The sequence below is a fragment of the Canis lupus genome, chromosome 8 (assembly GCF_003254725.2).
Source record: "Canis lupus dingo isolate Sandy chromosome 8, ASM325472v2, whole genome shotgun sequence".
Taxonomy (NCBI): domain Eukaryota; kingdom Metazoa; phylum Chordata; class Mammalia; order Carnivora; family Canidae; genus Canis; species Canis lupus.
This window is the reverse complement of record NC_064250.1, coordinates 2,853,485-2,997,065: the sequence shown is the minus strand read 5'-3', so window position 1 is coordinate 2,997,065 and position 143,581 is coordinate 2,853,485. Positions and strand designations below refer to the sequence as shown.

Sequence of the window (143,581 nt, the reverse complement as noted above, 5' to 3'; positions counted from 1 at the left end):
TCATGTAGTAAGTGCTCAGTAAGTGTTAACTATTATTATTTAGCATGGTCATGTTGTATCTTCTTTGACAAGCTTCATGTTCCTCATTTTCCAACAACTCAGGTACCTTAAATGGACCCCGAGTTACCTCAGGGCTGAGAAGCAGCTACTCTTAAATTTTCCTGGTCATCCAACTGGAGGGGGTTCTCAGGAGCTTCTTGCCTTTCTAGCCTCATCAAAACATTAAATTCTAAGGTGAGAGGACTCTGAACCTTGCTTTTGGGTTCTGTGGGTGATGGAACAAGTGAACCATCCTATGGAAATGGCTTTGGAGTCTCTCCTCTTGAGCTAAAGATATAATTGTGGGTAGAGATTCATTCAGCTCAACTACAGGCAATCTCGGAGCCTACTGGATTATCCTTCACCTACATTCTGGAGTAACATCCTTGAGTATCCCAAGGACTTGCTATTCTGGGGAGACTTTGTGACTCTGTGTGCATCTAGCACAGGCCTTGTGTATGTGGATTGTTTCCCAGTTTCTATGGAATTTTGAAACTTGAAGTCCCAAACTGAGAGTTTTCCCCTCTCTGGAGAGAGGTTGTGGGGCTTCTCCAGAGACTCATTACAACACTGTGATAACAAGGCCCTAGCCACTTCAAATCCCCCGCCTGTTGATTGCTCTAATTTTAAAAATGAAAGTTTAGGGGCATCAGGGCAGCTCAGTGGGTGGGGCATGTGGCTCTTGATCTCAGCGTTGTGAGTTTGATCCCCACATTGGGTGCAGAAATTACTTTTAAAAAGCCTGAAGCAAAGTAAGTCAGTCAGAGGAAGACACATACCATATGATTACACTCATATGTGGAATTTAAGAAACAAAATAAAGAACATGGGGGTGGGGATAAACCAAGAAATAGACTCTTAACTACAGAGAACAGAGGATTATGGGAGGGGATTTGGAGGGGATGGGTTAAATGGGTGATGCAAATAAAGGAAGACACTTCTTATGATGAGCACTGAGTGTTGTATATAAGTGATGAATCACTAAATTCTACACCTGAAACTGATATTGCACTGTGTGTTAACTAGCTGGAATTTAAATAAAAACCTGGTAAAACCCTGGAAGTGCGCTCTTTTTCCCTCCATTTGCAAAGCATGGTAACTTTGGAAAAGCTTAATGAGCCTGGTTGAGGAAGTGAAGGGTAAAATAGCAGCTAAGCCCTTTCCTAAGGGCTTAACCAGTGAGTTATGACCATGGGCATTGTATGGCTGTAGTATGTGGGTGTGGACCATGCTCCAGGAGCTGCAGCATAATTCCTTCTCTGTCTCTTTTTTTATGAATCTCTGCCTGCCCCTTGACCTCCTCATCCCCCAGCTTCTATGATCTAGCTCTACCCATGGTGGCCTTCTTGTTCTTCAACCACACTCACACCTGTCTCAGGGCTTGGGTCTCAGCCCTTGTCGCATCTGCTCAGTGTCACCTCTTTAGATGGGCTTTTCCTGTCTAATGTAAAATAGATCCTTCCTTGTCATTCCTTGTCCCCTTACCCTAATTGCCCTAATTCATAACACTATCTGATATTTTATTTACATATTTACTTTTTTTGTTTACATACTTACATATTTCTGTTTTTCCTACTAGAAGGAAAACTATGAGGATAGGGACTGACCTGCTCATTGCTCTATCTGTTATGCTTAGAACAGTGCTTGACATAGAAAAGGTGCTGAATAAATACATTTTATGAAACTGAGAAAGCAACACACCTCTTGCCCCGAGGACTTTTTGCATGGAACAGAATAGCTGTGAGAGGAGTAATGAGCACTTTTTGTAGCATTTTGAAGGGTTTCAGGCTTAAGATGCTGGAGTGCCTTTTGAGAAGGGGACATGAGACATAAGAAGACCAAAGATGAATCACTTAGCTAATTTGTGTCCTCTTGGGATGATTGGTCTCTCTCTTAGAAGTAGCACCAGTTAACTCAAGATGTCTTCAGCACCTCTGATTGCTCCACTGAGACCACTTTAATATATTCTTATCTCCAGGCCTCAAGAAATGTGGAGGATGGATACTTAAGAATATAAACTTGCTTCCAGCCAGACCAGGTCCATTCCTTGTTTAAAGCATACCTTAGACTCTGGCATCTTCATGCTTTGGCTCCTGCCATTTCTCCTAACAGGAATTCTCTTCCTATTCCTCCCACTTTCCAGTTACTACCCCCTCTTCAAGACCTGGTTCAAATTCTTTTGTGGGGATCCCTGGGTGGCGCAGCGGTTTAGCGCCTGCCTTTGGCCCAGGGCGTGATCCTGGAGACCCGGGATTGAATCCCACGTCGGGCTCCCGGTGCATGGAGCCTGCTTCTCCCTCTGCCTATGTCTCTGCCTCTCTCTCTCTCTGTGTGACTATCAAAAATAAATAAAAATTAAAACAAACAAACAAACAAAAAACAAATTCTTTTGTGAAGCCTTCACAGTCATCATGGGCAAGAACTTTTCCTTCCTCTGAGCTCCTTTAAGTCTTATTGTTCACACATTCAGGACACTTAGGTATGAACAAGTGGGGCAACTCAAGAAACTAATTAACTCCGAAGTCTTTTTCTTCGGCTTCTCAAGTCTTCAGATATCACCCTTCCCTTTGGGGCTTAAAGTCACAGATGACCAAGCCCAGATCTTGATAAACAGCCTGAAAGTTCAGTAGATTACTGGATTCCCTCCCAAGTAATTCCCAGAGAATGCTTACATTTTCTGCCATCCCTGCTGGTTCTGCAGTTTGGCTGGTCTTCTGGCCATCTTATGACCACCTTGTCCAACTGCTATTCTTTTCCCAGACCTTCCCCTCCATGTGCAAACAAAGGTCCTTCTGTTATCTTTCCAAGTGCACCAGCTCTAGCAACTACCAAAACTTCACAAAAAGCCTTGGAATAAGAAGAGGGAATTGTAATGCAGAAAAGGGATGGGTTGGGGGGGGATCTCATAAAAGAACATGTAAAGAACAAGTGGAAGTTATTATTCTTAGAGTGCACTAACCATAAATCTTTACACTTTCCTCATCCCTCTTTCTACTGCCATATTGCTAAAAAATCTTGCCTTTAAGTCATGCAATGCCATCCCCATACCTCACTCTGCTCCATTCACCTCTGGATGCAAGATCCTGATCTCTGAGGCCTAGTGAGATGTGAAAACCCCATTTGAGCCCAACGACACATTCTATTCAACAGAGATGGATCTTTCCCCAATGTAAACCATTTCAATGTCTTGATGAGCCGTATAGCTCTGCATGGTCTTAAACCACAGAGGACATCATTTTGGCTTTACTGCCAATAAAGCAATTGAAATGTTTTCCCCAAACAAACTAGCAAATACAGTATAGTCTCCAAATTGAATCAGAAAATTGCAGGCAATTTTTAAATAACTTACCTTGGCTTCTAGACATTAGATATTTTTAAAAATATTGTGGTTCAAACTCCTCAGAACACTCTGGTATATATATATATATATATATATATATATATATATATATATGCTTTAAATGTGTTTTATTTCTTATAGAAGTCAGCAGAATAGTAAAGCATCTAGGAAGAGAATGGTGGTGGCATCCAAGTGAAGGCCTGGGGATCTGTCCCTCCCTTTTGAAAGCATAAGGTGTGTAGGGGCATGGGTGAGTCGTGTTGATGCAGTTTTGGAATGTCGGTGAGGTTTGGTGGGGTGGGGTGGGGGTGCGGAGCTGATGACCAAGAAAGAATTTTGAGATGTCTTTGGTGCAAAATGGTGGTTTTATTAAGGCATGGGAACAAGACTTGTGGGCAGAAAGAGTTGCCCTGGGGTTGTGAGAGGTGGCTGATTATATACCTAGGAGTTGGGGGAGGTAAGGAAAAGAGAGGTTTCAAAAGGATTTTCATATATTAAAGAAGACTCACAGGATGCCAGCCTCGCCATTGTCAAATTAAGGTTGTTTTTCCTTCTAACAAGGCATAAACATTAAGATAGTTGGGAGTTTCCCGGATGAACATTACCTCTGCCGCTTGAAGTATCTGTCAATGGGCTGCAGGTTATAAGGACATTTATTTGGAGGGGGTGCCTGGGTGGCTCAGTTGGTTAAGCGTCTGCCTTCAGTTCAGATCGGAGTGTCCTGGGTGTTGTGCCCAAGATTGCGAATCCGAGAAACCACCAAGGAGCCGACACCGATGCAAGCACAACGAGCGTTTTTTTACAAGCTCGAGCTTGCGTCCAAGTACACCCGACACAGCAGAGCAGGGACTTGGACCCCGAAGTGGGTTACAGCTGGGTTTTTTATGGGCTGTCTAGGGGATTTTCAGAAGGGGTGGAGGAATTTTTTTTTTTTTTCCAATATGGGGGAAAGGATGGGGGAGTTTCTTAAGATCTGATATGGGATTCTCTGCCGAGGGCAATTCTGAGCTCTGCTGTCTTTCTGATAGGGGATTCCCGGCCGAGGACATTCTGCAGTTTTTCCTGTAAAGTTCAGCTCTTATTCACAGGGGCCTAAGATGGCTGTACTTGTGCTAATGCTAAACTTGAGGTGGGATGGCCTTAATTTTCTCGGCCTCCACACTGGGATTGAGCTCCATGTCTGTTCCCTGCTCCCTGGGGAATCTGCTTCTCCTTCTCCCTTGCCACTCTCCCTGCTCATGCTCTCTTTCTCTCAAATAAATAAATAAAATCTTAAAAAAGAGAAGAAAAGAAAATGCCTTAAAGAAAGGCCATTTAATTGTATCTACATATTGATAAAAATGCTTTGTTCTTGTAAATTACTAAAACATTTGTAAACTGAGGGAGACTCCTGTCTTTCAGGATTGTGATCTCTATAACTTAATTATTTGTTTTTTCCTTTCCTTAGCTTTAGGGCAGCCAGGAGTGCCTGTGGAATGTCACACATATCCTACCTGGGATGGGGATGGAGGGTTGCAGGATGTCTGCTTCTGCTTTGTCCTCAGCTTTCCTTCTGTTCTCTCATCAATGTTTGAGAGGGAGTCACACTAACAAAAATATACTTGTATGATGAGCATTTCAGAAAAAAACATTTTATTAATCTCTGTGAGAAATAAGACTGCAAGGCCAGAATTGCTCTCCCCAGTACATTCACTCCCTTTGCCCTCTTCCTCATCTGAACCACTCCCTAAGATCTCTTTGACCCTTCATAACAGAGAAGGGTGTTCTTCCATCTTCAGTCAGTGTATGTTTAATCTGGAAAGTCTAAGCAAGCAGGCATTACTTTAGAAAGAGATACAAATTTTTCTCTGGTCATGCTGCAAGTCAGGGAGTAGACAGTGGTCTGCCTACTGCATGAGCCCAAAGTCATCCAAAATTTCAAGGGCAGTCACTCCCTGGGTAAAACTATCCTTCCTGGGGCTGAGCCCCTGGTAACCAGGAGACAATGGAAATCATGAGTTGTACTTCCTTCCTCTACCGCCAGGAGTCTGTCACAAGCTGGTGAGGAAGGCGGGTCAGGAACACAGTAAAAAGCTAGAGACACCCAAGAGGTGCTGTAAATACTTGAATACTTGCCAAAGAGCTTAGAAATGAAAAAAATGGATGGTTCCAAATCACTGTTTTTTAACCTTTTTTCGAGTCACAAAGCCATTTGAGAATTTGACTCTTCCCACTTCCCTCTCAATCTACATAGACATACTCGTTTGAATGTAGTTTAAGGGATTTCCTAGAACACCCTGAGGTTCATCTACGGACCTTCTGCTCTAGACTACTAACTTTTGGAGGGCAAAGATTGGGCTTGTTCTCTGATGTGTGTTCAGCACCTGTTAAAAGTGCCTGCCATATGAGCAGTGTCAATAAATGTTTGTGGAGTGGAAGAGAGCAGAAGCAAACCTGCATTTGCCTGGCAAAGGCCAGTCTGGGCTGAGTACATGCTAGTGGCATCAGTGCCTCAAGAGGCTTTGGTAGTGACTCCTTATCTTTATTCTTGATATGAAGGTTGGTTAAAGCATCTGACTCCTGATTTCAGCTTGGGTCATGATCTTAGGGTCCTGGGATTGAGCCCTGAGAGTTGAGAGAGTTGGGCTCCCCACTCAGTGGGGAGTCTGCTTGCCTCTCTGTCTGCCTCTCTCCACTCACACACACACACACACACATACTCTCTCTCTCTAAAATAAATGGATAAATTTTTTTAAAAAATCTTAAAAAATCACTTTCTGATGAGAAAAGTGATATTGCTTCCTCGGCCATCATACTTTGAATTTAAAAACAGAAGCCTATTAGAGCTAGATGACTAAAGGTGCATGTGTGTGCACAAGTGCACGCATGTATAGGGCAACGAAGAGAAGTCACAAATAATGTTGTTGATCTTTTCAAGTATAAGGTTGAGCAAATGATGTCAAATATAAAACAATGCATGCTATATGAATTTCAAAGACACGAAAAACTAACCCATGGTGTTAGAAATCAGGATAAAGTTCACCTTTGGGACAGGCAGCTTGAGAGGGACATCTAGGGGACTAGTGCCATTCTATCTCTTGACCTAGATGGAGAGTTTTTTTTTTTAATTTCTTTTTTTTTTTTTTTTTTATGATAGTCACACACACAGAGAGAGAGGCAGAGACACAGGCATAGGGAGAAGCAGGCTCCATGCACCTGGAGCCCGACGTGGGATTCGATCCTGGGTCTCTAGGATCGCGCCCTGGGCCAAAGGCAGGCGCTAAACCGCTGCGCCACCCAGGTATCCCTAGATGGAGGTTATATGAGAGTATTTACTTTATGGTAATTCACTGAGTGTATGCTCTGTGTGCATTTCTGTGTATATATATATTTAAATAAAAATTCAAATTCTCAAATTCTACACTGTGGATTCCTGATTCCAAGTGCAAGAAAAATATGTCTAAGAGGGACAACACACTTTAGGCTTAAGCAGGAAGGACATGAGCTGGCCTCTGGAAATTAGGTGTGTGAAGACTTTCCCAATGGTAGGACATATGGGGACACAGGGGCAGTATGGGGCAGGGTGAAGATAATGGCTAGATTGAAGTAAATGATGTATATGGACTATGTAAGGTATGAGCGGAGACTGGGAGGTAATTCTGAGAGAGACTAAGGGTAGGGCTCTCAAGTGCCAGGCTCAGCAGCTGGGGTTTTTCTTTCAGATAATGGAAAATCACTGATGATTTGGTATATTGATAGCAGTTAGGATGTTAGAGAGGATGGTATTGAGTAGCGTGCAGTGGTAGCATGTAGTAGGGCTGTGGATGGGGGTAGATGGAGGACGATGTACTGTGAGATTCTCTAAGATATGTCCGGTAGTACTGATTTTGGTTAGTGTTCCTACTCTAGTTCTTGCTAGTTTAGACATGTTTGGGTTTGTATTCTTTCCCAAGTGGGCTTCAGAGGCATCAGGCTCAGGCAGTGGCAATTCAGAGACTGCACTGTAAATTGTCCCCCTGAAGACTCCCTATGATTGGATCCTTCTCAGATAGTCCATGCTCTTACCTGAGCCAAACCTGCCCCATTTTCCCCCTGTGGGGTCCAGCATGGGACCCAAACAGGAGACCTTTGTATAGTATTGCCCCTTTTGGCCCTGAGAGTGCAGAGTCTGCTTGTGCAAGCTCCCAAGCCTGGGGCTGCTCTGTGGGCAGGACATGCTGAGGGCTGGCCAGCCTGCCTCATTTAGGCTAATGTGAGTATTGCTGAGTCCCGTGTATGACAGTTACTCTGAGTATGCTGACCCCTCTGTAGAATGCAGATGGTGGAGGACAGAGGGGGTTGATTCCTTCACTCTAGGAATTCTAGGCAAGTAGGGCTAAGCAAAATTCCCATGTACAGAAGTATCTTCCCTTTGTCTTTACTTTTGGTAGTCAACTAGGTATACTGTCCAAGGAGAAAACAACTGATTGAGGCAGAACTATGGCCTGACAAGATATATTAGTGGGTTGGGTGGGATGGTCAATATCTCAGTAGGGACAAGGAAAACAGAATTTGTTCTTTGCTAAAATTAGAGAATAGCAGAGCTTCTAGAAATAACGGCAACATCTTATGATTTCCTAAGGCACTGCATATGAATTATTTTCCATTTTGAATTTCTCAATCAGGCTATGAGAAAGATGAGGAAAATAGCATTATCCTTGATTATCATATGAGGATTCATGTACATATGTCCAGAAAGGGGAGGTGATTTGTCTAGTCTCAAGAATGGTAAGAGGTAGACCTTGACACCAGGTCTCTTGACTCCAAGTCTAGAGTTTTCTCTGTGTACTAGCTATATTGCCCCTTGGTAGGACTCTACCGTCCTGTAGTAAACAGAGAAGTTTAGACCTATGGACAATTTGGCCTTCCAGTCTCTGAAGAAATCAGATGGGAAGGTGGTACATGTTGGACTGAGTGGGCATGGAAGAGTAAACGAGAGAAGTAGAACAGTAATTGTTGTCTATCAGGTGAGTCAAGCAAGAAGCAATGAAGACTGGTAAGGGGGCAGGGAATATGGTAGGAGAAGGGATAAAGCACTATCCAGAGAGACTACTTTGCCTTCTGTCCCCCAGCCAGTTTAGACTGTGCACATAGCACGAGAGGCTCCAGTTGGCCAATGGGTGGCCCAGATAAACCAAAGACACTTCCTCACCTACTCAGAGGACTTGTAGACCTCTCAGTGCTAGAACCGGTGCTACAACCTATAATTTTTTTTAAGATTTTATTTATTTATTCATGAGAGACAGAGGGAGAGAGATAGAGAGGCAGAGACAGGCAGAGGAAGAAGCAGGCTCCATGCAGGGAGCCTGATGCAGGACTCACTCCTAGGACTCTGGAATCATGCCCTGAGCCAAAGGCAGATGCTCAACCACTGAGCCACCAGGCATCCCAACCTATAGCTTTCTAAGTGGCATAAACATCCAATAGACTAGACTGTCCAGCTGTCCATAACATGTGCATGCTCATCAATGAAGACTTCACAGCTAGAGGGGCAATCTAGAAGATTTGGGTGTGATTCATTTCACCGGCCAGACACTGCTGGTCTAATATGGAGCTCACTGTGGCTTTTGATCAAGATAATTATTATAGGGGCACCTGACTGGCTCACTTGATAGAGGATGTGACTCTTAACCTCAAGGTGGAGAGTTCAGGTCCCACATTGGACATAGAGCTTACTTAAAAAATAATAACAAAAAAATAAGATAATTACTGTAGAAGATCCTAGGTGGCAGTAAAGCCAAGGTGAGCAGACCTAAACTGTAGAGGTGAAATGAGAGGTCCCCAGCAGAGGTGAACACAGAACAAACATTCTGCTGTTCCGGGTTACTTAAAGAGCAGAGCTTCTGCTATAACCTAAGGCATGTATCTTCACTTTCATTAAATTTCTTGGTATTTCTAAAAAAAAAAAAAAATTCTTGGTATTTCTGATATGGGGGAGTTATTTTTCACTGGATATAGTGGCAGTTCCTCCAAAGATGTATTTTGAGAGTTGAATGGATTGTCTGGCTCCCTCATCTTATTTCCAGATTTGGTTACCAAGCTCAGCCCAGGCTCACCCCCTGTACAATTCTTCTTGATTTTATAGACTTTGAATATATCTGCTTTTAGTAGTTCCGTGTGTGGGTGTGTGTATGTGTGTGTATGAGCAGGTGTGTCTGCCATGCCTAGGGTGGGTCAGGGCTTCTCCCTGAGGCCTTTCCTTCTGCCACATTCCTTCTTCAGGATTCTTGGCAATGATCTGTGCTACAACATGGATGAAACTTGAAAACAATATTGTAAGTGAAGGAAGCCAGACTATGTATTATATGATCCATTTATATGAAATGTCCAGAGTAAACAAATCCCATAGACACAAAAAGATTAATAGTTGTCAGAGGTTGGAGAGGGTTGATAAAAATTTTCTTAAATGGATTGTCGTGATGAATGCACAACTGAATATACTAAAAGCTATTGATTTGCATACTTTAAGTAGATGCATGGTATGGTATATAAATTATATCTCAGTAAAGCTTTTAAAAAAGAAAAGATCCTTGTGCACAGTGAGTTAGCTGGTGAGACTGTCTATGTGACATGATTGCACTGAGATGGGGGCAGGTGTTGGGTACAGACTCCATGCAGGAGTGGCTGATACAGGGATCACTGGGTGGCGCAGCGGTTTGGCGCCTGTCTTTGGCCCAGGGCGCGGTCCTGGATATCCGGGATCGAATCCCACGTCGGGCTCCCGGAGCATGGAGCCTGCTTCTCCCTCTGCCTGTGTCTCTGCCTCTCTCTCTCTCACTGTGTGCCTATCATAAATAAATAAATAAATAAAAAGTTTAAAAAAAAAAAAAAAAAAGGAGTGGCTGATACAGAATTCTGGCTCAGTTGAGATAGGTAGAGGTTAATTCAGTCCTCAGGACTCTGCAGTCTTTCCTTTACAGATGTATTCTTCTGGTTTTTTTCTGTCTAGTTCATAGACCTTTGGTCACCAGCAAGCACATGGTCCCTTCTATCTGGTATCCAGCCCACCCCACATAGTTACCTGACCTATTTGACCTTATCCCTGGAATCTATCCATTTCCTTGGCATTTGGTTTGCTGTCTAGACTAATGGTCCAGGGCTAATAACCTATGAAAGAAATTTTGCTTTCCCTTAATTTTTCCTGTTTCTGTAACTTCCCTGAACTCAGGTTCCTCCACGTGTCTTTAGACCAAGAGCTGGGATGCCTGGGTGTCTCAGTGGTTGAGCGTCTGCTCGGGGCGTTATCCTGGGGTCCTGGGATCGGGTCCCACATCCAGCTCCTCGTGGGGAGCCTGCCTCTGCCTCTCCCTCTGCCTGTGTCTCTGCCTCTCTCTCCCTGCATCTCTCATGAATAAATAAATAAAATCTTAAAAAAAAAAAAAGACCAAGAGCTATTCAAGGGCAAATGTTTACCTGCTGTCTCCAAAGACTCACATCAATCGTAGACCCTGTGACATAGCCAGCTGTCACTATGTGCTTGCTCATAGACATTTCCCTCCTACCTTCAGAGCTACAATTAAATTATACATATATATTCTTTTAGGATAAATCTAACTTAGAGTCCTACCATTGTAATAACCCCTGTTGGGGTACCTAGGGTGGCTTAGTCCGTTAGGTGGCCAACTATTGATTTTGGCTAGGATCATGGTCTCAACGTCCTGAGATTGAGCCTGCATTGGGCTCCCTGCTCAGTGCAGCACCTGCTTTAGGATTCTCTCTCTCTTTCTGCTCCTCCTTCTGCTTGCCGACATGAGTGTGAGTTCTCTCTCTGTCTCTAGAATAAATAAATCTTAAAAAATAATTACCATTGTTAATAGTTTGGCAGAACATAGTATGTTCTTTACATACACGTTTTTATTATCTTTTAAAATATAAATTTTGGCATACATCAAAGAATATATTTAGCATGTTAAAAAGAAAACCACAAGGCCCTGGGACGCCTGGGTGGCTGAGTGGTTGAGCGTTTGCCTTTGGCTCAGGTCGTGATCCTGGGGTCCTGGGATCCCTGCAGGGAGCCTGCTTCTCCCTCTACCTCTTGTGTGTCTGTCTCTCTCTCTGTGTCTCTCATGAATAGATAAATAAAATCTTTAAAAAAAGAGTGTGCAGCTGCTTCCTGATTGGTGAAGTCCTCCTTCCTTCCTCAGCAGTATCTTTTAGGAGAAAACTACTAGAACTTCACATTTGAGAATTTGCTGTCCCTTTTGAGCCCCTTACATAATTTTCCTTGGAATATTTAAAGATCTGACTTCCTGAAAACATAAAAAATATGTCTGGCCATCTTCCTTCAACATTCTAGCAAGTCAAATTGTTAACGGGGTAAAAATTTACTATGTGCTCCGCTTCCAGCAGAAGGAGCTGATGTCCTGATGCCTGGGACTGCTGGCACAGCTGTATCCTGCCTTAGATCACTTTTTCGGTCTGAATTAAAAAACATCACCCATGTCCCCTCTTTATTTTAACATCTATTCTGTATTCCTACCAGGTTTTATTTCCTGTTTGCTTCTTCTTTTATCTGCATCCAAATGCTTCTTTTCCGAAGGTTTGTGATTTCTTTCTTGTCTTATACACTACTATTGAATACTGTAATTAGATCTAGTTCCTCTGAGCAGTGTTATCTTAAAGGGTCATCCACCAGTCATGAGCTCCTAATAATCTGTTTATTTTCTTGTGATAAAATTCAAGTTCCTTCCCCATTCTGGTCTTCTATAATACAGCACTTCCCAGACTTTAGGATTTTACTATAATTAAAATTTCAGGGGAAAAAGGGCCCAAGTTAATGTGTTTGGTAACAAAAAATGATATTTCCTCCCACCCCCCAACAGTCTTAGAATATCATCATCCTTTTTTTTTTTTAAGATTTTATTCATTTAACAGAGAGTGAGCACAAGCAGGGGCAGCAGGAGAGGGAGAAGCAGGCTCCCTGCTAAGCAGGGAGCCTGATGCAGGGCTCTATCCCTGGATCCTGGGATCATGACCTGGGCCAAAGGCAGATGCTTAACTGACTGAGCCATCCAGGTATCCCATCATCTTTTCATAGAAGAACAATAATTTAATTCTGTAAATATTAGAAAGGACATAATTTCAGAATTTAAAAATATTGAAAAAGCATTACTTTATTATAGACCTGAAAACCTTTGTCATAGACCAGCTCCAGTCCACAGACCCATGTGGGAAACACAGCTAGAATATATGGTTTTGCAGTGCTATTTGGACACTTTTCCCTTTCCTCTAAAATTTTAGGAAATCCATGATGCCCAGTTTTTGTGTTAGTTACCTTGTCATTCATCAGAGGCCCATAAATCTTCTGTCACAATCACAAGCCGTCCCCCAAATCCTAGTCTGTGACACTATCTTTGTTGTCAGATGTCCGGCCTTGTACTTGCTCTTTTCCAAAGTCACTCTTCAAATTGGGAAGATGAAAATATCATTGTAACCACAAGCCCTTCAGAGTCCTCTTCAGTAACTAGCATGCCTCAGATTTCTCTGCTTGTATAATTTGTTCTCATATGGATCAATTAAAATACGAGGTTGCCAAATTACAACAAACTCTACCTCAGGCCTCAGAATACACTTGAGGAAGGGACTAAATCATTACCAAGGCCAGGTCTGCAGTGGGCTCCTACCCTCTTACAGAGTTCCTAAGAGAATGGGGTCTCATCCTCCTGGGTTCAGGGGAGGGCTCGGTCATCTGTTGACATCAATGGATCCTCCTTGGTATACTGTGTAAGGATGCATTGTTCCTGTGCAAGTGTCAGGTTGGGATTGTCCTCTCTCTTCAACCATACTGAAGAGTGATATTTAGTAGGATAAAGACAAAAGACTTTTCTACCATGATAATGCTGAATTTATGCTATGAAAAAGTCGACATTAGCAAGAGAAAAGATGGTTTGAGTTATTTCATTCAGATGGGGTTGGGATGACCCTCCAAATCTCACGTCTGGTTTGCTATGAGAACGTTGGGGGCAGGACAGAGGGGGTGGATACCAGAGAAAAATGACCTTCCAGAGCCTATCCAAAGAGGACTCTGTATGAATCAAAAGGTCACATGATGGGAGAAGTGATGTTTTTCACTGTTTATTAAGCCTTGTGCTTATTATCAGCCAATAGGGTTATTTTCTATCTGGTCATGAACTGTAACCTGCACTCACAGGCTTATCGTGTGATAGGTCAGAAAGGAGAGAGGTATTCATCCAGATTTCACCATCTGTTTTGGCAATGAAACCAGACTGCATTTTTAGCACACATATTTTGGTGTCTATCCCAAGAAGGGAGTTAAATTTAGCACATTTCCTCCTAGCCACTGAATAGTGCAGCAGGACGCTCCAGTCTTGGGTTACTCACAGTCCTCTATGTCTGTGTGTGGAATCTCTCCTTGCAACTGCTATGCCTTTGAGGAACCCCAGTGTATAGGGTAAATTGGTACCTCAAATCCTTAGAACCCACCAGGAAAGGTGTAGACCATTGTATATTCATAGTGATTTCATGGTATATTCATAGTCTCAGCCCTGAGAATGTTAGGAATGACCCAGTTAGATGGAATGTGTGTGTGGTATGTATGTGTATGCCTGTGTGTGTGTGCATGCACACACACGCCAGCAAGCATCCATATATGTGGGCCTGGGAGTGTAACCAAGGTACTCTGGGGGGACTTTCCTCAGACTCTTCTTGCATGTGGTCTTGCATTGTGTTGGGTTTGAGAAAATTAGATCAGCACGTTATGCAGGTTCCCAAAGAGAAGTGGTTCTGGAGCAAGCAGAAAATGGGAACTCTCAGGCACCGTAAGCTCTCTCTCCACATAGGGCCTTCTGGACTTAGCGTCAGAGACATAGGTTCCCTTACATCAGTGCCTGCACGCAGGAGGCATCAGACTCTCTGAGCAGATGTGTTTGTTTAAATGAGGATGTCATGGCTAGACTCCATCCAGATACACTGAATCAACCTCTGGGGATTACGGCCCAGGAATCTATACCCAGGATTCCATCCATCCATCCATCCATCCATTCATTCATTCATTCATTTACTCATGCATTCCTCATGACATGGGCAGCTTATGTAGCATCATTCAGTGTTCACCTCAAGTCCTTTTGATTTTTCCTAAGCGTTTCTTGCAGCTTTTCTCCTCTTGTGTGTCCACTAGGCATATGCCAAGTGCAAGCTACCAGCCTCTCTGGCTTGGAGCACTGCAGTAGCCTTAAATTCTCCCACAGGGGCCACCCCTCTCCCATACTCCATAGAGCAGCCAGGGTGGCTGGCTCAAGTCACAAATTAGATTGTCACCCTTCCTACTCCACCCTGACCCTCACTCCAGTTCTTTCTGTTGCTCTTAGGATGAGCACAACATTCTTCTGGAGGCTGGAGGACCCAGATCCCTACCCATCCCAGCCTCACCTCAGGCATCATCCCTGCTAACTGGCCTCTGCTCTCTCCAGAGGCTCCTTCCTCCTCCCTACCTCACTGCCTTGCCTCCAGGCTCAGCAGGGCTCCTCACCTTCTAAGGCCTTCCTACCTCTCTGGGTGGCCCTTTTCAGTTGCAGTTTTGTATTGATTCACATAATAATCGTGTCTCTCCAAGTCCAAGTGTGATGTCCCACGAAGGCTGGCACCAGGCTTCTTCATTATTGCAGCCCTCGTGCTTGGCTTACCGTAAGCTCTACACACCTGCTTTGTCCTCCTCGTAGGTTCAAAGGGGGATGGCCAGGGGTTGGCCATCGAGCAATCTTCAGTCACAAAGACACCATGTGTGATTATAATCACATACCCAGGAGTTCCATTCATTCATTCACTCGTTGATTCGTTCATTCCCTCATGCATTCCTTATGATAAGAGTAGGATGATGTGCTGTTTGGAGCAAAGAATTCTGAGCCTGGCTGGAGTCAGCCAGCACACAGAAGGCACTGTTGGCAATGATTTGAACACATTTTTGAGCACTTGGCATATCTCACTTCTCTTGGCTCAGTCAAAACAAACATTTATTGAACATTAACTAGGTGCCAGATGTGCTCCTTTTCCTTAAGTGGCTTCTGGTCTAGGGAGGCAAGGCAGACATTAAACAAGTGACAAGCTCATCAATCTTACAAAGAAGCAGTTGGGTACACCACAGAAACAGAAGAGGGAGTCCAAGCCTAGTGTGGGAGGTCAGCGGGAAGCTTCCTCGCATAAGGAATATTTGAGCTGAGATCTAGAGGATGAGTAGGTGGTAGAACAGGCTGTTGAACAGTCCAGGTGTAGGCCCAGGTGGAGTACACTTTGGAAGACGGGGCTACTTAATGGCATTGGGGAGTACCTGGTGTTCCCTAGTTCTCCTCCTAGGATTTGGGGCTTGGCCCATCCACACTCCTTGTCCATCCTATGAGGGGCTTGGCTGACACAGCCTGTGCTGACTCAGGGAAATGCTACATTGAACAGGAGAGGGGTGGGGTGTAACCTCTCTGGCCCCCTTCTCTGACTCAGGCACCACCCGGCTCTATCAAACATCACTGCCACCAGTTTTTGCTCATTTCTTTATTAATATAGAAAAGGAGCCCAAGGCAGCTGGACCAGTAGTACAAAGCACCAGGAGTTAATACTATTCTGGTGAAAGGGTTGGCTTTACAAAACTCAAGGAGCAGACAGGAGCTGCCCTGCTTCTGGGGCCAGGCCCAGCCCACTGCCCAGAACCTCAGAGCAGCACCTGGAACCAGCCTGTAGGAGACATGACAGGTAAATTGGGGGCAGGATGAGCTGAAGACCATGGGACAGATGGCAGGGATAGAGGGCCAGGCAGTGAGAACCATCCTGTGGCTGATGAGGACAGGGAATTGCTGGCTTGAGGCTCTCCACTGGACCATGGGCAGGGGCTCATGGTGGGCCACAGCCTGGGGGACAGGTAGAAAAACCCTGATACTAGTAGGAACAGGGAATCCAGACAGTCTTTCCCTTATCTCTCCACCAGGGGCCACCTTTGCTCTCTACTACAGGTGGGGCTTTAGGGCCCAAGGCACAGAGAGAGGAAGGCCAAGAGGCCTCCCAACTGGGAGGATGAAAGGGCAGGGAAGGAAGCACTTGAGTGTCCCCAGCTTTGGCAGCCAGGGCTGAGACACAGGGCAGGGTAACAGCACCCCTGCACAATGGGGCTGGAATGTGGGATAGGGATGGGCTTACCCTTGGCCAGTGACCAGGACCAGCCTCATGGCAATGGTGCCTGGCATGAACTTTAGCAGAAGTGAGTACTGGGTGTCAGCAGACCTGGGTTCTAGGCTTAGTTTTCCCAGAGCAGAGCTCTATCACTGTGGGCTAGCTGTCTCCTGCCCTGGGCTGGTCCTCATCAATTAATGAGGCCTTTGGATAGGACTTCTTACTTAGGTCATGGGAGGGACTCCACAGCTCAAGGGTGCCCCTCAACCTGCTCTTGGTAGTTAAGAAGTTAGTAGTTAGTTGGTAGTTAGCTCCCAACCAGATTCTGGACAAAACTGGCATGGAATGGAGGCTAGGAGGTGATGGGGGAGGATGCTTTTGCTTGGAACCTACCCCCACAAACACTCCAGAGTTGGAAAAGACTGCCGGGAGTCCTTTGCCCAGGGGAAGAGGCTGCCCTCCCTTTGGCACAGGGAGGGAAGGTGGCTCGGTGCAATACCTTCACAACCACCATCTGGGTGACACTTGGCATGGAGAGAATGGGTGGCACTATGCAACCCTTTATGTTCTTCCCTGGGGTGGAGTGCTCAAGGCCTCATGTGGCTTCTGCCTCCAACCCTTAGCATGGGCTCAGGAGTGCTCCTTTTCACTGTGATCCTGGCCTGGGGACAGCCCAAGACTGCCTGGCTGGCACATGTTAGTTGGTGAGGAAAGGACACGGGGGCGAGTAAGCGGACAGGGAGGCGAGAGCAACTCTGGCTTTCTCCTCTTCCTCTAGGGACAGCAGCTCAGTCAACTGAGTCACAGATCTCTTCCACCACAGAATTGAAGATGTGTGGCTGGTCTGCATAGACATGATGTGAAGCACCTTCAATCTCCTGTGGAGAGAGGAGGAACCCACAGTGGGTGGGAAGGATCTTTATTCCCAGCCCTGGAAAGATGGCACACCATTTCTTCCCCCTTTAGACCTGCTTGGCCATCATCTATGAGCACTTATCAGAAACAACAGTCCACAGTATACCTGGGAGGCTCAGTCAGTTGAGCACCGGACTCTTGATTTCAGCTCAGGTCATGATCTCAGGGTCATGAGATCGAGCCCCGTATCAGGCTCCATGTTTAGCACAGAGTCTGCTTGAGTTTCTCTCCCTCCACCACCCCCCTCACCGCCCTCACACACACTCACACACACACTCTCTCTCCAAAAAATAAATTTTAAAAAAGAAAGAAAGAAAGAAAGAAAGAAAGAAAGAAAGAAAGAAAGAAACAAACAAACAAACAAACAATGGTCCACCTTCCTCCTAGAATTTTGGCACTTTCCTGTGTGTGGGGGTAATCAATGAATCCCAGAGTCCCATTCTTGTTCTCCTCTGGCTCTTCACTGTACCTCCTTCAATGCCAGCCCCACTGCCATCTACTCATTTCATCCCCAGGTCTGCTTAACCAGGGCCCATAGATGACACCCAGACTAATTAAGCACACTCATTAGCAAATGAGGAATGGGATAAGAAAAAGGGAAGGTAGTGGTGGGAAGACTTAATGGCAGCCTCTACTGTTTGCTCTACTGTTCATGGCGCTGGTTTTGGGTGGGATACGGGTTGGGAGTGGCAGCACCCGTATCTAGTTACTGAACAAGAACCTGTCATTTGGCTGACCTGGACTGTATGGAAATGAGAAACCCTTCATTACAGTATTGAAGAGTCATCTCTTTCAAATCCACTGCACTATCTGAATCTGTCCATTCCTCTTTCTCCTATTTGCTTACCCTTCTCCACCCCAAGGTTCATCTGCACCCAAAGTTCACTGTGTGCTCGCATTCAACACACAACACTTCTACCTCAGTCCTGCTCTCCTTGCTTGGCTGACATACCATGTCTCGGACGTAGGAATCCGGTCGCTGCATCTTTACTTTCTTCCCTGTGCTGGTATCTATCCAGGTGTTGGCCCCATAGATCATGGTGATGGGCACATCTTTTCGAATCAAGTGAATTCGCTCCAACATGGGGCGCCGTGCCCAGCCGAAGGACTCCATCATGGCTTTGAAAGCTGTCTCACCACTGGAGGAGCAAAACATGATGAGGCAGGCAGTGAGCAGAATAAACCCTGCAGCACCCAGTGTCAATACGACACGGCTGGAACGGTACACTTGACCATGTATGTATTCCTCTTAGAATCCTGGACCAGGCTCGTTAAATATTGGGAAGATGAGGAGACAGGTCTGAGGCTGTGGAGACCTCCCAGCACAGGAGATAGTCAGGGACATACTTGGATAAACCGCTGACGCCGACAACTGTCCAAGATGCAACAGGTTAACATTTATTTACTCAACAAATATTCACATGTCATGCCCTGGGCCATGTGTGGAGACATGAGAAAGACAGAGGTGGTGCCGGCCCTCATAAAGCTTACAATTATCTTACACTTTGAGGAAGTGGGCATTTAAGTAGCTAATTATCAATAAGTAAGTAAGTAAGTAAGTAAGTAAGTAAATAAATAAATAGGTGCCTGAGTGGCTCAGTCAGTTGGGCGTCCAACTTGTGGTTTCGGCTAGGTCATGATTTCAGGGTCCTGGGATCCAGCCCTGTGTCAGGCTCTGCGCTCAGTGTGAGTCTGTTTGAGACCCTCTCCCTCTGCCCTTTCCACTCATGCTCTTTCTCTAAAATAAATAAATCCTTTAATAAATAATTAATAGCAAATTATATGATTCATTATTTAACTTGGATTTCTCAAGAATTACAAAAAAGATAGTAAACAGACTAGGAGCTTGGCTTGCTGGGGGTGGAAGAGAGGGGTGAGGGGCTCATGTGAGGGGTGCCGTGAAGAGCAAATACGAGACAGCAGTGCCAGGAGCTTCCTGACAAGACTCTGGAATGAGACACCAGTCTTGTGAGGACCCAGGGGGAGCTGTACTTACTATGTGAGAAGCAAGGCCAATTTAATTTACTTTGCTCCCTGGCCATTTCCTTAGGCAGAGCTGAGAAGTAGTGTGAGGGATCTGCAAGGTTGGGATGGAAGCTGGCCTTCTGGGCTGCTCTGCAGCTTTTGCAGGAGGCAGGAAGGTTCAGGAGACTGCTGCCTACCAGGCCCAGCCTGTTTGGGTATTGTATCCCAGTCTCCTTTGTACCCCCAGCATGAAGACAAGCCTGAGTTCTGCACAGGCCACCAGAAACAGAGTTCTTCCCTGAGACATAACAGCATGGTGGAAAATTATGGACTCTGGAGTCAGAGAGACGGGAATTCAAATCCTGGCTGTTTTCTTAGTAAGTCATACAACCAGAATACACTTCCATTTTTTTTTTTTTTTTAAATTTACAAGTTGGAGAATTATATCCTCTTTATTTCTTCACTGGGGAAAATGAAAATATGGACAAGGCCCCTAAAATTAGGTAAAGCAAAGTATGTAACCCTCAACTATTTTTCCCTAGCCAGATTTCATGTTTTCCAAGGAACTGATAAGAGTTAAGGTGAGTATGTCAGGGCTACAACTCACAAACATCTGGGCAGTTATAAAATTAAGTGATGGTATTGCAGGGAGAGGGTAGATATCACTGATGTCACCTCTACTTCCCCCAGGACACGAAGGAGTTGCAGGATTATATATTCTGAGGCTGAGATTGGGAGGCCATTCATTACACACAACTAGGTCTGGGACTGGGTAAAGTTCTGAGCAGAGAGCTGGGGTTGGGCCTTGAGTGGGTATGGACTGGCACTGAGCCCAGTGGGGACTGAGAGGGGGGTCAAGAGCAGGAAGTCGGGGGCTACCTGATTTGACTGCTGAGCTGAGTCTCAATACGGCTGCTGAAGCAGGGCACTTCAAACAGCTGAGCTCATGCGGAATGTTGGACAGACAGTTCCCACACTGTCCCAAAGCCGGCTGGGTGTGGGCTAATACTCAGACAGCATTGCTGGAATGTAACCACTCCACCATCTTCACAGCTTTGGGCTCACCACGGGTGACCTGGGCAGGCCTGGAATGAGGTGGTGCAGTGCCTCTGCTCCAGTGACCCTGGCTTCCCCCAGATGCCTCACAGCAAGCTGGGTGAGGCTTCCACAGAGGCAGTGCCACCAACCTAGGCTCCTATATCAGTCATTCCTAGGGCGCTGCCTGGGAGGAAGATTACCTTCCTGACTGTGCCCTGGCTTTCAGTTGCCAAGACTGCAGCAGGTTTGTGGGGCCTGCTGTGTGAATAGTCATGGAAACTTCTCAAGATTCTGGGGACACCTCAAAATGTCCATAAGGTGTGGAAGAGATTCCTATCCCACCATTAAGTATTTCAAGGTGCACCTGGTGTGTCTTGGTGGCTCAGTAGGTTAAGCGTCTGTCTTTAGCTCAGGTCATGATCCCAGGGTCTTGGGATCAAGCCCCACATGCTCTCTGCTCAGTGGGGGGCCTGCTTCTTCTCCCTCTGCCTGCTGCTCTGCCTATCTGTGTACTCTCTTTCTCTATCAAATAAATAAATAAATAAATAAAAATTTAAAAAATAGTATTTCAAGGTACACATAATTAAATTTTAAAATGCATACTACAGCAGTTCTATTTGTAGTAAGGTATTGTATAGATAAAATTGTGTGTGTGTAAAGGAAGATGTGCAAAGAAGTTCTCTAAAGCAATGTCACATCATATCTTGGACTGGAAATAGCAAGGAAATTTGGGAACTACAGGCTGGGATGGGGAAGACTTTTTTTTTCCTGCCTTTTAAAAAATACCATATTCATATTACTTTTTCAGTTAAAAAAAAACTTTTAAAATGTTTTCCAGACTCTTGCCTGTCAGGCTAAGTACCTATCTCTAGGGAAGAGTAAGAGTCTTCCTCTAGAGATGGGCAGTATGTTGAAGCAATCTATTATCTTCTCCATCCTTTTGTGCCACTCCCTAGGGAGGTCTCTGGAAATAATTGAGGCTGCTAGTGCCTGTATTTCCCTAATTGAATGAGAGCTTTGTGCAAGAAGAAATACAGCAGAGAATGATCTTGGGACGGTTCTGGAGTTACATCTCCAAACCCTTCCACTCCAAGCTGGCTCCAGGAGCCACCCTCACCTGGGATTCTGTGCGTTGCAATGGTAGATATACTCAGATATAGTATCATCTTCAAAGAAGTCTGCAAACTTGCGCTTGAAGTCCGGCCGGAATCGCTGTACCAGGCCAGGCCCTGGGAGTGGAGAGAAAAACATGGGAGTGGCTAGTTTGGGGAGCAAGGTTGATGGCGGTGTGCTTATGTATGTTTGAACAACTTGAACCACATGTTATTTCTCCAGGGGTTTGTTTGCTCTGCATGTTTAACTTTATAGTGGCAGCCAGACTGTGTGAGCTGTTGGGAAGCCCCAGACGACTACAGTGAGAGTCAGCTGGTTGCCAAAGAAGGTAGATAGTCCAATGGAACCAGCTTATTTTCAGCCCAATGAAGTCCCAAGCACTTTTCCTCCCAGGATCTCAAGCCTTGTAAGAGTCCATGGCTGAGGAGGGCCTGGGCGGCTGTCAGTTGGACATCTTTTTTTTTTTTAAGATTTTATTTATTTATTCATGAGAGACACAGAAAGAGAGGCAGAGACACAGGCAGAGGGAGAAGCAAGCTCCCAGCAGGGAGCCCGATGTGGGGCTCTATCCCAGGACCCCAGGATCATGCCCTAAGCCAAAGACAGACGCTCAACCGCTGAGCCACCCTGGTGTCCAAGGCATCTATCTGATTTTTGACTCTTTATTTCAGCTTGGGTCCTAATCTCAGAGTTGTGGGATTGGCCCTGCACTGGGGGCTCTGTGCTCAGTGGGAGTACTTGTGTGCCTCCCCCACTGCTTGTGCACACTCTCTCTCAAATAAATAAATAAAAATCTAAAAAAAAAAAAAAAAAAGTCCATGGCTGAGATGCTTTTCTTTTATAGTCTGAGCTATGTTCTTTCTCTTTGAGATCCTTAGGGATTTTTTTTTTTCTTTTTAAAGTCATCTCTACACTTGATGTGGGGCTCAACCTCACAACCCCGAAATCAAGAGTTGCATGCTCTATGGACTAAGTCAGCCAGGAGCCCGGAGACCCTTAAGGCCTTTCAATCTTCTGAAGGTATCAGATGGAACTAGACTATCTGCCAAGCACCCTCTCAGGTTCAGCCCTATAATAGAATACGAGTGGAGAGGTAAATTTAACTCTGGCATCTCAGACTTGGGCCGTTTTAGAGCAATCTGTTCCCTTCCCTTTCCCCTAGAGCACACACACACAAGCAGGAGGGCACCCAAAACAGACTAAAAATTGGGCCTAATGGTCAACTTCTGATCTCTCTCTTGGTCTTCTCTCTGTGCATGAGGATCAAGATGTGAGAGGGAGGTACAGCCAGGATCCCCTAGGCCCTGACCCTCCTCCATGGCTGCCAGCCAGCTTCTCAACCACACTGGTTCTGAGGCCCCTGCATGAACCTGGCCAGACACAATTCCAGAAAAGGGGAGAGTAATCACACCAGAGCTTATCCCTGGGAAGGGACCACAGAGGGCGTGCTGGAGTCCACAGTGCTGGAATGTCTGAGGTCAGCTCTCTGATCATTTATTCTTCTTTGGCACCTGTGTGTCTTGATAACCTTCCTTTCGTCCCAAACTCCTACCTTCTACTCAAATCCTCATTTTCCCTCTTTTATCCAGAGTCATTCTGTTTCTTTTGAAGGGCCTCAAGAGATAATACTTATTCAACCATTAGTAATTAGCTTTGTAATAATTGGCTACTGAACAGCACTATGTATACATAAGTAATTGTTACAGGATAGGAGATCACCAATCTTTTCTATAGAAGGAATCTGCTTTTTACTTCATCAGATTAAAAGTCACTCCCCGGGGCAGCTCTGGTGGCTCAGCGGTTTAGCACTGCCCTCAGCCCAGGGTGTGATCCTGGAGACCCGGGATCAAATCCCACATCAGGCTCCCTGCATGGAGCCTGCTTCTCCCTCTCCCTGTGTCTCTGCCTCTCTCTCTCTCTCTCTGTATCTCTCATGAATAAATAAATAAAATCTTAAAAAAAAAAAATCTTAAAAAAAAAAGCCACTCCCCCCTCGAAAGTAAGAGTATTGGCAATATGAGGTCAGAAGGCTGAGACCTACTAATTTTTTTTTTAAATAATTTATTTAAATTCAATATGCTGAGACCTACTAATTTTACTTACTCTGGCTGGCTCCCCCTGACTTCCTTCCCTTCCCTTGCCCAGAGTTTGCTGACAGCTCCTAAGTGGTAAAGATATAATACCTAACTGGAATAGGGTATGGTTTAGAGGGGCTTGCCTGCCACTGTGGGTTATGTTGGAGGCTCCAGCACCTACAGGAGGATCTGCGGTGGGTACCATGGGATCTGATGGTGGGTACCATGCTGAATCACCAACGGGTTGCCATAAACATTGCAGCCTAAGAACTCAGCAGAGGAAGAGTCACTTGATGGCCCCTTTTTCTCTCTCTCTAGCCAAGACACAGAATAGTAGTTCTGCTCCATCTGTTCCCCGTATAGGAAAGCTTTTTGCGTGTGGATGAAGAAAAAAAGAACCTTCTGAAACTGTAGACAAAGAGATCATGTCCAGATTAAGAGTTTTAAAAAACAATGTGAGGCCTATTCCCACTTCTCATGGGCCAGTGGGCACAAGTGAGCACAGTGGGAATCTAGATGCAGTGAGGCTTCTAGAATGGGACAACCTTGGTTTAAGGAGATAGTTTCTTTATCTGCAGGCTACTCACCCCAGGGCCCAGCTACTCGAAGAACAGCCAGTGGATTGGAACGCCCTAGGACAGACACCACAGCCTTGAACCAGGTTGGGGGTGCACGGATCTCACTGGGGTCAGTCGGTCGAAGAGGAAACCCCCAGGGATCCACCAGGATGAGGTGTTTAACTCTAAAGGAGGAAAAAGGAAAAGACAAGTTGTATGTTCTTGGAGGTACCATGGCCCTTAACTTGCCCTGGAAGAAGAGAACCATTGGAAACTAATATTGTAAGGTTCCAAGTGGGACAAGGAGTTAGGTCATGAGCAGGAGGTGTGACTTTTCCTTACCTTTCAGGGTACTTGATAGAGTAAGAGGTGGCCAGGAATCCTCCCAAACTATGCCCCAGGAGGATCATACTGGGGATCCCCATGGTCTCCCGCCACGTTTCTATTGATGTCACAAACTCGTCCTCGGCCCCTTCAGGGTCCCTCGGGAACGTTGGCCTTGAGCTTCGCCCAAAGCCAAGTAGATCAAAGGTGTGCAGTGTGCGGCGGGCACTCAGTGAATCCATATTGAGGATCCAGAGGCCTACGCCACCCCCGAAGCCATGCACCATCACCAGGGGGGTGCGATCTCTCAGCTCCGGACTCACCGTTACCGTCCAGATCTTGTTCTGATTTGGGAGGGAAACATATCGGGCCAGGAACTTGTTCTGGAGGCCTGGGGAGAGGGGAACACAGGGCAGAACAAGAAGACTGTTTTCTGACTGCTGTCATGTGTGCTTCAGCTTCTCCACTCTGTTGCCAAACCTTCCTCATTTCTTTCCTTTCACAACCCTCTGATCACATGCTCTAAGAGATCAAATCTAAGCATGATCTGTAGGCCATCTAGTCTCTAGGTAATTAGAGGGGCCATCTTATTCCTTCAAATTATGTCCAGGTTCCTTTGGGCCCATGTTGTAGTGACCCCATTGGCCTTATAGAGCTCCTGCATCTACCACTCCAGTACTGTGTGTGCTTGGAACTCAAAAGATGGACAGAAGCATCCTCACTGGGGGTGTCTGGGAGGGTAGCTTCCGACTGGAGCTGAGCCCGGTGGAGGGGTGATGGGTATGGACTGAGCCACAGGCTTATTCCTCTTGGAGACTGATGGTGTGCAGTGCTTACTCTGCTGGCATGATAACTGTCACGTGACAGGGCAGCTGGGGGGCTGGGAAGTTGCCTGGATCCTGGGAGGAGGCTTCAAAGCTGTGGCTGTTCTGCAGCTGTGCCACTCAGGCCCATGGGAACAGAGGGTTTCCATGACTGGGCAGTGGGTGCAGGGCGGGGAGATATGGGCAGATGCGGCCCATGGGTCTTGTTTGAGCCTGTGGCTGCTGTCAATCACAGGATGCCCTGCCCCAACATACTACTGCCCAAGAGAGTGGGTCTGTGGGAATCCCAAACTAACTGTAGTAACCAGGTAAGTGGTGGGCCTAACTGGATGGAATACATGGATAGCAATATTAGAGAATATAGGACTGCTGCTGGTCCTCAAGTTGCAAGGTGGTAAATCTGAGAAATACTTATGTGTTTGGAAGAAGAGAGGGAGAAAAGGAAGAAGGGAGGAGGGATCCCTGGGTGGTGCAGCGGTTTGGTGCCTGCCTTTGGCCCAGGGCGCGATCCTGGAGACCCGGGATCGAATCCCACATCGGGCTCCCGGTGCATGGAGCCTGCTTCTCCCTCTGCCTGTGTCTCTGCCTCTCTCTCTCTCTCTCTCTCTGTGTGACTATCATAAATAAATTTTTAAAAAAATTAAAAAAAAAAAAGGAAGAAGGGAGGAATGGGGGAGAAAAAAGGAGGGAAAGAGAATGTGTAGATATGTGTGTGTGTTGATAGCTGGTGTTGGGTTTGAAGTGAAGTTGTGGGATGTGCCAGGAACTAGCATAATGGAGACGGAAGGAGCTGTAGAGAAACCATAATCATACAATATGGTGTCCTCTGTGCAAATCCCTTCTCAAATCACTGACATATTTTCCCTCAACCCTAAGCACCGTTAATCAGGAATCAGTGGGCTCAGTGTAGCAGGCAGGCCCTGGAGAGATCCTGTATCTTTGGACCTCCTGATGGAGGTGGGATAAGCCATCCCTTCTACTTACACTGGAGGATCCTGGCTTCCACATTCTTCAGCTGAGACATGGAAGTGGGGCGCCAAGCAGGCAGCCAGCTACTCAGCCAGCCCTGAGGCCTGGGACAAAGAAACACAGTGATACCCATCGGCAACATTGATGCCCTCAGCCTTGCTGACAGTTACAAGAGTAATCAGGGTGTTTCCAGGTTCAGGAGGCCTGCGGCTAAGGCAGTCAGCAATTCCCTGCTGCGGCATAGACTACTCTTCTCCAACAAACGGCTATTAACAACATGCCCTTTGTCTCAAGAGATACTCAGGACACCATGTATATAACACTTCACAGTTTGCAAAGCTCTTTCACATTTATTATCTCATCTGGGCTTTATAACTCCCCTTTGTTACTGGTTATCATAATGTTCAAGATCACAAGGGGAAAAAGAAACAACTATTAACTAATGTTTCAGTTATCTTTATCTTTTGCCATTCCCAGGACTGGCTGTTCCTTTAGGGTAGGACAAATTCCCATGCCACCTGCCTTCTTGGCAGAACCTTGGGGTTTGTGTGTGTCCTTCCAAGCCCCTGGAAGTACAGAGCAGGGTCAGTGCCCAGCTGGGCTCTCAGAAAATCAATCGGTCCAGCCTGGAACAATGAGATGAGACAGAAAGGGAGAAGGAGGCAGGAGACCTGGGTTCAAGTCCTGTTGTGATTGCTTTGCCAGATTGCCTCTAGCCTTGTTTTTCAGATTATAAAATGTGTATAAAATATGTCCCCACCTCCAATGGCATGCAGTAAAATGACAACCCAACCTGCTATCTCCTTTATTTCCAAGAAAACTTAAGATTTCAGGGTAGAGGTTGAAAGCATTGGGTTGAAGGGTGAGGGTGACCCTCTGGTTCTGTATCACACTATCACATTTATAAGCAGAATGGCTTCGGCCTGATAAATGATTGGCCTTTGATCATCTAGATATGTAAGGGACCTCAAAAGGTGCCTAGGATGCTGAATGAGTTTATTATTTTCTGTTGTATATGATATTTCTATTTTCTTGAACTCTGCCTGAATGAAGGGCATTACAGGATGGATACCACCAGCTACAGGAAGGGTCTGTGAATATTAGTATAGTCAGGCAGGGGCATTCTGTGGGGGGAATGAGAGGAACCATTACTGATTCCTCTTGCCACACACTGGACATCCTGATACAGCATTTGAAGCACAGGATTTTAGATTAGGGCAGTTCCTTAGGAATCATCTAGTCCAGCCTATTTCAGAGACGAGGAAACTGATGCCCAAGGAGGTCACGTGGCTAGTTAGAAAAAGCAGCAGAACTAGAGCCCACACCTCAAATCTAGGTTTCTCTGTACCCTTCCTCTGGAAGCTCCAGCTGCAGTTTTTTCTTTTTTTTCTTTTTTGGAGAATTACTTTAAAAGTTCATTTATTGATTACTTATTTTTAGATAATCTCTATACTCAGTAGTGTGGGGCTCAAACTCATGGCCCTGCCATCAAGAGTCACATGCTCTATAGACTAGAACCAGCCAGCCCCAGCCTCAGCTTTTCAAACTTAACAGTATATAACCACATTTTCATGCTATTTCTGTTTTCTGAAAGGAAGTGTGAAATAAAGAAGAAAGCCAGAGTTCCAATCCTGACACTGCTACTTACCAGGAATGTGACTCTAGGCACCTTACTTAGCCTCTCTGTGTCAATTTCCTCATCTTTAAGAGAAAGATACTAATAGTATCTATTTCATATGGTTTATAAAAAAAGATTAAATAAGTTTATGCCCCTAAAACATACAGAATAATGCCTAGCATAAGATAACCTCCCAGTAAATGTTCTTTTCCTCCAGCTAAGTCATAAGCTGTTTATATTCATTCAACGTTTTGACGACTAGAGAGGCTTGCAAGAAATCCTGGGGTTGGGGAACCTGTGTGGCTCAGTTGGTTAAGTGTCTGCCTTCAACTCAGGTCATGATCCCAGGGTCCTGGGGTCTAGCCCCACAGTGGACTCTCTGCTTGTTGGGGAGTCTCTGCTTGCTTCTCCCTCTACTCTTCCTACTCCCACCCCCTGCTTGTGCTCTTTCTCTGGGTATCAAATAAATAAATAAAATCTTAAAAAAAAAAAAAAAAAAGAAAGAAATCCTGAGGTTGCAGCTGAGAGTGGTATATTAGTGACTTCAGCCAGATAAGAGTTCTCATCACAATCAATCCAGTGACTCTCAACCCTTTTGATACTCTACTGGAATTCCTTACGGTAGGCTTGAAGCGTGGGTACCAAGACTGCAGAATTTTGGCAGTCTTAAGAGACCAACTTTCTCTCTACATCAGAGACTGTGACAAGTGAGCCCGTGACATGTGGACTCCACCTTGCCTTGTACCTGCTCAAAGCAGTATTTGGGAGAAATGCCATACAATGCAACAGCACTGTGGGCTGCTTGGCAGATATGCCTCAGGGAGGAGCTTTAGTTTGCCTCTCTTCCCCAAAAATGTTACAGCTAGGGGACCTCTGGGTGGCTCAGTGGTTGAGCATCTGCCTTTGGCTCAGGGCATGATCATGGAGTCCTGGGGTTGAGTCCCATATCAGGCTCCCCATAGGGAGCCTGCTTCTCCTTCCACCTATGTCTCTGCTTCTCTCTGTTTCTTGTGAATAAATAAATAAAATCTTTAAAAAAAAAAATGTTACAGCTAAAGCACTGGAAATAGTCCCTGCCACACTACATCTACTCAGTGCTATTGGGGAGGTGAGGGCTAGGGTGGGAAACTGAGGCAAGGGGCAGAGAAGCTGCTCAGCTGTGAACTTAGCCTGGCCAGAGTGGTCTCTTCCCTCTAGGGGGCTTCTATCCCAGTGGTAGGTGAGGCAAAAGGGGTTCTGTGTTGGGTCAGAGCCTGCTGTGGACCTCGGTGATTGGCGCAAGTCTCCTCTAACTTTTACGAGCCGGCTTCTTCATCTGTAAGAAGGAGCTGAACTGCCTGCATCTCTACTAGCTCTAACCTGTGTTTCCCCAAGTCATTGCAGCCGTTGTAAATTTGCTTTCGGAGAGGTCATCTTTAGGAAGCAAAACTCTTCCTGGGCAGTTCCTTCAAGCCCAGGAAGCTATTATGGTCATAAAGCTAATCCGTTTTGCAAGCTGCCAGTCCTGCAGCTCTGAAGAGCAGGAACGCGGGATACAGGCAAGGCCCTGTCGTGGTGAAATCAAGGCTTGGCTGGGAGCTGAGTCATTCTTCTGGAGCAAGCAACTTTTCCTTGCTTCTCTGCGGCTGCGGACGGCTAGTCGTACCACCTACAGGTGGCATCCCAAACCCGACGCCCTTGAGACGGTGAAAACAAATCCCCAAAGGTGGAATTCTGAAACCACAGCATTAGGGATCTTGCGAGGATTTAAAAACGTTATCACCTAGGGTCGAGAGCGACCCAGTGTCTCGGCGGGCGAGCGCCCCAGGCACTCGCGAGCCCCTCACTCCGGGCAATCCCGCCCGGCGCCTCGGCCCCTCCGCACGCCGGCCGCGTCCCGGGGCAGACCTCTACGAGCACCGACTGCTCTCCCCCCCGCGCCCCGTCCCACGGGCTGCCGCGGGGCACCGGCCGTCACCACCAAGCCTAACCTCTTCGAACAGCGGCCGCGGACCGGGGAGCGGCCGCGAAGCCACAGCGGCCAGGCAGAGCCCCGGGGCCGCAGGCAGGCGCGTCGACCGCCGCTCCCCAGCCCCGCCGCCGCCTCTTCTGGGCAAAAGCGAAGCCCCCCCCCCGGCCCCCCCGACGCCGACCTGGAAAAGGGAAGGCGGGAAGGTGTTTACAACTGCTCCTCGGTCACCGACAGTCCCGGGGTCATGGCCCAGAGAGAGAGAGGAAGAGAAAGACACAGGATTAACTCACTGTTGCTCCAGGTCATCAGCCATAGTAAACAAGCCCTGCCGGGTCGAGCTGAGCCGGCCCATCCCTCCGCTGACGCCAGCACCAGCTGACCCGGCACAGGCCCGGAGAACGGGGCGGGCGCGGAGCCCGAGAGGACGCGAGTCCTGCGCACGCGTCTGGGGCACCGCGAGCGAGACGGCGGTGCCGCTAGAGCCGGGTCTCCTGCGGGGCCTCCCTCTGCCCTGCGTTCCGTCAGTGACAGAAGCACCCCTGCGCGCTCACACTCTCGGGGCTTCCCCGTACGGCGCCCTCCTCCTGGTGTGTCTTGTTACGTGACGCCGAAGGACTGAATGCCTCTTACAAAGGGGCTGGGGGGCCTGCACCCCAAGTAGACGGCCACATCTTGCAAATTAAAAAACGGCATACCTAAAGTTGAACTTCAGGTAAACAACGCTTAAAAAAAAAAAAAAAAAAAAGGACACTCCCTGCAATATTTGAGACATAAGTGGGCATCCAGTATTTTCTCTGGCAATCCTAAACCTTAGCGACCTATGTCAAGATGCAGTTCCTCTGCTCTGGGGATCTCCCAACCTAGTTCCCAGGAAAGACATGCTCAATCCCAGGTATCCCTGTTCCGAGGATCCCTGCCTCCCCTTCCCTCAGGAGGGGCAGCTGAAGGATTAACCTATAAGGACCCACCTGCTTTAGGTTGCAGGAATGGGGTGTGGGGTGGCTGGCTTATCTCTTAGGTCCTGAGCGTACTTTAGGCTTGCTCAGCAGAGGGGCCAAATCTTGAGAGTGGCTCCAGGGCTTAGCTGAACTGGTAAACAAGTCCTAACGTTCCTGGAGTTACAGGTCAGTTAGGTTAAAATCAAAGTGTAGTGGAGGGTGGGTGGGAGAATGCTGGTGGGGAGGGGTTTGTCAAAGTGTTTTTCCTTATCCCTCTTGCAGGTCTTAGACTCTAAGATTTCTTTCTTGTAACACAGTGTTAAGTTGACCTGATTATAAGGGCTCAAAGTTTAAGAGAATGGGCATCTATAGAGTTTAGGGGCCTGGGAATTTGCAAGATTTGGGGCAAAGTAGTACAAATAGTAGAGTACTTCATTTTTTCAACAGAGCACAGTGGTTCTCAGCTTCAAGTGTGCATAAAAATCATCTAGAGGGCCTATTAAAAATTCAGGTTTCTAATCGCCAACCTCTGAGATTCTAATTTAGTTGGTTTGGCTTGATGCAAAAAACTATAGTTTTAGAAAGCCTTTCAGATGCTGGAGCTCAGTGAGACTCAGTGGTTAATTAGAAGCATAGTTTCTGGGGGTCAGAAGTCTTGGCTTAAGGGTAATCTTGGTTTTGCCACATACCTACTACATGCCCCTGGGTAAGTTACTTTGTTTCTCTTAATTTTCTTCCCTTGACTTGTTTGTATCTTGTTGTGAGGATTAACCAAGATAATTCCAATAAACATTTAGTACATTTGTGCTAAAATCGACTCTTATTATATACCTATTCAAAGCCTAGCGTTATGTTAGGCCCTAAGAATCCCATTATCAAAAGGGAAGAGATTAGCCTGCTCTAATGGTAAACGTAGACTTTCTATCTGCTGCCACCCTAGGCTCGTTGTCCCTTTGCAGAGCTGGCAACTTTAGATTCCAAGCTCAGCTCAAACCTCCCCTCTTCTGAGGTCTCTCCTGACCACAGAGTCTAAAAGAGACCTGCAGTGGGATGCCTAGGTGGTTCAGCCGTTGAGCATCTGCCTTCAGCTCAGGGCATGATCCCGAAGTCCCAGGATCAGGTCTCTCTCTGTCTCTGTCTCTGTCTCTGTCATGAATAAATAAAAGCTTTTTAAAAAAAAAAAAAAAAAAAGAGACCTCCAGTCCTCTATCACACCACTCTATTTTATTTTCTTCATAACACTTGTCACCACTCTGAAATTATTGTGCCTTTTTGTTTACTCATTTAGTAGCAGATCCCCACCCCCACTAGAACTTAAGGTTCACAGGGGCTTTGTCTGTTTTGTTCTCTGCTTTAATGCCAGCACCTACAACAGGGTGTGGCTCAATGTGGCTCAGAGTAAACACATGCATCTACTTATTGGATGAATACATAGATACAAAAGTCTAGCTAGGAGGCAGATGTGTAAACCATTACCTATAGGGCAGCCTGGGTGGCTCAGCTGTTTAGCGCCACCTTCAGCCAAGGGCGTGATCCTGGAGACCTGCTTCTCCCTCTGCCTCTCTTTGCCTCTGTCTGTGTCTCTCATGAATAAATAAATAAAATCTTCAACAACAACAATTACCTCTAAACTAATATGCTAAGGGCTTTAGGAGCTGTATTCTGAATTGTACTGTATAGGGAATTCTGGACTACATCATTCTAAGATAGGGCAACAAAATACCTTGCTTTACTGAAAACCTGCAAGATGTAGAATTTTTTGAGGCAAGGATGACCTGGCTGGGACTGGCTGTATTTCTCTAGACCTCATCTCAGGAGGCAGTGCATTCTGTTTCTATGTGCTAAACCATCTTTACAAGAAAGGTTGCTTGGAAGTAGGAAACATGTATATGTGGAAAATCCTTTTACAACCAAAGTTAATAGATTCCTTAAGGTGTCCCCAGAGCTGGGATAATTTAGGATTGGGCTGGATCTGCTAGAATAATGGAGTGGAGAAGTCTCTTAGTGCCTGCTCTAGGCAGGCCTCTGGGAAGAAATATAAGGTACTTTTTGTTCCTTATCTCTGAGATAAGATATACTATGTACAAGTACTAAAGACTATATTTTCCTTTTGCCATCATGTGTGATTTTATGGATGATTAAGATATTATTATGGTCTTTATTGATGGAAACTAGTTTGATACACTGTCTTTCCTATGCCTGTAAGTCACATTAAATATTCCAGAAGTAGGTGGAGCTGATAACCTGATACATCAGGCCTGGCAGAGATGGATTATTCTTGAGTTTCAAATGGGTGTCACTGCCTTTCAAATGAACTACGAACAAGATATGACCTTCAGATTTAACATAGGAACTAAGTGGAATAGTTCTAAAGTTGTTCTGTCCAATATGATAGCCACTAATTACATGTGGCTACTTAGGTTTATTAGAAAACAAAATTTAACCAAGTAAATGTTGAAGATCTAATTGTCTTTATTAAACAATTCATGAATCAGGAAGCATCTTATCTAGCAAATAGAGGGGAATGCCAGGAGATTTACAAAATGGAAGGCTTTTATAGAAAGAGGGTGAGCAACAAAGCTATTAGCAAAAGAATTGTTCAGGCCACTTTGCCTTAGTGGGGAAAGCAAGGGGTCTCATCCTCCTTTAGGGCAGGGAGAGGGCCCATGTGTTAAGACTCATTCGCACTGATGGGAAAATTCTTGCTTAACCCATTAAGACTACGTTTCTGGGGAAGGTTGAAGCTGCAATTAGAATAGTTATTAAGGCTTGGGTTTGGAAACTCGGCCTAAGTGAAGCCATTTTGGGCCTGTGGGTTTTTAAAAACAGATTTAAATTAATAAAAATAAAAAAGTTTCTTGTTACAACTGGCTATATTTGAAGTGCTCAATTGTCACGTGTATTTAGTGGCTGCCATACTAGACAGCACAGGGACATTTGGATCATCACAGAAAATTCTATTGGATGATGTTGCTTGGGCAGTGATGAGTTCAGTCCTGTGTTGTGGAGTGTCCTGCCCTTGCAAAGGACAATATGGTAGACTCTTGGGTGCTAGGGAGGAAGACTGGGGTGTTCTCTTTTGGGACTCCCAAAGATTATGTCAGGGAGAAAGAATTTCCTCTGACCTAGCTCGACAAAGAATCAAATTGACATGACAAATTAACAGGAGAAAATCAAGTCTAGGTTGTCACCTGTGCTTCTGCCAACTGGCTACAAATTGGAGGCCTCCATGACCCCTCCTCAGGTTCAGTAATTTGCTAGAATAGCTGACAGAACCCAGGAAAACAGTTTACTATATTACTGGTGTTAAAAAGAGACACAAGGTCTAAAACGGAGGCACTTTTGCTAAAACTCTACCAAGACTTAATACCTCACCTTACTGCAGTTGCTGCCTTTGGAACTTCATGGTCAGCACTCGTGAGGTAATCTGCCTAAGACCCGAGGACTTCACTTATAAGAAGGTAGTCTTACCTGAAATAATCCTCTTCCAGCTTCCTGTCCTACTCTCCACCTGCCTAAAAAACCTTCCATCTTGGTATCGCTCCTTGGAGCTCACTTGTTTGCTAGGGCTTATGTTCCCTGATTCAAAAATTATTGTATAAAGCCAAGTAACTCTTAAGTTTACTCAATTGAACGGTGCCCGGCTGGCTCAGTCAGTGGAGTATGTGAGTCTTGATCTCAGAGTTGTGAGTTTAAGCCCCATGTTGGGCAGAGTTTACCTAAAAAAAAAATATATATATATATATATATATATATATATATATATATATATATATTTTATATTTACTCAGTTGAATTTTTAACACTGATTTTTATAAAAGGATACAACTCAGGCACAGCAATATGGAAGAGATGCATAGAGCAAGGTATGGGGAAGGGGCACAGAGCTTCCATGTCCTCCCCATTTGTACCACCCTCCCAGCACTTGGATGTACTTAGGCAACCCATAAATTCTCCAAACTCCTCTGGTTAGGGTTTTGTTGTTGTTGTTGTTGTTTTTATATTTGCTTTTTATTTTTTATTTTTTTATATTTGCTTTTTAAATAGAAACTTCATTACATAGGCATGATTGATTAAATATTTGTCCACTGGTGATTGAACTCAATCTGCACCTCCTTTTTCCCCTTGGGGTGGTGCTTAAAGTTCCTACCCTGGAATCACAGTTGTTTCCTAGGCAACCAGTCCCTACCTTTAATGGCTTTCCAAAAGTCACTTTATTAACTTAAATTCAAATGTGGTTGAAAAGGGCTTGTTACAAATAACAAGACACTCCTTTTATCTTTATTGCTCTGGAGGTATTTCAGTAACTTGGGTCAAAACCAAATATTGTAACAAAAGATACTCCTTGTGGGATACCTGGGTGGCTCAGTGGTTGAGCGTATGCCTTCGGTTCAGGTGTGGTCCTGGGGTCCTGGGATCGAGTCTTACATTGGGCTCCCACAGGGAGCCTGCTTCTCCCTCTGCTTGTGTCTCTACCTCTCTTTTTTTCTTTCATGAATAAATAAATAAAATCTAAAAAAAAAGAATACTCCTTGTAATGAAGGATAGTTGGAAGAAAGGCAGGAGCAATACCCCCACCACCACCACCCAAGAGGAAACCACCCTTAAAAGGATTTTACCTGGGGATCCCTGGGTGGCTCAGCGGTTTAGCGTCTGCCTTTGGTCCAGGGCACGATCCTGGAGTCCCGGGATCGAGTCCCACGTCAGGCTCCCAGCATGGGCCTGCTTCTCCCTCCTCCTGTGTCTCTGCCTCTCTCTCTCTCTCTATGTCTATCATAAATAAATAAATCTTTAAAAAAAAAAAAAAGGATTTTACCTTACTCTGGAATGAGCCCTCCACCCTTTCCCATGTGATAGGTAGATGACAAAAGCCTGATTGGATGACAGGTACAGAGTGGTTACTCAGATTAAAACAGCCCACCAGGGCAGCCCGGGTAGCTCAGAGGTTTAGTGCTGCCTTCAGCCCAGGGCCTGATCCTGGAGACCTGGGATCGAGTCCCACGTCAGGCTCCCTGCATGGAGCCTGCTTCTCCCTCGGCCTGCATCTCTGCCTCTCTCTTGCTCATGAATAAATAAGCAAAATCTTTAAAAACAACAACAACAACAACAACAAAAAACAGCCCACCAATAAGCCCATAAAAACCTTTAGATTTAAATATTTTATTTATTTATTCATGAGACACACAGAGAGAGGAAGAGACAAATGCAGAGGGAGAACCAGGCTCCATGCAGGGAGACTGATGTGGGACTCGGACCTGATCCTAGGACCTGAGCCAAAGGCAGACGTTCAACCACCGAGCCACCCACGTGTCCGATGTTGAGTGTTGAATGGCAGAACATGCCACCCCAAAATATGCCACTGTAGCATAAGGATTATTTTGAACTGAAGGTAATTGAGAAGCAGCAGATAAAAGCAGCAGGAAAAGCCCTCTACCCTCCCCCTATTTACCTAAAAGCAGGACATTACTTTGTATATGTGTCCCCGCTCCCCCTTATAAGGGATGAACAGAAGAACTCTAGATCCTTAACAACCCAGAGAGGGCACCAGAGGAATCTACAAAACAAACTTTACTAACTAAACCTTGTTTTTATTAATCCTCTTATACATTTTTACCTTCCCACAACTTGCTGCCCTAGAAACTCAAAAGTCCTTTTTCCTTGTCTTGTCACTTCTCCAAAGGGTATTCCTTTTTTGGTAAAGTGCCGTTGTTACACAAACAAGACTGACAGGCCCTAAATGGAGTCACTTATGTTAGGCCCCACATCATCAAACCTTACAGTTTTGGCTTTCCCATAAATGGAATCAATCAGGAATTGCCTAAAGGAAAATGACCTTAATATCACCAGTCTGCTTTTTGTTTAGTGTTTTCCTAGTTCCTGCTCCCATCTGCCTAAAAAGTCTTTCATTTTGTGTAGCTTCTTGGAGCTCCTTTCTTTTAGACTGACTATGCCTGATTCATGAATCATTAAATAAAGCCAGTAATGTCTTTAAAATGTACTCAGTTGAGGGGCACCTGCGTGGCCAGTTGGTTAAGCATCTGCCTTCGGCTCGGTTCATGGTTCCAAGGTCCTAGCATTGAACCCTGCATCAGGCTTCTTGCTCAGCAGGGAGCCTGCTTCTCCCTCTGCCTCTGCTCTCTCTCTTTCCGTCAAATAAAAAATAGAATAAAATATACTCAGTTGAATTTTGTTTCTTAACATGATATAAGCCCAAGTTCTAACCACTCCTTTGAGTTATTAATAATTGAGTACACCCATGTGTCTATGTGATGCATATGTTAATAAACTTGTTTGTTTTCACTTGCTAATCTGTCTTTTTCAGTCTAATTTACAGGGCCAATAAAACTAAGATGGTTAGAGGGAAATTTTTCCTCTCCAACATTGTTTTTGTAATAAAACTCCTGAAGTCTCTTCTGACTTCAGCTTCAATTTATAAATTTGTTTTGCCCCCTGAGAGCCATCTGAGTTGGTCTTTCAGTGCCATCTCTTACATCCCAAAATATTTGGAGCTCTGTGGTTTGCCCAACTTTTAGTCAGAGAAATAGAGGAAGCATAGTTAATTACCAGTATTAATTGTTAAGAGTAAATGTTTACTGAACATTTACTGTGTGTCAAATACTATGTTAAGTGCTTAATGTTAACATCTCATTTAATTCTCACCACTGTTTAAAAAATTCAACCAAGTAAATTTTGAAGACCTAATTGGCATTTAAAAAAAAAAAGATTCATGGGGTACCTGGGTGGCTCAGTGGTTGGGTGTCTGCCTTTAGCTCAGGTCATGATCCTGGGGACCTGGGATCAAGTCCTGAATTGGGCTCCCTGCTCAGCAGGTAGTCTGCTGCCTGCTTCTCCCTCTGTTTGTGTCTCTGCCTCTCTCTGTATCTCTCATGAATAAATAAAAATAAAATAAAATAAAATTCATTAATTGGGCAGTGTTTCATCTAGCAAATAAAGAACTCTGAGGAGTTTTGCAAAATGGAAGATTTTTATAGATATGAGGGTAGGGTAAGAAAGTTATTAGCTAAAGGAAAGGATTATTCAGACCATTTTTCCATAGTGAGGAAGGCAAAGGGTCTCATTTTCCTCAGGTGTATGGAGAAGGACCCTGTGGCCAACTCATTGGTGACATATTCCTAACTGGTTAAGACTACATTTCTGGGAGAGGTTGAAACTGCAATTAGATTATGTGGTTTGCTCTCCCTCTTCGCCGATGACATGATACTCTACATAGAAAACCCAAAAGCCTCCACCCCAAGATTGCTAGAACTCATACAGCAATTTGGTAGCGTGGCAGGATACAAAATCAATGCCCAGAAATCAGTGGCATTTCTATACACTAACAATGAGACTGAAGAAAGAGAAATTAAGGAGTCAATCCCATTTACAATTGCACCCAAAAGCATAAGATACCTAGGAATAAACCTAACCAAAGAGGTAAAGGATCTATACCCTAAAAACTACAGAACACTTCTGAAAGAAATTGAGGAAGACACAAAGAGATGGAAAACTATTCCATGCTCATGGATTGGCAGAATTAATATTGTGAAAATGTCAATGTTACCCAGAGCAACTTACACGTTTAATGCAATCCCTATCAAAATACCATGGACTTTCTTCAGAGAGTTAGAACAAATTATTTTAAGATTTGTGTGGAATCAGAAAAGACCCCGAATAGCCAGGGGAATTTTAAAAAAGAAAACCATAGCTGGGGGCATCACAATGCCAGATTTCAGGTTGTACTACAAAGCTGTGGTCATCAAGACAGTGTGGTACTGGCACAAAAACGGACACATAGATCAATGGAACAGAATAGAGAACCCAGAAGTGGACCCTGAACTTTATGGTCAACTAATATTCGATAAAGGAGGAAAGACTATCCACTGGAAGAAAGACAGTCTCTTCAATAAATGGTGCTGGGAAAATTGGACATCCACATGCAGAAGAATGAAACTAGACCATCTCTTGCACCATACACAAAGATGAGCTCAAAATGGATGAAAGATCTAAATGTGAGACAAGAGTCCATCAAAATCCTAGAGGAGAACACAGGCAACACCCTTTTTGAACTCGGCCACAGTAACTTCTTGCAAGATACATCCACGAAGGCAAAAGAAACAAAAGCAAAAATGAACTATTGGGACTTCATCAAGATAAGAAGCTTTTGCACAGCAAAGGATACAGTCAACAAAACTAAGACAACCTACAGAATGGGAGAAGATACTTGCAAATGACGTATCAGATAAAGGGCTAGTTTCCAAAATCTATAAAGAACTTATTAAACTCAACACCAAAGAAACAAACAATCCAATCATGAAATGGGCAAAAGACATGAAGAGAAATCTCACAGAGGAAGACATGGACATGGCCAACACGCACATGAGACAATGCTCCGCATCACTTGCCATCAGGGAAATACAAATCAAAACCACAATGAGATACCACCTCACACCAGTGAGAATGGGGAACATTAACAAGGCAGGAAACCACAAATGTTGGAGAGGATGCGGAGAAAAGGGAACCCTCTTGCACTGTTGGTGGGAATGTGAACTGGTGCAGCCACTCTGGAAAACTGTGTGGAGGTTCCTCAGAGTTAAAAATAGACCTGCCCTACGACCCAGCAATTGCACTGTTGGGGATTTACCCCAAAGATTCAGATGCAATGAATCGCCGGGACACCTGCACCCCGATGTTTCTAGCAGCAATGTCCACAATAGCCAAACTGTGGAAGGAGCCTCGGTGTCCATCGAAAGATGAATGGATAAAGAAGATGTGGTCTATGTATACAATGGAATATTCCTCAGCCATTAGAAACGACAAATACCCACCATTTGCTTCCACATGGATGGAATTGGAGGGTATTATGCTGAGTGAAGTAAGTCAATCGGAGAAGGACAAACAGTGTATGTTCTCATTCATTTGGGGAATATAAATAATAGTGAAAGGGAATATAAGGGAAGGGAGAAGAAATGTGTGGGAAATATCAGAAAGGGAGACAGAACATAAAGACTCCTAACTCTGGGAAACGAACTAGGGGTGGTGGGAGGGGAGGAGGGCGGGGGGTGGGGGTGAAATGGGTGGCGGGCACTGAGGGGAGCACTTGACAGGATGAGCACTGGGTGTTATTCTGTATGTTGGTAAATTGAACACCAATAAAAAATTAATTTATAAAAAAAAAAGATTACGCGGTTTGGGGACTCAGTCTAAGGGTCCATTTTGGGCCTGTGCTTTTCTTTTTAACACAACATTCCAGCCATCCTGGTATTGTTATTTCCAAATCATAGAAAAGGAAAATGAGGGCTGCATGACTAACTTGTTATGGATCAGGCAACAGCAGAACCAAGGTTCAAACCCAGAACTCTGACCCTAGAACCAGCACTCTTATCCATTTTTCTGGATGTGAATTTTTACATATATTCTGATTTAAACTGTTGAAATCAATACTAGTATTAGCAATTTCCTGTTGACAGATCAGTTAAAAATATTTCAGCGATTATAGAATCATAAACTGAACACAGAACAAGACCTTTTCTTGCTGTTTTAAGTAGTCCAGAAAAACTTTAGTTTATTATATATTGATGTTTGACTTTGCAGGTCTCAGAAAAGGATGCACTCAGTAAGTGAATTAGTTATTTTTCATCTCTTTTGCTTTCCCTCTTTGGGAGTTCCTATGGAGATGCTAATAATGATAGTTGACACGGATCAAAGGCAGATACAGCATAAGGGAGAAACTGCTGGAAGGAGCCTGGCTGATGGAATAGAAATCCCCTGAGGAATCCACTCCTGAATGATTAAAAAGCATCAGCGTAGCCTTTAAAGTCTGATGTTGAATACTTGGTGAGGAAGCTACTCTCCTACTTGCTGAAGAAGCAGGGAGGAAGGTTCAATTTGTCAGAGAAACTGAAGCTTCTTGCCTTATTATATTGAAATAGGACCTAGCCTGGTTATTCACTGCTCCCCTCCTTTTTTTTCTCAGCAAGCTAAGAGTTTAGGCTGAACTTAAGTTAGCAGTGCAAATCTCTGTGAGTGTGAATATGAATCTTTTTCAAATAGATTGTAAAGCTTTCTGAGGACATGGATTATTTCTCTTCTTTCTAGAACCTAAGCAAGGTTTTGCTCATCAATGCTAATCACTATAATTGTTGACGCTGACATAGTTTCCACGTTAACAAATGAAGGACCCTTGAAGACAAGGAATTTTGCTTTAGCAATTTTGATAGAGTACCTAGGATAACTCAAAGTTGTTAACAAGGTTAAAAAGCACCTGGTGGGCAGCCTGGGTGGCTCAGCGGTTTAGCGCCGCCTTAGCTCAGGGCCAGATCCTGGAGACCCTGGATGAGTCTCACATCAGCCTCCCGGCATGGAGCCTGCCTCTCTCTCTCTTTCTCATGAATAAATAAATAAATAAAATCTTAAAAAAAAAAAAAAAGGCACCTGGTTACGTGCGACCTGCAACTGAAAGATGAGAGAAGGAGAAGCAGGGCTGGAAGGTTAGATTAATGTGAAATTAAAAGGGCAGAGAAAGGGACGCCTGGGTGGCTCAGCGGTTGAGTGTCTACTTCGGCTCGCCATGGAGTCCCACATTGGGCTCCCTGCAGGGAGCCTGCTTCCCCCTCTGCCTGTGTCTCTCATGAATAAATAAATAAATCTTAAAAAAAAGGGCAGCGAAAGCCAGAAATTAAAGTGGATCTGATTTTTAAAGTTAAAACGCTAAATATGTTATAAATATATAATGGTAATTCCATTTGTTAAAACGCAAAACCATAAACCTTCAGCCTCCTCTGCAAAAGGTGCTGGAGGAGGTAGGGTTTGAACCAGGCAATGCTCCTGTGTGCCTTCCAGCGTAGCGTCCTGGGGCACTACACCGGGTTCAAGATGCCAGCTTGTGAGCAAAAGGTTGCTTAACCCGGTCACCCCCAGTATGCAGGTTAATCGACTGTTTTCACTCAGTCCCCGCCCCCAGCAAGACCCTCCCCCCCCCCCCCGGACGGCACCTACAGTTTAGCACAGCGCCACGAGGCGCCCAATAAATATTTGCTGAACTAATGAATGCCTGCGGACTTGGGGTTCCCTGTGTACCGCGCTTATTCGTTAGCGCTCCCAGGGACAAATCCCAAGTCCCGCTCAGGGCCAGGTAGAGGGCAAGCTGCCTCCCCCCATAACCCCGCCTAAGCTAGTGCCTGCGCAGCGATTAGCAGCGGTGGGTCTTTCTGCGGGCGGACGTAACTTGCTCTAATCATCTGGGGCAGGCATTTGCCCTTAACAGAGCTGGGGCTGCGTCGCGACTGAACCCCGAGGACGCCAGGCGTTGCCTCACAGTAGATCCAAACACTCAATCTTTGAAGACGCGGGTGGGCCAAAGAAAGCCGGAACCCTCGGGTGGCTACGCTGTCCTTTGTAAAACCTGTCCCCCTCTTCCTCCCACAGTATCCTGTTGCTAGAGCAACTGTGGGCGTCACCGACCTGACCACGGAAGTAGGACGGAAAGAGCACACGTCTCCGGCCCAGGGACGGATCAGATCCACTGCGCAGGCGCCTTAGCTTTAGCAGGCCGTGGCCCACGTCTGTAGATGTGCTCTGCGTCTGCGCGGTAGTTGCTTCGCGCCCGGGCCTGAGTACACGCCTGCGCAAAGAGGCGACTCGGGGCGGGCGGAGCGGGGCTGCAGAGGTGCGCAGGCGTCAAGGCTACGGACTACATCCGGGGTGGCCGTGGCTTTCGCCGGGCGTTCGGGGAGCGCAGGCCGAGAAGCGAGTGTGTAGTCATGTCGGCGTCGGTAGCGTCGGTTATCTCGCGGTTCCTAGAGGAGTACTTGAGCTCCACGCCTCAGCGCCTGAAGCTGCTTGACGCGTACCTCCTGTACATACTGCTGACCGGGGCGCTGCAGTTCGGTTATTGCCTCCTCGTGGGGACCTTCCCCTTCAACTCTTTTCTCTCGGGCTTCATCTCTTGTGTGGGGAGCTTCATCCTAGCGGGTAATGGTTCTCTACGTAATCGCAGTAATAATGTGTTTACTTTGGTGCGCTGCTTTTCCTCCCTCGTCACTCTCTTTTATAGCAGATCACCGCCCCGTGAAGTCCCGAGAGGAGCCTGCATTGCCCTCTTTTGTGAAAGGGGAAATTGAGGCTCAGAAAGGTTGCCACAAGCCTGATTCTGGAATTCTGGAGAAACCCGCTTCACTCCAGGAAAACTCCATTTCAGCGTTCACTTCGGCTTTAACATACCTTTAAAATGGGTAGAGCTTTAAAATGGAAAAGCAGACTCCGAAGTATCTCTCTCACCTCGACCTAATCACTGCTAACCGCTAGTGAAACAGTGTAAGAAATAGGAGCATAGGTGGTTCGCTTGTTGAATCAACCTTTACTTGACTTTGGCTTTCAGCTGCTCCTACTTCTTTCTTGTGGATAAAGCTGTTGTGTCAGTATCCTGAACTCCGTTTTTATTCACAGAGCTCTATTTTAGCAGTTATTATTCTGATTCCCAGCATTTGATACGTTGTAGACTGCCGTATATAACAAAAGCTGACCTTTCTTGCCCAGTAGGAACTCTAGTGAATGCTAAGTTCAGCCTTGGCCCATGAGTTAGCCTGGCACCAGGTGGGCCCTTCCAGTCACTGGTATCGTCTTCTGTCTGATTTTGAGAACATGTTAGAATCCATTTTTTCCCCCAGTGTGATTATTATCAGACCATCAATTGTGTTTTGAGTCTAACAGAGGGTACTAGCTTTGGAGGTGCATCAGGTTTCTGTTTCTTGTCCTCAGTGAATTTACAGTCTATTTGGGGCAGAAACAAAATACAGCATTAGAATTGCTCATTTATAGTGGTTCTCAGCTTATAGAGCTGTAGAATGCTTTTTACACAAATGCTAGCTCAGACTCATACCAGAGATACTCCACCTTCTTTCTCAGAACTTAAAATAAGCCTAAGGACTTAATGACTTGTGTACTAGCCGGTCTGGAGTTGTAGAGTTAATAGCCTGTGAATTGGATGTTTTATTATGATCTTTGGGTTTTGTCCTAGATGACCAAGACTTGGTTCTTTGTGGCAGCATCTGGGCTATCAGGAGTTCCGATGTTACCTCCGTCATATACACCAGATAGCCTACCCTGTTTGCTCTGGATATCAGACCTTCTACCCCATCCCCCTGCATCCCCCCTTTGCCTCTCCCGCCTCCCCCAATCCAGGGTGCTTGTAACTAAAAATTGTATTATCCAGACCGGAGAAGGAATTTTGAGAACCTCTAGTGACTTCCATTTGATGATTTTTGTCTTCCAGGTCTGCAAGAGTAGGAGTGGGGTGGGGCCTAAGTTGATTGAAAAGAAAGTTTCTTGCTGAAGTCACCCCAGCTTCATAAGCCTAAGGTTAAGAATGCCTCCTCAGGGCTTACATGGAAGACTGATTTACTGAGGAGTGGGTATGGACTACAGTTGTAGATTAGTGTGATAAAAGCAGAAGATTTTCTTTTGAACAGATAATTTTTTCTTATGCCAAGTCCTATTTTTGGGCTGTTGTAGCTAAAATTGAGTTGGCAGATTCCGTTTCCTCCTCCCCAGTGAAAAGTCCTAGCTTGCTTTTGAAGAGAATGTCTAGTGCAAAGGCACAGTGATAGTGGAGTCAATATGGGGGATTAGGATTTCCAAAGTTCTTAGATAACAGGTAATTGGGCCAGAGAAATGGAAGTTGCTTCAGGATAAGAAAGGATTCATGAGAGTTCATAGTCATCATCAAAGGTTCATTTCTTTTGACAACATTGCCCTTGCTAGATCCTAACTCTTCTGCCGTTTGTTACCCAGATCTTCAAAGGAGTTGTTTAAACGGGAAATTTGAAATTTGGGGTTTATCCTTCATTGGATTGTTGGGAAGGGAAGCCTTTTATCTATTTATGGTTCTGGGTTTCTCATTTTCTGGTGTTTTTTTCCCTGTTGGAAGAGCCCCGTTTAGTTGGAGAATGGGAATTGTAGGAGATTCTGTTCAATGTTTACGTAGTGCTGGATGCTAGAGCTTTGACAGGGTCAGGCCAAGGATTTTATTCTGTAGGTAATAGAAAAGCTAAGGATTTTTAAAGATTTTTTAATTAAATTAATTAATTTTTGAAGAAGATTTTATTTATCTGAGTGAGAGAGACACACAGATAGTGAGAGAGAGCACGAGCAGAGAGGAGAGGGAGAAGCAAGGCTCCCTGCTCAGCAGGGAGCCTTATGCAGAACCCAGGTCCCCTGAGCTGAAGGCAGACACCTAACCGGCTGAGCCATGCAGGTGCCCCAAATTTAATTTAATTTATTTTTAAAAGTTTAGTTAAGCAATCTCTATACCCAGGTACTCATGCACTTTTTAAAAGTTTAGTTAAGCAATCTTTATACCCAGGTACTCATGCACCTGTGGCTTGAACTCACAACTCTGAGACCCAAGAGTTGCATGCTTTTCTGACTGAGCCGGCCAGTTCTCCTGTGTCCACTGGGAGAGACAGATTAAAAAAAAAAAAATCCAAGTAAGGGAGAGACTTAGAATTGGTGTGCCTACACTAGATGAGTTGGAGGGAAATGTTATTTAGTTTAGTTTCCTAATTTCTTTTTGGCAGGCTATTTTCTTCCATTCCTCTTGCATGTATTAGTTAAGCATATGCTCTTAGAAAATTTCCTTAGCAGCTGACTATTTATCTTATAGTTAGATATCTCTAGCTGGGGACATCTGTCCCTTTGTTAAAGTAACATCCCAGGTTGGCAGCCCTTCTAGTTTCCTTTTTTACCTAAGTGAAATCCCTCTTTCTGCTCATTCAGAGTGCTATTTAAGAGATAAGTGGAAAACATGAAGACTTTTTAAAGCGTCTTTGATCTTGAAACCAGTTTAGTCATTTTTACAACTTTGATCTATTTTATTTCCTAATCTATATGAAACAATTTTGGATTTTAAAAAAAGACTTATTTATTTCAGAGAGAGAGAGCATGCACACGTTAGAGGAAGGGAGGGGCAGAGGAGAGAGAGAATCTTGAGCAGACTCCCTATGGAGCAGTGAGCCTGATGTGGGGCTGGATCTTACCACTTGATACCATGACCTGAGCTAGAAAGATTTGGATGCTTATCCAAGATTTGGATGCTTATCTGACTGAGCCACCCAGGCTTTTTGGATTTAACAAAAATAGTTTTGTTGTTTCTTCCAGTTTACAAATCCAAAAGCAGTTTGAATTTGAAAGGCAAGGAGGCCTAATCCAGAGTATTTTCTATCTCATAGGAACTATTGGGCCACGTGGACTGGGGTCTAGCATTTCTTTGGGCATTATCTATTAGATTTATGGGCCCTGATATTATCTACCATAACCATTATCCAAGGGATTGGAAGTTTGCTAACCTTGTGCTTGAGAGTCCTGTTTCTAAATCTTTCATACCTGTTGCTAGCTCCTCTCCATCTATACTTCTCTTTTAACTCTTCCATATTTCCTCTTTTCCTTTGTTCTCAGTTGAGATCTTGTTTTATTTTATTTTTTTACTAAAAAGTAGATAGGAATCCTTGTATCTTCCCAGCAAGGAATCATAGCAGCCCATCTGCATCTATACCCCCACTCTTTTACTTCCCATGATGATGGTTTGTGTGTCCTTTTCTTGTCAACTCCTTGGGCAGAAGATCCAGTGTTCTCTTGCTCCCTCAGGGACTCAACTTCTGCAATTATCTTTCCATTCTACATTATCAGTATTTCTCTGTTGGGTCATTCCCGTTATACAATATGCTCTAATATTGTCCAAATAAAAAATGTTTGGCCCCAGATGCCCCTCCAGCTGCCATTCTATTTCTTTATTCCCCATCATCAGAGAATGCTATAAAAGAATAGTCTAGTTGCTGTTTCTGCTTTCTCAGTTTCCATTCATTCCTTACCCCACTCTAGCCCCACCACTCTGATGAAACTACTCTTGCCATCTTGCCAAACCTAGTGGCCATCTACTTTACCTTGTCTGAATGCACAGCAGCATTTAGCATTTAAAATAGTTGGCTGCTGCCTTCTGTGTAAAGGACTTTCTTCTTCTTGAAGCTTCTGTAGCACTACACTCTCCCGGTTGTTCCTTCTCAAGTCATTGGTTTTACCTTCCTACTCTGTGCTAGACGCTTCTCTGAGGACATGGTGATAGACCCCTTCTGTTTTCTAATTTCTTTCCATAGATGGATTTAAATAATCTTTCTGTAACTACAGTTTGCCCCATTTATGTTTTTAGTTCTGACCCATTCCCTGCATTCCAGATTAGTAAATCCAGTTGCCCACTTGGCATCTTTATTTGATGTCTGGTATGAAACTACAAACTGAACCTTTCCACCCAGCCATCTGCCTCTTCACCAGTCAGTACGTTGGTTGAAGCCAAAACTTTAGGAGGTTTTCTTGATCCCTTATTTCTGTTATTTCCCACTTCTATTTCATTAGCAAGCCCTGTCTTCTCCGAAATATAGCCTGTATCTCTTCACTTATGTTCATCTTTACTGCCATTGGCTGCCTGTTCAGCCTGTGTAGTTCCTCTGCTCCTTTAAGTCTGTAAAGCATTCTCTGCTGTGGTTCTGGCAACCTTAACAATGATAAATCAGATTATTTTACTCATCTGCTAAAACTCTGAAATGTTCCATTTCCTAAAGCGTACAAAACTCCACAGGATTGGGCCCTTGACTCCCTCTTAGCCTTGATCACTATGGTCTAGTCAATCTGACCTATTACATCTAAGACATGTCAAGATTGTTCTTACTACCTGGAATGCTCTGCCCCTAGATCTTTGCATGGTTGGCTCCTATTTTTCAAATTTTGGTCTTAAGCAGTACCTTTTTAGAAAGATATTCTGGGACTACCAAATAAAAATAGCTTCCCAGTCACTCTCTTATTACCTTGCTTTATATTCTTCATAGCACATATTACTACCTGGTATTTCCTTGTTTATTTACTTACGTATTTCTCTCTGTTGGAGTGTAAGTTTCTTGGGAGCCAGACTCTTCTCTTGTTCTTTGCCATGTTCCCAGCACCTAGGATGATGCTAACACATAATAGGTGCTCAGTAAATATTTTGCTGGATGAATGAACATTTAAGGAGATAGATTAAATTAGAACGGCCTAAGTGAAGCAGGCTGCCTTAGGAGGTAGTAAATTTCCATCTTTGGAAGTGTTTAGGGAGAGAATGGAGGATCATTTGTGGAGGAGCTTTTTAAACAGATGTTCTTTGCCATTTTTATATCTTAATGCATCTGAGATTATAGGACATCCGTGTCAGTAACACAGGTTCTGGGAGATTTGTAATTTTCCACTGGGGATGGCTTGTCAGATTCTGGGTGTGGTGAGTATACTTTGGAAAATTTCCTAGGTGACATCAGCCTCCCCCAGTATGCCCATCCCCACCTCTTGGACATTTTATGTATCAAAATAGGTGTTGGTCTTTATAACTCCAAGGTCCTTCCGTCTCCATAGACTCTTTGATTTCTTATGTTGTCATTAAAATAAGCTGGGTGACTATGGCCACGGTAACCATACACATCAGTTCATTACCTTATTCACCCTCATGGGGAGCTTCTCTTGTCCCCTTGCATTTCCTGAAACACTACTCTATCCCTACCCTCCATCTCAATAGCCATGGTTAATCATTTGGTATCTATTTCTCCAAATTTTTCCTAGGTTCCAACTAAAAGAAATGAGAAAATAATGATAACTTGTTTTCTTAAGAGAAATATGGAATGGAATAATTTTTGGCTTTTTTTAAACTTAATATATCTTGGATATCTTTACTATCAACATGTAGAGAATTTATCTTTTTTTTTTTTTTTGAGTAATTGTATGAGATTTCATTGCATGTCGGTAGTGTAATTTATTGAAATAAATCCCCTTGATGACATTTGGACTGTTTGCACTTTTTTTTTTTTCAACTTTATGAACATGCTGTTAGCAATTCTTTGTTCTGTAAGATAAATTCCTTATCCAAAAAGTAAAAAAAAAATTAAATATTAATGGATATTGTCATCTCTCTCAAGTGGATGAACCAGTCTGTACTCTCCAAAGCAGGATTTTAATTGGTTGCCCTTGCTTCAATGTCTTTCATATTTTGAAGGGTCCAGGTGCTTGAAAAGATCAGTGGAACAGTGTTATTTACATGTTTAAGCATAATGAAAACTGTTGCCATGGTGATGGCCTCTGGAGAACTAGTCTGGTAGTTTTCTGATCTTTGGGTCATTTTCTCAGGTCATTTTCTTTCTTGGTTGGTGATGGGATGGATGCTAGCCTGAAGCAGATTTGGGTTTTCTTAGGTAGTGTAATTATTTAACACAGGCATAAAGATATTTTGGAAAACTGTACTTCTGGAGCTTCCTTTTCATGTCAAATGTGACCATGACTAACGTATCAGGTTGGCGTATTCAAGGATGTAGATAGAATGTGGCTAGAGAGAGTTCTTGGTCAAAGTTGTGTAGTTTAGGTCTCAAGTTTTTTGAAAGGAGCAGTTACTAGAACTTTAAGATCAAAGGTTGTAACTATGAGATTTCTCATGGATATAAGGATTTTATACTCTGTGCTATCCAGTATTATACACATTTTATTAGAAAATAGTTCACAGTTTTATAACATTTTGTCATTCAGCCCAGCCGCTTTGTTACTGCTACCCATTCGAGGCAATTATAAACTTAAATTGGGCGATAAGAGAGTTCTGAAGATATTTTGGTTATATGTATCTTTTTCAGAGTAAGCTTTTTGTTTTTAGCCTGGGAAGTCATATTTTTTTCTTTTAACTTTAAGAAGAGCACAAAACATAAATGAACAATTATGAATTCTTAAATTCACCCATCTAGCCAGCACCCAGAGCAAGCTACAGAAGATGTCCAGCACTCTAGATGCCTCCTCCTTGAACTTTGCCAGCCATTCCTCCTCCCTTGAAAGATTAAAACCAGTATCCTCACCTGTATTGCTGTAGACTGGCCTGTGTTAAGCTTTATATAAATGGAATCATACAGCATGTATTTTTTGTATCTGAATTGTGTTGCTTAACACTATATTTGTGGGAAGTATCCATATTATGAAGTTCTTTTCATTGCTGTATAGCATTTTATTGTGTGCATATGCCATAATTTACCCATTTTATTGTTGAGAGACATTTATATTGTTTCTAGTTTGGGTCTGTCATGGGCATCATTCTGGTACATGTCTTTGGATGCACTTATGTGTCGTTTCTGTTAGAATTATTGGGACATAGCATATAGATATGTTCATTAACAGTCATATGTTTTATATTTCTAGATAATCATTTTCATGTTTTGCTTCTTGTGCAGTTTGCCTCAGGATACAGATCAACCCACAGAACAAAGCAGATTTCCAAGGCATCTCCCCAGAGCGAGCCTTTGCTGATTTTCTGTTTGCCAGCACCATCCTGCACCTTGTTGTAATGAACTTCGTTGGCTGAATTATTCCCATTTACTTAACTGGGGAGTGGGAGACTAGAAGAATGTAAGTAGTGATATAGCCCTTGTCCCATAATGTTGCTTTAGGAATAGAAATTGAGTGTGGCTAGTTTTGATTATGGTTACCAAGGTTCTATTGCTGATAAGACATTTGCAGAATTTTATATCAGAATGCAAAGTATGCATTATCATCATGATTCATTGGTGCTGCCTCTCTTGGTCATTGCCTTCCCTTCTCACTGTTCTTGGAAATCATTAAGAGAACAGAAAATAAGTTCCTCTCTTAGTACATTAATTTCTACACCAATAACTCCATAAAAACAACTAAAATTTTGGAATAGACATAAATTGTAGGTTCTTTTTTTTTAAGTTTTTTTTTTTTTTTTTTTTTTTTAAATTCATAGAGACACAGAGAGAGATAGAAGAGGCAGAGACACAGGTAGAGGGAGAAGCAGGCCCCATGCAGGGAGCCCAACATGGACTCGATCCCTGGTCTCCAGGATCATACCCCAGGCTACAGGCGGCGCTAAACCTCTTGGCCACCGGGGCTGCCCTAAATTGTAGGTTCTACCTACAGATATGCTCTGTAATTTTTTTTTCTGATTTTGATCTCAGATAACTTTAAATGCTGGGCAGTTATCCCTTCTAGTACCTAGTCTAGTGCTCACACCTGATAGATATCTGGTATATGCTGAATGAATGACTATACCCATTTACTAATAATATGTGTGCTAAAGTGGAAGTAAATGAGGAAATTGGATTAACTTGAGAGATTTTAAAATATAGGATGAGGGATCCCTGGGTGGCGCAGCGGTTTGGCGCCTGCCTTTGGCCCAGGGCGCGATCCTGGAGACCCGGAATCGAATCCCACATCGGGCTCCTGGTGCATGGAGCCTGCTTCTCCCTCTGCCTGTGTCTCTGCCTCTCTCTCTTTCTCTCTCTGTGACTATCATTAATAAAAAATTAAAAAAATCTTAAAAAATATATATATATAGGATGAGATGTCATTTGTTTCATTTGCCATTTTCCCTTTATTCGCAGTAGAGCTCCTTTTTTTTCCTAAATAAACTCTTATGTAGAATCTCAATATATAAAGCAGCAATGGAGCCAGATTTATTTTGATTGACAGAATTGAGAAGCTCTCTCTGCTTGGCTTCTGTTTCAAGTATGGTATGCCCTTCTCTCTATCTCTCCCTTCCAAGTGAATCCTAAATCTCTAAGAAGTACATGAGTGGGCAGCCCGGGTGGCTCAGCGGTTTAGTGCTGCCTTCAGCTCAGGGCCTGATCCTGGAGACCGGGATCAAGTCCCACATCAGGCTCCCTGCATGGAGCCTGCTTCTCCCTCTGCCTGTGTCTCTGCCTCTCTCTCTCTGTGTCTCTCATGAGTAAATAAAATCTTAAAAAAAAAAAAAAAAAAAAAAAAAAAAGTACATGATTTTTCCAACCTGAATGTGAACACTATTATTTTGTGTTTTGTTTTTTTTGTTTTAATTTTTTATTTATTTATGATAGTCACACAGAGAGAGAGAGGCAGAGACATAGGCAGAGGGATAAGCAGGCTCCATGCACCAGGAACCCGACGTGGGATTCGATCCCGAGTCTCCAGGATCGTGTCCTGGGCCAAAGGCAGGCGCTAAACCGCTGCACCACCCAGGGATCCCTGTTTTTTTTTTTTTTTTTTTTTTAAGATTTTATTTATTTGAGACAGCACGAGAGAGCACTAGCAGGGGGAGCGGCAGCGGGAGGAGGAGAAGCAGGCTCTCTGTTGAGCAGGGAGCCTGATGTGGGGCTGGATCCCAGGACCCTAGGATCATGACCTGAGCTGAAAGCAGATGTTTTTAATCAACTGAGCCACCCAGGAGCCCCAACACTGCTATTTTATTTATGAGAAAACAGGCATTCTGTGGGCACACAGCTCTTACTTTGCAGAGTAATGCCTTAGCCAGTGGTGCTCTTGGCCTAGTGCTTTTCCAGCACCCCACCTAGCTTACTTATGAATGAATGTGCTTTTTTCTTTGCCTTTCCACTACATAATTTAGTGTTGTTGCTGTTGGGTGGCAGAGAAAAAAAGAACCTTAGGAAATGTTATCTTGTGGCAGGGAAGAATATCCCAGGATGGACCTATTTCTGTGACTACTTAGAGATCTATCATCTTTTTTTTTTTTTTTTTTTTTTTAAGATTCTTATTTATTTATTCACGAGAGAGACACACACAGAGAGAGAGAGAGAGAGAGAGAGAGAGAGAGAGAGAGAGGCAGAGAGAGAAACTGGCTCCATGCAGGGAGTCTGACGTGGGACTCGATCCTGGTACTCCAGGATCACGCTCTGGGCCAAAGGCAGATGCTCAACCGCTGAGCCACCCAGGCTTCCGGAGATCTATCATTTTTGTACTAATCAGCAGTATAACACACGAATTAGCAACCATGTATAAAGTCTATGCTATGTGATAAGGACTATAGATGAGTTGTTGCATGAATGAATCCATTAACTTACCGTGTTGTATGAATTCTTTCTGTTACTGATAATTGCCTCAAAAAACAGTTGTTAATTCAGGTAAGGTTTCTTTTTTTTTTTAATTTATTTAATTTTTTAATTTTTAGGTAAGGTTTCACTTTGGGTAGTGGTAAGTTGACAGAAATGGTTTATTTTGGTGAAAAGTTTGAGAAGTGCTTCCTTCTACTATTCTAATACAGTTTAACTCTTTGGAGACCTGATTAGGACTTGAGTTGTGCCCCATCCCTCCCCTTACCATATCTTCTGTGTGCCAGTCATGTCTTGTTACTGGGAATATAAACAAAAGTAAAATGTGGCTCTTAACTTTTCTAGTAGGGGAGAAGGCCTATAAACACAGCAGTTAAAAGTCACCATAGTAAAAAAAAAAATTAAAAAAAAAAAAAAAAGGAAGTCAGCATAGTTAGAGCTACAGCAAAGATCTGAACACAGTGCTGTGGGAGTCCAGAGAAGGGAGCTAGCTATGTGCCATTTGGGAGCAGAGGCAGCAGACAGAGTGTCTGAGAATGATAACTCCTTGAGCAAAGCTAGAAAACAAACCAACAGTGCTGACTTTACCCTTGGCAAAACCTCATGAGTCACTCTTACGCTCTCTGATAGTAACCTTGCTGGAAAGGTCATAAATTTTCTGTCTTACTTTAGATTGCTAAAATTACTCTTTTCTAGATGAGTCATGTGTATGCTTAGGAAGGGAACAGAGCAAACAATTCAAGGATATTCTCTAGGCTCAGGGAGATACCAAATCATGGAAAATGATTTCTTAGGCCTGTCGTGATCGGCAGAGGACTCTGCTGCAGAGAGCCTAGAATTTCAAAATTATGACAAAAACAGAGGCAATAAAAGCAGGCTCAGCAGGAACTGCATACTGCAGACCATATTAAGAACTTAACGGCCACCTGTTCAGCTGGGAATTATGGGCCCAAGGTACAGCAAGAGCCTCCAATCCTAGATTACAGTGTTAAATTATTTATAGAGCATATGCTCATTGAAAAATCCTTCTCTCTGGGACACTGCCCGAAAGGTTTTTCACAGATCTTTCATTTGATGCAGTTTATACTGTCCCACTTCTAATTTTCTTTTTAAAGATTTTATTTATTTATTCATGAGAGACAGAGAAAGAGAGGCAGACATTGGCAGAGGGAGAAGCAGGCTCCACGTAGGGAGCCTGATGTAGGATTTGATCCTGGGACCCCGGGGTCACGCCCGGGCCCGAAGGCAGGCACCAAACTGCTGAGCGACCGAGGTATCCCATCCCGTTTTTAATTTTTAAACATCCATCTATTTGCCCATATGTGCTTCTAACTCAGCTCTGTGTGTAGTGTGCCAAAACACTTAAAATAGTTTCCAAGTGAGTTCTCAGTATTTATACCAACTCAGAAGGTAGACCAAAACAGATTGAACATTCTCCATACCTGTCAAGTACATTGAGGGTTGGTTGTAAAAAGAATAAACATCTATAGTGTACTGTTCTTGCATGAATTGGGGGATGACATTTAAAATGAAGAGCTACTCTGAAAAAGGCAAAAAAAAGATTAAAAGAAAATGGCATTGAGGTAAAAAATAAATTTATTCAAGGATAAGTAAATAAATTAACAGATAGTGAGAACTCACCAAAGGTCAAGCTTCAAGTGCTTCTTCTGTGTCTTTATTTTCAGATAGGTTTGCTAGTGCCATTTATAAGAGAGTCTGATAATCCAGTCTGACTTCAAAAGAATTTTTTATACTCTATTTTTGCTTAAATTTGTTTACTATAAAGTATCTGGCAATTGCAGAATTAAATGTGTTTAAAAAGTATTTATCATTGTTCTCCTCTTAATTATTTTCCTTCTTTGCTTTTATTATGATAATTTAAAAAAATATAGAAAAGTGTGGAGAATATTATAACCAACCACTACGAGGAATTAAGATATTGAACATATTAGGGTCACCTCGGTGGCTTAGTCGTTTAAGCATCTGCCTTCTGCTCAGGTCATGATCTCAGGGTCCTGGGATGAGTCCCCCTAGGATGAGACCCCCATCTGGCTCCCTGCTCTGTGGGGAGCCTGCTTCTTCCTCTCCCTTGGCCCTTCCCCTGCTTGTGCTCACTCTATCGCTCTGCTCTCTCTCTCAAATAAAATCTTAAAAAAAAAAAAGATTTTGAACATACTAGATATTGTAGATTATCAGCTAAAGTTCCCTTTGAATTGCTGTCTAGTCTCCATTCCTTCCCTCTACTCTAAGACCTGAGTTTCATGATGATTTCCTTCAGCCAGAACTATTGTAAAACCTAGATCTATTGGGATGCCTGGGTGGTTCAGCGGTTGAGCATCTGCCTTTGATTCAGGTCATGATCCTGGAGTGTCAGGATAGAGTCCCACATTGGGCTCCCTGCATGGAGGCTGCTTCTCCCTCTGTGTCTCTGCGTCTCTCATGAATAAATACATAAATAAATATTAAAAAAAGAACAACAACCCTAGATCTATTAACACAGCCTTTTCCAACCTTCAGCTTTTGTGGCCTTTGAAAACACATCCTTTGGTAAAGACCCACTCAGTTGGCAGCACTGTTTATATGTAGCTATCCCAGGGCCAAGAATAAACTCATGACATACATACATATATTTAATATTTATTTATTCATTAGAGATTTTGTTTATTTGACAGAGAGTGAGCAAGCACGTGTCGAGCATGAGTCAGGGGGAGGGGCAGAGGTACAAGTAGATACCCCTCTGAGCAGGGAGTGACGCTGGGCTCAGTCCTAGGACCCTGAGATCATGATCTGAGCTGTATAGGCAGCCGCTCAACTGGCTGAACCACCCATGAGCCTCTATTTTTATTTTTTAAATAATACTTATTTGAAATCACTTTATTTGGGACACCTGGATGGCTTAGCGGTTGGGCGTCTGCCTTCCACTTAGGCTGTGACCTGGATCTGGGGATAGAGTCCTGAATTGGGCTCCCTGTGAGGAGCCTGCTTCTCTCTCTGCCTAGGTCTCTGTCTCACTCGTGCGTGCGCGCTCTACCTCTCTCTCTCTCTCTCTCATGAATGAATGAATGAATAAATAAATAAATAAATAAATAAATAAATAAATAAATAATCTAAAAAAAACCCCAACAAAATCACTTTATTTAAGTTTGTCAAGCCGCTGAGCCACCCATGGATCCCCAAAATCACTTTATTTTTACGCAACATCCATACCCAGCATGGGGCTCGAACTCTGTACCCTGGTATCAAAAGTGAGCCAGCCAGGTGCCCCACTTTTGAAAATGCAGAAGTAAAAAATGCTCCTTATGAGCTTTGGAGTTGCTGATCAGTGTCTGGCACTTTAGGTGGCTGTAAACCGTTTTTTTTTTTTTTTTTATTTTAAGATTTTATTTATTTATGAGAGACACAGAGAGAGGCAGAGACATAGGAAGAGGGAGAAGCAGGCTCCCTGTAGGGAGCCTGATGTGGAACTCCATTCCAGAACCCCAGGATCACGACCTGAGCCAAAGGCAGGCACTCAACCACTGAGCCACCTGGGTGCCCCCTGTAAATCTGTTTTGTGTGTGTGTGTGTGTGTGTGTGTGTGTGTCTGTGTGTGTTTTGTAAATCTGTTTTGAATGAATGTATGACACAGAAGTTCAGGAGATTTGAATATTTTAAAATTTACATGGTATCTCTAAATATTTACTGTGTTGTTTCTTCATGTCTCTTTGTGAAATTTTTTTTCAAAAATTGTCAGCCTATATAACATATTCTGAAAGGAAATGAATAGGGACATAGTTACATTGGGTAACACTTTGGGCAGGAAAGTTCCTCATGACATACATGGTCCCTGGATCTGAGGGAAAGCGAACTGGGAAAAAAAGGGACAAGTCTGAGCTTGGAAACATGCTCAGTCTGGAAGGAGGTTGTTTGCCAAATGCTTAAATGCTCCTGTTAAAATCTTGTTAGTGTTGCTTTGCTTTTGCAATGGAGGCCATTCTCCCACAGATCTTTAAAAATTCATAGTGTTTAATCCTGGCTGGAACCAGGAGACTGACAGGGCTGGGCAGAACAGAACTCTGACAAGCAGTGCTTTCCCCAAAAAATTGCTAATTAACTTTTTGAATTTATCAGTAAAGTACAGAAGTCGTCTCTTACCTGTGGGGGATACATTCCAAGACGCCTAGTGGATGCCTGAAATCAATGGTACTGAATCCTACATACACTAGTGTTTTTCCTGTATGCATATACCTGTGATAAGGTTCAGTTTATCAGTTAGGCACAGTAAGAGATTAAAAGCAACTACTAACAAAATAGAACAGTTATAGTAGTATACTGGAATTAAAGTTTTGTGAATGTGTTCTTAGAATATCTTACTGTCCTGTATCCATCTGTCTTCTGATGATGGGAGATGATAAAATGCCTGTGTGATGAGATGAAGCAAGGGAGGTGATGTGGGCATTGGGACATAGTGTTAGGCGACTATGGACCTGACAGTATGACAGGAGGAAGGTCATCTGCTTCCCCTGTGACCGACTGCAGGAACTATGACTATGGAAAGTGAAACCTTGAATAAACGGGTGCTAGCGTGTAGTGTCAGAAAATTACCTCTGGAAGGGAATCGAGGTATTATTCTTTAGGCTGTACTGCCACCTAGTGGGTTGCACATTTCATATGCTAAGAATGTGCTACAAAGCAAAAGAAAAGTTGAATGGGAGGGGGACCACTGATACCTTTGTGATAAAATCTAGTTTCTTTCTAGTCACAGGAGGGCAGCAGAGGTCTAAGTGGACTTAGGTGCTGGGTGGGGGTTTGCTTTACATTCTGACCAGAGGTGGGCAGTGTGGAGTTAGGCACAGAAGGTCATGCAACAGGGATTTCCTTAACCAGGAAAGACATCAAGTGCATGGAGACCCACAGATTTTCCTTTTATTTCCTTTTCTTATTTTGTCAATTCAAGAGCTCTCTTTTTGGTTCATTCTAGACCTGTTTTTGTTCCCAAATCCACGGTAGTAATCTTTAATTTTTTGATTAGGGGGAGCTTTTTAGTTTTTATTCCACTTTCTCTTTGACATTTCATCTTATTTTTTTTTTTTTTTTTTTTTTAATTTTTTTTTAATTTATTTATGATAGTCAGAGAGAGAGAGAGGCAGAGACACAGGCAGAGGGAGAAGCAGGCTCCATGCACCGGGAGCCCAACGTGGGATTCGATCCTAGGTCTCCAGGATCGCGCCCTGGGCCAAAGGCAGGCGCCAAACCGCTGCGCCACCCAGGGATCCCGACATTTCATCTTATATTGAATTAGATCTAGCCACCAAGTTCCCAAAAAGAGACCTATTCTAAATTTGTAGAACGTATTTTGAGCTAAGCATACAGTATGATCTTTTTTTTTTTCCAACCACCTTTTTTCTCCAGTTGGAGGGGGAGTTGAATTCTTTAGCCATTATTAAAATGCTGAATCTACTTATTTTATTTTATTTTTTAAATATTTTATTTATTTATTCATGAGAGACACAGAGAGAGAGGGAGAGGCAGAGACACAGGCAGAGGGAGAAGCAGGCTCCATGCAAGGAGCCCGATGTGGGACACAATCCCGGGTCTCCAGGATCACACCCTGAGCTGCCGGCGGCACTAAACCGCTGCTCCATCCGGGCTGCCCTACTTATTTTATTTACTAAAAAAAACCCCATTAATTAATGACGAATTGGTGATTGAGCTCTATTTTGTATTTGGTCTATTTAAAGCTACCAGTTTAAAAAAAAATCAAATATTGTTGTGTTTATGAATTTCACAGCTGCCCTAATTCCCTGCCTTATTTCTCCATCCTTGCAGCTCAGATGATTCCTACTCCATGTCATCCCAGCCCCCAGGTTGTATAAGAGCCTGTTCTGGAGCCCACTGTGCATACCTCTAATGCTACACTTACCCAATAGTTACGAAATGGTTTGTTTGCTTTCCTCTCTCTTCCACTGAACTCTGTTTTTTTTTTTTTTTTAAGATTTTATTCATGAGAGACAGAGAGAGAGAGAGGCAGAGACACAGGCAGAAAGAGAAGCAGGCTCCATGTGGGGAGCCCAACACAGGACTCTATCCCAGGACTCCAGGATCACAACCTGAGCTGAAGGCAGATGCTTAACCACTGAGCCACCCAGACCTCCCTCTTCCACTGAACTCTTAATTCCCTGAAGGCATAGCACGGGGCTAATAGTCACTATGCATATTTGTTGAGTGAGCGTATGAATAAATAATTTCAACTATAAGAAAATGCTATAAAATAGCTAAATCATAGTTACACGGATGCTAAGACATGGAAAATGCTGTGGAAGAAGGAAGCCAACGAAAAAATTCTTAGGAAGGGGCTGTAGGGTAGGGCAAAGCATGAGACTAGAAGTTGGAAGACCTGCATTGTAGATTTTGCTCTGTTAACTAGTTGATTGGACAAATAAGCTTGTTTCTTACTTTCTTTCTTCTTTTTTTTTTTAATAAGCTTGTTTCTAAGGCCCAGTTTCCTTATCTACAACAGTGAGGGAATTAACCTGGATGTTCATCAGTCTTTTCCAGCTGTTACAGCCTGTGGTTATTAGAATTCACGATAATTCCTGTTGTATTTCAGGCAGTTCATACCGTTTGTGTGGATCCTCAATTGATCTTTGCTTTTTGTTTTCTTCAAGTGTTGCTTTTTATTCATATTACCAGATTTCCACTATCCATTCACAGGAGGTGGAAAGTTAGTGTGGCTGTATATAACAAAATGTACAATGTTTCTATAAGGCCTTTTACAAAATTAGATAACATTTATAAAATGTTTTATAGGGCAGCCTGGGTGGCTCATCAGTTTAGCGCCACCTTCAGCCCAGGGCGTGATCCTGGAGACTAGGGATCAAGTCCCGTGTCAGGCTCCTGCATGGAGCCTGCTTCTCCCTCTGCCTGTGTCTCTGCCTCTCTATCTCTCTCTCTGTGTCTCTCATGAATAAATAAATAAAATCTTAAAAAAAAAATGTTTTATAGTTAGCACATTACCAGGCTTGTGGGACTCCTGGTACATACATACGCTCCTACGTGAACATACACTCCTAGAAATGTTAATCCATTGATCCTCATGGCCAACCCCGTGATGGAGTTAGATGAATAGTAGTATTCCCATTTTATGCATGAGGTAATTAAACCTTGGTGAAGGGGTGCCTTTGTGGCACAGTCAATTTAAGCGTCAACTCTTGGTTTTTTGGCTCAGGTCATGATCTCAGGGTTGTGATACCCAGCCCCACAGTGGGCTCTGCACTGAGTGCAGAGCCTGGTAGTTTCTCTTTCCTCTCCCTTTGCCCTTGCCTGCCTTGCTCAAGCGCGGCGCACACTCTCTCTTTCTCTCTCTCTAAAATAAATCTTAAAAAACAAAAAAACAAAAACAAACAAAAAAACAAACCCAACCTTGATGGAATTTACATTTTTAAAAAGTAAGCTCTATACTCAATGTGATGCTCGAACTTATGACCTTAAGGTCAAGAGTCTCATGCTCCACTGACTGAACCAGCATTTAGTTTAACTTGTCCAGGCCCTGGAGCTAGTAGTGACTGCATGGGAATTTGATAACATTTTGACTCTGAACTTTTATATTCCTTTTCCTCTATTATGTTCAGAGACTTGGATAATGGGTATCTACATCTTTTTGTTAAGTTTTCATAAAAATATTAACATCTTTTTTCAATAGGAAAAGCTTAGGAGAGATTGATAAGACGAAAGTAGGCTATCTAAAATGTTTCTGTGGGGTGCCTGGCTGGCTCAGTTGGAAGAGTGTGTGACTCTTGATCTTGGGGTTGTGAGTTTGAGCCCCACGTTGGGTATAGAGATTTACATACATACATACATATATAAATTTAAAAAAATGTGTCTACAGAGTTGATCATCTTGGGTTCAGAAGACACGCAAGAAAGATCAGGAGACCTGACTTTATCCAGAGAGGATAATGTGGGCTCAGTGCTCTCCAGTAGAACTCTACAATGGGGAAGTGTTCTAGGTTTGTGCCATCCAGGATGGTAGCCACTAGTCATGTGATTTCATTTGTTTTGTTTAAGATTTTATTTTTAAGTAATCTCTACATTTAGCATAGGGCTAGAATTTACAAGCCCTGAGATTAAGAGTTACATGCTCAAAAAAAAAAAAAAAAAAAAAAAGTTGCATGCTCTACTGACTGAGCCAGCCAGCTGCCCCCAGCTACATGTTGTTAGTGAAAATTTGAAATGTGCCTGAGTGAGGCACTGAATTTTTTATTTCATTTTTTTTAACTGAGTTTAGATAGCCATGTATGGCTGGTGGCTTCAGTGTTAGCACAGTTCTAGACAGATCTGTTAAACTCCCAGGTTATTGCTTCCTCATCTATAAAACGAGAGGATCAAACTAGTTGATCTACAAAGCTCCTGTCATCTTTAGAAACACACAATTTCCCTTCTGAAAGTATAGTGATTCAGATTGAGCTCAGAACCTAGAATTTCTGCAGAATGGTCTTGATGCACATTTTCTCTAATTTCACTATTAATTGGGTGATCAGGATATTCAGGATGAGATGTATTTGAAGGAAAATCAGTATTTGAGTGTATCTACTTAGTGCTGGTGTCTGAATAGAGAGAGTACTGGAGAAGAATACAGATTCCAAATAGAAATGACCCCGTCTGGCATTATCTTTTGTATCTCTACAGAGAATAATTATTTTTAACTTTGTGTTGTGCCTGACTTTCTTTTAAGATGATTAGAACAGACTGATCACATGGCACGGTCTTTTCTGCATGGGTGAAATAGACTGAAGAAGTCATGTGAACTTTTCTCAGTAGGTGTCTTCCATTTTGCATGTCTCAATTATCATGGGAGGCAATTTTATTAGTTTCCTAAAACCTTTATCTCCTGGTTAGCAGTTGAAGCATTCTTCTGAGTGTGGCATAGTCTAATTTTGTTGAGTTAACATTTCAAAGAATCTTAGATCCACTGCTTTTAGAATACTGTCTGGGAAATGTAGTTTTGTCTTAAAAGAAGGGAGCAGATTTTTGTTAAATAGAATTTTCTGAAAACCACTATTAAAGAGACTTAATCTCATGAGTCATTTTTGCCTTCTAAATGAACCAGTCCCAGTGTCTTAGATTTAACTGTTTTAATACCAGAAAATCTCAAAACTTGACTTTCGTGCTAAACCTAGGATTTCTTTTAAAATTCTGCGTCAAGACTCCTCACTGAAAAGCCCAATGCTCTAGTCTGCTTACCTCGGCCGTTAGAACTGATGCATTCTATAACCAGAGAGTTTGCTTTAAGAAATTTGATGAAGTGGGTGTACCTGGGTGGCTCAGTCAGTTGAGTGTTTGCCTTAGGTTTAGGTCATGATCCTGGGATCCCGGGATCCAGCCCCACATCGGGGCTCCCTGCTCAGTGGAGAACCTGCTTTTCCCTCTTTGTCTCCCCCTTCCTCTACCTATGCGCGCTCTCTCTCTCTGTCAAGTAAATAAATAAAATCTTAAAAAAAAAATTTGATGGAGTGGGGCACCTGGGTGGCTCAGTCCATGGAGTATGCGACTCTTGATACTGGAGTTGTGAGTTTGAGTCTCATGTTAGGTGTAGAGATTGCTTAAAAATTTTTTTTAAGAAAAGGAAATTTGATGGAGTGAGTAGGTTAAGTTTTAATAGATCTGTTTGTTCCTGGTTGGCACTATGAATGCTTTTTGTTCCCTGTTTTTTGCTCTTTTTTCACAGTTCAGATGTAGTAATGTTCTACAGTTCTATATCATTTCTTTAAATACCCTTGTTAGTGAAATAAAAGCACCCTGGCTGGAAGTCTAATAAGATCTTTCCTTTAAGTTCTGATGCTAGAGTCTCCAGGTCACCAGAACCAGTATGCAAAATAAGGTGATGTGTTTTACCAGCCAGGGTAGGCCAGCTCTTGAAAGGTAGTGTTTTCCAACCTTTTTCAAGTCATGACACGGAAAGAAGATCGCAGTATTTTAATGACACACTGCAGGAAAAAGGGCTGCTGATGGCTAGGAATGTTGGAGCCTCTAAGGCTAAGGGGCCACTTTCTGGCTGCACCCATGTTGCATTGCGCTAGGCTGACAGCTCTCCTGGAGGGCCTTGAAAAGGTTTGCTGGGTTTGCGGGAGGGCTTCATCTCACAGCCTACAGATTGCAGTCTTGTGTGGCCAGCAATGTGGCCAGCAATGTGGCTGCTTCTCTTGGGAGTTATCCTCTACCTTCTTGCCAAAAATAACCTTATCTTTCAATGAAAATGAAATTATTTCTTCTATTTTGGGACCTTTGTTAAATCTGAGATTGGGAATTTTTCTCTACTCTTTCTCCTTTGAAATTCTTCCTTTTTACCCCCTATTCTCTAACTGAAATTTAGTCCTTTGTATGCTTTTTAGATCCAGAAAACCTCTTTAGGCTAAGTTGCAGCCCTCCTCACCTCCCAAGATTCTGTGAGCTAGAGAGGTCAGGGTGACTTATATAAAGTTGTGTGCTTTATTGATTGCAGAGCTGGAATTAGAACCCATGCCTGCCACTCCTAGTAAATTTTGCCGTGGTGTGCTTGGGATTCAGATTGGAACATTCATTTTTATGGATACCCCTATAAAATGTTCTGTGAGAAATATTTGCTTTATTCTGGTTGTTCTAGCATGGCTTGAATACTGTCTAGAACTTGGGAGCCCCATAATTGTCTTTGTGGGTTCAGAATTTAGATTGAAGGATTTGGGGCCCTGTTTTCTGGTATTGTAAGACATTTTTAAAAACCTTGGATGTCTCTTTTACCTTTCTTTTTCTTTCTTTTAGGTTCACTTTTTGACTTCCCTTGGATGAGAACTTTTGAGATGGCAACTTGGACATGTGGATTTTCTTCAAGAAAAATAAGATTTATACTTAAATACTGATTCTGATTTCAAATGTAGGTGGAGAGCCCAGAGAAGTTTCCTTGCTTCTGTGTTAGAGCAGCTTTGTAATGAGCATTTATTAACATGACCTCTGCTTCCCATTAAGTGTAACCTTTTTGCCTTCCAAATTAAAAAACTCCATGCCACTCCTTCCTGTGCCTCTGTCTCTCTCTCTCTCTCTTTTTAATTCTTTATTGGTATTAAAATCCTTTTCTTTCAGTCCTCTGAAAAGCTCTTTAGGAGTTGATAATTTGCAACTGGGAATCTACTTCCATGTTTTCATTAAGTGTATCTGAAATTAATGACAAAAGGCAGTGCTGACAGCCCTGGGAAATGACAGTCCTTTGTCTTTTCCCTGAGGCTGGTAATCCTTTACTAATCCTTTACTTGTTACAGGTGGTTCTGTGCTTATGACACAATGCATTCCTGGAACTGCATCATTAAGCACTTTGTTAGAAATGGAACTAAGCGGGTGCTTCCACATTTACATCTGTTTCAAATGCTTTAGTGGTGAAAAGTGAAATATGTAAAAAAAAAAAAATAGATAAGTGAAATATGTAATATGCAGTGTCAGCAAAATGTAAGGGTTGTGTATATGTTTGTTGATAGATAACAGTCCTCACCAAACCACTTGCACAAATATTTTCTCATTTTGTTCTTGTAACTTTCAGGGGCTCTAATCCTCATTAGATATGGGAAGAAATTGAAGATCTGATCTGTCACTTGCTTAAGACCAAAAGTCCCAACACAGCTTGTGTAGAGCAATAGATCTGCTGGCTGAAGTCTAGGCATATTTATATGTATCATGCTAACAATCCTGTTTCCATCTTGGGTGCCATATATAGGACCTAAGCTATGCTGAGAATTCCACTATTTAAATTTAGCTGACTACTGAGATGATGAGTTGTGCTCTAGAGGTTCTCCAAATTCATGGCTCATTAAAATCGCTCGGGGAGGGCAGCTCGGGTGGCTTGGCGGTTTCGTGCCGCCTTCAGCCCAGGGCGTGATCCTGGAGACCTGGGATCAAGTCCCGCGTCGGGTTCCCTGCATGGAGCCTGCTTCTCCCTCTGCCCGTATCTCTGCCTCTCTCTCTCCCCTCTCTGTGTTCCTCATGAATAAATAAATAAAAAATCTTAAAAAAAAAATCGCTTGGGGAACTTAAAAAAAGGAGATCTCAATGCCCAAGTCACACCCCAGACCAATTAAATAAAAATCTTTGAGAGTGGTATCTGTACTTTGTACAGCTGCCCAGCTAATTCTCATGTGCAGCCAAACTGGAGGAGCCCTCCCCTGGATTCTTGCTACTCATAATGTAGTTCACTGATGAGCAGAATCACCTGGGGATTTAGTTGAAAAGGAGACTTTCAAGCCCCACCCCAGACCCTACTGAAGCAGAATTTTTAACATGGTCTCATGTGATCCATGTGCATATTAAAGTTTGAGAAGCACTGAGCTAGAGCAATGATTTTCAAATTTTGGTGTATCTTACAATTCCTAGGAATACTACTAGTTTACTGAATTATGATTGAGCAATGTAATTTGCCTTTTAAAAAAAATATATATATTTATTCATTTGAGAGAGAGAAACAGCACAAGGAGAGAAAAAGGAAGAAACAGACTCCTTGGTGAGCAGGGAGCTCGATGTGGGGCTCCATCCCTGGACCTGGAGATCATGACCTGAGCCAAAGTCAGACACTTGACTGACTGAACCACTGAGGTGCCCTTGTAATTAGATACAGCTTTATCAAGTGGTTTCTAGATTATTTTGTGTGGATTGATAAATAGGTATTTTTGAATAAAAAGAATGTCTGAACTTTGAGGCAAATGCATTGTAAACTGGGAATAAGAATTTTAAAGGGGTGCCTGGGTGCCTCGGTTGGTTGAGCATTGGACTCTTGGTTTCGGCTCAGGTCATGATCTCAGGGTTGTGGGATCAATCTCTGCATTCTGGCTCCATGCTCAATGGGGCTATGGGGGTGAGAGTATTTATTTGGCATTCTCTCTCCCTCTCCCTCTGCCCCTCTTCCTGCTCTCTCTCTGAAAAAAATAAATCTTAAAAGAGTTTTATCAAGGAAAGCATTGCAATGTTCAGAGCCTTTAAATATACAGATTTTGTTAATGGTTTTCAATGATCTTGAGATAGCAAGTTCCCATTATTCAGGTTATCTATTGTCTCAGATAATTTACCCAAGCCAGTGAACATCAACAAGATACATTCATCTTTGATGTGTCTTTTCACCATTTGTAATAGGGCCGAAAGGCTAGAGAATGCTTTTGGAGTTTTGAGTTTAAATTTAGTTAAATGCTCATTACAAATGACTAATTTGTTTTAAGGCCATTGTTGACTTGCTCAATGGTTCTCAACTCTGAACGTACAAAAGGATTAGCTGTGGAACTATTTCTTCAAGTTTAGAAGAATGTTATTACCCCCTACTCCACTCCCCTAACTGGGTTTCTGATTCTTTGGTGTTTTTGTTTTTGTTTTTCCCTAGCTAAAAGACATGATATATGAGAGGCACTGAACCAGAATAGGTAATGTGTTCATTAGATGCCTCTTCTTATTTCTGGACCTTTCTCAATACCCACCAGCTGTGTTGTGATAATGCCTCTCCCTGGACCTTACACATGGGTGCTCAATACAACATATTGAACGAGTGGATTTTGAGTATTACAGTATGCAGAATAACAGCATTTCCTGCTGCCTGTAGCTCATACCTTTTATGAGGTGGATTTATTTTTATTTTCTGTGTTCTTTGTGGGGCTGGAAGCTATTTGCCACAACCACTGTAGTAGCTTGTTCTCTGCCATTCCCTGCAGTGGTGGGAAGCCCAGCCCTGAGCACCTCCTGCCCACACATTTCCTGTCCCCTATCACGTGGAAACCATCTCCTGTGTTTTCTTAGCAGCCTATACCTTTGGCCTCTTTGATCATACCCTTTCATCTTGGGGCTTCAAAATACTTTTGTTATGATGGTTGGAAAATACTCAGCAAGGTCACAGAGGCCTGTTCCCTGGTTGTGGAGGCTCAGAAAGCTAGCACTGGCTGGTTACCAGAAGCTTGGAGTGCCTAAACTAAAGTTTGAGTGCTATATGACTTTGTAACTCCACTTAATTTTTAAAAAGTTTACCAAATATCAAAAAAGGAACTCTCCTATGAGGGAAGACAGCACTTCCCAGAACAAGGAATCTTGGATGAGAAAACGAGAAAAGAGTAGGAGAAACCTTCTGAAGAGCAAAATAAAACACATTTTATTTGCTTACACTGAATAAGAGGGTCCAAGCTTATTGCAAAATGTGTGGAGGGGATGAAAAATATTTTCCAGCCCCAGCACCCTGCCCCAGGCAGCCTGTTGCAGAAAGCATTCTCCTGGATTGGAAAGTGTTGATTTAAGAACCCCTTGCGCAGCTTATTGTCTGTAGTGACCTTTTGTGCTACAGGTCCCTGAGTGGCTTAGTCTTAAGTGTCTGCTTCAGCTTGGGTCATGATTCTGGGGTCCTGCCATCCAGCCCCATGTTGGGCTTCCCCGCTCAGGAGGGAGTCTGCTTTGTGTTCTATCTTTGCCCCTCCCCACTACTCATGCTCTCTCTCAAATAAATAAATCTTAAAAAAAAAAATTAGCACATAATTAGGCACCTAGGTACTGTACTCTGTAGTGCATGGGGTTATAAAAATAAGACCTAACTCTTCCTGTTCAGGAGTGAGTGAGCTAATACTGAGTGTCTACCACGTGTCTGGAAGGGCATTAAGTGCCCTCCTGCTCTTTGTTTCCCTATAAATTCCATGAAGTGAGGAGGTGATACTCCTTTCCAGAAGAGGAAATGGAAATGCAGTTTGCAAGTGTTAGGCTTTGAATCTTATTTCTGTCTTACTCCAAAGCATTTGGATTGGGCTTTGAATATGATAAATAAATAATAAGCATGGGGATAATAATACACATGCCAACAAAATGTAAGTGAGAGTATCTTGTTAATGTAATTGCTCTACAAATATGTCAGTACTCTTATGGCAGTGATCAGAAATGCTGAGAACCATTTCACACTTACTGATTTTCTCCCTCAGCGGCATGTCCAGTTTTACTGGCTTTGGGCTACAGGACTATGGTGGCCAATGGCAGGCCTTCCTCTTTCCCCAGAGGAGAGAGACTTTGCTAGGAGTCCTCATTCAATTCAGTGTTCAGGCTTGCTCTTCTTTTTTAAATTCCAGGGATGAACAACTTTTAACTTTTTATTATTGAGATTCTCTCTCTCTCTCTTTCTCACACACACACACACGTGCACACACATGAACACACCAGACTAGTAAAATAAACTCCCAGATGCCCAACACTCAGTTTCAACAATTAGCAACATTCTCCCTCAATCTAGTTTTAGGCGATTACTTAAACACATCCAGAGGTAGAGCACCTTCTTCCTAATACTCCATTATTTAGTTAAAAAATATCTGTGTAAGGTACTACAGAGAGATACAGAATCAGAACAGACCAGGTGCCTCCCCCTCTGAGCCTTAAATCCTAGCTGGGAAGAGAGCCAGATTAGCATAAAAACAGAATCCTGTTGTTCTATGGGAGGAGTGGAGGAAATAAACTGTCTGAGGTTGTTGTAAATGGAGCAGGGGAGGGAGGTCCTCGGAAGTGGTCAGGAAAGCCATCTCTGAGAGGGTGACGTTTTGGCTCAGATCTGACCACTGAGAGAGCCAAGGGCCTGGCCAGCCTAGTTTTCACTGTACTAACTGTGCTGCCATGTGAGTGAGTAGTGGAGTTTGCTTGTGTAGAAAATACTGCCTCAGGGGATTCACAGCACAGGCCTCTGCTTTGCCTTCTCGTCTGACTGTAAAGAGGGAATCAAGTAGATGCAAAGTCACAGAAGAGGGAAGGGACATTGAGCAGAATGCAGGACATTGGTCTTGGGCAAGTCCAGGGACCCCTAGGTCTTTTCCATTCTTTCCTCGAAGCATCTGGAACCAGGTGGTACTGGGTGTCGGCGGTGCTTTGTGGATGGCCAGGGAGTCTAGTGCTGCTGCGGGCCTAGTGCGCTGTGATCCCAAGTAAGCCACTTCACCTGCTTCCTCATTTGTGAGGGAGCTCATACTCTGCCTCCTGCTTGGGTTTTCTGCGAAGATCACAGGAGATAATGTTTGCTTTGGTGTCCAACAGGCTAGTGTGTGGTGAAGATTGTAGATAAGGATGCTGCCCAACCAGGTTGCCTGCTAAATCACTGGAATAATGGGTCAGCAAGAAGTGACACCCTAGCGTTTGCTAAAAATAGGGTCTTGAGGTCTCCACTGGCAAGATGTCCTTTGTAAGGTTAACCCAGTTTCCTCCGATCAAGGCTGGAAGCATGAAGTGGAGACCAGTTGCTCACCACTCTCTAAACGTCATTCCTTCATGTACTTACATTCTCTTAAGTCTTGCCAGCCTTGTCTTACATTTATATGCTCTTCCTCTAATATTTTCATTTCTCCTCCTTGGCCGAATTGTAATTGGGTAGTACAGGGAAAGGGTAGACAGGCAGTCTTTGCCTCAGTGAGATTTTTGAAAGGTTTTGAACATGGTCGGGGGGTCCCTGCCGCATGGGTCCTACTGCCTCTGGAATGGAAACATGTTCCCATTTCCAGAGCGAACAGGAAGACGGGGCTCTTCCCAAAGGTGCGAAAAGCCCCCTGGAGCCACTTGGGGTATTCTGGCCTTTGGGAAGATGGACGCCCAGAGAAGCTGCCCACTGGAGGGTGCTGCAGAGGTCTGCCTTATGCTTTCAGGCCTGTGTCCTCTGGGGCCTCCAGGGACCTTTCTGTGGGCAGAGAGGCTCCACAGGGTGAGAGGGGACATCAGAATCAAAAGTGTTTGGGGGTAGGGGATCAGGGAGCCCTAGAGTGCCCTGGGGCCAGGAATGGTGGCTTTTGTCAGAAACTGGGTCACAGCCTTGCCATTATGTCTGGCAGGCTCTCCATCAAGTTCTCTTGGAAGCTGGGAGCCATGGAGGGAGCAGGAAAACGTGCCTGCTGGTGTAGTGAGAGGCTCCCGTGCCATGGTGAAGGGAGAGGGGTCATCTGCTATGGGAAACAGCACATGTGAGTGGGGCCTGGGAGCCTGCTGGCCAGGGGCTGGCCTCGGTCAGTGTGCTGGGCCAGCCTGACAATCAGCATGTGGGGTCACAGTCCCTTTTCCCAGCTGTTGCCATGGACATGGGTGGGCGTTTACTAAGCTTGTACACCCTTATCCCTTCGACAGCAGTGAGAAGTGGGCAGCTACTTTATAGTTTATTCACATGATTGGTGAAAACCTGGGACTCAGATGTTGAAGGCTAGTGAGGGGCGGCAAAGCTTACAGATGACCACGGGTTATCCTGACTCCCCAAAATCTGATAACAGAAACCTCCGTCATGCAAGTACAGTAACTGACACGTCTCTTTCATGCCCACATACTCATTGGACTCACTGGACTGTTAGCTCCTTGAGGACAGACACTGTATTTTTAAAAAAATATTTTATTTATTTATTCATGAGAGACAGAGAGAGAGAGGCAGAGACATAGGCAGAGGGAGAAGCAGGCTCCCTATGGGAAGCCCGATGTGGGACTCGATCCCAGGACCCTGACACCATGACCTGAGTCTGAGGCAGACCCTCAACCGCTGAGCCACCCAGGCACCCGGAAAACAGTTTCCGGGTTTAATGGGGACAGTACTTACATTGAGATATAGTTTACATGCACTAAAATGCACAAGTCTCTGGTGTACACTTTGAGACATTTTGACATGTGTATACACCCAAGTCACCATCACTCAGATCGCGGTACAGGTAATTGCTGCCACCCTGAAAGTCCCTCATGCCCTTTCCCAGTCGATCCTTTTACCCGAAGGGCATCCACTATTCTCATTTCTACAGCGGTGATTAGTTTTGCCTATTCTTGAACGTCAGAGTTGTACAGAGATAACCCCTGGAGCCTGGCACCGGTCTGGCAGGTGGCAGGAGTGCAACGTGAAAGGAAGCCCTGGTTCCGAAACTGCCCTGCGAGAGAGCACTGATCTCACGGGAAGCTGAGGCTGTGGGCGGACGCAAGGCCGGGGCAGCGCGGACCGGGCCCAGGTCCCCGCTCCGGGCGCGGGCGCTCCTCGGGCTCCCCGCAGCGCCGCCCTCTGGCGCCTGCTGACCCGCCCGGTGGTGCCCCCTGCCGGCCGCCGGCCTCACCCGGACCCACGTCCCCGGCGGGAGGGGCGAGGCTCCCCCACTCCCCGGAGCCCCGAGCGGCCACCGGCAAAGGGCAGGGCCTCCGTTCGCGGAAGGACAGTCACCTGCCCTTTTATTTTCCTCCGAAGGAGATTTTCCTAAGTTTTGGGGGCTTTCCTTCCCCCAGAATAGGGACGAAGGGCAGGCGGCCTTTTCGGTGGAGCGCTGCTGCCCCCAGCTGGCCGCGGGGGACACCGCCGCCGGGGGCGCCGTCCGAGCCCCGCGCGTCTGGCGTCTGGGCTCCGGGGCTCCTTCCCCGCGTCCTGAGCCCCGGGTCTTCGCCGGGCAGGCGTCTGCGAGGGCCACCACCCGGCCCCGGAGCCCCGGCCCGGAGTGAGGCCCTTCCCCGGAGAGCCCGCCCGCCCCAGCTGTGTGTGGGGGGCGGCCGGGCCGGACGGAAGCTTGCAGGGCCTGCCCAGTGTAAGCAAATGCTTCCTCGGGTGTGGTCAAGTCAAGGTCTGACCTCAGGGCTCGGCGCAGGGGAGGGCAGAGGCGGCGGGAGCGCTGCGGTGGGTGGCGGCTGCCCCTCCCAGCGCTCCTCTTCCCGGCGCACCTGCGGTCGGTGGCGGCCGGTGGCGGCCGGTGGCGGTCTAACGGCCCAGCCAGCCTGGCCCAGACACGTGGCCCCGGGCGATGCTATCTCTCACTCAGTATTTTTAACTCCTCTTTGCAGAGGATGTGGCTTCTGCGGGAGAGCTTCAAAGGTGCCCCGTTTGCCCCTCTCGGCGACCATGACGTCATGGAAGCGGGGAGGGGAGGCCCTCGGCCCCCAAACACCTGGTGGGAAGTGGGAGAGTTTTTCCACTTCCTGTCCTACTTCTGGCTACTGACTCAGTGTCTGACCTGTTTATTAATTTCAAAGTATAGCTCTCCGGTGTGGGACTCAGAGGAAACCCAAGGCATGTGTGTGTCTGGGTGTCTGGGGCTGGAAACCAGATGGCCTTACACGAGGTCCTGCCGGGCGGGTGACAGCACTGGGCTCCTGGCTTGCCCCCTGCACGTCAGGAGTTCTCTGTCCCACACAGCGCTCCAGGAAATAGGCCAGAGAAGGGCTTTTAAGATAGGACTCGTGGGCAGAGTGAGGTAGAACCGTAATGCGACCTCTGGCCCCTGACCTTGGACTGGTTGTGCAGTGACCTCAGTTCTGACTCCCTGGCACCCAGAGTTCCATCCTCCAGACTCTATTGGATGATTACCCCCCTGGGGGTTTCACTGGCCAATGGGCCATCGCTCAGGTTTTGCTTTTCCTGGTAGTTCTTGACAGGTTATTCTGAGCTCTTGGCAAAACTGAAATAGTGGCTCACCCAGCTGACTCCTCTATTAATCTCCGTCTTCCTTTCTCTTACGCTCCTTCCGCAGCCCCCACCGACTTGGCTGCCTTCCCAGTGCCTAATGGCACTAAGTATTTATTTGTTCATTTGCTACTTAAGTGTATATTAAGCATCTGTTGTGTGCCAGCCACTGTGCTAGGTGTTGCAGACACACTGAATGAGCAAGATACATTTCTCATCCTGAGGAGTGGGTAGTTGAGTGGACTTTCTTGCCAAGATATCACCTGATAAGTAAGGTGATATTGTTAAAACTTTACATGTGACCCAGGGAGTTGGATTTTAATGGGTAAACCAAGAAGATAAATAATCCTTAAAAACTCAGATGGCTGCCTCTCCAACGGTGGGTCATGGCAGAGGGGGTCACTTGGTGGGAGCTGAAGACCCCACCACACTTTGAGATGTCCCTGCAGCACATACTTACTTAGCCCCCTTCTCTTGAGGGGACAGTGATTCCAATTACACTGAGGGGGCTGGTCTCTGGGTAAGGTGTCAGAGAATCCTCTAGAATCTCAGAACAGTGGTCATGAGAAGTCATTTGGTTCATTCTTTTGCCTCCAGGGCTGGCCTGTGCTTAAGCAATTTGGGGCAGGAGGGTGTCTGTCCAGACAACTCCATTCTACAACTGGCTTTGGCGACACATTCACTAGTGGGGTAGTGGCCTTCTCTCCTTGAGGTTGCCTTCTGTTCCTGGGGCCTGGGGCTCTCCAGGGCTGGGCCTTTGTATGGATGTGATAACGGGTGTCTGGGTTTCCTCAGGAGCCTCTTCCTTCCAGGCTGAGTGGTGCCTGGTCCCTTACTGCACTGAGGGGCTCTGCTGCAGTGACCCTAAGCCTGGTGCTGGAGGCCTTCTAGGGGGCTCAGGAACCCTTTGTCTGAGCCTTCTCGTAAGGGTATTTTAAAAAATATATGTATGTATTCATGAGAGACACACAGAAAGAGGTAGAGACATAGGCAGTGGGAGAAGCAGGCTTCCTGTGGGGAGCCCGATGTGGGGCTTGATCCCAGGACTCTGGGATCACTACCTGAGCCAAAGGCAGATGCTTAACCACTGAACCACCCAGGTACCCTTTGTAAGGGTATTTTAATTCCCTCTGTCACCCTAGTGGGGCCCAAGGCCAGACATGAGAACAGGGTGGATCAAGATGAGTGGGGTCTCCATGCCACCCCCTCAGCACTTGCTCCACAGCTGCCCTCTGACTCGGCTCTCATTGGCTTTAGGCTTCCCTTAGACTTGAGGGAAGGTTCTTGCTGGGATGGAGGAACCCTGATTTGAGATGGACATGTCTCAGGGGGTGTGCTAACCCTGCTTTCCAGATGAACTCTACATGCCTGAGGCCTTGTCACCCTTGGCTTGGGCTGGGCCTGGAAGGGGGTACCTTTGCTCCCTCCGTGGGTCTGGGTGGATCCCCAGCCACTGCCCATCACCTCGTAGGTCCTTGGGTGGCTTTAGAAGTCCATGACTTCAGGGCCGTGGCAACTGAGGGCCCTGGGCTGGCATGACTCCATAGGCTCCCCTGGCCTCCTCCCAGGTTCTTTGAGGGAGTCTGTTTTTATTTTAGTCTCTTCTCTGCCTCTGAGGGCCTTCCCTCCTGTCCCCTGCCCTAAACCCCGTGTCTCCTTCAGCCTCAGCATCTTTGCTGCCACCAACTCTCAGGAGCTGAGCTGCCCCAGCCACCCATACACATCCATTGCCTGGATCTTTTGTATACAGACCAAAGTGAATTACTGCTTTAGGAGGAAAAGAAGATAAACTAATTTGCCTTAGGTTTTTAATGGTTGATAGAGGCTTGCTCAATTAACCCTCCCCCAGGGCATTTTCATTTACTAGGGGGAGGAGAATGCTTTAATTAAAAGAAATTCCCCATGGTGGGATCTCTGGCATTGTGCCAGGTCGATGGGGAGACAGATTAAAGTTCTCCGCAGGTGGCAGTACCACCTTTGGGAAGGTGGTACCTTGTCCTCTTGTGTGGGAGAGTGACCCACTGTGATGGGATGTCCTCTGTGGCTGTTTCCTTTAGTGATCTTTAAGGGGACTTGTATGTAGGCCACAGATGAGGGGACTCAGGGAGAACTGAGGATTCTGTGACTGCCCTGGATAGGACTGACAGGAGACGGACTGGTTCTTAGTTCCACAGAGGCCACACATTTAGAGGTGCGTGGAGCTGGAGGCAGACTCCCAGTCTTAGATGACATTTTACAGGCAGTGACCCTGGAGCTCATGCAAGTGGGGGACACGCCCAAGTCCCCTATTGAGCTGGTGGCTCTATCCCTGTGAAAAGAGGCAGGCCTGAATTGTATAGCTGGAAGGATTTGCATATTTCTGGTTGATTTGGTCAGAGACATGCGCATGAACCATACAGGTGTTTGGGGATAGGACCTCCTCCTACCCCTGGGAGCTGGGAAGCCTGGGCTTGATAGCAGTAATTGTGAAGAGGATGGCTGAATCTCTGAGGGGTGTTCCCATCAATGTCCATGACCTCAGGAAAGGCACTCAGGCTTGGAAGAATACCAGGGGGCCCAGGGAACCTTACCTCCTGTTCTGTAGGTGAGAGCTTAAGACATCCACTGTCCTTGGCAGAGTCTCTGAGCTTGAGGGGAGAGGATTCATTTCTTACATCCAGGCTGGGGGTGGTGGTGGGGGGAGTAGAAAGTCTAGCTAATCTTCATTCCCTTCCCCCGCTCTTAGCCTGGGCACCCCAAAGTTGGGGCATTGAGGGTGGGTGGTCCCCAGCCATGGATTTGTGGGGGCAATGCACAATTTCAATGGGAAAGGAAAGGCAAAGGAAATGTTCCCGGAGGGCAGGAGACAGTGGGTGGTATTTTGGGGATACTTGCTGTGTGGTCCCTGGCTGCCAAATTTCAACTGCCAGTCATTTTCAGTCATGGATGTGGGCCTCCTGCTACTGGTGGCCCAGTGGTGTGGCTGGAAAATGGAGGAGCGAGGACCTGAGCTTTTAAGTGGGTTTGCCTGGCCCCCAACTCAGCCTTCTAAGTGGAATTTTTTACCCGTTGTTCCAAGAAAAGGTTGACTTAAGCAGCTTGTTGAATTAGGCTCTCTGAATGACATCAGGACAAATGCCTTGGTTTCTTTCTGGCCAGCCAGTGATCAATAGCAAGTCGAAAACAACCCTGACCAAACCCAGTGAAACAGAAGCACGGTCTCTGCTCTTCCAAACTGCCTTTAATGAAGGGTAGCAGAATATACAACGTGGCTCAGATAACAGCATAGCAGGGCCTAGATAATCATTTTCCCCACATCTTGGGGGAAAAGGGGATACATATTTCTTTATGAACACTATTAAAAAAAAAAGAAAACTCCTCACAACATTCTTCAGGAGCTAGAGCCCAAGAGGACCCACTGGGGATCCCTCATCCCAGGGGACATAAGAGGCAGTCTCAGGGGAGGGGCTGGGAGTCTCCCCACAGCCAAGAGAGGCCGCAGCAGCTCCCTGGCCTTTGCAGGGAGTGAGAAGCAGCAATGAGGGAACAAAGAGGGTGGAGACAGTGTTTGGCAGCTCTTCAGCATCTTGATCACAAATATCTGGTAGGATCCAGTTGGCGGTGTTGCCAGTGGGGCCAGAGAGGCAGAGGGAGCCTTCTCCTCCATGGAGGCAGAGAGTGTGCCTTTCTGCTTGAAGAGGTGGGAGAGGTACAGTGCATAGCCAGGAGCAGGGGAGTGCCAGGCTCTCACATCCTTGGTGACCTAGGATGAGGAAGAGCAGTGGTTAGGCTAGGTAGGTACTGAGGAGACAGACTAAGGACAGTTAGGGATGCAGATGGAGTTGTCTCTGTTTGTAGAGCTCTAGGAGCTCAACACTGGATTTCTTGTTGATGGTGGTGGAACGGGATGCGGTTGTCAGTGGGATGACCAGGGATACTGGGAGAGAAGGGTATGGAGATGCTAGCTGGGATTAGGGTATAATAGGAATATAATATCTTCTCATCGTATTGGGTGCAGAGGATACAAGGAAAGGAATTGGGGGCCCCTCCAGGTTTTGCAGTGAAAGGGGTACAATAGAAGGCATGGGTATAAATGAGTCTGGGTCCTGAGTTTCTCTTATTTGTCCACTCATTAATGAGTGGCCTTTGCTGTTACTTGGCCTCAACGTCTTCCTTTCCAAAATGAGGATACTAACAGTTGTTCTTCATAATTCGTAGGGGATACATGGCTCAACCGAGGTGCCTGTTGTCACCTGAGGAGTGTACCGTGTCATAGCAATGTTCCAGGCCATTGTTATTAATGACAGGAACCCCTAACAGGAAAAAGTGGAAGAATTTGGTGGGCCCAGCTTTAGAACCTAAAAGCAAGACCCCAGGGGTTGGGAGAGGTTAGCTTTCTGACCTTGGGGATCCACCCTAAGACCCTCACAGCCTGCACTCCCACCTGAGATGCCTACTCACCTCAGCAGGACCACAGCCGCAGCGTCATGAACAGGTTAAATCCGATCACTTTCAGGAGGAGGATGCGTAGCCCAATCACTAGCAGGTTGTAGAAGTTTAGGTCCATATCTGCAAAACCAAGAGGTTATTGGCATGGGCCCCTGAAGTTTGCACCCATGGTTTTCCCAAAAGGTGGGTGGGGTTGGGTCTTAGCTCCTGGCCCACGTCTCTCCCTTTGAGCTGGGATGCACATGTCTTCATAAGCATATTCATTCCTCCAGGGCCAACCATGTTCCATTTCAAAAGGAAAAACCCAACTGCTTTCAGTGTTTATTTTATTTCTGTACCCCTCAGGAATGGGGATGGGGTAGTGCTCAGAACTCATTGTAATCCCTTGGGTCTGGGCCCCTGAGTGAGAAGCTGGTGTCTGGACCCCAAGAGGGATGATTCAATGAAAACAGCTCTGATGGAAGCAAGTGGGTCTGGGACAGGGGGCCGGGAGTGGTGAGGGTCCTGAGAGACAAGACCAGTGCCTCCATGAATTCTGCTGCTTTTCTTGAAAGAAGACAGAACCCCAGCCAATATTACAGAGGGAACATGTCCTCAGGATGAGATGGTTAGTTCAGAGCTCTGCAAAAGCCAGTTGGAAATATCACAGCTGGGCTACCAAGAAACTCTCTTTGGTTCTCCCCACAGTGGAGCAGTGGAAAGGGATATAGAGCCCTAGGGGTGAGTCATGGGTCGAGTAAAACTAAAGACTCATCCTGAAGTACTTAGAAGGGAAAAGAACTTTACAGTGGTGAGAGGAGCCTGGGGATTCAAGAATGTTCTCATTCTTCCTAACTTCCAGATTCACATATTCCTGGCCCCCTCTCCTGTCTAGTCAGGGTGATTGTAAGTACATTTCGAAGCTGGGGTAGATCCCTCTCTTACCTGTTTCAAAGCTTTTCTCTATCAACTTGGCATCACAGGAATAGTCTAAAAGGAGAAACAAAGAAACAAACACAATTTTCTTAAAGTTGAGTGTGCTAACTCTCCTACCTCAGACTCCCTAGGATTTGGGCAGCTGAATCTCCACAGGCCTTCCGTGCTTTCTCGTGGAGGGATCCGGAGGGAACTTGTCACATATGGGCACCTGCTGGGAGGGCCATTGGCCGTGGCAGGATCAACACCCTGGCTTCTGGGTAGCATTCCATCCACTTATGCAAAGTACATATTACATGACACTAGGCCCCAAGGAAACCATTAGACACAGACCCTACCCTTGGGGAGGTTCCAGTCTGGAGTGTGAAAGAGGCAGTAAGACATACACAGTGCAAAGTGGCAAGTGTCATAAGGGGTATCGATGCTCTTATGTATCCCACAAAGTCTTCATTCCTGCACTCCACATTTTGTTCCTTTGTTGTCACCATCTCAATAAATGGCACTGTCATTGACTTAGCTGCTTGAACATAAAATCCAGCCACCTTCCTTGATCTCTTCTTTCCTTCTCATCCCTGCATGGTTCTACCTTTGAATTTGAAAGAGTGTTGACCACTCAACTCCCCTGCTCTCCCTGTCCAGGCCTCCATCATTTGTCTGTGGCAATAGCTTCCTTTCTGCTTCCACTCTTGGCTCCTGTAATCCATTTTCCACTCAGCAGTCAGAGTACTTTTGTAAAAAAGTAAATTGGATGTCATTCTCCTACTTAAAACCAATTGATAGCTTCGTATTGTCCTTAGAGTAGTGGCGGCCCTCTAGTGACCTAGGAGGCCCTGTGATGTGGCCCTTTCCTACTTCCTCCATCTTATCTCCTGCTGCTCTTCCCCTTTCTCCCTGGGTGCCTCTGTCAGGCCTCTCTGCCCTTGGCGTGGCTGGTCCTGTCTTATCCTTTAACACTCATCACACACAGCATTTTCCCAGAGAGCCCTTCCTGGACTCTTGGTCCCTATGTTGGCTGTTTTCTCAAATCCCAAGTGAAAATACATGTTACAATCTGAGGTTCTTTAGATTTCCACTTGCTGATGGATAGTCTTCCCCAACTGAAATGGAGCTTCCTCAGGGCAGATCCCTCACCTGACTTATTTATTCCTCCACTCCAGCACTTGGCATGTTGTACATTGCACAGTCAGTGTTGGTTGAGTGAATGAACAACTAGGTGAGGTTAGATCTTTGGCAGAGAGACAGAAACAAGGGGAAGTATCTTGGAGGAAGGCATCAGACTAGGGCCTGGAAGAGCAGCAAGGGTCAAGTAGCCTGAGCAGAGGCAGGGAGGCAGGAACTCAGGGCAGGTGAGAAGCCAGTGCCCTTCCTACCACCTTCTCCCCATCTGCTCTTTGCCTAGGATATCCTGCAACCTGCCAGGAGGGAGCTCACTGGTGCTCAGTAACAAAAGGGTAGGGGCTTTCCTGACCATGGATGAGGCTGAGACCACTGATCAGAGCAACTTTTAGATGCCATCCCCCTGAGCTCCAGGAATAATGAGGCCCTCAGAATGGGGAGACCCAGCTTGATGGCTGTACTCACTTGAACTGGGGTAGAAGGGCTGCTGGAAGTTTTCCTTGCATTCAATATTAGTCTCGCTGTTCCAGGTCAGGGCCCCATTGCTCTTGGAATCCATAACCTTCATGTCCAGCACAGTACTGTTCAAGCTGATCACTGTGGCCCCCTCCGGTTTTTGGAAATCAGCTTGAGAATCAAAATCGGTGAACAGGCAGACAGTCCTACCGGTTTTAGGGCTTCTCATCTGGTACACAGAGGGGTCAGGGTCCTGGACATCTGTGGGCCAAAAGAAGCCAAGTTAGGAGATGCTGATTTCCCTCCTTGCCCCAACCCAGGCCTGAGTCCAGATGCCAGCGGTGGGTAGGAGCAGGCCTCTGTGAGGCTGGCATGTCACATTCTCAGTCTTTAGGTGGGAAAGAACATTCTAGAAACCAGTGGCTCTAAATGGACTGGGAGTCAGGGCCAGGCACAAGCCACCAGTCCTGGCCAAGAGGCTAGGCTCTCAGTGAAGGCTTTCTGCCTGGCCCTGCCTGCCATTCAGGGAAACCAGAAATGCAGGGCTATTTAATGATACTGTTCATTCTTTTACTTCATAGGAACTTCCTCAAAAGCACAGTAGGCCTAGTAAGCAACAACCTTGCTTTGGCAGGACAAAGCAAGCTTAGAATAAAGGCCCAGCAAAGCAAACCATATGTCTTAGAATTTGGGGTGGCCTCCCCCAAATTGGGCTGGGTATTGACAGGAATTGGAGGTTTGTTTTTATTTATTTAAAAAAGATTTTATTTATTCATGAGAGACACACAGAGAGAGGCAGAGATATAGGTAGAGGGAGAAGCAGGCTCCCCATGGGGAGCCCAATGCTGGACTCTATCCCAGGACCCCAAGATCACGACTTGAACCAAAGGCAGATGCTCAACCACTGAGCCACCCGGGTGTCCCTGAAGCTTTATTATTGGCTGGCATTAAGTTGGAAGATCAGTCACATCACCAGGAGATTTCTCATTGATAAATGTTTTAGACAATAAATCAGAACACCCGCCTCCCAGTCCTGGCTTTACCATTCACTAGATACAAAGCCTTGAGCAAGTCACATCAGCTCCTTAAGGGTCGGGAATTTCATCTGTAAAATGGAGGTATTGCCTCCTCCATCTTCCTAACCAAGCTATTCTGAGACTCAAAGGGGGGAGTTTCTCTACATAAAATTATATTTAACAAACTATAAAGTACTGAATAAATGTGAGTCATTGCCTCTCTTGATAATTAATACCAGGGTATTGTCATGATAACATGCTGCTGAGTTAGATACAGTCAGTTTCTACTCTTCTCCCTCAAAAAGCAGGGGCTGCTGGAGGCTTTTCCTTAGTGCTGAGAATCATTCTTCAGTATTTCTGTAGGGTTTTGTGTTTTTAATGTAACTCTTATTGTTTATTCTTTCAGACCTTCTGCCTTTAGAAGAGGAAACAGAGGTTTGCTGGGAGGGTTAACACATTGGGGCCACCCAGAGAGTTTATAGCAGGGTTGAGACTCGAGTTTCCTGCCCCTGTGGTTCTCTGCTCCCACAGCTTCTCACCATGCATGCAAGGTTTCTCAGACCAGGGGTGTACCCCACTTGTGAGGCCAGCCAGGGTGGCCTTGGCAATGCAGACATCCAGCTGGACCTGAAACCAGAGAAATCAGCCTTTGGCATGGCCTTGGGTTGCTGAGTCAAGGCACCCCAAGGGTGTCAAGTCAAGGGATGGGTCCATGGTCACATGTGAGGGACATCCAAAGTTTTGGCCCTGAGGAATTCTGCTTGTTCTTCTCCAATGTCCCCATATCTGGGAGGTCTGACATCGCTGTGGGTTAGGGCCTTAAGACATAAATCTTTCACAGGGAGAAGAGAGACGAGAAGTCATTATGTGCCACCAACACACCCCAATGGATTTGTTAGTCCTCAGTGGGAGTCATGGGTGGGACTGGGAAGGAGGATGTAGGAGCGTATGGAGGTGCTGAGAGAATGTAGCCTTGAGGAGAAGGTAGAGGGTAATGTGCCACCAATGCAGTTTCGGCTTAGAGGGGAAAAGGAATTGAGGTGGGGGCCAGATGTTGAACTTTGAGTCCTGGTTAAACACTTACTCAACTCCTAGAGCCAGTAAATGTCAGGCTAGAGAGGGTCTAGACCATGCTGTTCAATATGATAGTCTTTAGCTACATGTGGCTATTTAAATTAAAACTAAGCACAATGAAATAAAATTAAAATTTAATTAAAAATTCATTTTAAAAGCTTAATAGCTACCATATTGGACAGAGCAGGTTGATAGAACACTTCCATCATCCCAGAAAGTTCTACTGGACAGCATTGGTCTGGAAAGAGCTATGCCACAGAACATGAGATTTTGAGGCTGAGTGTGGGCCTTAAAAACCATCTTTAAGTCTGTGGGAGTGGGAGGTGACTCCATCAGGGGCAGACCAATTTTTGCTCAACTTTGCTAGTGAGAGATAAAAATGAAATAGCGATCAATGAAGTCAGAAGACTTGAGGTGACTTTAGCTGCTCTCAAGTCTCGTTTTTACCAAGACTTGGTACCTTTTAGGCTTTCCTATCTGCCTTTTTGCTGTTGTTTCTCCCGTCCAGCTTACCTACCTCTGATTTCCTCTCTTACTTCCCTCACTTCCCTGCCCTCTCCGTCCCCCCATTCTCTTTCTCAAGCTCATCTTCGAGATTATCTGATTGTGTCACTTTTTGTTTAGAATAATTCAGGGACTCCCTATTGCCCATAGCATAATGACCATATTTCCTGGCATGACATTCGGGTGCTGCCATGATCTGGAGAGCTTGAACTTTTTTCTCTCAAGTTCTTTATGTGCCCTATATGAGTAGAGCTGCACCAATCTCTTCATATTGGCATCCTGTAATGTAAGTTTCATGATGGCACAGGCCTATCTCTGGCTTACTGCCATATCCCTGGGTCTGCCATATAGTAGGTGCTCAAGAAACAATTGTTGGATAAATAAATGGATAAATAAATTGCAAAATTCTTGCTTATCAGAACTTTTTGGGAAAAAAAAGCTGAGTACTGATACCTAAACTTGATTTTTTTTCTAGTCCCTTTTACTTCCACTCTCATGTACCTCTAGTGTAACCTTATCTTTTTGTCTGAAGACAAGAAATGAATCACTTTTAATTTGGAGGTCTTTAGGGTCCATCTGCCAGAGCCCTGGAAGGAGAGGCATCCTGTTCCACCTTAGCAAAACATATCCTGCCACTGATGACATCTCAGAAGTCGGCCTTAGCAAGACTGGATCAATTCTTTTGATGCAGAAGTTCAGCTATTCTAGATCCTAACCTTACATTTTAATTCAAAATTGACCACAGAAGCACATGTCTGAATGCTCTAGTGCTTTGGGTGGATAGGGGCACAACAGTGATTGAAAGCTTCCTTACCACTAAATCTATGCTTTGTCTTTAGTACTAGGAACCCAGAAGTGTGAGTTATCAACCCTGACTCTGGGTCCCATTGAGCCTCTGGTGAGCATCAGAAGGCAGTGAACCTGGGCAGTTATGCAAACTCTGGTTCCTTTGCCAAATCTCAACTGAGAGGCAATACCTTCATATCACCCATAATGTCCCCATTACAGAAACCCTTGGATTTCTCTTCCTCTGAGGGATGGGTGTAACCTATCAGATCCCATTGAAGAAGGAGAGAGGAGGTCCCTAGGACATGAGGTATCCATGGAAGGGCCTGGCCCCTCTCACTTCATATCTGTGTACATTTCTAAATTGGATCCCAGTTTCCCAGTTGCTGGTTTTGGCCCTAATTGTCTGTATTGTCTTGAAGGCTCTAGAATTCCCTTTCTCTATTGTCTAAGAAGACATTTTATTTGCTTTTCTCTGCATCCTAATTTATTATCAGATGTGTTTACTTAGGCCAAAATGCACATGCCTTGTTCATGCCCAAGATCATGCTTCCTTTTTTGTTGTTCCATATGCCTGAAAGTCCCCTTCTCCCCATCCTTTGCCCATACAGATCTTACCTACCCTTCAGGCCCAGTGAATCCTTTCTACTGCATAAAACCTTATCTGTCTAGGCCAATTTCCAGCCATAGCCCTACCTCTGAGTCCCTATTGTGCCTATTGATGTCATCAATTTGTTAATACTTAGTTAACAAGTTGCTAAATTTATTTATTTATTTATTTTAATAATTAATTTATTTTTTATTGGTGTTCAATTTGCCAACATACAGAATAACACCCAGTGCTCATCCCGCCAAGTGCCCCCCTCAGTGCCCGCCACCTAGTCACCCCCACCCCCTGCCCTCCTCCCCTTCCACCACCCCTAGTTCGTTTCCCAGAGTTAGGAGTCTTCCATGTTCTGTCTAAATTTATAATAGTTATGTCCCTTTGGCTAGTTTTTTATCCAATTGGGGAACAGGTCAGTCATCTATCTTAGACTTCTTTGTAGTCAGCCTAACATTTAATAGAGTGATGGCTACATAGAAGGCATTAGAAAATATCCGTTGAATGATTAAAATCAAATTTTAATGTGTTTGACCTAGAGAAACACAGATTTTCAAAATTGATAGTGAGGACTTTCCCCTTCACAGAGGACTCTGTTAAGACAATTCGTTGTAACACACACAGTTACAGCCTCACTGTAAGATGGGTATCCCCAAGGAAAGGAATAGTGATGCTCACTGGCCCATGGGATTGCAAATGGTGCTACCTGGGATGACTCACCAGATATGACAGACAGATGGGTTCCTTTTCCAAATGTGAGTTTGCCCAGTTCCACTGCAGGTGACACCATTACAGAAACTCACTCAATCTACCTCCTGCTTTAATAGGAAAGCACTGATCTTCCACAGGGAACAAGAGGATCATACTGTCTAGAGTTAGATCTTCTGCTCTTTTGTGTTGAGACTTTGGTTGTTCATCTCTTTTCCTCCTGTCCTATTCTGCTGTAGGACCCTGGGTTAGAGGCTGTGATTTCAATAAACCAAGAATTCAGCAGAGCAAAACCCCTGTTCAGGGCAGCAGTATCTTGGATCTTTTTGTGGAAGGTGCAGGACTACTTGCTTATCACCTGCCTCATGATTCCTAAAGTCTCAGTCTAAAGATGTTTCCCAAGCATTGTGTGCTAGATGGGAGGATTTTCTGGGGAGGGGTGGAAAGAACCATTTAGGATTCTGCAGAAGAAAATATCTGGGTTCAACTCTACATTCTGGACAAAGTAGAATTAATTGTCATTGTTGACCCTTGCCCCACTTTACTTACTTGGCTGGACACTCAGTCTGGTCCCTGCTCCAAAGATTAGCATGCCCTGCTGTATCCCCACTGCAGCTGGGGCCTTTGTAATATCCTTCCTGACAATCTACTGGAACCCATCAGGCTCCGAAAGCACCATCCTAAAACTCTCCCTGGGTCTATGTTTCTTAGATTTCCTATTTCCTAGGGAATCTGTTCCTCCTCCCCTTTATAATAATGTAAACCTTTTATAGCAAGGTCTTGATGAGGATGGGGAGAATAATAATAATAAAGCTACTGTTTACTAATTACTATCTGCTGGGCATTGTCTTATATTATTGTGATGCGGTTTTTGGCATTTTGCTGTTGAGGAAGCAGACACTTTATTAGTTAGAGAAGGTAGAGCCAGAATTTTTCCCAGATCTGGCAGTCTCCCAAGTTTTCTATGAACCCCATACCATCCTGTCTCCGTGCCTTGTTGTGTCACACCATATGATTGCCATTCAGATAGGGGTCAGGGTCACTTTTACCCTTGGAGAGGTTCAAAACTCTACTAAACTTCGGAGAGGAAGATTCTGGTAGCAGGTGGCCCATATCCTGTCATTGGTCGAAACAAGGAATGTAGCTACCTGCGGCAATAAGACAGAATATGGTTTTGCCATTAAATCATTCCTTTCTCCCAAGGGCACATTGCTAATTTCCTGAATGTTCAGATTATCTGGTGCTGATATTATCGTCTTTGCTTGAGAGCACTGAGTATCTGGAACTCTGTTTATGTTTTTGTAAATTATTCTGCTTAGGTTTTCATTTACTCAACTGGCTCTTGGCACTTCTGTCTTTAATATAAGAAATGGGAATGTTTTAAGTCACCAAGAGAGCTTGAAGGAAATGGAAAACAAGTGTTTAATATAAACAAAAGTTTACTATAAATCATTGCCTGTTTTCTCATAGACAAGCTGACAGTTACCTTTGCCCCAGACACCTGCATGGTCATACTCACATGGGTGCACAACCAGCCTGGTCCCAGCTCCAAAGGTCAGCTGACTGTAGCTACCAGATGACACACAATAGCGGGGTGCTTTACAAGAACCCTAACCTGGGCAAGGTCAGCCTTCCTGGGGCAGCAATATCTGCTGTCCCTATAATACAGACTCCCCCAAATCACTCTTTCTCTGACACAATAGAAAAATTTGGCTTACCGAGTCCTGGTTCATGAGCTTTTGGTGTAGTAACCCCACAGATCTTTCCCTCATACAAAGCCAGCCTTGAGCTGGTCCAGCCTTCCTGGAGGGGTGGACTCCCTTTCTGGGTTCCACACTGAACGTAAAAGAGGACAGTTGGAAGAGTTTGAAGGACAGCCAGGAATTACTTGGGAAATGAATTTTGAAAGGGAATTCAGAGCACTGGCAATAGATGGCAGACCTAGGGTAGGGTCAAATCATGGAATGGAAGCCCATGCAAGGCTCTTCTTTTAGAATGTGGTTCTGTTGTTCTTTGCGGGCAGAGAAAGAGAGAGGCTAAAATTGCCTTCGGAATGTTCACATAAAATGTACAGGGAGGACTGCTTAACTCTGATGGTTGTGAGAATCACGAGTGAGTTACATACAAGGCCCAAGAACCTTTTTCTCCAGAGGTTTCTAAGATTAGAGTGGACATCCATATGGGTAAAAAAAAATCTCCAAAGTTTGAGAGTGGTTTAAATAAGTACTTGTTGGTGAGAGTTTCATAGGACTCTAGTCCTAAATTTTTCTTCAAAAAAGATTCTAAGCCCAAATTAGTTTGGAAAAAGCTGTATACTTTATACTGACGAGGCATATTAGCTAATTTTAAGGGCTCTGTGAGAAGCCCTGAAGTAAAGGAATCCCGAACTTCTTAAACTTATTTGATCCACTAATCTTTTTTCTTAAAATAATCATTAGGATCTGTGGAACACATGCAGGTTTATATATAAATATAAATATAAATATAAATATATTCCTTGGAAATCCCTTTTCTAGTTCCAAGCATTTAAAATTCCAATTTAACTTTAGCCAATTTTATTCCTTAAGTATTTTGTGTTCTGAATCTGTTCTCCTGCCTACTCCTGTGGACACAATTAGGGGTCTCATTGATTCTGATTATTTTTTTCTAATTATCACAGAACAGCTTCATTCTATTTGGGGAATTGCTGAACATGTAGTCAGCTGAAGAGTGAATTCTCCTGCTGTCATCAGAACAGCTTGAGGGCAGATAAGGATGCAATCAACATGCAGGAACCACATCACTTCAACACTTTGCAAGGTTTACCTTCTAGAAACAATGGCAACTTTAAAACCTTTCCCAAAGGTGAATTTATTGGTCTTCCTTCCACCCACCTTCCTACACACCTTGGAGCTGGGTACTTAAAAGAAGATTTCCGTCCTAACAGAGAAAAGTTTACTTAGAACAAACAGAGAGAAGCTTCCTGGGTGGTCTCTCAAGTAGAGACACAGACTTCCTGTATTTATCAATAGACAGTTTTCCTTTTTCCTGTTAAAACCCATCTGTGCTGCTTTCCTATCATAGGCATTATCTTTCTTACATGCGTCTGAACTCTAGTTCCTGAAAAATATGATGGGTTTCAGGCTTTCCAAGTGCAGCCTGGGAGGAAAGACGCATGGGAGGGAAGAGGCTTTGCTAAAGTGCCCAGATGAACAGGTAAATATGGAGGAAGTTTTCCCCAGAGAGAAGGGCTTTCTCTCACCTGCACATATTTGGACGGATTCTGTAATCTCCTGTTTTGAAGTCTTTGACAGCTCTCTCCGTTGGGGAATACTTGCTACTGCCTAAAGTAACATGTTCTGAATAGTTACTATCCCTCCACTCAGGCCTTCCTTGACTCCCCTAGCCAGAAGGCATTTTTTCAACCATCATGTTCGGTGACATTTCTGTGCCAGGCATAGGGCTGGGCTGTGGAGGTGTAAGGATGAAGAAGAGAGCTTATGGTGTAGTGCAGGATGCATATAAGCACCAGGCGACTAAGATAGGAGGTTGGGCATGCCTTCCTCTCTGTATATATCTCCTCTACAACGTGGTGGCACTGTGCCAAATTGTTTATACGCATGTTTACTTGCTAGGAGATCCTGGATAGCAGAGACTCCGTCTTCCTTCCTTCCTTCCTTCCTTCCTTCCTTCCTTCCTTCCTTCCTTCCTTCCTCCCTCCCTCCCTCCCTCCCTCCCTCCCTCTCTTCCTCCCTTCCTCCTTAATTCTCTCTCTCCCATCTAGCAAAGTGCTTAGATTGTAGTAGTTGCTTAGTAAATATTGAATAGACAAGACCTCTAAATATTTTAATTCATTTTTGATGCAGTCCTGCTCTCTATCTTTTATTAGGACTATTTCATTTCTCTTTTGAATTCTTTATGTTTCTGTGTTCAAGTTTTTATTGTTTTTATTACATTATTTAGGCCTTAAGCTCTTCCTATAGCTCGCAATTAGATACAGAGTTTTGTGAGAGTGTGTCCAATGGCCAGCATCTTTGGAAAGTTTAATTTCCCACCTTTTATGAAAACTAGAGGATAACAAAAACATATTTTTTTGGCATAATCATTCATAATTTCTTTTCTGATAAAGATCTTTCATCAAAAGAATCTAGAAACAGCAAGAGAGTCTGTCTCAATAATGATGAAAAGGCCAATCCCCATGGGCAATTTCTAGCATTAGAAAATGAACTGCTATTGAGCCAGTGGCTGGAAATTAAGATTTCAAAACATTCAAGCCTCATGAAGAAACATGAGATATTGGCTCAGGAAGTGCAGATTCATTATCTAAGAAAGCAGAGTAGGGATTCTCTGTGTCTTTGGCTAGAGTCTCAGGTCAGGCACTTACTTGGATGCACTTGGAGTCTTGTTCCACTCCCAAAAGTGAGTGCTCTGGCACCTGTGTCTACACTGTGGTATGATCCAGTACAAATACCTGCCCTCTGCTACACAGGGTGGCCACCCAGTCCCCTCACACGTTTACAGCATTCACTCTTGGGAACAGGGCTCTTAAACAGCCTGTTGCAAGGGTGCCTACATGGCTCAGTTGGTTGAGCGTCTGACTGTTGATTTTGGGGCCATGGGATTGAGCCCTGCTGAGTGTGGAGTCTGCTTGGGATTCTCCCTCTCCCTCTGCCCCTCCCCCTAGTCCACTCTTTCTCTTTCTCTCTCCTCTTTCTTGAAATGAATAAATACATAAAATCTTAAAAAACCCCAGCTTGTTCCATGGTTTTGATGATATACTTTTTCTTTCCATGTCACTTCATGCCCAATAAACAGTCCTTCTAGGTTTCTACTTCCCTTCCTGCCATCCCTGCATCCTGCCAACCCAATCCAATGATTTTACTGATCTCTTCAGAGATGCTAAGTCCTGGGTCAAGGCTGCCATGCTCACCATGGCAAGACGGCTCAGGATGGGCAAACCAAAGACCAAACAGTGGCCTCTGAGGTCTGAGGTCTTCCTTCTCAGAGCATGGGAGGGATGGTGCTAGCAGTGTAGTGTCATGGATAACAAGAAGGCAAGAGTTAAACAGAAGTCAAATAAATCTGAGTTCCACTCTAACTCTGTCATCCCTAGCTGTGTGATCTTTGGCCCATTACTTATGGGAAGCCTCTATTTCCTTATCTGTAAAGTGGGCATGATGCCAGCTACCTAACAGTAGGATGGAATTGAACATTGAATGAGAACTTTTGTGAAAGACAGAGAGTAGTCACTGGTACATGTCAGGCATTCAGTAAATAGTAGCTAGTAATGTGATGCTTCAGGAATGCTTTACACTAGGGCAAGAGATGAGGTTTTTTGCAGCTTGAGGAGACCCCCCCCCAACACCCATGGGTGCCCTCACCCTGGCTGGGATGCTCTCACATAGGTTAGGTATTTCATCGATCCAAGGGGATGTATGAGAGAATCTCAGCCATAGGATTGAGGGGCAGGGTAGACCTCTTAGCTGCCAAGGAGAAAGTTCTGCTTCAGAAACTGAACCAAGAGTGCATGTCTTTTCTCAAAATTTGAGAATTTGTCCTCTGAAAGGACAATACCTGTGCAACACCCTTGTTCAGCAGATCCTCAACCATTCTATTAGACCCAACACCCTGATAAGTTACTCCCAGACAACAAAGGATTCTTAATGATGGGGCGGACACATCACAGACTCTCAGTATTACGATATCTTTCCATAATAGATTCTTGTCTACAAAATTTCAATAGGAAAGCACTAATGCTTATTGTAATGATAATTTCTATAATACTCACATGGATGAACAACAAGCCTGGTCCCTGTTCCAAATGTAAGTCTGTAGTTTCCTCCTGATACACACAGGTAGCAAAGCCTTTGATAAAACCTGTCTTATATGACCACCCTCTACTGACTGCCCCAGTGGTGCTGGGATAACAGTCCAGGGAAAAACCACTGGTGGAAGCTCTGAGAGTTGCAGGAAATCTCCCGCAGCCCCTGAACTGTGGTGTCGAGGGGGGTTGGTTGATGGGACCCAGTGTTGAGGGCTGGAGGATGCCTCACCCTTCCTTACCTAGGAGAACACCCGCACTCCTGTCAGCAGAGAAGCAGGGAGCAACTTCCCTATACCACCACCACCCTGCCTGCTTCACCAACACTAAGGGTCTGATACTGTTCTTCTTTTGTCAGATACAAGGGGCTTCCAGGATGGAGGGCCCAGGAGGTTTGATACTTTTTTGTGCTGAAGCTTGTCTACCTCCTTTTCCTGAAATGCTCCTGTTCTATCTTCCCCCTTCCTTAGCTCTTTAGAGATACCTATTCCTAGGCTTCTTCCTGCCTGAGGCCCAGGGGTTTGGTCCCTGTATTTCCCTGGTTCCAGGATAGACTCCAAGCAGGATCCAGGCCCTTCCAGTGATCAGTGCTTTTCTCCTTCCCTCTTGACCACCTGGAAATACGCCAAAGCATCCAAAGCTCTTTGATTCCTTTTTGTTTGTTTGTTTTTGACAGTAAGCTCTATGCCCAAAGTGGGCATGACTCTCAGATCCAGAGTTGCATGCTCTATTGACTGAACCAGCTAGGCACCCCTGATTCCTTTTTTCTAATGACCTTGACTCAGATGGGGTCTGGCTGGGACGCCTGGATAGTTCAGCGTTTGAGCGTCTGCCTGTGACTCAGGGGGTGATCCTGGGTCCGGGGACTGAGTTCCACATCAGGCTCCCTGTGAGGAGCCTGCTTCTCTGCCTATGTCTCTGCCTCTCTCTCAATCTCATGAATAAATAAATAAATAAATAAATAAATAAATAAATAAATCTTAAAAAAAAAAAAATAGGGCCTGGCTTTTATGAAACATAGGACAGAGGAAAAAAATCACAAGGTGGGAGAACCAGAGACCATGCTCTCTATTTCAGAGATGCAAAAGCTAAGCTCCCAGAAAGCATGGCCTGGGCAGATGTCCTGAGCCAAGATGGGAGCTTGGCCCTGGCTCCTGGCTGGCAAGTGCTGCCTGTCCTCAGCTTACCTCACTCTGGGCTTGAGGGCCACATTAGCAAAGAGTAGTGTGGCTCTGCTGAGCTCAGGAGTAGGTGTGAGGGGCTGGGGCCTTGCCACTGCCTTGCATTGCCTGCCCAGCATGGCCCTGGACAGATGCTTGGGCCCTGGGCCTTTGGATTTCCCTACAATAAGAGCAAGATGTCCCCAAGGGCCCTTCCAACTCTCATGGGTTGTCTTACATGACCACCCTCTACCAACAAATTTTTGTTCAATTTGAAACCCAGCCTCAGGAAAAAGCAGGGCAGACTTTCACAGATGTTGGGAGTGTGGTCAGTGTAGATGCTGAGAGAAGCGGAGGGCAAAAGAAACAAGGGCAAGCAAAGGTTTGGGACAGTGACTGTCTAAGAAGCTTAGGTGTGGCATTGATGAGTGACATGCCCCCCTTCCCCCATGGACAAAAGTCTAGCACTTGGGGGTAGGAACAGTTGTTGAGGGTACCTGGAGGTGGGTCATTTGTATAGGAGGGTCCCAGCTCACTTACTTGGTATGACCATCACTTGGATCCCCTTCCCAAAAGTGAGTCTGTTGTTCCCACAGCCACGCTCTGGGTAAGTGCATTACAAAAAGGTCCTGGTGTCGTGTAGCCTCTCATGCAGGACACACACCCTTCACTGGAGCTCTAAAAGCTGGGGACCTGGAAAGGCTGATCCTCATGTTTTCCCTGTAATACCTGCTCTGAGTCTCCCTAATGGATGTGGCAGCACCCACCCTCCCCCAACCCTATTGGTCTCCATTTTCCTAATCACAGCTATCAACAAACACAGCCTCTAGCTATTTCTTCTTTGGGAAAAACAGAGGCTTCACAAAAGTTTGAAAAAACCTACCTCCTACAGAGGCTGGCTGGCGTGGGTGTACTTCTAAAGATAACAGGCCGAGGCAGGGGGCCGGAGGGCAGAGCAGGGAATATTTTCTCACCTTAGCTGCCAGGCATGAAAAGAAGGTACCAATTTTTGGGTTGGGGGACATATGCAAAAATGTATTTTTCACTTTGCCATTAAGAGTAGGAGAGCACGCCGTACTGGGGCACATGTTAAAAAACTCAGTCACCTCTTCCTCTCCCAGGCTGAGCAAGAGTCCCGGTGACTCATGCCTGACTGGTAACTCATTGCAGTTTCTATGCTCACTTCACTCAAGGATTCTGCAAAGGGGGACTTTTGTACTCAAGAATGTCAAATATCTCAGCAAATCTCAGACATAAATCCTTTTCCAGAAACACACAGGTGGAATCATGTTTGGTCTCTGCCAGGTAATATGGATTGACCCTTGTCACCACTGTCCTGACCCCAGCCAATGGGGCTTCATGCCAGGTCCCAGGTCTGGTACATCACCACATACAGTACCGATCTTGGCCCATTCACATATACATTGTTATTAGACTTTTAATATGTAAGTGTTGTTTGTCTGATAAGACTGGGGCCATAAGAGCAGGGGCTATATCTTATGCTTCTTCTTTTTCTTTCTTTCTTTCTTTTCTTGAAAACCAACTATGGCTTATTGATGATACGCAGTAATCATTTAATGAGTTGAACTGATTTTTACTGTGCATAATTATTGGGACAAGGAGGCCAATTTTGGGAGAGGTTAAAAAGAAACTATACTTTGGGTAAATATGAGCTTCAAAATCTAAGTGCTTAGGCAGGAAAAAAAAAAAAAACAAGCATTTCTGAGACAGATAATAAGGAGGCAGTATAAACCCCCAAACATTGTGATGTTCATATTGACCCTCAGAGAGGGGGCAATTGAATGAACAAGTAAGCTACTTGATTCCAAAGGAAACTCAAACATTTTTCTCTTGGTACCTCGACACTGATTCTCCTTAAAGGGTAAAAAAAAAAACCAAAACAAAAAACAAACAAACAAACAAAAAAAAAACCCCAAAAAACACATGGCAGGATGTATATTCTGAGCTAGTAGCATTGTTATGATCAATAATAACAAAATAGGAGTGGTAATAATAATGATATTCCATTACAGACCATGCTGAATGCTACATATGAAAATGTAAACCCAATATTGGAGGTGAGTTTACACATTTCTGGAGATCTGACTTACTTGGGCTGATCAGAAGTCGGGTGCCACTTCCAAATGCAAGGTTCTGATAGCCTGTGTTCACACTCTGACATAATTCTATGCAAAATGGTTCCCTGTAACTAAGTCCTTGTCTGGCATTCCTATGTCCCACAAAGATTAGTTACTAAGCATGTTCCTGCATCTGTGTGCATGCACCAAAGTGGGAGGAGGCATATAATCTTACTACTTAAACTTCATTTGCCTAAGACCATTGGAAGATGACAAAAAATAAGACAGAATCCAATAGGAGATCTTGCTTTACATGCGGTAGGTTATATGAGAAATGTCATGACAAAAATGTCATGAAAATTCGGGTTGAAAAAGTCATTCATATAATTACAGAATTTCATTTCTAGCCAAGACTGAGGGTACTTTTATCCATTCACACTTACTAAGTGTTCAGGACATGTTTCTTGCATTAATGATGCTTATGGATAATAATGCAACACTGTCCTTGCCAACTTCTCTTCTAACTTAGATAGACAAAACTATGCCCAGCCCCTCAAATAAATCAATGGAAAGAGATGTCCCTCAACTGTAATCCAAATCAAGATATTTCATAGAACTTACTTGCTTTAACAAATAGTCTTGTTCCTGTCCCAAATTTGAAGCCCACATTATTTCCCACAGTGATTTGTGCTATGACAAAATGGGCCATTTCCTTCTCCTTCCATTTTTGTACCACAGCTTGGGGAGCAGGCCCAGGGTGCCTATGGGAAGGTGCTAATAATAAGGAACACTTTCTTTTTTTAAATTTCCCTAGTAAAACCCATTTGTTTTTTTTCCTGTGTTGAACATATATCACACCTCCTACCAGGTTGACCAAACACTAGTCACTATTCTATGAAATCCAGGGACCAGAATCCCCACGGTTTAGTCCCAGCCCTACTTCTCACTGACTTCATGATGTTGGACAATTCAACCAACCTTCCTGAGTCTTAATGTCCTTTTTAGAAAAATAAAGAGGTCTGAATTAGAGTCTAAGCTCCCTTTCAGAGCTGAAGTTCTGTGATCCAGCAATGTCCAAGGTGCCCTTAATCTTGCATTTTCTATAACTTACACCTGTGTCGGGCACTTGCAGATCAGCTACACTGTCACTGGTCTACCTGGGGATAATACAAGATATAGTGAGGCAAAGGAAGAATTAGGACAAGGGAATGGTTGCTGCCAGCTCCTCTGTCTTTATGGGGGTAAATGCTCCCAGGAGCCCTTGTACTTTTTGTCTCTTCATGAAAAGGGGAAGAGAATCCTTTGGACATTTGGGGCATTCAAGTCAAGATCTCCCACCCAAAGCTCCATCTGTAAGTCCTGGCAATATTTAAGAATAGAAAAGATAAATTCCATATTTTTCCTTACTCATGTGATTGGCATTGTCTCTTATTTCTAACTAAGGCCTGGCGCAGGGTCTGTGACAGAGTGTAGTAGAAAGAGCAAAGCTTTGAGATTAGGCAGACAGACCCTGGTTGAATCTAAACTTTTCTACTCACTAACACTGGGTGGGATCTTGGGCGATTACTTTTCTGAGCCTCATGTTCTGTGTCTGTAAAATAGGGATATTGCCCTCTGCTCCATAGAGTTATTTGAGGATAAACAATGCCATATGTCACATACCTAGCATCACATCCACACATCCTAGGCACTGAGAAGGTAATTACTATTTCTAGGTTAAGTTGGATTATTGATTAATAAGAGTATTTTTTTTCAAGGTTGTAGAATTTGTTTATGAAATAACCATAAGAGTCAGCACCCTTGAGTCATATAAACTCTAGGGTGGTATAGGAGTGAGGTCCCAGAACCATGGATTTTGAATGCTTTGCACCACTCTACTCACACTGGAGGAGTCTAAGGCACACCGAGGAGCAATGACTTGCTCAATGTCACACCACCAGCTGGAGCCAAGTTGAGAACTTTGACTGAAATCAGAAGCCTTGGGCTCTTTTCTCTGCACTTCACTGATTCTTCTTGAATCACATATAGTGTAAAGGAACACAATCTCTGGAGTAAATTTGGTGTAGCTTATTTGGGGCATGGATCAAGTGACCTTGAATATCCTCCCCCGGCTCACCCCGCCCCAGTTTATCTCTGAATCAATGGAAGGAGAAAAGGTCCATTAGATCATGGCCATGCAATTTTCTGCTCTTCTAGCTTTTCCTCTCAATCAGGCTCCATTTAGCTCACTTCTAGTGCTAAAAACTCTGATAATAGAGCTTCTGCCAGCCTCATATCTCAGGGAGAGTCTTAATGGTTTGCTAAATCCCACCCCAGAGAAAATATACTTGTATAGTCTTGGAATACTTTCACTAATGTATCTGGGTGCCATAATTCTGAACTTTCACTAATGTATCTGGGTGCCATAATTCTGAATAAATCAGCACTGGATTATATTTCGTCATAAATAAGGCACAAATGATGCATATGACATCTCCTTTTCACCCGATCACTGTCACCAGAAAACATTTTGTAGTCACCACTTACCCAGCTCCACCTTCAGCCAGGCACCTGTCCCAAAGGTGAGTTTGTTGTTTCTCACAGTCAGTTCCATAGTGTCTGATGCCTCACAATCAATTGTTACTTCACCTCTTCCTGATTTACCCTAATGAGTTGGAAAACACTCAAGATTTCATATAGCTATATAAGTTATTTATAGGAGGAAAAGTACCCCTCCTCATTCATAGGCTGCTGGTGCTGGGCGGGGGGATGGGGGTGGGGGCAGAGAGGTCATGCATACCTGCTTGCCTGTTTACAGGAGAGAAAACTGAGGCCCAGAGGCCAGAGATCTGTCCTAAGTTCCACTGCTAGTTGTTGCAGAGACCAAACACGGGTCTATTTGATTCCTAATCTAGAGGTTTTCCCCTCTCCACCACATCCTGGATGTAATGTGTCAATTACTTTATTTCTTCTTCTGTTGGCCTAGAAATTTGATTTCCTTGGGTGCCTGATTTCCATTAAACAAGCATTTATGAAGCACTTACTTTGTAAAAGGACCATATTAGATGCTTCCTGGGGTATAACAAGAGTCTCTGCTCTCAAGGATCTTTTAGTTTTAATAGGAAGATCTCAGTAATCAAAGATTTCCCATAGCTTAGAAGCTGTCACAGATTGTCTGTCACAGATTGTCCAGGATTCTACAGCTCAATTTGGGGTACGGAGGCTAAGAGGAATGGGAGGGATGCCTGGGGAGAAACCATATCCAAGCTTCGAACAGGAAGCCAGGCTATTTCCAAAGATACTTTTTCATTTTGTCTTATGTCTAGGGTATTAGTCTCTGCTCCTTTCTGACCTAGTGGATTGGTTCTACTGTTATTTCCAAATCTGCTGTCGCCTATTTTCATTTTTTGGGCATATTTTAATTTTTAAATGTTCCCCACGAAGGCTTGATCTTAAATTCATAGATTGATAAAACAAGGAAGATGCACCATAAGGGTAAAACACATGTAAATACATGTAGAAGCCTTAAATAAGGGCAGAATGGGGTCAACATTTACCTGGAGAGACTAGAAGCATGGTGCCCTCTCCAAAGGTCAACCTTCTGTATCCTACCTCTGCACCAGAACAAACACCCATACAAAAATGGCCTATAGAGTTGGGCTTTGTAACCTCTGATCTAGAGAAGAGGAAGAAAACCATCATTTATGGAGAACCTATTATATGCCAAGCAGGTTAACAACCTACATATGTCACATTATCTCATTCAGGCCACAACTGTGCCATGGGCTTAAATATTACTATTCTTATTTTACGAATAAAGAACAGGTGATCTGAGGCTGAGCTGGTTGAACCAGCACTACTACAAAAGACAGAAATAGCCCGGATGCATGAGATGTTTTAGCACAGGACAGGTAAATCTTAGAGGAGCTACAAGAGAAAAATCTTCTTTCTTGTCCCTTTTAGAGTGAGATTACAGCTGCATTGGGATTGATTCTCCTGCTAGAACCAGATGTCAGAACTTTAGTAACAGTGATCCCGAAAAACTCCAGCTCACCTTCTACAACACAATCATTTCTTGAGACACAAAGACATTTTATCCTCAGTCTTTCCATTATTGCTCTGATATGCTACTCACCGGGCCCGACCAGCAGTTGAGTCCCACTCCCAAAGATCCATCTATAGCCTGTGTCCTTCCCACAGTGTTTCTTAGTCAGCCAAAAACACTCACAATCCACACACCCTTCTGATACCCGAGACCAAGAGGCAGGACCCTTTCATCTACAAAGAGGGCTCCATCCTCCCTTTCTTTTTATCTTTCACATAACAGGCCATTTGACTCAAATTTAGGCATTTATTATGCAACACTTAAAATGAAGTCTCTATCCATCACATATCTGGGCCTATCACTGTCAAACTCATGATTTTCAACTCTATTTATCCAACAGATAAATCTAGTCCTTCTATTGTCTCCATTACAGTTATCAATTTTTAGATTCCTGCTATAGTGTCTCTCCTAATTTTAACTTTAATCAATCTGAAACTTCATGGACTAGCATCCAGATCATTATGAATGACAGCTTCCTGTTCCCTCCAGTCATCTTGTTTTGTGGGCAAGCCTTGTTACTTACTCAAGTCCTGTTCTGCTCTCAGAGCCGGGTGTCCCTCTGATAAAAGGACACCCTGTCTGTTTCAGGTCTGGTAAGAAATACCACTTGTCTTCTCTTTAGTTCTTATCCTTTGCATACCTACTGTTTTCCACTGGCCTCAGGAGTAATATCTTGGCTTTCTCTTCTATTGAGAAAGAACTCAACTCAGATGCAACACTATTATCAGAATGTTAAAGGACAACCATGGTATCCTCTATCTTTGTATTTATTCTGAAAACAGCCAGAAAAGGCTCATCATATGCTCTGAATGTTACAATTGGAAAGGAGATGACATAAGGAAGGAGAAATGCTTGGGAATTTAGACTTACTTGAGGTGACTTGGAGCTGTGTTCCAGTTCCAAAGGTAAACTTTTGGTTACCCCCAGAATTCACTGTAATTCAGGCCTTTACAAAATCACTTCCTTTCTCCTGCCATTTACATTTGGGTAACATTTGAGTCACTGTACTTCAGTAGAAGAGAGAGTTGTTTTTACCAATGCCCATGGCTATAGATCACATGAAAATGGCGATTGTACCAAGAACTACATATGTATCCTACATATAATTCCTTGAACGAATTATGCTAGCTGAGCTAGCCGTTTCTTTTTGTTCTAAAAACAAATAGTATTTTATACATGTATAGCTTTTAATATTTATAGAATACTTTCAAATGCATTAACTTATTTTAGTTATAAAATTACTTATGCGGTGATGTTAAATATTTTCATTGTACAGATGAAGAAAATATGGCCTAGGTGTACTAATCAAACTAGGTGTAGAAGAATTGACTCAGCCAAACTTTCTGCCTTTTTTTTTTTTAATTTTTTTTTTAATTTTTATTTATTTGTGATAGTCACAGAGAGAGAGAGAGAATGAGGCAGAGACACAGGCAGAGGGAGAAGCAGGCTCCATGCACTGGGAGCCCGACGTGGGATTCGATCCCGGGTCTCCAGGATCGCGCCCTGGGCCAAAGGCAGGCGCCAGACCGCTGCGCCACCCAGGGATCCCCAACTTTCTGCCTTTTTCTTTAGTATCAAGCCTCTGACTGGGCTGTTTCAGTCTGCTATTTTTGGTTCATCTAGGTGACTATTTTTCTCCACAGCTAGATATTTCTATCCTCTGTGTCATTATTTTAACATTTCTTTCTACATAAGAATGCACTTAAGTCTGCATAAACCATTAATTTCTTGACACTTGGGCCCTACAAATAGTGCAATACGTTCAATGGGCCTCAGTAGCCACATTAAGCTTCCAACTTTATTTTATTTTATTTATTTATTTATTTATTTATTTATTTATTATTTATTTATTTATTTATATTTATGATAGTCACACAGAGAGACAGAGAGAGAGAGAGAGAGAGAGAGAGAGAGGCAGAGACACAGGCAGAGGGAGAAGCAGGCTCCATGCACCGGGAGCCCGACGTGGGATTCGATCCCGGGTCTCCAGGATCGTGCCCTGGGCCAAAGGCAGGCGCTAAACCACTGTGCCACCCAGGGATCCCAGATTCCAACTTTAGTGGCATATTGTCTACTTACTGGGTTTTACTGATAATCATGTCCCACTCCCAAAGATGAATGTGTTCTAAACCACAGCACTATGCTGCCTGACAATGCCTGAGCTACCTTGATAATAGATTAATGTGATTAGCATGAATCTACCCTCCCTCACGAGAGTGTTGGCTGGGATTCCCTCTTCTTCTTCTTCTTCTTCTTCTCCTTTTTTTTTTTTTTTTTTATCACTGGAATAAAGACTAAGCCTTTATGTTAGGAAATAATGTCATGGAATTAAGTCTGTGAAAGCCTCTTTTCGGGCACAGTCTTAGTGATGTAGGGGAAAGCCTGAGAAGAGTCCAAGTGATAGTGTCTAGACAATTCTGACACTCATTTCCTTCAAAAAGATCTGCAAAATTTCACCAAGTAATCTTGTTTTTTACCAGCCAAAGTTTATCAGCTCTGGATCCCCATTTTTATTTTGGAACTAACACCTGCACACAATCTTGTTTTACCAGTGGTTAGCAAATTGGTTCTATCCCTGTAGGTAATCTTTCTTTCTTTCATCATTTTAATGTATTTAAAAAGTATTGTGAGCATGGAGTGGAACGTGGCATATGGCTGGAGTATTGGGATGGGAACAGCATCCATTTTTCCTTGTTTTAATGGCTTTAATCACTAGACACCAATACTCATGGAGTTAAAGAGTAAGGAGACATTTCGTCCCCTGTGTGATAGAAGGACTGCAGGATAAGCACAGGCATTAAAATCAGTAATAATCAGGTACTTACTGGGGCTCACTGATATTGTGGTTCCCTTCCCAAAAGTCAACGCATTTCCTGCCCCGTAGGCACAGTGAAATGGGGCCCTGCAAATACCTCGGGTACCTACTCACCCTACTTTATTCATCACTGTAAAAAATAGAATTTTGTATTTTGTCCTTACCCTCTGCAAGGAGCTCATTGGGCCTTCAGTGTTTGGATATGCAATAACAAAGCTCCCTAACTTTGTGAGAAGGAGGCTAGATGGTGGTAGGTCCTCTATTCACTCAGTAACTAGTCACTGAACACCTCTGTATGTAAGGCACTGTACTAGGCACAGGGGACACAGTGGAGGGCAACTTGGACATCATTCCTGTCCACTACCTGTAGGTGCTCACAGTCCAGGGAGTGACACACATAAATCCATAGATAAAATAATGTCAAGTGATGGAAGTGCATTAATAAAAAGAGGCTGGACAATGGGATAGAGAACAACCAGGCAGCAGTTGTGGCTTGTTAGACTGGCTGCGCAGGAAAAGTCTCTCTGAGGAGGTGACATCTGAAGTGAGATCTAGGCATGGAGGAATTTTAATCATCACCTCCACTGACAGATAAGCTTACTGATGGCTTGAAAGGTTAAAGCCTGGATCCAAATCACACAGCATCAACCATGGACATGGATGCTTAGATCATGCCTGCTCTCAGCTGAAATACTAGATCTAGTTCTACCACATAAATTCCTAGTTAGAAAAGATAAAGCAAGACACAGATTCTTCCAAAGTGGCTCTTGGATATTATCTGGATAACTGGAAGCCAGCACTGATCTTCAAGGGCATCAGGGCTGTGAGAGGGTGCCAACAGGAAGAGAAGGCATTGGCATTTCAGAGTAGATTTTTTCTGATGGAGGTGGCCACTGACATGAAGAGATTCCCTTCATTTCAATTAAAGAGAGAGAGAAAGAAGCTCTCTCCATTCTGCTTTCCTATTAAGTTGGCAAAGAATGCAAACTGTTACCTAGTAGAGTGGGCTCTTTCAGTTAGAATGGGAAAGGCTCAGAGAGTGCTCTGCTCCCCAGTAAATCTGAATAAATTGAGGACATGTGGAAGTCCACTGAGATTTCCAAAAAAGTTTTACATGTCTCATTAACTAATCAAATTCAGAATACATAGTGATACTTACTAAGATCCACTTTTACCATGGTCCCCCTTCCGAACACCAGATTATTGGTGCTTGATACACCACAGTGATCTATGTCACCACAAAAACCAAAGGGTGCTTCATTCTCAAGTACAGTGATCTTCTTTAGGGTTCTCTCACTTGGTTGAAACCCAACTCAACACAAGCACATATTTAGGTAAACTCAAGAAAGGTCTTAAACTCTTTGGAATCTAGGAAACTTCAGAAACCATTTTCTACTACTCCAAACTCACACATTTGTCTCTTCAGTGATCTTAGGTTTTTGATATTTCCAGGGATAATTCTGCTAATTCCTATGTTCTATTTTCTCATAATAGGAAGAGTTCACCTAATAGGCCAATTCAACCCTTTCTTTGCCATAACTGACGTCTGTTAAACTTGCTTACCCCTCAGGCTTACCCTTCAATGGAATTTTTCATAAAATCTAACTTCTTAAAAATTATGAAGCATTCAACCTCCCATACTTTTCAAAGGGATTTCACATATATCATCTTGTTTGGATCTCACAAAATCCTTTGAACTAGGCAGAACTGGAATCATTATCTCATGTTATAGATGAACTAAGCCTTAGAGAGTTTGAGTGATCTTCCCATGGCCACGAACTTGGCGAGTGGCTGAGCTGGATTCACATTGTCTTTTGGCTCCTATTTGAATGCCTTAATGATTTATTTCATCCACATTTATGTATTGATCACATCACCTTGCTTTTCAAATATCCCTTCTTTTCTTATTCCCTTCCCCATTGAAAAAGGGGAACATAAGCAACAAAAACAATACTTCTCTCCCTATGACCCCTTGTCCCTGCAAAAAAGCCAAGCGAAGCTCCAGTTCAATTCTTTCTCAGAGCAATGTTTTTTTAATCCTCATATGCTTTCTGTGAGCTGGGAGATAAGAGTTACCAATGTTTCAGTTGCATTAATTGGGAAAAATGAGGGTCTGAGGAGATAAATCAGAATGCTGGTTATAGAAGTTGCAGCCTGATATAGACAGCAATATATTGAATCTTAGAAAACATGGGTCCTTGCCTGCTATTGTGTCCATGTTCAAATCACTTACCACTCTGAATAGAGAGAATCACACCTTCCCACTGTCCTTTGCCTCTTGAGACAATCAGATAAGAGATGTGAAGAAATAAGAAAAGTAACTTAATTGTTTTCCTTCTCTTAAGAAGATGGGCTCTGGAAAATATCAAGGTAGCAATATCTTTTATCCATACTGATTTTGTATATACATATGTGCTTACGCATAAGAGCAAGACTAAATATTTTTAAGGCAGGTTTGAGACATGTTAATTTGGGTCAACACAGAACATTAATGGGTAGGCTCTTGCTTCAATGTTAGAGCAGAATTGTGGCTCAAGCCTCAGTATTCATTGGGTTGACTAACACCTGGTTTCTCTAAAAATTAGCTTGTTTCCTGCAGCATTGGTCGCCTGGTGATTTGAGGCCTATCAAAACCCACAGGGACCAAAGAAATCACACTGTGCAGATACTTGACAAAGGACATTTCTGAAAGCATTGACAAAGTGGAGGAGTTGTAATGTTTAGGGTAATCCTGCCTGTAAGTGCTGTACCTGCTTTATAGAGCTAGAATGCCCATAAGTAGGCACATATTTGGGTCTAGACTGCTCATATATTTACTTCTCTGCTTTGACTTTTTGGACCTGGATTTATGAGTGAAGATAATAGTTCTCAACCATAGCCTTGCCATTTTTTAACCCACAAAAAACCCTGAGAACAGGAAGCCCTATAAGCCACGGAAACCTTTTGGAACAGGCTATTTGTATTTTCAGAGTGGAAATGCTGATGAACACAATCACACACGGGCATGCACATTAGGGTCTCTATATTCAATTTAGTGCCCAAAGAAGATGCCAAAGAGAGGAAGGATACGTCAGTTGGTCCACCTGGGCTCTACAAGCTGCTCTGCACTGTGGATCAGCTCTACTTTCCTTGGTCCAACATTCAAGCCCAGACTCTCTAGCTATATTAGAACTTCCACTGGTGAGGCTAGTATTAAGGAAGAGTGTGAAGAGGTTTCTTGGGGAAAGTTTACGGAGTACGATGGAGAAGCCATTCTTGATAAGAAAGGAGTATAATAGTTGATGGAGCTTCTAACAGGGAGATAACCAAGAATCAGAGCACTCAACGAAAATAAGCCTTGTAAACCTATCTTCCAATTTGACCAAATCCTTCCTCAAGCATTGGGTATGAGCCAGAATGTGTGTTTTGAGAAGCCTCACACATGCTAGTGGGATTGCCCTTCTTTTTTGACCTTTGCAGGGATGAACAGTCTGCTTTCAGATTCTCAAGTTCCTAAAAGGGCCCCTAGGTCATCTTGACCTTCCTTCCACCTCCCCATCCCAGTCTACCTAGGAAGGAGGGTCCTCCAGGAAGGGCAGTACACATGTTCCCTTAGTTTTAAGACTAAGGGAATTCACTCATCTCTCTTTTCAGTTTCTTCACAGTAATGTTTCCCTGGAGTAGAAAATAACCCACTCACCAGGCCATACAGTTAGCTGAGTTCCTTTTCCGAAGTGCAGTTTCCCTAAGGCTGAGGCTCTGTCGACACAGTGCTGGCCCCCTTTACATGAACCTGGTCCTATTGTTCCCCAAACACTCTCTCCCCTGCCCTGGGGATATGATTGAAAATCCACCTCTATCCTCCTCAAGCGGCTTAAAGTCTTTTTCTTCTGCAGCCAGCAGTCTTAGCGGGATGGTCAGTCCTCAGAGTCCTCAGAGGCTCTCTCTCAGGGGACAAATGGTCTGTGGTAACAATAGCCTTCCCACCTGCAGAGGCCCCTACCATCAGAAAGCAATTACATATCCTTTTGAGAGTGTTTAAATTGGAAGGAGCTTTGCTTCCCTGGCCCTATTTCCCAGTATAAAAGACTGCTCACTTACTTGGATTGACATTGTGTTTGGAACCCTTTCCAAAGCTGAACTCGTGAAAACTTTGATAGACTAGATCTGCCCTCTGCAAAATCATCTCATTTCCCTCATTCAACCTCTGGTCCTCCCTCCATGCATTTCTTTTTTCTCCTCTTTCTTTTTTCCTTCCTGATATCGCTCCTTTATTTTCTCATTTACTGCACTGGGAAATCATACCCCACCGTCTTCTTGGCTTAAAAAAATCCCAAATAGCCTTTAGCTCATGAATAATCTGATGACCTATTTCTTTGGCTATCAAAATAATAAAACTAGAAGGAACAGGTCTGGGCTCACCTTTTCATCCTCTAGGCTTGAATCCTGGGGTCTTAGCACTTAAGAATTGAAAGGAAGCACAGAGGTGATTTAGTCCAATAGCTAAAAGGGTATAGAAATCCCTTCTCCAACATCCAATGCTTAGCCTGAAGGACCTAGCGTGAAGACCTCCAAGGAAGAGTAACTCTACACTTCACAAAGCAGCCTTTCGACTGCAGGGCAATTCTACTTGTTCATAAAGATTCCATAAGAGGTTGAGACATCTTCTTTCAACCACTGGTTTTGATTTTGCCTTCTGTACTAACTCCTTCCTTGGCTACATTGCAGTTCTTCAAATATTTGAAGAGTTCTATCTCATCTTAATATAGTCCAGTGAAATCCTCTCTCACTTTTTCTTTAGGGACCTGAGATAATTTCAGATAGTTAGCTTGATTTTTATCTGACTGTAAAGCCTGTGCCCTCAACAAATTTATAATTGTGAAGGCATACCTGATGGGGAGAGCCATTCTGGGGTAGAAGAGGAGGAGACAAATGAAGTAGACAGCTTTGATCCCAATGCAAACTGGGAAAGCTTTCTGGAATTTAGTTACTGACCATTGAGTTTCCCAGGTGAAATTGTCCATGATCATAGTCACCATTTTTATTTAAAAATTATTGTGACTTTTTCCTTCTTACTTACTTGCTCTTACGGTTACTGTGGTTCCTGCTCCAAAAATGTAGTTGTAACTACTATCACCACAGTGCTAGGTCTTCCTACATAAATCTCATCAGGACTGTGGGCTGGGACAGGCAGGCTGCCTCTTGGCCTAGCTTTACCCCCATGTGCTATAATCTCTTGGTAACTGTCTTAACCTCTTACTTTGGCTTTCACTTTCACACAATTTTCTCATCTGGAAAGGGGGGATGCTAGTATATATCCTAGGGGATTATTAGGAAGGTAAAATGAGTTCAGGTATGAGGGGCATTTACACAGCACTTTGCACATAGTAAGGATTCAATAAGAGTTATTAATGATCAAGATGATCTAATTCTTTTTATCTTAAAAAATACATATAATTTCAGTTTGTTACATCTTCTCTCTGAAACCTGGGACATTCATAGGTACTTTAAATTATATCCAAATGCTCTTTTGTCAAATAGTAAAAGTAGTAATAGTTAAAATTGGGGAATGTTCTTTAGATAGAATACCATCCCAGGAATAGGGTCTGTAGTTTCAGTATATTTACTGAATCACAGGATCTGTTTACTATGTTTTATATCTGTTTAGGAGACACATGAACAAGGAATGATAAATTGTTATGGGTGGGAACCCAAAACACAAAATGAAAGAACTCAAAACAAATAAAAACTGGTCAGAGGAATTTAGGATAATATGTTGGTGACTTTTACTTGTAGAAGTAATGATAACTTACTTGGCTTTACACTGAGCTTGGTTCCAGATCCAAAGTAAAGTCTGTTATAGTTGTACACCATGTTTGCTATCATTACAAAAAGTCTGGGGCTTCCTAAAAGGGAGGAATGCTGAACAGAGACAACCAATCGAGGTAGGTCAAGACTAACCCAACTCTACCAGCTTCTTGCTATTTTTCTAGAAAATTCAACAAAGTGAGGAATGAGCCAAGAAGACACATTCATTATCAGAGACAGGCAAGATAAGGGCAACTGATTTTCTTCGGTGGTTTTATCGATTTCTTTTCTTTAGTTTTCTGCTTGGGTTCATTCTTATGTTTTCTGTGCTCCATATACACAATATTTGAAACAAGGACACTGCCAGTAAGTGCTTTTTACCTTTTTCTTTTCTTAATTATAAATGAAAATTCTCAGTTGGCCAGGATTGTGAGAAAAATTTTTACTCTGCCTTTAGTTCCAGGGCTATCTGGAAGCTTCTCTCCCTGAGTCTGTACCTGGATCTGCATTGTGCTTGACAACTTGACCTGAGCTACTTTTAATGATATCTTGAACCATACCAGATAGCTGTAGTCTGTCTGTATGTATCATCTACCAAGATCCTTGTATCCTATCTGTCAAAGTAGCTACATTATGTAACCAAATATACTTCCCCATCAGCACTGACAATCTCCTTCCAGCCCCCACAATGAAACTGTACATTTTGGCTTTTTTTTTTTTCTCTGTTCTGCCTGCATATTCCCTTTAGCAAGGGAGAAAGAAAAGAGGCTGCAGTACTGGCTGTCATTTGCAAGTCTAGATGAAACATTATTTATGAGCAAAATATTTTGCTGACAATAAGAACAGGAAGGAAACCTCAGAGCCAACAGTTAGACGCCCACACAATTTGGATTTAAACAAATTTCAACAGATGAACACCGTTATGGGAAATAAAATAGAAGTGACTTCAGTCTAAGCCAAGTAATTATAATACTTACGCAGTTTTGGAGGGCAAGGGGCTTACTTGTTCTTACTTGTAGAAATGATAAGCAGTGTGTTACAGGAACACTTTGCTGGAAGGGCACCAGAGAGCTATAGAAATAGAGCTTCATTTAAATATCTTAAATGGGCGCCTTTGTGTTTAGCAACTTACACAGATGTAAGCTAGAATAGGCTAGAAATATAGCTGGCCAACTAGACTTGGTTTAAGAAAGTTCCTGGTGAAAACCATCATGTAGCATTTTGTCTGGTTCAAATGAAAATATTATGAGAAACAGAGGCTCCCTTTAGGGAATCTGTTCCTATTATTCAACAATTCTTCTAGTTAGTATAGCTTCTTTTCTTCTCACTTTAAACAACTCCCCTTCAAAACTTAGCAAAAAAACTTCTCTTTCTCTCTGGACTTTGATGAATACTACTTTTCTTACATTACCATTTTGAGCATGGGCTTTTGGTATCTATTCTTCTTTTTTTTAAGATTTTATTTATTTATTCATGAGAGACAGAGAGAGAGAGAGAGAGAGAGAGAGAGGCAGAGACATAGGCAGAGGAAGAAGCAGGCTCCATGCAGAGAGCCCGATGTGGGACTTGATCCCAGGACTCTGGGATCACGCCCTGAGCCAAAGGCAAATGCTCAACCACTCAACCACTGAGCCACCCAGGTGTCCCTCTTGGTATCTATTCTATACCCTCAGCCCCAGGCCCATCAAATTCCATGTATGTACAATATACATTTATAGATTCATAAATCAGTGCAAATAGTATTTGATCTTGGCAACCTACCAGGTACAACAGTCATCTGGGTCCTGGATCCAAAGATCAGTTGCTGGCCTGAACCAAGAAACACTGTGATATGCCCAACATAAAAAAACAGGCCAAAAAGGCCAGGTTGGCAGGACACAGAGTAAAGAGTCAGCGATTACTTTATGGGTTTGGCTTTAACATCATTGTCAGCCTAAGTTTGTTGTGGAGTAACAAACAAATATCTACAATCATGAATAAATTCTTCTTTGTCTTTATAATCCCCCTTTCGTCTAGGGAATCTTTGCTTTCCACTTTCTACTACAGAGTTCTAAGCATTCAACATATGCTTTAAATATATACAGAGAGTAAGTGCTCTCTGATTTTAGATGTTAAACCAGGGTTCACATCTTTTTGTCTAAGATGACTCACAAAACCCAGGTCAGAGACTCTTTCTCCTCTGCTCTGGGCATTGATGAGTTGTGCAACAAGGACTAAATCCTTGATTCCTCCTCAGACTGAGTCTACAGGATGGAAATGAGGTTTAGAACTGCCATTATCTACTTAATTTGGCTGCTGATTTGGATAAAATGATTTTATAATTATTAAATTATTGGGGACATTTCTAGTTTTCTGCTTTACTTTTTGGGTCATTTCTTTTCTCCTGACTAAAGAGGTCTCTATGTTGATTCAGCTGCTAAGAGACTTTAAAAAATGCAACAAAAATGAATTTTAATATTTCCTAAAGTAGTGAGGATGGCATGATAGGGTCATGCCCAGGAGGGATCAGAATATGGATTGTCATAATCAAGGGAACAAATGAGATCCACCTCTAGAAGTTCAGTTCCCTGATGGCAATATCTCATTGAGTTCATTTCCTGATGGGTCCATGGTATGAGCACCAAGCCTGATGTAGAGTGGATGAACAAAAGTATTTGTCAGATTAGTCCTGTGGACTCCTCAAACTTCAGGCCAGGAGAATTAATGACAAGCTCAAGCAACAAGTTCGGCAAAGTGGAGATTTAAGTTCTGTTCCAGCTCAGGTACAGACAGGCTATAGGATCATGATCAGTCTCTTCCTCAGGCCTGAGTTCCATTCATAAATGGAGATGGTCAGAAGGGATGATTTTTAAGGATTCTCTGTGCTCCATGAGGCTTTGTTATATAAATTTTTGGCCTAAAGTTTCAGAAACAATGAGGTGTCCCACAGTACTTATGAATAAACTTTTTTTTTTTAAATGTGATTTTTCAGACAGAGAGGCTAATGACAATTATTTGGGTCAATGATCACTATTTATAACATTCCTTCCATAAGTTGACATAATCTTAGCCAAAAAGAATAGTGCCTTAAAGGCTTGTTAAGGAATTGGAAGTCTTGTCCACTGATGACTATAGAAATCTGGGGCTACAGGGCCTAGCCAGTACCCTAAATAATCAGTCACACCTCTTTAGTCCCAACACATATATACTGGAAGTAATTCCCAGGACTCCCTCACATGCCCATTTTGTACTAAGACATCAGATCCTAGCCAGGGAGACTTTTGTCCTCCTTCTGTGTGATGTTCATTCACCCTTTCTAAACATTCATCATATAATGTATAATTGGGTCTAAATCAGCCCCTAATCCACAGACATTGCTTAATCCAGGGATACACTTTTATACTTACTGGGCTTCACAGATAACTCGGTTCCTTGTCCGAAGATAAGCTTTCCTCCCTGGTTATAATTCACACTGTGTTACATATCCTGTCAAAAACACATCCAATCTTCCTGAACACATTTCTAATCCTCTACCCCAAAATTCACAGCAGATCTCTCTCACACTAAAGCATGAATTGTGGCTATGCTTATTGTTACTTTTTTTTCTTATAAGGGGAATAAAGTACTTACACGGGGGACTGATAGAGAATAATGAGAATTCCTATTTATCCAAAAATGTTTCTATCCAAACCGATTTCTCGTTTTTGCTTAATAGCTCTGGGTATTGCAGCTCAGGGAAATGGCTTCCTTTCAAATCTGTTTCTCGTGGTCTCAGCTAGTAATATGTGGCATCTGGGGGTTAAAATTAAGGGCAGGTGAGACTCCCGGGAATCGGGCCTTCCTGCAATGACCACAGCCTGGGTTCCTGCTCCAGAATTCAATTTCCACCAGCCATCAGTTGTCACGCTGGTGACAAACACTTCTACAAAATGGCTTCCCCAGAGAAGACAGCTGCTAAATGAAGACAAACTGCTCATGGGGAAACAATCTTGCTACAAAATGAGGTAACTGCATGATATGAGATATAAGCTTTTCCCTCCTTCTCCTCTAATTTCTCTTCTTTCAAGATGCTCAAGATGATGTGTGCCAAGAGCTGTACTTCCCCGGGCAACAGGGCCAGAGCATGGTGTCTCTGGGGTTAATGAAGCCTGGGCCCTCACTCTAGATTCTTTAGTGACAAAAACCACCACAGCCAGGAGTTTAAGTAATGCTGAGCCCAGTCCTCAATCCCGTTGGAGTTCAGAAGACAGCTAATCACCACTGCCACCTCACCTTTAAATAACCTGGTGCTTTGCATTCACGAATCTCCAGGAAAAACTGTCTAGGCTCTCTGAGTTCGGAGCCTCTTGGAACTTTATCAGTCACTGACCTCTACTTGCCTCAGTTTTTAAGTCCATGAAATAGGGAGGACTCTATGGGAATCTCCTTCTGAGGAAGATTTGCCATCAGATGGTTTTACTTACTGGAAGTTTGGGAGAGTGGACAGACCCCAGGACTGGATTACTGGTGGGGTCCTGCAGGTTTCTTCCCTTCTGCCCCCGCCAGAGCTCCTTCAAGGATGAGGAAGATGAGCAGGCACTGGGCCTTGGTTTGCTCAATCCCTTAATATTCTTCTGACCCAAGGAGGCCCCCACAGAAAACAGAGTAGGTCTTCCTTTTGGAGAATAATAGTTTTTGGTGCACAATTCAAATTCTATGGTACTTACTTGGCTTGACAAGCAACCTTGTCCCCTTTCCAAATATAAAAGAGAAGCCTTGTCCTTGCACACAGTGATTATCTCAGCATCAAAAACCTGCCAACTCAGCTTTCTCCTTCATCAAGCCCTCCTGAGAAGGGAAACCTCCAGTGCATTTCCTCCGGTGTTATTCACACAGACCTGTGATTTCCTCCCTGGATGATGATCCTTCCCCCTCCTTATTGTCCCTTTCTGCCTTCCACCCCTTACCCGCTCCTGAGGTCACCATGGGTCCAGGCCTCAAGACCCTCTGGCTCACTCCCACGCTGAGCATAGGCTCATTTATCCTCCCACTTAGCTGTACTTACAGGGCAGCACAGACAAGCTGGTTCCCTGACCGAAGATCAAATCCCTGCCAGAGTTAGTCCCACACCACCTCTAGGCTTTGCAAAAACCCGCCAGAGCTCCCCTGACTGCATCTCAATACCACAAAGGACCCAGGACCCAGAACCCAGAACCTGTGTTTTTAGCTTTAGGATGAAAAAGCCAGCCTGTTTGTCCTGTCCAGTCCTGAGAACAAAGGGAGTTTGGGACACACCCAGCTAAGGTTCCAAAATGTAACCCAGCGACCCTGGGTATCCTGAAGGATGCAGCTCTGCATTAATGAGCCAGAGTCTTTTTCCTGGAGAGAGACTCTAGGGTCTGGAAAGAGGCTTAAAGAGGTTCTCTCATTTCTCCTTCTGCCTTGAGGCAGAGCTGCACGTCAATCACCCTTGATAGGAGGGTGTCTATCTCCTTTCAAAAACCCTCTAGAGAAAGTGCTCTGGCAACTACTCCTGACAGCTCATTTTCACTGTTCAAAAACCTATTAGGAACATTTTACCACTAACCTCACTCCCTTCTTCTTGCATTATTAGCTGCATCCTGTGGGCTGAGTCCTGGTGGAGCTGGAGAACACAGCCCCTCTAGGTTTCACTCAATGCCTCCTTTCCCAGACTGAATTGTGTGACTCCATGCCACTTTCTCCTCTACCTCTTTTCTCCCATATTCACTGCCCTGATTTGCTTCTAGGGACTTCACTGACCCCCCACTTCTGGGTCTGAGACTTTCACTGATGGGCTACTTTTAGGTGCCATATTTTATCCTAAGCTTTATTAACCAGAAAAGCAGGAGGACAATTTGCTTTTTCCTGTGAAGCTTCCATTCTGTCTCTGTCCTGGTCCCTGCACATGGGAAGCCTGTATCTTTGGGCACTCTGGAGAAATCACACTGGGGTTGGTATGGTGGGAGGTGTAAGGTTTTAGCTACTGTGAATGTACCCCTGCTGTAAGGGCCTATGTGTAGCCCCAGGAGTTCCAGCCATGCAGCTCTCTGCAGAAACCTCTCCCCTGCCTCTGACACTTGGAGAGTTTTGTATTTAAATAAGCCAGGATTCTTTCTATTTCCACTTAGATACTTTCAAATCCCAGGTGAAGAATTTCATAGAACAGGCTGACACTTTCCATCCTCTACCCATGCCAGCTCCTGATGCATGACAGAATCTTGACAGAAGAGCCTGAGGAGTGAAACAAAAGTTCTACTGTGTGTTGGAGATGATGTTTATCATTATTATTAATAGCTAGGGTTTGATGAGCTCTTTTTATGTTTTGGGCACTATGCTGAATACTTTAGCTGTGTTATTTTATCTGATCCTTACAATAACTCAACAAGGTATCCTCGTTTTATACTTTGGGCAATTGAGGCTCAGAAAGGTTAAGTAATTTGCCCAAGGTCACAAAGTATGGAGCTAGGACTTGAATTTAGGTTTTTCTATCTCTAAAGCTCATGTTATACTGCCTAATCCATAAACACGTGTGTTTGAAATGTCCCAAGGGAACACATGACATCTCAGGGATGCTGCAGAAGTAGACCGAGTCTCAGATTCTACAGCAGAAATTTTGTTCTTTTTTTTTTTTTTTTTTTTTTTAGAAATTTTGTTCTCAAACGACATGCCCAAAGTTCTAATGGTTCTTTTCAGAGATTTAAATTGCAGTGGCATGTGGTGGTGGGTGGGGGTGGTCAAAGTTAGATGTAAAATATTTTCTGGCAGCAAGGATTGCTAAATTTCAGAATTGATCACAGAGAGGCACCGAGGAATATCCTGCCCTAGACCATCAGATGAACCCAGAGCATATCCTAAATGGCCAGGGAGCATGCAGGGAAGTCTAGTTAGGGGTGGTATGGCACTGGGTCCCCCCTGGAGGTCCTTCCTGACATTCTCATTGGCTCGATGCTTGTTTATACCTCTATTTCTTTGAAAATGTTTTATATGCTCCTGAGAGCCCCGCACCATGAGCCACAGTAAGACATTGTGTGTGCGTACACGCACATCTCATTTTAAAGCAGAGAAGGGAACCAACTCTCTTTGGCCTGGGGAAAGAACATTAATAAAGAGCCCAAGCAGATGCACAAGATTAAAGTATTTTTCAAACTAATGATTTGATTGATTGCCCCTAAAGGCCCAGCCAAAGAAGAACACAACTTACTTGGCTTCACAGTGAGCATGGTCCCGTCCCCAAAGGTTAATTTGCCTGTGTTGGTGTTACACAGTGCTCAGTGCTATTGCAATAACCTTGACTGGGGCCTCTAGGAAGACAGGTGGAGGTGGAGGAGGCAAGCAGGAAAACAAAACCTGAAATGACTGCCCATGGCCAAAACAATCTCCTTGTAATTAGGTTAGAACGTGGGATGAATACTAATAACTAGCAACTTCGCAGCCCGATTGTACTTGCCATAATTTTCCTTGAAAGAATGGGCCTTGGCAGGAGTACCTCCTGGGAAATTCACTCAAAGTAGCTACTGCTGGTCTCCTGGGATCCCATCTTGTTTGTTATTCCTGCAGGCCTTTGTCTATTTTCATCCAATTCCTGCCTTCTTCCTCCCTACTTTCCCTGGACCCTCCTCCTTGCGGCTCACATATTTTCTCAGGGAGAGACTCCATGGATAGCAAAAGTCAAGCATAAAACCCTAGGGAATCTATGCTTTAATAACCTTGTTTTCCAACTGGTATCATGAACCACCCAACACAAACCAAGCAAAGAAAACACCACCTGTGTTTTGACAGCTTCTGCATGATGTAAGACAGGCTTCTTGGGAAGAATAATTAGCCAGAAAAAAGAACTTACTTGGTGTGACCAGGAGTTTGGTGCCCTTCCCGAATGTGAGCTGGCTACCAACCCCAGAGTACACACAGAGTTTCCTTTCTTTGCAAAAACTCTCTAGATGCTGAGGAAATCAAACTACTCACAGCACAGGAGCAATGCTGACCAAAGCTCAGACTGTAATGGTAATCAGATGACAGGCAGAAGAGCCATGACAGAGGCTGGCCATGGGATGAACCATCCTTCACCAGGCGAGACCTGGCTGGAATTCAGAGGCCATCTTGCCCATCCTTCTGTCTTCAACCAAGGTGTTCTCTGACCAAAGACCTATCCATTCTTGAAGAGCCCCTGGGAAGGTGGCTCTCTTTTGCCAACAGCTTTTGCATTCAAGCATCTGTGCCTTATCTAATTGAAATCTGCTAACTGCAGTCTGACTTCTTGGTATCTCCAGCCTCTTGCCTTGAAGACTGGAGACTCCAGGTCAACAAACTCCAAATAGAAACTCATCATAACATACCACACCAGTCCCAGTGGTCCTTTCTGGGGAGAAAACTCCTATTGAAGGAACTAGGTCAAGGTGAATATTGGCTTTAACTGTAATTTGAATTGTTTTTACAATGAGAAATTTCGTGTGTTACTTAGACAAATGAAAATTAATAAACATTAAATATTTTAAATAGCTCCTGGATCTCAGATGAGCCTCCCTGTGTACCACAGGCCAAGGACTCTCTGGTTTTCTGTCCTCAAGTTTGGTTTCCTGGGATCAGTAGAGGGAACTGGGCCAAGACATGTGGTCAGAGCAAGCTGGAGGTGCCGAGGCTGGGCTGATGTACATGTGTTTGCCTGTGATTGTCTGGTGGGCTTGTGAATCATGCTAGTGTACCTGCTCATCTTCCTGCTCAGAACTAACTTCCCAGCTCTTAACAGACCTTTTTTTTCGGGGGGGGGGGGGGGCCAAAAGCATTCCTAGGGACCTTAATGACCTTAAAAGTCATTAAAGGAAGAAGCCATGCTGATCAAAGTTAGGAATGGCCGCCGGATACTTACCTGCAATCACAGAAAGTCTTTCCTGAATTCGCACAGCGATTGCCCCCACAAAAGTCTGAATGCCTGGCTCAAGTTTTTCTGGATGTTTCCTCTTGTTAATCTTTTTCCAAGATCAAAATCTTCCCTTTAACAATAGTTTTTGTTTTCCTTAGCATGTCTTTGCCTCCTTCTCCTTGACCCTCTACAAAATGTGGTATGATTAAGATGCCTCTGGCTTTGACTGTCTACAAGAGCTTCCATACATGACTGTATACAAGAGCTTGGGCCATGAAGTTGTGGCCCAAGAATGAATTTTTGAAACCTGCAAACTTCCAGTTTATTGTTAGCCTATGAAAAATGTTTCAAAGGAAACTCCTGTCTCTGGTCTCATGATGAACTTTTTGCTGTGCTAGAAATGAAAAGGGGTGGCTACTTTTCCTACATGAAGAAAAGGATTTGGAAAATGGCACAGAGCGAGAAAGCCCAACCTAAGTTGTTGCTCTTGGCCAACACACCACCTTTGTTGCTTCTGACATTTAAGTAGGCCTTTAAAAAGTTATCTCCCACCCATCCCTGGAACATGGGAAATGAGAAGGCATGGAGCATCAGAGCCAGGAATCTTAGCAGAGGCCCAACAGGAAAAAGCGAGTCTCTCATGAAGAGTGGAAGGAGAGGGTCTAGGCTGCAGTTACTTCCAAAACCACTTTAGTTGGAGCTAGAACTCACACTGAGTTTAACAATGTGTTCAAAGTCTGCTAGGGACAAGCCCGGAGAGGGGGGAGGCTTGAAAATAGACTCTGGGCAAAAGTTCACAATTTTGTACTCTTGATAATATACAAACAATGAAAAAGATCATTGATATGTAAGCAACAGAACACTGGCAGCAACTTTCCCAGCTCTGGAGGGGAAATAATTGGTATTTGGCTAGGCTGTGGAAGGGCCAAGGTGCAGGCCTCCATGAGAGTGGAAGGGCCAAGGACCTAGATGCTGCCCACACGTCTTCAAGCCTAAGAAACTTTTCATGCCTGACACCAAAACCACTTTGAATTCAGTGGGAGTTAATACCAGAAAATCACAAGAACAGCACTTACTGGGGAGAACATGAAGTTGAGTCCCCTTTCCAAAGATGATTTTTTCCGAACTTTGTACACACTATGATTGGGGCCATAACAAAAACTCTTGGTGACTCTTTTCAGGAAAGTTATACATCCCTACACAGATATTTCATCTTCCAGGGACCTAACAGATCCCCACACTGTCTCCTCCTACTATAATAAACAGACCTCATTATCTCTTCAGCCATCTTTCCCTGTGTCTCCTGGTTATTTTGCTTGAATTTTATTCTGCTTATTGCATAGAAGAAATTGCATGACCCCATTTAACAGCGAGGACAAATTATAAAAGCAAAAATTCAGCAAACTCCTTTGTGATATCAAACACAATTCTATTACAGAAGTCAAAAAACGTGTGGCCAACTGCCATTGGGCTAGAGATATTCACCCTTCAGAGCCCAAAGAAATTTGGGGGCAGGTAAGGGCCACATCAGCCCACACATCTGAATTTCCACCTGAGATAGAACTTGCATTACAGAGCCCTCACCTCACCCTAGGCCAAGCACACGTTTGCTGCACTAACGATAGCCCTGAGCCAGCTGGGGGTAGTAAAGATCATTCATTTTGACCCAGAGGGATCCTAGTCTTTTGAGAAATGTTCTCCTTTCCCAGTCAATGGATATGGTCTCTCACCACTAAGAGATGGACACCTGATGCTGTTACCACCAGCCCTTACAGGCTCCTTGTTTGACTTATAAAGAACCGAGTCCTACTGTCTCCTCATGGTCTATCTGACCCCTTGTCTATCAATCATTAAAACAATTAACATGGGTTGGTCATGTTTACCAGATTTAAGCAAACTTATGGCATGATCTAGCTTGTTTGCTGTCTTTTGGCATTTCCCACAGCTAAATCATTCAGAAATAGGCTACTCTACTTTAAAGCTCCTTGGGTTGGTAATTTCATAGTCTGGATTATAACCCGTTGTTGGGTTTAATAACTCAGTTAGCCAACTTGACAACACATGCCTCTTAATATTAACGTTTCCACTGAGCTTTGGATGGGCCATGTTGCCCCCAAAATGGCACTATGGAGGAACTGACAGCTCCAGGAACGCTGGCCTCCTGAATTCCTTATTTCCCTCCTTTCCAGTTGGGGCAGGTTTAGAAGTTCTTACTCCCAATGGAGGAACTGATCATTAAACAAAAACCTTGTCATTGCACTTGCCATTTTATTTTACTCTGAATTTCCTCTCAGGTGTTTATAAAGCCATCTGGGCTCGTCAATTCATCTCTGAATTGTTTTTATCCCCCATTGCATTTGAATAGTAAAGCTATGTTTTTAGCAAAATCTGACATGTATAGGATTAGATGTGGACATTTGTCAAAATGGGAAAATGTGCGGGTTTTGTATTGGATCTATTAGAATAAATACATAGGCAGGCATGAGAGACAAAGAAGTTATGCTATACATATTAGTGGCATTTAAAATGAGATAGATTCTCATTTTTAATAGAAAGAAAGACAAAGGGATCCCTGGGTGGCGCAGCAGTTTAGCGCCTGCCTTTGGCCCAGGGCACGATCCTGGAGACCCAGGATCGAATCCCACGTCGGGCTCCCGGTGCATGGAGCCTGCTTCTCCCTCTGCCTGTGTCTCTGCCTCTCTCTCTCTCTCTCTCTGTGTATGACTATCATAAATAAATAAAAATTAAAAAAAAAAAAAAAGAAAGAAAGACAAGTTTGGTGGGCAAAGTCACAGTAAACACACAAATCCTTGCATAATATAGTATAAGAGGTATCATGGCTGTAAATAACTCATAGCCCCAGTATCTCTTCAGAAGTAGGAGAGCTAAGCTACCACACTAAAGGCAATTTGGGGTGGTCTCACTTTGCATCTATTTATCATTCTTGCTCTAGTCTCAATAATCATGAATGTTTCATGCATTTGCAAAAGTCATTTTTCAAATGGTACATTTGTCTACATATTAAATTAAACCTTCACTAACTTCACAGGATTTATTTGTTTGGTCAAATATAAATAGAACATGGCCACTTACTGGGCTTTACCACCAGCTGCGTTCCTGTTCCAAAGAAGATTCTGGCGTTGTTATTGCCACAGCATTTCCTGCCTTTACTGAAATCCCTAGTAAAACCCCACAACACACGGTGGGGAGGAGGTTTTGGACTCCCTGTGATTTCTTTCTTTTCTGTGTCTTTGGAAATTGGCCTTTTAGGATAGGAAGAAAAAAATTGGTTCTGCTACATAAAGCAAAACACTTTTATTTTAAAAGACCAAACTTATGAACTTCTCAGACCTTTTTTGCATTTCCAGGCTTAAATCTGCCAAAGCTGAGTCAAATAATTTGTTAAATCCTGTTCTCGCATGTATAAGTTCAGCCTTAGACACACAGGTCTGAAGGGATGAGTCAATCTTATTCCATAGAGATGTTTCCCAGCAACAGAGCCATCTGAACTCACATTTGGACTCCCCCTGAACTCCACACTCTTGTGCCCTACTCACTGGTCAAGTTATTTTAAAGCTTTCTTAACATGCAATACTGTCTATATGGTAGCAAAAGAAAATATTTCACCAAGGAAGAGTAATAAAAGGCAAGTAGTCCTATCATTTCTCAAAGAAGTTTCATCATGAACTCATGATATTTTAGACAGACAAGGGCAAGGAGTCTCCTACACTTTTAGAAAGTCCAGTCCTGAAATAAATGGAAGAGGTGAACATCTTTTGTTATAAGGAAGGCTGTATCCTAAAGGCAAGGATAAGAGCACACGAGAGCCCCTTTATCACAAAGCATTGGCTGGATGGTAATATACATCAGGTATCAAAGAAAAGAGAGAGAGGGAGCATCTAAGACAGGGGTACAGGTCTTGGTTAAAGTGGAGATTGAGTTACAGAACTGTAAACTTGGAGAGAGAAGGAGACTTGAACTCATCTCCAACATGACTGTCTCTTCCTGATTCTTCAGATTTGAAGAGAAAGAATTCAAAACTGATGTTTGAACTCTCAGCCTGGAAGCAGTGGGTGTAAGAACAAACCAAGAGGACTTATTCTAGAGAAAATGAAAGGGGAGACAAATGTGGGAAATATAGGGAAGGTATTACAAGGGTCCCAGTTTTAAGAGCTAACCTACCCTAAGCCTCCTCCTTGGCCTCCCCCACTCCGGATCAGTTCTGCCTGACTTGTCAGCAATCTCCCCAGCTGTAGTTCTGTAGTCTCTTTGGGAAGAAAAAGAAACAAAGAAGATACAGCTGGTAGAAGAGCTGGCAGATAATTGTACAAACAGCTTAGCAGAGGCTGTATCTATGCGGTAAAGGTAGGAACAGACCTGACATGTGGCCTGGAAATAGAGTTCACAGAGCAGAGAGCCTGCAGCATCCAGGGGCTCGACATTGTCACAGAAGTTTCCCTCCTGGGATTTATCTCATCATTCCCTCTATCTGCCATATCCTGGCAGGAAAGGGATGACTGTGAGGGTACTAGGTCACACCTCAGCCCTCCTTTTCATCAGAGTGTCTGTTACTTCCTGCTTGTCCAGGACACAGAACCCCATTACTCACGTACTTGGCTTCACCGAAAGCACAGTTCCAGTCCCAAAGATGAGCTTATTTGTAGCACTCCCAGAGTTCACAGCCTTTCAGAGCCTTACAATAACCCACAGGAGGGGGTGTGGTGGGAGAATGGGGTGAGGATGAATTTAGTCTTTCAGGCTCAGTACCCCTTTGTCCCACCATTGCAAAAGCCAACTTGCCAGGCATCCCTTCAGCCTCCATATTTCCTTGCCCTGCTCTGCTACTGTCTTTTAAGTTATGTCCTTATGGGACTTGCACTAAGGTCCAGAACCGAGGTGATGCACCAGCAAGTGACTCGAAACTTTGCAGACATTTGCTCTCCACACAGGACAGCAGCCAGAGGCCAGGACTGGGGGCAGCTGCAGGCACACTACTTTCACCTGCTGGTCTTTGACTGTGGACCATTCTTTTTTCTCTGAATCTGCACTTCCAGCGGAATAAGGCTGGTTCTGTCCTTGGGAAAGCATTCTAACGGTATCCGAGGGAATTAGATACTCCCTAACAACCCAGCTCTGCTCTCTTGGAGGGCTAGTTAAGTATTATTCATTCTGGAAGCAACTAGACCAAACAAGAGAGAGTTTAAAGAGAGTTGGTGGCTGACATTGCCTCTCACAGGGAACGAAAACCCCATTTGGGTTGAGTGCATTGTCTCCAGCAAGCCGGGTTGTTCTTAAAAATATAATTTGCATGCTATGTTTCGTGTATTATTCAACTCGTGTCTCCTCTCCCTTACAGGCGCATCTCTGAGACTTACCTGGCTTTATAATTAGCTTGGTCCCAGAGCCCCAGATCAACCGATTGTTGCTATCCACACAGTCACAAAAACCTTAACAAAAACCTTCACTGTCCTTCTGGGGAGCCTATTAGAGATAAATCCCAGATAAAAAGTCCAGAGCAAAGCACATAAAACAATGTAGGAATATTGACTACTGAAGATTATTTGCTCATTTAATTATATTTGATTCCCTTGCCCATTACAGATTCCACACACAGATGATGAAATTGAATGACTAAACATCCAAAGTCAATCTAGGTCTCTCTGCATATAAAAGGGGCATAATTCATAAAGTTTTCAGGTTGGTGAAGTTGAACTTGCTTCACCTTCCCTGATATTTTAAATAAAAATGCCAAAGAGAGAAACAGATAATTTGTTTGGAGTCATAATGCATCATAATGCATCTGATTCTCTGGTGTCTTCTTTCTACTGCTGATAAGATTCTAGTCTGAACCGTGGTATTTGCAGATAGATCAAGCTGATTAGGTTTACAGAGAGTTCTACCTGTGAGACAGAGTCCCGAGGGGACACGGGTCTAGGCAGGGAGAGGCATGGAAGGCCCCACCCAGTGCTCAGGCGGGTGGCCTGCAGTACAGTGGGAATGTATCAAAGCCAGTTGGCTGTTTACAGAAAACACCTTTTCAAAATCTCTGTTTAGGTTTCCAGCACTTACTTGGAAACACTTGTAATCTGGTTCCAGCCCCAAAGAAGAGTCTGTCATTGTTGCTGAACACTGTGATTCTGAGGTCTACAAAAACTCCCTGAGCCCTGTAAGCACCAGCACCAAATAACTACCAATGGCAAAACTTTGGAGATACATTGTTTTCAATCACAAAGATGACAGCTCAAAATAACTCACCCGACGAAAACAGGGAATTTCAAGTTCTAATCTCAGTTCTGAGTTTTTTTTTTTTTTTTGCTTTGGCTTAAATTATTTAACTTGTCTGTGCTCCAGCTTTTCCATCTGTGAAGTATGTCTGATGATGTGTGACCCTGTTTATCTTATTAGATGGGTGCTGAGAAGATATAAGGTGGGTAGTAGTGCAGTGGGCTACACCAGAGAAACGCATTTTGAATAATGTGGGAAAATGAGCCTGTTCGAGCCAAGATATCACTAACAGGAACAGGAGAGAATATGTTAGCTGAAGTTTATTGTCAAAATTGCTAACAAAAAGCTTTCTTAGTAAAAACTGAAGGAGAATATATCTGTCTCGTGTGTTTTCCCACAAGAAAGTTAGCAAACACGACCACTTAATCTGCCAGAATGGAGAGGCATGGAAAAGGTCAGCTGAATTCGGAGGCCTCAGTGCTGGAGAGGGTGGGCCATAAGAAAGAAATGCCAGTCCCTCCCTTCCTCGGCAGTGAACTGAGCATCGATTAGCTTCCCATGACATGCTAATTTCCCTTTGCTGTCGGTGGCACTAAATGAAATCAAAGTTATTTTTTAAATTGAATTTGACCATCTTAATGGTCAAACTGGCAGTGTGGCTAGATCCAGAAACTATATGCTCAATGACTCCCTGAGACGTGGGGGATGAAACAGAACTCCTCAGCATGATTTACAGACATCCTAGTGCACAGAGATGAGAAAAGACACTTACGTGGTGTGACAATCACTTTGAGGAGGACCCAAAATGCAGCACCCTCGCCAAGCCTGTCTGTCCACAGTGGCTGACTCGACTACAAAGAGTCTGCCACTGCTTCAGAGACACGTGTCTCAGATCCCAAGCTGGAAGCTACGGTGTCCCAGACAGGAGAGGATTCAGACTCATGAGTCACGAAAACCATGGTGTTCCTTACTCCATGCGGACCTTCCTCCCAAGGTTCTTCCTCATGCAGGGCCCCCAGCTCCAGCCTTCACGTGGGCATTGGGTAGCCCATGGCGGCTGCCTCCCCCTCTGGGTGGGGGGTACTCTGCTGGGGCCCGTCAGCAGGAGAGATTCCCTCAGGCACCGGAGCCATCTGAGGATCACTCAAGGAGCTAAGAAACTCCTCAGCAACACAACTGACAGGCTAAAGAGGCGGGCAGCAGCGTGTGTTGGGGTTCGTGCTGTGGGGGGGAAGGTGGCCAGGAATCAAAGGAGAGAGAGTCAGAGGTGGAAGGAACAGACCTGGAGTTGTAGGGTCCAAAGAGAAAAGTGAGAAGGAGTAGATAGACACCACCAGCTGATGTCAAAAGGTGTCATGCTCTGCTTTGTGGGAACACATGAGTGAGTTCTAGGGGGAAGAAATGTCCCCGGCTCTGTCAGTTGCCCTGACCTATTTAGTGCTGTTCTGCCTCCTCAAACAATCTCTCACGTGCAGCTGAGAAGGCCCACGCTACCCACGATCATCTCCCTTTCTTATTCCTGTATCCCAGAGTAATCTGACTGAAGGTTCTACACGTGGGGGCAGGAATGGCAGCCACAAAAAGATACTCAGAAGCGGCTTCTCTCTTTCTAATTAGGCTGTCAATCTGTTTAGCTAATAAGTCGTATGAAGTGTCTTAATCTCTTCCAAGGAAAGGAGTCATATAAATGCAAAATAGCAGCAGCCATAAGTCAAATGGCTTGCTGGGTATCTTTTCTTTGTGTGACTAGAAGGAAACTTTCCGCGCCGAGAGGAGACAGACTGGGGAAAAACACACAACAGCATTTGTTTTTATTAGGCTGAGTCTATACAGCACAAAGTAAAACAGATCTGGCAATTATTTAGGTAATGTGACAGTCAATTGAGGCAATTTTGAGCACCAAGAAGGTTTCTCCAGGAAGTGCCTAAATATCTGGATCAGCTACTGACATTAATCAAATTAACTGGACAATTGTGCTGTGTAGACGCAAACTAATAAGTGTGCCTTGAAACCCTTCTGAAAGGCTTACATTTTATAAACTTAACACTAAAACTGGTCCAGTTTTTATACCCATCCTCTTTGTTTTGGCACAGCAATTGACATTTCCCATTTTTCTTACAAAACATGTCTTACATTTAGAGCCAGGAAAGTAAGGGTGACCCTCTCCCTGGAGAGTCTTATCAGGTTAACACACGGAAGCTCATTTAGAAATTCATTAGGTGTCTGGGATGTGAGAGCTGGTCATTATAGATTAAGGGCTTTCTCTCAAGTAGTAAAGGACTTATGGGGAATAATGGTGAGTCTTGTTCCAGGCCCAAAGAAAAGCCTTGTTCCAAGCTTGTTTGTCCCAGAGATTGGCACGGCTTTTCTGCCTAGTACAAAAACACTCTCAACTCTGCTAAATTTCCTTCCTTTTCTTCCTCTATACAGCTCACCAGAGGTATGCTATACATATTCGACTCCTACTTGGTGACAGTAGGAATTTTAAAAAGGTTTTTAAAAGCCATCTTATGGAAAATACGGTCTTCCATGTTTCTTGACCAAAAGAATAAATTAAAAAGAAAAGATCCAAGTCACCAACAGTTTCTCTTCTGTCCTCCCCTATTTTTTCTTTATTTCTTTCTTTTACCAAACAAAAACTTGCCATTTCCATGCTTGAAAGACAGTTTTCTCCTTGAATGACAGTTCTTAGAGAATTCTAGAAACCACAGGGGTGGTTTCTACTCTAGTACACTATTAGGAAAATCATTTTTAGTTTTCATGAACCTCCCACATTGGATGTTTTTATTTCTCCAAGTTAGCCAGACTTACATTCTCTCAGTCTTAGCCTAGAATTCCCAGATCCAGTTCACCTTCAGGCTTGCCCCACTTTTTGCCTCTAGCTGAAACTGAATGGGCTGGGGAAGACCCTATTGGCTAGGTTTTCCACACATCCTACTAAGTATTACAAAAAGAAAATAAAACTGAACAGTGAAAGTCCTCGGTTAGAAGTTGAGAAGGCAGAGAAAATTAGACAAGACACGAATGTAGTGGGCAGCTGTGCCTCAGCCGGGAACATCCAGACCTACCTGGTTTGACTCGTAAAGTGGTCCCCTGCCCAAAGATGAGTTTTCCTATGTCGCTAGAGCCACACTCTAGTGCTGCACTTTACAAAAACTTTAGAAGGATAGAATTATTCCCTCTTCCTTCCCCCTACCCCCAACAACCTGATTTAGTCCTAATAACTGATATTTACTGAAGACTTACTATGTGCCAGCCACTAGGCAAGCCCTTTATAGGTACTAACTCTTTTAATCTCATAACAATACAGTGAATTAGGTAGTATTATTGTCCCCATTTTACAGATGAGAACAATGAGGCGTGAAGAGATTAGGTAACCTGCCCAAGGTCACACATCCAGTAAATGGCAGAGTTCAGTATGCCCTGCAGTTCAATTCTAAAACTCATGTTCTTAAGCATTATGCTATTAGCCATCTTTTCTATTTTAGGTTTTCCTTTGAAGTGTGTATGCCAGTAACATTGACAAAACAGTTAGCTCACTGACCCTAATAAATGTACCCTGAGCCTGTTCTCCGGGAAGGCTCACATTTCATCAACTGAACATTAGAACCGATTCGGTATTTACACGCTGTCTCTTCATCTGGGCGCTGCAATTGACATTTCCCATTTTTTTTCTTGCAACGCGTGTCCTACATTTAGAGCTGCAAAGGTAAGGTGACCTTCTCCCTGGAGAGTCTTATCAGGTTAACACACAGAAGCTCATTTAGAAATTCATTAACACCTATATCAAAGATGCCTTTCCCGAAGCTCCTTGGCTCCACTGTCAACTCCTCTACTTCTCCCCGAGCTTTGCCGAGCCTACAACTGCCCTGGGAGCTAGCCCCAGCCAAAGCCACAGCAAACGCTGCTGGGAACAGAGGCTGATTGTGTGAAGCATGATTCCAAACAGGGTAGGTGGTCTCTAAGATGCTCCTGAAGATTCTGGGAGAGAAGAACTTCTCGGGGGAGGCCAGAATTAGGGTGAAATCAAATCCTCTCCTGTTACTACTAGCAAATCCTCTCTAAGCCTATAAGCCAAAGAGGACTCAGAAATGCAGTAATTATATGGCAAGTCTGAGTCATTCTGGATTGTCCATGGTGGGGAGGCTTTCTCCAGGGTGGCCACAGGGATGGCCCAGAGTCCTGGGAGTTCCTGGCAGTGCCTGACTTATGTTTGGCCAGGGGGAAACAGTATTTACAATGGCCCACGTGAGGTTGGCGCAGTGTGAACGGAGGGGGCTGTGGTACAAGATGCATATTGTCACCTTCTCCAACTTTCAATCCCTAAAGGCTCTTTCTTGGAATGGGTCCTCCTGTGCTCTATATGAAAATAATCGAATACTCTAACTGCCTTCCTACCATGCATTTCTGGATCCCTCTACCAAGTTATTTTGATTGAAGGGTAAGCAGGGGCTCAGCTTGGGCGGACAGGAGAAAAACGTGACCCGCAACTGCACAATTTAAACATTAGGGCTTAAAAGGGAGACAGTTCTGAGATATTTCAAACTGCAGAGACAGGTTTGAGAGAGTTAATTTGAAGACTCACTTGGATTTACTGCCAGCCTTGTTCCCAATCCCCAAATCAGCTTACGGTTGTTGCCAATATTACACAGTCATAGGAAGCTTTACAGAAACCGACCAGGCCAATGTGTATCAGGAAATCCCTCTCAATCCCCAAATCCAGCCAGCGTGCTCCTCCAGCTGGGACCCTGGCCAAAGAGGCAGGGGAGGAGACTATTTATTATTGTGGTCAATTCATAGCATGGTCGGGATGGAAAAGCTCTTCTCAGATAAAATAGTTCATCCCTCCATCTTTAGACCGAGCTGCCCCCTGACCGGCAAGGAGTGCTGCGATCCTGGAGAAGCCACTGGGGAAGGATCCTCCCACTCCAATGCCCAGCCATCCCTGCATTCATCACAGTCAGAACTGTCTAGTCCAATGGTTAAGACAGAAAGGACAAGGAATCTGTTATTCTCTAGCCCATTTTTCCCTATGTTTGGTCATCACACATGTGCCTATTTTCACAGGTACCTATGGCATGTGTATACACTGTATAACCATTAGGATTCACAATTAGAATTAACAGAAAAAATAAAATTGGGTGGAGAAAACAGCCCTCATATGAAGCTTACTGCTATGGCTTCCTTTAGAAATTAGAGCATTCATTACGGATTCAGCAGAGATACTTACTGGGTTTGACCATTAACCTTGTTCCCCCTCCAAATGTGAGCCTGTTGCCTGCATTATTATTCACACAGTGATCTTCAGCTCAGCAAAAACCTCCTAGAAACTGAACTAAGTTTTCCCTAAAGATCTTCTGGAAGGAGCGATACCATGAGCACAGAGAATATTAAGTAATTGTCAGAGTAATAACCTGGCACAGAATCCTAGTGCCAGCTTGGATTTCAGGACTGTTTCCACATTGGCTAAATGAAGGATATTCTTTCTAAATATTCTAAAGAGGGAGTTTTCCTGCACAAGCCCAGAATGCTGACTGCCAGAATCCTAGCATATCCTCCTGTGTTTTAGCTAATAATTCACCAGGGTTTCTGAAGATCATACTCCTCATTCAGATAAAATAGGAACAGCTCATGTCCATGGCACCAAGCCAAAGGAGTCAGAGATTTTGTCATCGACCGTGGGAGAGAGCAAGGCAGCTGCAGGAGGGGTAAGCATGTTGGTCCACCCCTCAGGGTGCTGGAGCCAGACACCTCTGACCAAGGTCCAGCCTGTGGAACATCAAAAGGATATTTCCACCTTTTCTCATTCCAAAGAACTAGAGACAGGAGCAGGCACTGGCCAGCCCTGAATTCACCAACTCCAACCGCAGACCTTTTCACTCCCTGCTTAGATGGTCACCAGGACAAGGACACTTCTCCTCTTTGTCCTAGGGTAGACTTTTCAATTCTTTCTGTCCCTTTCCCCAGGTCACATATCTTGAGGATTACTTTGAACTCTTTCTCCTATTATTGAACTATTTCTCCTAGGTAGCTTCTCCTATTCTTTCTAGATGATCCTTTGAGATCTCTCTTAATTTTGAGGGTAACTTGAAGGAAAATCTAAGAAGGAACTCCATGGGCACCACTGCTCAGTGTACAGCATGGTATCCTCCTTTCCCTCATTTTGGGCTGCCTAGAGGACCAGGGGCTTAACGAGCAACACTCAGGAACAGGCCATTCCAGAGGGAAAACAAGAAACACACAGGTAATATGGCAGTCCATAAATTTCCTACTTGGATTTAGTCAGTGTCCTTCCTTCTCCAGAGAATATCTTCCCGTGGGCGGATCCCTCGCTCCCATATCCATTACAAAAGCACCTCCTTTCTTCCTACTTTGTTGTTTGCCTGCTGGATCTCTTACCCAAGCATCTTTAATTTTTAAAAAGGCATATAATTTCTCAAACTCTCCCTGTGAAATTAAGTCTGGTGTCACCTACGCAGGGTGTCCTGGCTAAGACACTGTGAAACTCAATTTGTTTCATGTGTACAAGTCTGTTTATAGTGGTGGGGCCATGGCGACTGATTTATGAACACGAAGTGTAGGTGTGAGCATGTGTCAGCATTCAGGGGAAGTAGGTGGCCCGTTTGCCTGGAGCAGAACATTTGTGGAAGGGAATAGCTGGGAATAAATTTAGAGAATGGAAATGGCCCAGGTTTTAGAGAATCTTAAGTGGCAGGCTAACAAGTGGATATAATGGCTTCTCAAAATATGAATGCCCAGAATATGAAATGTTGAGTTGGACACAGGAGAGCTCCCCCAAAAGAAGGGTAGGAAAAGCAAGTGAAAAGTATGGAATGAGAATACAGTTTTATTTTTTTCAATTTTATTTTTAAAAGATTTTATTTATTTATTCATGAGAGACAGAGAGAGAGAGAGAGAGAGAGAGGCAGAGACACAGGCAGAGGGAGAAGCAGGCTCCATGCAGAAGCCCGACATGGGACTTGATCCCAGGACTCCAGGATCATGCTCTGGGCCAAAGGCAGGCACTAAGCCACTGAGCCACCCAGGGATTCCCAAGAATACAGTTTTAAAAGGAGAATAAGGAACAAAGAATTCCTACTGTGTTTAGAGGGGTCTCTCAAGCTCTTTAATTAATAAATATTTTTCTAATGATTAATACAATTCTAATGAGAATGGTGGTAAGTCCATTGTGGTGAGCCACGGAGTAGAGAGACCCAGAATTGCCACTTCAGGTAGCAGTAATGTTCGCTTCTGCAGCTTATACTGAGTATTTCTCTTATTTTACCTTTTCTTGACCCTCTAACACCAACACCTTTAAAAATGAAGTCTTGTCTGTAATACTCACTTGGTAAAACCTTCAGCTTAGTGCCTTTTCCAAAGGTGTATTTGTAGTTTCCTGAGGTAGTCACAGTGTTATATGGCTCTACATAAACCACCATAAGGTTACCATTTCTTGGAGTAGCTTTGCTGTCAATTAGTAGGACATCATATGCACTTCCCCATTGAAAGGTACTGTTCTCATGGTTTTCTAAAAGGAATTTACTTGGGATGATATCTCAGTTCATACATAAAGTCTTCTCTGCTTTGGTGGGGTCTGAGTTTGGAAAACTTCCTCAATTTCATGTTATGTTTATCTTAAGTGTATTTATTAAGAGGCTATTTTAATAAACATGTCAGGATTTAAACCTCTAAATGATTGTTGACCCCTTTGAAGTAGTCCCTTTAGGACTTCCAGTGAGAACCAGTTTAAGAGCCACACACACACATACACACACACACCAGTGACATGATTTTATATTCATATCTCATTTTGGAACCAAAATAATACCAGTAATGAGTTTGAGTTCCTTCTTTCTTTATAAATCATAGCTCTGAAAGGCTTTTGATTATTAACAGAAATGAAATCCACTTTCAAAGGATAAAGCCATCATGGATACTACAAAAAGAATGTGCCTTAAAAAAAAAAAAAAAAAAGGATGTGACTTGACCTTTAAGGGCAGATTCAAAAGCAGAAGGGACTCATGGGCAGTGAGTCATCAGACTAACCTATGTGCCACTTTCAGCTGAGTGGCTTACCTGGGCCACTCATTTAAATGTATCAATTCCCTTTGCTAACAAATCAGCCCCATTACCTAAGTGTCACACCTGGTTCAGGCACAGAGGGTTGTTGACGAGAAATACTATGAAATGCAAAGCGGCAGGCTTTACTGCAAATAGTATGCCTGTTTGTCCTTCTCCGATTGACTCAACATTATATGTTCTCATTCATTTGGGGAATATAAATAATAGTGAAAGGGAATATAAGGGAGGGGAGAAGAAATGTGTGGGAAATATCAGAAAGGGAGACAGAACATAGACTCCTAACTCTGGGAAACGAACTAGGGGTGGTGGAAGGGGAGGAGGGTGGGAGGTGGGGGTGAGTGGGTGACGGGCACTGAGGGGGGCACTTGACGGGATGAGCACTGGGTGTTATTCTGTATGTTGGTAAATTGAACACCAATAAAAAATAAATTTATTTAAAAAAAATAAAAAAAACCAAATAGTATGCCTGCATGGAAAGTATCCCCCAGTTTCTGTAATTCTAACAGGAAAGAGAAAAATAACAACAAAAAGCAAAACCACAAAACGCTGAATTCTGCAAGTGTGGGGATAGCTCGTACCTCTTTGATACTGCTTTCTATAATCCATCTTTGTTACTCTGTCCCTGACAGCTTCACAGCTTGCTTTATCACAGGTAATCCCGCAGAGATGGGGAGTTTTCTAAGGTTCTGGGATTCTCTGGTCCTCCTACGAGGTCACCTCAGCCAGCCATGGTAAATGGGTGAGGCTTGTCCCCTGGGTGAACAGGGCCCGTCCTGTCTCCAGAGAAGGTTTCCTTCTACTATTCTCCCAGAAGAGGAAAGCCATGAGGAGCTTGTAATCCTGCTGCCCAAGCCTCACCGGAGTCCTCAGTCCACTTGCCAGATTTTCCTATTCTACTGGGTGACAGGCGCATAAACTTAACTGGATCCCCAGCACTTATCTGTTAAGGACACGCTTCCTTAGCTCCACACTCCTGCTTTGGTCGCCTCCCTTTCCATTTGTTTTATATCTGTCTCTATCACAAAGCTTTTCTCCTCTTATCTCTGCCTCTTTCCCAAAGCCTTAACGTGTTATGTGGACCTTTGAGAAACACTGCTTGCAGTATTAATACAATTTATCAAACTGCCCATAGACCTGATAACCAAATCCAGCCTCTGGGGAAACGCATGTTCATATCTGGCTCACACATCCGACATGGTTAACAACTGCACACTAAATGAAGCAATTAAATTCAGCTGTGTTTCAACAGGTCCCACTGGATTTCTTTCCAGAAAGGATAATTAGTTAACCACAAGAACTCACCGGGTATGACCAGCAGCGAGGTGCCTTTGCCAAAATTGAGGCTATACCTGTTGTCTGAGTTCCACAGTGCATTTACCTTAAACAAAAAGCCCCTCACAGTAACCACTCTGCTGTTCCCCTCACGTGGCTCCCCATTGGCTCTAATGTCTGAAAGCCAACCATGTAGCAGTCACACAGACCATGGCTTGTCCATGAGACCATTGCTGAGAAGGTCACCCACTTGCCATAGTGAGGAGGGCAATCACTCCCAAGAGCTGCCATCCTGGGGAGAAGACCTTGTTTCATGTCCTGAAACTCAAGAGTTTTCCACCATCTGGCAGAGGGAAGTGCCCAACTGGGCTGAGGACAGTTGGGGGGTGGGTGGGGGGAAGGCATAGATCAGGAGCAGTTCTGAGGGCTCAAGGGTGAAGGGTGGAGAAACACCACCAGAGAAAGAGGTTGGTGAATTTCACTTCCTACTCTGGGTTGTCCTGGTTGATTTAGTTTCCAAGACCCCCAACACTTACTTGGTTTAACGGAGAGTTGAGTGCCTTTTCCAAAGATGAGTCGTCCTTGGCTGCCTCCATAATTCACACAGTCATATGGCGCCTTACAATAACCAGTGGGAGGGAAGGACTGGGGGGACACTGGGCAAGGGAGGCCACTTTCCCCTTTGGTGGAAGCCTCACCACCCCGCAGCCTCAGCTCCCAGCTCCTTGGCAGGGTTATAGGACATTCCTCTAAAAGTAACTGCCGGCTGCATGGATAGATCTGAGCTTGATCCTAATCCACCGTTTTGGTGGAACAGAACACTGGGTTTTGATATCCTGCTCATGCCTGAGACACATGGGACAATTGTAAAGTCAGGCAGAGACATGCCACTTAGCATAGGTGGTCACAATGGGGGCAGAGAGTGATTATTTTAGGGACCAGGATCATCACGCCACTTTCAGAGCCATAGTTCTTGTGAAGAATATTAATGAAAACAACAACAAAACCCAAAAGATACAGTAAGAGAGCTATTTGTACTCCTTTTGGATTGGAGGGGTTCTCATTGAGGAAAACCTGATTTCTGAGTTGTTAGGTCTTTTTCTTGGTCTTATCACAGAATATGGGTGTTGCCTATTATCTTTAGCATTTCTTTAGCATATCCAGAGCCAATGAACAAGCCTGTGAAAACTTCTACTTCTTCATGACCTGTCCTTAGGATTGCCTGAATTCACTAACTAACAGACTTCCCATCAGCTCAGGCACAAAGAAATGAGGCACATCAATACAGGTAGGAGTGGCAGTGTCTCAAAACTGCACAGAAGACCAGCACCACTCATACCAGCTTTTGAGATTGACCCGCTCCCCTCACTCACTTGGCTTTACAGTCAGTCTGGTACCTGCTCCAAAGTGAAGGCCATAGTTATTATTGCCACAGCGATACACCCTTTAACAAAAACCTCCTGGGGAAGCCTTGCAGCCAGGGTCCTAATGTAGCAGGCATGACGCAGAGAGGCACCGACCAACGCCACACCACACAACAGTCCTATTCTCCTTTTCCAATAGGAACCCAGCCACTGTGTCATGCTTCTAGGCTGTCAGGGTGGGTACGTCTCAGTTCACTAAGCACAGCTAATCTAGACCCCAAATTGGCACTCTGAGACATCTCATCAGCTTTCAAACAAGTTCCTGAACTGTGTATAAACCCATGCCACAAACAAATCATGCCCAAACACACTGTTTGTCTTCAGGGACCACTATGTATGAGGTGCTGCTGGGTGGCACGCTCCAGAACTTCTATAATTTGCGTCTTAATTATGGGTTCAAAATACTCAAACTACTCATCTATATAATTTCATGTTAATTATCACGTAGTCATCTCATAATTGGCAAATAATGAAACACAGCAGAACCTTGGGGGAGAGAATTGGCATTTGACTATGTGTTCAGAGGCCTAAGGTTTTGCTTTTACTGCAACGAGGGCCCGACCCAATGACTCCTCTCAGAAGTTAAGCGTGTAAGATGTTAAGCAAGTTTCCTTACAGCCTCTCTAAAACAGTCATTAGAAGGTCATCTAACCCGGTTCTTGTCATTTACACATATGCCCCCTGAGAAGTGATCGGAACATATAGGACTCTCTAGTCTCCATTTGAGAACCCTTTTCATTCTGCTGTCTGGAGTGACAAAGTCTTGAAGATGAATTAATTCCCAAGCTTACGTTCCAAAGGAAACACAGAGTGTGAAGGCCGAAGAAGCTTGGAGCAGGGAAAAGTCTGTTTTCACAGGTAGAAGGAAAGATTCCATCATGGAAAGAGAAAGAACACAGATTCTGATTGAATGCAGGTATCCTCAATGAGAACTCTAGGAGGGAGGAAGGACTATGTCCAGCCAGGACCGCCCCTCCATGGTAGCCCTTATTTGAAAGCAACACACAGTTAAGTTACCTCATGGCTCCCATCACCTACCCAGGGTGACCTGAAGCCTCGTTCCAGTCCCAAAGATGAATTTCCTGGCACCACCAGTGGTCACACCGTGAGATGCTCCATAACAGAAACCTGCTGCTAGAGTTTCCATCTGGTCTCCACTCTCCACTGGCTTACTCAGAGCTCTCTCCATGATCTCCTCCCAGATGTGCAGCTGGGTGGGCCCTCGGGGACCCATTACCTATTTCCAGACACTGCAGTTATAGCCACTCTGAGGGCAGTAGGGCGCTGGTCAGACACCTGTTTAGCTAACACTATCGGCCCCATGGCCCTCTCAGGCCTTAACTGATCATGGGGTGCTGCCTAGGTGCTTAGGGCCAAAGGGTTGTCAAGTTAAACTCTACAGACTCTTGAAACTGAACTCTTTGTCCTTTTCCTCTCTGGGCTTTATGTTAATGGATCCCTCTTGTCAGACTTGATAAGTGATGGGGCTCAGAAATCAAATGATGAATCACTGTTCTAGTATAAGGTCTTGAAATCAGGCAGAGAAGAGGGCATGAAGGCAGAGAAAGAGAAACAATTAAATCTCTATATGCACAGCCATTTCCGAAATTCCTACAAAAGCCATTTTCATTGTAAAAGTGCTGCTGGGGATCCCTGGATGGCTCAGCGTTTGGTGCCTGCCTTTGGCCCAGGGCAAGGTCCTGGAGTCCCGGGATCAAGTCCCACATCAGGCTCCCTGCATGGAGCCTGCTTCTCTCTCTGCCTGTGTCTCTGACTCTCTCTCTGTGCTTCTCATGAATAAATAACTAAAATCTTAAAAAAAAAAAAAAAAAAAAAAGTAGCGGTGTAAAGGTGCTGCTAAGAAAGTAGCCCACAGATGTTCGTGCCCCAACCCAGAGTGGTGCCTTTTGTCCACCAGAGCCCAGAATTTCCAATGGCCTCATAATCAAATATAATCACACAAGCACAGCACACAGGAGTCCTCAAGGCACGGACTGTGTCACCTCCCTCATGTACATAGCTCAAAATCCCCCTGTGTGTGTTGGATGGTGCCAATGAAGGCGGTGGTACCAGAAACTCATCAGCAAGGTTTGGAAATGTCCCCATGGGGGCTGTATTTAGACTCCCACGTCCCAAGCAGAAGCACTTACAGGGCTTGATGATGAGTTGGGTCCCTTTCCCAAAGATGAGTTTGTTAGCTGTTCCTACAGTGACACCCTAGGTCGACACTTTACATAAACCTCTCTGCTAGAGACCCATGCTTTGAAGCTCTCAGAACCTCTACAGCTGCTCTGAAGCCCATGGACAACAGGAAGAGCTTGTATAGGCCTGGCTGGTGCTGTGGGTCATTTCTGCCACACCCTTGTTGCTGTCATAAAAGCCCGAAAGACACATGACCAAGGGAAGGGGCCCAGGAATGAGGACTGGGAGAGCCATCCCACAGCCACTCACTGTATCATGAGAACGGTGGTGGCCATGAAACTCTCCCCAGTTACGTAGGAGAGAGGATGGAGGATATGGAGACCCTTCCTCACTGATATTTAAAGGGGCATGAAAATATGTCATGGTTTGTCTATCTGGAATCTAAAACAGGACAACTCAAAAGTCAGGCCAGAATACATAATAGGAAAAGACATAAATACCTCACATTCCCTCAGACTTACTGGGCCTGACTGTTAAACGAGTCCTGGTCCCAAAAGTGAGCTTGTCCCTGCTGCCAGTCTTCTCACCGTTGTCAGCAGCTTCACAGAAACGGGGCAGACACCTGTCATGAGTGTCACCTCACCAGCCCATCCCCATTTGCCTGGCTTTCCCCTGACACGACCTAGAACTCACACCCTCTGTGTCCCCCACCCCCTGCCATCCCAAGTTCTCACACTGCCCTAAGTCACAGGCTTGGGAGAAATCACTAAGCTAGAGATGACATACTAAGTTTTCCATTTTGGAGTCTAGACACCACACGGCAGGCAGTGTGGTCCACAGAGACACTGACATAAAAAATATATATTAAAAAAAACCCTCTATTTTAAAGCTGTGGGTCACACCCGTTAATTGCTGTGATAGACTCTCTCAGAGGCAACGTTCAGCAACTTGAGCGAATCACGCTCAAGAGGTGTTTCTAGTGCCCCCGAAATCTCATGTTGTGTTTCTTTGGAGTCAAGTATTTCTAAACCAGAAAGTTGACTCAATATGGAACAAAACTTGGGCTAGGATTAGAGTGGGCCAGAATGTGTTTTATACTCACAGGGCTCGACTCTCAAAAACGGTTCCTGAGCCAAAGATGAGCCTCTTTCCTAAATCAGCTTGTTTTCCTACAGCATCAGACTCCTGTCCAAAAAACCATGTGGGCATGGGTGTGTGTGGGGGTGGGGTGGGGGGCCAGTGGCTAGGCCCTGGAAACAGAGGACTGTTCCACTTTGCTCTGAGGAACTGCTGATATTTGGCCAAGAAGCCAAGGACTTTGGAATAATTGCAGAAACTTTTAAATGTGGAAAGTCTATTGTGTATGGAATTTGGCTTGTGTTTGGTCTCTGCTTCTTGGCCTAGATAAATGTTGCAAATCTTCACTTGGAGGAACACTCCAAAGGGTTAGTGTATATTTTCTTCCATGGCTCTTCTAGCCCTCTAGCCAGAATTTTCTTTCATCTCATTAATCCTAATCATACTCCCCTGTTCCAAACCATTCTACTCTGCTGTGATGTCCTCTAATTTCAAAACCCATTGCAACTACCAACCACTAACAATTTCTGGAAGCACCGCTTGGAAACAAACTCATTAGAGCTGGCTTCCATATACAGCTTTCAGTCATTTGGGACTCCGAGTTGGTTTAGAGCCACCCTTCCTGGCCGCTGCTGGGTATAGCACTCTTACACTGAGTTGCTCTGCGTGGCACTATCCCAGTGTGTTATGTTTTGCCCTGGGATGATTCCCTGACCGCTTCTGGCTACTATGGCTCTGTGGCCGGGAGCTGCCTGACCATCACTGGGTCCCCAGATCCCACTGCTCGGGTCTCACTTTGTAACTCCACGACACTGCCTGAGCTCCCTGGATACAGAATGAGGAGAGTACGACTCTCCTACCTTATCTGGACAGGGCAGAAGAAAGACCTTGGACGTCTAAAGGCGCTCTACCAGGCCTAGCTGGGAGGCGCTTTGTCACGCAACTTGCAGTGGAACGGTCTGAGCCAGTCAGATCCTCAATACTGGTGCCTGTAAGGTCTGATGTAGCAAAAAGAAGAAAAAAATAAAAGAGATTCCTCTAGGTAACTGAGTAGTTAAGACAGTTGGAAAACGTATGCTTGGAAAGGTTCTATACCTTCAATTTTTGCTTTTGCAGTATGCTTTTCTTTCCATTTGGTGAAGTTGTCTTTGGTTATACAGTAGACATGTTCAAATTTTCCACAGCTTTTAATTTCAGGTGCAAGAAATGTATGTGCCCTGTGTTTTTCCCATTAGTCTGTGTGTGTGTGTGTGTGTGTGTGTATCCAGTATCCCCCTCTCTATTTCTATCATTTTTCTATCTCTCATCTATCTAGACATAGCTGTTTTAATGGTTAATTCTGTGCCTTGCCCAATCTATAATTTACTAAATGCAGATGTGCTGCCATACTGATAAACTACTGGAGAGAAACAAAACAAAAAACCCCAAACCCCTGAGTTTTCCAAGTTTAAACTTTCACCCTTGGAATCAGGGTTTTGTTTTGCCATTGATAAGTCTGCCCCACCAGAACATCAGCTCTTAGCACCTTTCCAAATACCTTTGCCATCTGTAAAGAGAGCCACACATTGGACTAATTTTTAAAATTATACTGCCTGGCATTCTGCCTGCCTGCCTCTCTGGCTCTCCTGGTTGCTTGTCTCTTTGGTAGCCTATGTTTCTACCATTCCTTCCAAACATATGCAGTACTCTAAGTGAAAATTATCATGCAAGATAAAAGTGAGGATGAAGTCATTCTGTCTGAATTCTCTTCACATGTCACATTAGCACCTGATGGCAATGGCCAAAAACAGAATTGTGAATCATATTTTCTGGTTTTGAATTAAATATTCAAGACTGAAGTTCCCTAGGAAGCTCAGGTACTTGGCTGACACCCATCTCTACCAGTTATGAGAAAGAACAGATAGAAGTTCTCATGCCTGAGCCTGCATGGTCCAGCATGAAACCCCCTGCTCTGAATCTTACACAGGTGACCTGGAAATTAAAGAATAGCTGGTCTCCTGACCAAGGGCAAAGTACTTACTGGGTGTAACAGTGACTCTAGTTCCTGTCCCAAAGATTAAGTTGTTGCTTCCATAGTTAGACACACAGAGTTCTAAGTCATTACAAAAACCATCCGTCCAAACTCTTTACCCTGTACAGGAGCCCCCCCACCCATTTCTCGTGCTTCCCCTCCCTGCCATGCTTCTATGGCCTCAAAGCCACCAGTGACTCTTTTGTACCATTCCCTGCTGGAGCAACTGAGAGAGAAACTGAGATAAAAGGCTAGAATTAGGAGAGGCTTTGACATGTGAGGTCTGTTTTGTTTTTTTCTGCCAAATTTTCCTTTGGAGAGAACAGAAATTCTTGTTCTCTGTCCGGGTGCTGTCAGCGATCCCTGGGCTCCAAACTCAGCGACGAGCCTGGACACTTCTGCTGTCTTGCTCATCCCCAGATTTGAATTTTTTCCCAAATTGTCCCATTTCCCTTTTCTAGCCTTCTGACCCATTTTCTCTCAATTGACAGCTGTCCCTCAACTTGCTGCTACAGTGGCTTCCTCCACAAAGGGCCACACGTCTCTGGTCAGTGCAGAAGTGAGGGGTCAGCGAGGGGACAGCCTGCTCCCTCCCCCTGGGGATTTTCAAGGAGGGGCAGGGAGGAGAGAAGGGAAGGGGAATAAAGACCTGTAGAGCCATAAATCATTCTTGGAGTGGAGGGGAAGGGCTCTCCACTATGTTCCAGAGAAAGTTATGCCTGGGAACAGAGAAATAGAGGAACAGACTTTTGACAATGCTTGCTAGAGTTTACAGGCCTTGCTCAACACCACCCTGATGGAAAATTTTCTTTGACTTACTTGGAATGACAGTCAAACTTGTCCCTCTCCCAAAATAGAAGTTCTGGTTACCGGTGTTCCACTGTGATAGGAAGCTCAACAAAAACCAGGCAGATGAGAGAGCCAGGGTCACACCTGGGGCCCCACCTGGCCCACCCAGCGAGCAAGCAGTGGGGCAGGCTGGCCAGCAGGTGGACCATCTCAGGGCTTAGAGCAGCTGTGACCATGTACTACTGGAGGGATTGAGCCCCCTTGAGAGGGGATAAGAGGAAAGGCTAACGTGCATCTGGTGCTGTTTGCTACCTAATTAAAGGTGTTGGTTCATTTGTTTTATGCCTGGGCATTTAAAACATTCTTTTTCTTTTAAGATTTAATTTCTCTCCTGATGATCCTATGATTTTGAAGTGCATTTTAATTAGGTCTCTTTATTACATTTTTTGAGTCTGGGAAAGATTTTATTTCTCTGTGAGATTTGGGGAACAATTCATTGTCTCCAGAACAATTCCATATGACGCTCTGATCACCTTGCTCTTTTCCAGCCCTGCTTGTTTCCCCTGGAACACCCCTGTTATGCATTGCCCATTGTCCATCCCTTCACCCCGCCCTGTCCTCCATATGCAATGAGCCTGTGTGGGGAGGACACACAGGTTGGTGACTTGATTTTTGAACTGCCATTTGCAAGTCCTGAGCTCTGCGTGCTGACTTTTAAGGACTCAAATTACATCTGCCGCTATTTGACTTTTTTTTTGGTCCGATTAGAGTTAATATACCTTGATTCTCTCGGCACAACCTGTTGAGGCCCATGCATGTGATGATTAATTAGCCCCACCATACAGGCAAAGTCACGGGGAGACTTACTTGGAATGACTGATAAGCTTGTCCCCTGCCCAAATGTCAACTTGTTGGAAGAGGTTGTCACACAGCTATGCAACCCTTTGCAATAACTGACAGGTGACTCTAACAGATTATAGACCCCTATCTCTCCACACCACTTCAAAAGGCATCTCAGGTACCTATGCTGTGGGGTTGCACTTAGGCCATATTCTGTAGGGCACGATAGGAAACTTGCTACAAAGGTGTGCTTCTCCACCTTGGATTCCAATTTCTGACATGCTGAAGGTTTGAAAAAGCATCAGCGAGCTCTTGTCTCCTCTTCCCTTCTCTGTTATTCCCTTATCCACAAAACATCCCAATCTGCATCTCATTTCCATCTCCAAGCTCTAGCATGGTGATACCAGGTCCTCAGGCACCATTGATCTGCCTTCTCTGAGACAGCATATGTTTCCTAGCATGCCGTGATTAAAAGACTGGAAATGCCAGGCTCTCAGAGGCTGAGATCTGGGCTCCTTGTTCCTTTATCTCTGGTCAATATGTTGTCCTCATTTGTCTGGCTAATGAAGAGTTGACCTTTCTAAGTGGATGCGTTTTGCTGAAATGACAAGGGCCCGGGGGGCTCACAACCAAAGCAGAGCTCTGAAGGCAGTTTTGGCTTTTCAGACCCCGTTGGCATAGTTCAGTCAAAAGGATCCCAGGCCCAAATGTCAACCTCTTGGCTTTGGCTCCCATATGCCTGGACTTGGAGAAATTCAACAAAAACTGGGTAATTGGTCTAACACACTCCCTACTCATTAGAACCAGACTTCCCTTGGAGGCATCTTGTACATTCAAGATGATCATAACAACACAACATTCTGCCTTACAGTGGGGCTGGCACTTTCTAGCTCCACACCGAACTGACATGGACTGATGCTGCCACTCAGTGGAGCAGATAATGTTGGGGATGTCAGATAACCACCTCTGCACACACAAAGCAGGGACGCAGCCTCACTGACTATGCCTGCACAGAAAAACATGGCCTCCACTGTCATCCCTTTGGCCTGGGAGACCCTGTCCTGGATGGAGATCCTGAGAAAATAGAGTGCCCCGACATAGCTGTTGGAGTGATGACATCCTGCTCTTGCGCCCACCTCCCCATCCTCGTCTTATCAAGCCATCGAGAAAGATACATTCCTATCTGGTTACCTTTCTCCCTTCCTGTCTCTCATTCTTTTCATTTCTCACTTCTGAGCGCCCAGGGGGCTCGATTTTTCCTTGCTCCATTCTATTTGACTCTATTAGAATCCCTGCAAGAGAGACCCAAAAGGCCTCAAGGGCAAAAATGCAAGGGGGGACACTGAGTGTGGATCTTTCCAGCTTGCTTGGCTTCCGGTTAGTCTCATCTCCTTCTTAAGTATCAGCTTCTCAGAGCTGTCACACTTCTCCTTGCAGCAGGGAGTTTTATAACAAATGACAGAAGGAACTTTATGAATCTCAAAAAAAAAAAAAAAAAAAAAAAAAAAGCCGAGAAAACCCAAACCCAACCAGTCAGAGTTTTTCCTCTCTTCCCAGCGGGGTGCAGCAGCAAACACACCAAGCCAAATCTTTCTATCTGCTCTAATTATCAGCAAGGATACAAGTCACCATGAGGACAAATGTATTAAGCCTTGTATCTGAAACTCTTTGGATTTAATTGTAATCCTTTGCCTGGTGGTTTCAGTGATAGGAATGGACACAGTGGTTGTGCGATTCTTTCCGTTCTGTGTGTGTGCGTTTTCTCTCTCTTTTTGTAGTTTTGCATCTACAGAAGCAGTGGGAGACATTCAGAGAACATAGAGGGATTTGAAATAAGACCTCAGATTCCCATTCAGTTTTCATTTTTTCCCTCTCTGCTTTCATTTAAAACCCATTCTGGTGTGGGATCCCTGGGTGGCGCAGCAGTTTGGCGCCTGCCTTTGGCCCAGGGCGCGATCCTGGAGACCCGGGATCGAATCCCACGTCGGGCTCCCGGTGCATGGAGCCTGCTTCTCCCTCTGCCTGTGTCTCTGCCTCTCTCTCTCTGTGTGACTATCATAAATAAATAAAAATTTAAAAAAAAAAAAAAAAAAAAAAAAAAAAAAAAAAACCCATTCTGAACTGAATGCCTCATATCTATTCAAACTTTGCTCTCAATTATCCCTCTCCACTGCAGAAGATACCAGTGGGAATGGCTTCAGCTACACTAAGAATTTAAGATTGATGTGAGGAAGAACTTCCTGATGGGAAATGGTACTAAGTGGTAGACTGGTTTACCCCGGGGAGAGTCGACTGGAAAAGGTGACTCTTCCCCCACCCCACCCTCAACGCCCCTAAAGTTGTGCATCATTTCCAGAGAACACTCTGAAAGCAGTGAATATTCTTTTCTACCTTTTCTAGGTCAAAGTTAACTTCACTCCACAGCAGGGATCAGATAGACCTGATGGCTGAGAGTCCCAAAAGGAATCTGTTAATATTGAGATTAAGGAAGGAACAGGACCTTGGAGGTGACTAGTTGACTTCAAGCAGGATCTGGTTCCCAGGCAACATACATTTCTCTCAAACCTGTTACCAGGGGTGAAATTCCAGAATTTCCAGTATGCTGCTGTGTCCCGTTACACTTACTTGGATGGACGGTCAAGAAGGTCCCTTGTCCAAATGTCAGCTTTCCATAGCTGGAGCCACCAGTATTAGCACCGCAGTGGATGCCTTTACAAAAACCCCAGGGGGAACTCTGAGGCTCATAGACATCTTCCTCTTTACCTCTGGGGAGAAGAGACTCTTGCGCCCACCTCCAGGGGTCTGAATCTGGGGCTGTTTCTTCTCACTGAGGGCCAGAGGAACATTTCCATGTCAGGTCTTGAGACACTGACCTGTTGCATCCTCCGAGGGCCTGACTCCCTCTCTCTCTCTCCATTTCCTCTGGTTTCAATCTTGAGGCTTCCTGATTTCTCATGTTCAGCATCTCTCTTTCTAAAGGTCTCATTTCCATTTTACAGCATCATTTTCAGGACAATTTATCTGATCAGTTTTCAAGACATGTCCTCTCCTCCCTTCAAGGTGTCACACATTTCTGATGACAGTGAATTGATTATAAGGAGACAGGAGGAGAGTGATCAGCGTTTTGGAGGCTGACTAGACTCAGATGAGATTTAGGCTCTGGCTTCCATGAAACATTGAGCTCTCCTTCATGCCCCAGCAAAAGAAATGAAAACAACGGGCACATCTGAGCCTTTCTTCACGAGTGCACCTTTTCTATCAGTCTTATACCTGGTGAGATGTGAGGGGGATCTCACGGTAAGTTTACACTGAGCTTATGGTGACCCGCTATCCTGGGGACCATTCTGGGGTTAGCAAAGAAGACCTTTGTCCTGGGAAGACCCTCAATCCCAGTCAAACTGGGACAGCTGGTCACCCTGTCTTACCCAAGGTGTCCTGACCTCACACAGAGCCCAGCGGCTGCAGTTGGAGAGTTAAGTGAGGCCTCTGTCAGAGACAGGCTCTTGCATGTTTACTTGGGGTTGCTATGAATTTCATTCTCTGGCCAAACACAGCTTCTACCGCTGACAGTCACAAGCACAGGAAAACTGGGGGTCCCTGTGGTGGTGTCTGGAGGACTCCAAAGAGGTGTAAGGAACCAAGTTGGGGCAGAGGCATTATTCAGTACAATGGTGACCAAACCCCATCCCCAGAGAAAATGGAAAACAAATATTTTAGCTCTGTAACTACATTCAACTTTTAAGCTCTTCAATCATCTTGACTGAATTTGTGCATCTGTCTAGTCATTTCTTCGAGCAACTGCTTATTAGCAATGAGGCAAAGCTTAAGCTTGCTTACCAACATGGAAAGGGGGAGAGGAAAAGCTACTATTTAGTTAAGAAGTGTCCGTCTGCTTTAAGGGCAGCAGGCAGGAGTTCAAATGACCTTCCCGTCTCTCCCCTACTTCACAGCCTCACAGAGCTCCCCACACCCTACTTCGGCTGCCATGACAGCAGGACATAAGCAAAACAGATGCCTGCCCTCAGTTGAGTCCTCAGACGGCGCCAAAGTGTTGCTGTGGCAGTAATCTCTGCTCTGCTGATGGAAGGAAAACAGAATTTAATCATGTGTCTTTGGACTCCAGGTTTGTTGTCTTGTAGCCTCCGCATAGAAAGAGCGAGACACAAAAGATAAAAACTCCTGTCTAGTCTCCGGGCTCAACTGCCCACCCTCTGGAAAGGGATGTCCTTGAGTCTCCCTAGGATGTTCATGTGAATCCCCTCAAAGCCTCAATTAGATAGGACCTCAGAGATCACTGAAGGCATGGGATTTAACAATATTATGTATTATTCATTGTTTCTGTTGTTGCAGACATGTGCTGGTTTTGTCCCTGCTGAGCAAGGCACTTCTGGGCCTGACAACTTCATGGCTAACCACATTGCGTGTTCTTTAGACAGGGCCTATCCCAGAACATTCCATGCTGTCTGCTACCAGGGCTCATTAACTCCTTCAGTGCTGCACTCATTGCATCACTTAATTATTTACCCCTCCCTGCACCAGTCTTTTCAAGAGCTTTGACTAGGCTGGGTTTTGCAACACGTCTTTCCCAGTGTTGCATCCTCTCCAAATCCCAGAAAGCAGATCTGAATAAATGCCACTCAGCAACCAGGACATTTAGCTTATGTCGACAGGAGACTGGGGCCCTTCAACAGATTTTCCCCATTTCCATTTTGCCCCAATTCTATGATAAGTCAGTCTTCCCAGCCTTAGTGGCTGAACACTATTGTCAGAAGCCCACCAGAAACAGATTTTCAAGAAGTGCCAATAGCAACCGCAGCTCCTTACTTATATATATAGCATCTGAAACTTTCCCAACGACTTACACACATGTTACTACCGTTATGGAAGGGTGGGTGTACATTTGAAGGAGAGAACATACTGCTCTGTTCTCGTGACTCAGAGGACAAATGAATTTTCTCCCCTCTCCTCTGCTGAACTAAGTAAAGCGGTAGCTCAATCAGTGATTTTAGTAATGGAGGGAAAAATGGGGTTAAATGCTCTGAGTTAACCAGATAGTTCCACCCATTGAGACCTCAGTTACTGGATAGGGGATTGAGAACAGCTCCTTTAAGAGAGGTAGAGCAGAGGTAAAAGACGAAAAGAAATCTGTAGAATTTCCTACATTTGTTAATGAAATCACAGTGCCCCATTTTTCAGGCAATAAATTTAAGGGTTTTAGTATCTATATCAGGAAGATTTATATTTGGTCTCCTGAACTTGCATAGTCTCAATATGCCAATTTCCTCTCTATTTTTTGGTAAACATTTCCTGGCTTTAGCTGAATCCCTCAGGATCCTGTATTCAATGTTTCTCCTTGTACCAATAATTTCCTTTAAGATGGATGATAGGAATGTTTTTGGCTGAAGGTAATTTAGTCTTTGAACAATGGAGTGCTAGTCTCTCTGATGGAGACCATATCCTCCCAACAGAACATGAGTTGTAGAAGCAAATCTGG

At 44.2% G+C, this 143,581-nt stretch overlaps 2 protein-coding genes, 2 long non-coding RNA genes and 1 gene segment (V, D, J or C); 2 read left to right on the top strand and 3 right to left on the bottom strand.

Moving 5' to 3' along the window:
- Positions 1-15,349: 15,349 nt before the first annotated feature.
- On the bottom strand, positions 15,350-30,303 carry ABHD4 (abhydrolase domain containing 4, N-acyl phospholipase B). 3 transcript variants are annotated; one of them, XM_025444113.3, is made up of 7 exons: positions 30,150-30,298; positions 26,306-26,394; positions 24,516-24,888; positions 24,204-24,358; positions 21,546-21,657; positions 18,378-18,564; positions 15,350-17,388 (listed from the first exon to the last, which is right to left on the bottom strand). In XM_025444113.3, exons 1-7 carry the CDS (start codon positions 30,209-30,211, stop codon positions 17,299-17,301), a joined length of 1,068 nt encoding a protein of 355 aa, XP_025299898.1. In that variant the 5' UTR covers positions 30,212-30,298; the 3' UTR covers positions 15,350-17,298. The 3 variants fall into 3 exon arrangements, with proteins under 3 accessions (XP_025299898.1, XP_025299899.1, XP_048969533.1); XM_025444114.3 differs by lacking the exon at positions 30,150-30,298 and adding an exon at positions 30,041-30,101; XM_049113576.1 differs by lacking the exons at positions 15,350-17,388; positions 18,378-18,564 and adding an exon at positions 23,760-23,984 and having other exon boundaries at positions 30,150-30,303.
- Positions 30,304-32,430: 2,127 nt separating this feature from the next.
- Positions 32,431-38,462, bottom strand: LOC125755653 (uncharacterized). Its single transcript, XR_007412652.1, has 3 exons — positions 35,417-38,462; positions 35,154-35,309; positions 32,431-34,516 (listed from the first exon to the last, which is right to left on the bottom strand). It is a non-coding gene; the product is annotated as an uncharacterized LOC125755653 (long non-coding RNA).
- A 3,979-nt stretch (positions 38,463-42,441) lies between these two features.
- Positions 42,442-63,700, top strand: DAD1 (defender against cell death 1). 2 transcript variants are annotated; one of them, XM_025444117.3, is made up of 2 exons: positions 42,442-42,767; positions 63,451-63,700. In XM_025444117.3, exons 1-2 carry the CDS (start codon positions 42,557-42,559, stop codon positions 63,546-63,548), a joined length of 309 nt encoding a protein of 102 aa, XP_025299902.1. In that variant the 5' UTR covers positions 42,442-42,556; the 3' UTR covers positions 63,549-63,700. The 2 variants fall into 2 exon arrangements, with proteins under 2 accessions (XP_025299902.1, XP_048969534.1); XM_049113577.1 differs by lacking the exon at positions 63,451-63,700 and adding an exon at positions 50,066-50,242 and having other exon boundaries at positions 42,453-42,767.
- On the top strand, positions 51,787-60,861 carry LOC125755655 (uncharacterized). The gene is made up of 2 exons (XR_007412654.1): positions 51,787-56,857; positions 58,484-60,861. It is a non-coding gene; the product is annotated as an uncharacterized LOC125755655 (long non-coding RNA).
- An 11,563-nt stretch (positions 63,701-75,263) lies between the features above and the next one.
- LOC112657840 (T-cell receptor alpha chain C region-like) lies at positions 75,264-125,824 on the bottom strand. The segment is given in 5 exon segments: positions 75,264-75,803; positions 76,502-76,609; positions 77,414-77,458; positions 78,986-79,237; positions 125,681-125,824. Coding segments are annotated over 4 exon segments (417 nt in total).
- Positions 125,825-143,581: the final 17,757 nt, after the last annotated feature.

Bases quoted from the DNA above. Each gene is read 5' to 3' on its own strand.
- DAD1 (XM_049113577.1), top strand. From the start codon at position 42,557: ATGTCGGCGTCGGTAGCGTCGGTTATCTCGCGGTTCCTAGAGGAGTAC. The intron at 42,768-50,065 runs GTAATGGTTCTC...CTTCTTGTGCAG, and splicing joins GGGGAGCTTCATCCTAGCGG to TTTGCCTCAGGATACAGATC.
- ABHD4 (XM_025444113.3), bottom strand. From the start codon at position 30,211: ATGGGCCGGCTCAGCTCGACCCGGCAGGGCTTGTTTACTATGGCTGAT. The intron at 26,395-30,149 runs GTGAGTTAATCC...TCTTTGTCCCAG, and splicing joins GCTGATGACCTGGAGCAACA to GCCTCAGGGCTGGCTGAGTA. The intron at 18,565-21,545 runs GTGAGGGTGGCT...TTGCTCCTCCAG, and splicing joins TGCAACGCACAGAATCCCAG to TGGTGAGACAGCTTTCAAAG.